The sequence below is a fragment of the Trachemys scripta genome, chromosome 3 (assembly GCF_013100865.1).
Source record: "Trachemys scripta elegans isolate TJP31775 chromosome 3, CAS_Tse_1.0, whole genome shotgun sequence".
NCBI classification, from domain to species: Eukaryota; Metazoa; Chordata; order Testudines; family Emydidae; genus Trachemys; species Trachemys scripta.
In genome coordinates, this window is record NC_048300.1 from 88,423,576 (window position 1) to 88,567,754 (window position 144,179).

Here is a 144,179-nt window from a genome sequence, read left to right on the forward strand (position 1 = left end):
ATGCAGGAGATCAAACTAGATGATCACAATGGTCCCTTCTGGCCCTGGAAGCTATAAATGATTAAAGGATTGGAAAACACGCCTTGTAGTGAAAGACTGAAAGAGTTCACTCTAGCTTATCAAAGAGAAAGTTAAGAGATGACTACAGTCTAAGTACCCACACAGGAGGCAGAAATTTGATGAAAGAGCTCTTTGATTAAGCAGACTAAGGTATAACAATAATTGGAAGTTGAAGTTAGACAAATTCAGACCTGAAGTTTTTAACAGTGAGGGTGATTATCCATTCAACTAATTTCCCAAGGGGTGTGGTTGATTTTCCATCACTGGAAATCTTTAGATCAATACTAGATGTTTATTTTTTTCAAAAGATGTGCTCTAATTCAAACAGGCATTAATTCAGGGAAGTCCTGTGTTATGCAAGAGATCAGACTTAGATGGTCACGGTGGTCCCTTCTGGCCTTCGAATCCCGAACTCTGTCCAAGGGGAGATCTAGATGGAACAGCCTTAAGAGTAGCTTCTGTTACAGATGCTGAAGGGCATCGTGCCACCTCTACTGGAGCAGCCTTTGCCAGAGGATCTGCCTTTCCTTGAAGAGATGCCATTGGCTCCAGCAGTTCTGTCCTTGCCCTCTCTGAATGATTCAGTAGTAGGAAATTCCTCAGTTTTGTCATAGCGGGCTGCCATTATTAGTATACGGTTCTTCTCTGGCTACTCAGCAGCTCCTCATGTGCTCACTAAATGAGTGGCAGTGATGGCAGCCAGGTTTTCCCTTACCTCAAAGATTGGCTTGTTCGGGGATCATCTGAGAACCAGGTTAGTTGCCATGTCAAGTTCATCATCCACCTTTTCAATCAACCTGTTCCTTCGCCTTGATTTGTTTTGATATGCAGTCGCTGATTGTATGAAGCTGCTTGCTGGAGGGATTCTAATTTTAACGCGTGGGTCACCACTTGCTTATACAGACAAAAGATATAGTTAGTGCTGAAGGCTACTTAGAAAAGTGGAGTAATTAAACAAGTTGTAGTTGACATGTATAAATCCACTTTAATTAGTTTTCCTGCTAACTCTTTCATCAACATAAATTAGCAGTCCCAGGGCTGTTAAATTATCTGTGTTGCACAGAATGTTGGATACGGTACTAAACATATTTTATTTTTTTACAGCCCTTAATGATTTATGCTGAAATGTATCCATAAAAAGCCACTGTTCCCTCCCCGCCCCTTTTTTTTTTTTTTTTTTTTTAAAGGAGACCAGGAGGTTGTGATGAACCAGGAAACTAAGTAGCCAGCCCCTTCAGAGTGGCTCACCTTTGTGGAACTGAACACTTTAAAACTGTCTCTGGCCTCTTTATTACTGAAGAAATGTGCATGGAGTGGGAGAGCGAAGAGCTTACCTATAAAGGCAGCATTGCTTGTATATAGAATGTCTTTTTTTTGGTTAGAGTTCAGCAGTAGAGATAAGGTGGCTTGAGCAAGGCTGGATAGTAAAAGAACTGAACTGTCTGACATCCCAAATTACCTAGGCAAGTGAGAAGAGAATTAAACCAATTTAAGATTTGTAGAAAAGGCGTTTAATTGACATTATTTACAACCTCAGCACAAAAAAAGTCTAGTTTAAATACAAGACCCTGGATTTTCACCTTTACCAATTGCTTAAAAATGTTCGCATCATTTTAGTAATTCTCTATCCAAAACGGGGCTTCATTCCATTGATAAGTTATTGTGCCTGAACTGAAACACGCGTGTAAAAACTTTTAATTGCCTGCTTTCCACAGACAATGTAAATGCTTCACAAATTTACCACAGGTAATGTTTAACTAGCGCACACTAACACGCCTCATTAGAAATCCAGGCTATCTTCCCTTTAGCTAAATCTTAGGCATTTGAAAAGCATAAACGCCAAAGTGGTTGGCAAATGCAGAGGTGACTTTGCTATGATGGCCTGTTCTAACTTGACATCAGCTGTAGCATTTTGTGAGAATTGCATGTTAACTGCACTATAGTTCCATTAGAAACACTGGCCCTGTAGCTTATGATGTCCTACCACAGTGCTAGGTAAATATAAGGAGGAAAGTAAAGCAGCAGTTGCAGGACTATTTGTTTGAAGAGTATCTAGGGAAGGTCCCTGGCTGTTCAAAATACTTTCCCCAGACTATTATATCTGAAACATGGACCATGATATTGTATCTTTAGGCATTAAACCTTCCAAGCGTTTGCAAAGACTTGGACTCAGCTTTAGCTTATTTCTATACATTTTACTTACCCTAATCTCAGATGCACTGTTGGTATAGCTGCAACCCACTGATACTGGTCTGTGCTGTAACACAGCACCCATCACTGTCATATCAGTATTTTCCTTCAGAGTTGATCCTAACAAGCAGAGGACCATGGCGAATTCTGTATTTAATTTGACAAAACTCTTTCATGCTCTTGGAATTAGTTAGTTTTACAGCCTATCTTTTACAAAACAGTTGCATATAAGTAATAGTGTTTTCTTAAAGGTATTTTTACTACCCCTGTCTTCCCCCTCCCACTGAAATCTCAATGTCCTTTAATTTGACTCATTGCCTCAGTAATCTTACATTATCTGGGGAGACAAGTCTGCATCGAGCATTCCACTTCCAAGTTTGCTCCTAGCCTTATTTTCTGGTTTCCTCTCACTTCCCCTTTAGTAGCTCCCTTAAATAAAAAGTTAACGGTCTCTCTTTACCATTTTCTTAATGGAATATAATTCTTGACAAATGGTGCTGTCACACAGTTTCTCAGATTTGCCTGTCCCTGATGTAGGTGCTAAGGGTTCATTTCCAAATGGCAGATAGTACTTTAATTGCCTTACACCTGCTAAATTGAGTACAAGTATTCAGCAGAGGTGAATAAGGAAGGTGCACCTGTATGCTCTCGAGGGGACAGCACACACCTTTACCATCAGTGGGTAGAAATTAGTAAACCACCTTTCCACTCTAGGGCTAGATTCTGCTACTCTTGCTCATGCTGAATACTGCCGGACCAGTGTAGCACTCATGTAAACATACAGACAGCCCTTTGCTCATCCTCATTTATTATTTCATTAGTAGCTAAGCATGAACATGTTATTTCCTTGTAAAGAAACAGAGGGGCACAAAGGTCGGAGTAGTGGTCAAACATCTAGTGTACTTTCACAGGAGTCTATCAGTGACTATACATACAGTACACAGACAACTGGAATGTTTACTAGCAGGTTGCCTGCACAGTCCCTTCCAAAGTTATAGACAGTCATTGTCCATGTGCCTTTTCACTGGATAGCAAGTCATTTAGCATTAGGTTGCATTGAACAGAATCAGTTAAATCTGAACGTAGAGGAGAGGATGCATTGAAAGAAAACATGAGCTTCTAGAATAATTTTCATAAGTGTATCATTATTAGTATCACACACGCTGATAAGGAACCCATCATATCTGTGTGCATTTGCATGGTTGAGATTAAAAACGAGCATGTTCATCAAAATAGAGAGCACCTAATCCATAACATCCTCCACCCCACATCTCTCCACCCCTCTTACTTAACAATAATGGCCAAGGATTGAGGAATTTAGCCAGCAGGCTAATACCAGGAGAGTACAGAACCTGCATAGTTGTAAATCACATGAAAGAGATGCAGCATAGGGCTTGTCTACAGCATATTTACCATCAGCATTATAGTGGTGTAATTATACTGCTAAAGTTATTCCAGGATAATTCCCCCTGGGGACACTATTCCCTCCGAATTAGTGTAGTAGTATAATTATACTGCTGTAGTTCTGCTGGTAAATTTTACCATGTAGACAAGTCTTTATTTTAAGTGTTAGAAATTATCTGAAATATAAATTATACCTATACACGTTTTTTTTGTTGTCTTCATACATCATTACATACTTTTAAAAAAATACTTTGTACCTGAACTGTCACTTTACTTTTCAGTTGGATTAGAAAAAGGGAAATAATTTAGACTAAAGATTTTTTTGCAAGTTGTACAGTATTGCCTGACAATAGTATTTTTTTTTAAACACAAAAATAAAATGTGGCCTTGCCAGACTTAGTACAACTCTGTATTCAAAGCAGATTTTTATCTTGTATCATAATTAGATTTCTGTAGGAAAAAAAAATCTCACAACTCTAAGTTAGCATTTGTGTCCATCCGGGTATTTTTGTTTTGCTCTAAAACCAGCAGTTTGCTGACTCCCTCTGATAATGTACCATTGTCTTCATCATCACTAAATGTAACCCAGTGACTGAACTCCTTTGGGCTGGGGAGTTTCAAATCTCTCGGAGTGTGTGTTGGGCTAGTTGTTGCTAGTGTGGAAAAAGGAAAGGAAACGTCTGTATCCAGGTCCAAGAGATTGGCGCTCTCTGTTAGTGAATTGGTGTCTAACAGCTGTGGTTGCTGGATGTCTGGAGTAGGAGGGCCTTGAAGGTCAGCAATAAAGTCCAAAGCAGTTGGTGTCAAGTGCTTAGTGCCACTGTTGTCTGGGCTGGCAGTGGATGTGGGAGCTGAAAGATCAGAGTCTCTGCGAGAAAGGGGGAGGATGTCAGAGTCCTGTATTGGAGGGCTGTACTCAGAAGGACTATTGTTGTTGTTGAAATTGAATGTTAAGCCACTAAGAAGCAGACTGTTACTGCTCTGAAGCACCTGTTGGTGAAGGGCAGCAGGAGCAGACTTCTTTCTTCGTGGTGGAACCTTTGGGGCAAAGGAGTTCTGCAGAGGCAGCGCACTGTCCTCTGAAGTGCCTGGGTTGGGAGGCTGCCTGTCGCTGCTGCTTCTTCTCTCCGGAGCTTTCCCAGGTGGCGTTGTTCTCGGCTTAGGAACTGGGGTGATCCTAGTGGGACTGGTAATGGCTTTGGTTTCAAGGCAGGACTCGGGCACTCCAATGTGAAAGCGGACGGGCTGCTGGTCAAGCTGCTCTTCCGGACACAGAGACTGAGAGAGGGGAACAAAAGAAATACGAGTCAGAGCAGCATTTTCGATTCACACTCGGTCGCAGCACTAGCTCTGCCCATCCAGATGAGAAAATGCTCAAACAATAGGTGGGATAAAGAGGATGTGAGTAGAGTTGAGTGCATTATTGAAAGAAGCTGGTGGAATTGTTTGAGAGAGACGAGGAAGTGGAAAGTGAAGGCATGAGAGTAACAGCTTTAAAGCAACCCTGCTCTTCACTCCGTGTGTTAAAAACAAATCCCTTTGTGACCATTTTCTTTTCCACATTAGAATTATGCGTGGGGCCAAACATCCAGCCACAACAATTCTGAGGAGTTCTTTTACTGTTACATTTTCCTGCTGCTGTAATAATACTGAAATAAGGGATGACAGGGATTGTATTAATGGGGCATTAGCCGTGGGCACCTTGTGATACATGAGGCTAAAGGACAATTAGTTTCAGCTACCCCAGGAAGTGCATTCGTGTCTTACTGAGGCCAGGGTTTGAATCATAATGTGGAATTTTGCATTCTTCCTTAATGCCTTATATTCCACTTAAAAAAACCTTCTCTAAGCAGAAAGGGTTAATCAGGAAAAAATGTGAAATTGCATTTGTTTTTAAAGGTGTTGTCACGTTACTAGGGCCACGGCGGTCACCATCCCTGCCATTAAAAAGTCCTGGCCATATGGATTCCTCCCTCCCTGTTAAGGGAAGGAAAAGGTCATTCCTGCCCAGTATGCTTAAACTGCACGGCCAGGATCACTAACCAGGCGCACTTGCTTGAGCAGCCCATAGATTAATGTATTTTGGGCCCAGGTTAAATTAGTGCTAACTAATTAGCTCGATGTAAAACTTATTCTCGATCTCCTATTCTCAATACTTCTGAGCGAAACCACGTGAACTCCTGAGTTCTCCCTTAGTATAATAGGGTACCAAACCAGTCTTTTTATGTGCTCAGAAAATGCATCTTATACTGAATACAGGGCAATCCCCCTTTCATTTATGTCTAGAGATCTATGTTGTTAAATCTCCTGTACTTTACTAAATGCTTTCGGGGGGGGGGGGGGGGGGGGGAAGTGGGGGGGAAGAGGTGGAAGGGGTTTTTTGAGGTACTGAGCTCACTTCTAAACTCACTTCCAGATAGGGGGAAAACATCACTTTAGGACTTGTCTACATCCTACATTAGTCTGCACCAGAAGGGCGTAAATTTTAATGCACAGTAGGTTGTTGTGAAGTAACTGGCCCATATGGACTCTGCTGGTGTGCACTAGAAGTTCCCCAGTGTGTGTTAATGTTGTCCCATTTCAAACAGTATTATATCAGTACTCACTAGGGAACTTGTACTGTGCGCTAGCTAGGTCACCTAGGCCAATTAGTGTACAATATGCTAATGTGCGCTAGAATCTACACCCCTCTAGTGCAGGCTGATACTCTGAGTCTGCTGTGGACAAACTCGTATAGGAACTTTCATATCATACTGTTAAATAACAGCAGCCTTTCTATTTTGAGATCTTTCAGGAGTACATGGATGATGGGAGTGAGTTAAATAGACTGCTCTTTATAATATACTGGTGATATGTATGTCTGTGAAGGAGTGGGGATGTTTTTGGTTTACTTCTCTACCTTTCTTTTTCCTTTGTGGTTCTGCTCAATGGAAGGCTGCGCAAACGGCCTTAGGGGATACAGTAAGTGCCCTTTCAGAATGAGGTAGGATGGAGACCTAAAGACTAACCTCAAGAGAGGAGCTGTCTAGCAAAGGCTGTCACAGAGGAAGAATATGAAGGGGCATAGCTATGGTACTTATATAGCCTCCATTACTGTACTGTACTATATGAGCATCACAATCTTTAATGTATTTATCCTCACAAAACTGCTGTGAGGTAGGCAAGCACTACTATCCCCATTTGACAGATGGGGAACTGAGGCTATGCGACTTGCCCAAGGTCACACAGAGGCTGTGGCAGAGCCAAGGGTCTGGCTAGAACTCTAACCACTGGGTTCCTGCCTCCCTGGAGACCCTGTTTTACTCTTTATTGGTTGGGGCAGGTCACTGCTCCTGTGAGTTTTTGGCTACGTTTTGTTAGTATTAATAAGTGCTGTTTAAATGGCACATCCTGGAGTAGTGTAGTTGGCACCAAGAGCCCTGGTGACTCTATTGAACCGACTTTGTGATTTATAACTTCATACATTCATTATTTTTGGTTCAAAGCCTGACCTGCAGATACTTGGTTCAGAAGGGACAATTGTTAGCAGCTATGAACAAAATTGGTTGGATGGACTTTGGGGATTTTGTTTTTTTTCCTCTAAAAAAGCAACAAATGTTGTCCCAAGTAAATATTTTTTAAAAAAAATCTAAAAAACAATTTCCAATCAACTTTGACTTCAGTTTGAACTAAGGGCTTTGGAGGGAGGTAAGAACAATTAAAATGGGATTTCTGCATTAGCCCCAAAGACTAATTCTCAGCATTTTAGCAGACTATTTCCTTCTGATCTTACTGAAGGAAACCTACACTGGGGTGATGTAGTGTGATCAGTAGAGCAACAATACAGAAAGAAACGTCGGGTTGAGAGTAGTCATCAAACCAGATCCAATGAATTATCTCAAGTTTAGGACACGTAAGAGGTAAGTCAGGGAGGAGATGCAGATTTGGTGAGACAATATCTGGAATTCTGTGTTCAGTTCTAGACAATTCAGAAAGGTGTAGCCAAGCTAGGAGTTCAGAGAAGGGCAAAAAACACTAGGAGGATGGACCATCACAGAGGGAAGTTTAAAGAGCTGAATGCTGACAGCTAAGTTTAGTGATAACTTTGTCAAAATGGGGGATAATGATTTCCTCTACTTGATGTTCATTTACTGTGCATACAGGCCCCAGTGACTGCCATATGCAATGACACTTCCGGGATAGAAGAGCTCAAACAGATGCTTGAGCCAGATGACAGAATTTCATGTGAATTGTTTAACCACTTGCCCCCTCTGCTAAAACACACTATGCAAAATGAATAGCTGGATGTGTTCTGCTGTGGCTATCTTACATTTTCTGATTTGACTTCAGTTCTTTGCAGGGGCACTGGCTTCTTTACGGTCGGAACTTTGGGTGGAGGGCGATGAGGCAGGAGCATTGGTCCTGGTTGTGACCCCTGAAATGATGCTGACTTTGTGATGCTAGGAAAGGAGTCAGGCTGAGTGAATGTTTGGGTTCTTACTGGAGCAGGCTTCCGAGCATCCTCTTGTGTTCCTGAAATGCAAAAACAACCATTGTTTGAATCTGTCTGAAGCGTCCTCAAAGATCTGTTTCCTTCGTGGTCTTGTTTTCCAAAATGCTTTTGCCCATTACCTTACGGTGACAGTGTTCAGGCTGAAGGATGAAGGTTTTTGGAAATAAATACAGAATTTCACCAAAAATATATCATTAGAATTTATTTAATTTTATGAAAACTAGTCATTGCATATTTGTTATACTCCTTGCCGGCAGTACTTCTAACCCAACCCAGCGGCATTGTGCTAGTGTGTGTGACCTACTTGATAGGTCAATGGTGGGGACTCAGGAGAGATGGGTTAAATTCCAGACTCTGCCACTGGCCAGCTAGATGACCTTGGCATGCCACTTTAACCTCTCCGTGCCTCGGTTTCCCCACATGTAAAATAGGGATAATGATACTGATCTCCTTTGTAAAGCACTTTGGGTTCTATGGATGAAAAGTGCTGTAGAAGAGCTAGGTGGTACTAGAACATGAGAATCCTAAAATGAAACTGACCAGCCTAGTTTTCTTAGCTAAGCCAAGTGAAATATAAAAAGTAAACAGTAATAAACTAGTGCAAAGTAAACTTGATTTCACCCATTCTTTCTCCTTTAATGTGCAAACGTGCTCTGAAGAGCAAATATCAAAATGGCATTGTGGTATTCCAGGGTTATTCTCTCTTAATGATTCCAGATTACATTTGCTCAGTTTTACAAATGAAAAGACTTCTTTTTTCTAATTGCCAGCCCTATAAACTCAGGCTGGGATGTGAGAGTAAAGCTGAATTGTTTCTAGTTTATGCTTCATCAACACTAAAGACTCTGCATTTGCAATTTAGTTAACAATTCTGTGGCTGATGTGTGAGCCTGACTAGAATCCAGCTCTCTCTACTGTTGCTGTGTAGGCTCTGCCCTGCTAGCTGGGGAAGTGAACACTGTTACTAAAGCAAGCAGCTACCCCCTGGAGTCACAAAGGGAACAGATCTGTTGAGAAGGAAGGTGACAGCCGTCTTTTGCAGAGTACAGCTGGGTACCATAATCTATAATGTTTTTAGTAACAGGAACTGCAAGGACATATTTTAAAATATGACTTAATTTCATGGAGTCCTTTTAAAAGACAGAAATTAAGTAATCTTGAAATAAAAAGGCTAATGGCATCCAAGCTGACAGAAAACTTTCAAAGAAAAATCTTGCAGGACCCCACAAGGCAGTATTGAGTTTAATATGAGTGTTTTAAAGGAAATACATGTCTTATTTAGGTTATGGTCAGGGAGGATGAAATGAACCTACATTTCCTTTATTTGGAGATTTTAAAACGCCATTGGAAAGCTCTGCTTACCTCCTTTTGCTTCCATCAGACATCTAATAGCTTCCTCCGCTTCCTGAGCTGTGGTGGTTTTGATCTGCTTGACGTTATAAGGCTTACTTATTCCAGTCCGGGCTTTAGGCTTACAACAATAAACGGGGGAAACGAGTAGGTGAGTGAGTAATTCTGAAGGGAAATGCTTTTCTTGTGCAACCCTTTAACCTGCAGGCTGTACACTGTGCAGGTGGAATCACTTCCAGTGATTCATGCACCTGTCTCCACAGAACTGCACTGGCTGCCATTTCACAATCTACTAATATTTCAAAATGGCTTTATTTTAATTTTTCTTGGGCAGCTGTTAGATCTTTGCTACTGGCTGTTGCTGTCACGATTGATCTCATTACCAGTCTCTTGTCTGACGGAGGGAGAGGGATATATTTTCATAGCATTTGTGTGTAAATTTACTTTCCATAAAAGGTGCCCCCAGTCACAGCCCTGAGCCAAGTCTGAAGGTACAGCACAGGGAACAGCACTGCAAAGATCCCCACAGGGTCCCACTAACGTGCCTCCTCTTGACTAGGAAGGGGATCCTCTGTATGAGGAAGGAAAGTCTAATCCTCAGGTCAATTCAACTCTGGGCCTCTCCATTGAGGGTGCGAACTATGGTCGTGGTGGTTTCTCATGTGCACTTCACTTTAAGTATACATTGGGCACTGGACAAGCAGTGGCTGACATAGGATCACAGAACAGCATCATTGTGCTGGAATGTGGGATAGCATTAGTACTAAAGCAAAGTAACCTAACATACCTCTGTTGTCTTAGTTTTGCCACGATTGCGCAGCCTCCTCCACCCTTCAACCACCTCAATCGTAGGTCAGGCCTACACCAAAAAACTGGGTTGACCCACCTTTTTCCCCCTGGGGTGTAAAATACCCACAGCTCTGAGTAGCACAGTTAAGCCGACCTAACTCCTAGTGTAGACAGTGCTACGTCAATGGAGTCCCTCCTGTCGCTGCAGAGAGTGGCTACACTGAAGCACTACAGCGGTGCCACTGTAGCAGTTCAAATGTAGACATAGCCTTAGGGCAGGTCTACACTACTGCTTAAATTGATCAAACTTATGCCACTCAGGGGTGTGAAAAAGACACTTCCCCCCCCCCCCCCCCCGAGCGACGCAAATTACAGCGACCTGAGTGCTGTCCACACCAAGCTATGTCGGCAGGAGACGCTCTCTGGCCGACACAGCTTCCGCCTCTTGCGGAGGTGGAGTAATTATGCTGATGGAAGAGCGCTCTCCCATTGGCATAGCATGTCTTCACCAGACGTAGTACAGTGGCGCTGAGGTAGCGCTTCCAGTGTAGACCTGCCCTTAGTATCAAATGATTGCGGGCCTGCTGGCCCTATAGCCAAATACTAGAGCATGGTTGTTTCAACTCTGTAGTTCCAGCTCACTCCCGTGCAGAATCCCTGCCTGTAAAGCTTGGGAGCTTTAGGCAGATGATTCTCCCTCTGGAAATGGGGGAAGGACACCAGGAGCTATGGCGTGGCCACTCTAAAGACTGATTTAGATGGAACCTGGGGCCTGTCTAGAGCAGTCTTTTTCAACCTTTCTAATACCAGTGACCAGCTGGCTGCCTTCTTAAACTATGTCAGGGAGATCTCAGGGACCGGCACCAGTCCATTGACCGGTCGTTGAGAAACACTGGTCTAGAGGATGCTGAATATTGGTATTTGGCATTGAAAAAGAGCCACTGGCAGATAGCTAAAGTAACTAAATCTAGAATGTAGCAGGCAGGCAAAGCTGACAAGTTTAAAGGGGAAATTGGTTAAATAGCTGTAGTTTAATCATGTTCAAGTTGTGAGGTGGCCATTATTTATTAAAGTAAGTCTGTCTGTGTCTATATGTACCTAGGCAAGTGTATATAACACATACTCTGCTCTGATTACGCCCAACAGTTACTGATGCTGGGTAATTACAGGGTGAATGTATCCTTACTGCTTTGCTCAGCACTCCTGACTTAAATCACATCAGCTGGCTGGTGGGTTCAGACTCTAGTAGCACCTGGTCCCCTTTTTAGTGAATTGTGTGGCACAATGGTGCTGAGGGACTCACTGGTTGCTGAGGCGCCCCTGGGAGAAGCTTTGCCGTCTGCAGGATGGAACACAGGGAGTGGCCTCCTGAGGAGATGGAACCATCGGATGGAGATTTTTTGACAGATACTCCAGCTGCAAGGGGAGTAAGAATGAGTTTTCAAATGCAAGAGCCTGTGCAGTGTTTGTTAATAATAATAATCTCAATTGGGCATTAATACTGCAGCCCAGCTCTGACTATTTCAATGGCAATATTGTTAACTATTCATTTCTGATCAAAGCACATAAGAAAGGAAGGACAATGCTGAAGAACTGAATGTATTTCTAAAAGAGATGCTCTAGAGAGCAACTAGAAATTATGTGCTGCATGAAAGTCTAATGCCTGTGATTTATGCAGGAATTCGGACCAGAAGATCATAATGGCCCCTTCTCATCTTAGAGTCTATGGGTGAATCTGAACAATCTGACATGACTGGTCTCTCATTTTGGATCTAAGTGAGTAGAGCTTTGAACACCATCACTTCCCCTTCAGAAATCTATGCCATGGGGGAGGTCAAACTACCCATCAAATGAAGAAAAACAACTGTTATCCTCAGCTCTATGTGAGGTAACTGTCTAATGGGAAGGGACAAAAATCAGACCAACAAATATTTTGTTTAAGCTTTTAACGGAAATATTGCATCAAAAATTAAATTGAATAAACAAAAAACTGTACGAAAATGCTTTGAGTATTAAAAAGAAAAGACTCAATGAGAATGAACACTGGTCTCTGTTACTGTACCAAAGCACCAGTTCTTTGCAAATTCTCCCCCTTTGCTGTTGGGTGTATGTGAAACACATGAACCATTATAACTCCACTAAAGTGAAGAAAGGACTTTCATTTCTAGAGTATCTTTCATCCCAAACTATTTCAAAGAACCACTTCACCCATCACTGAAATGCAGCCACCGCTAGAGTGAAACACAGCAGTTGTTTAACACCACAAGAGTTTAGGGAAAAAAGTGCCTGACAAACAGCAGGTGATGGGGATTTAAACAGGTAGAGGTATTTACCTGTTCATTATTACTAGAAACAATAGGGTGGCAATGGAGTCCAGCTGACATGGGAAAACTTTTTAAAAGAAACTGCAATCTTACCTGGAGGGGGAGGTCTCTGGGGTGGCTGAGGTGGGCGAGGCCTGTCAGGAACAGACAGAGATCTGCTTGGAGACCGATGGCGCAGCCCCCCACCGACTTCCAGCTCCCGCTTTAATTCAGCTAGGTCAGCATCATCTAGGGGGAGATTTCAGGGAAAAAACAAACAGAAGAGTTTTGCATTTGAGAATTATGGCAGAGATGGATCAAGACTGGAGTGTCACGAGACAGGCACCTGTGATTTGAAAACAAGAGCTGGTTAACTGAGGCTTTGTCTACACTGCACTTTTGTCGGTAACATTTTTGTCATTTGTGGGGCTGGTTTTTTCACACCTCTGACACGACAAAAGTTTTACCAATGAAAAGCGCTGGTGTGGACAGTGCTTTGTTAGCGGGAGAGCTCTCCTGCCAGTAAAGCTATCACCTCTCGTTGGGGGTGGATTTATTTTGTTGGCGGGCGAGCTCTCTGCTGCCAACAAAGAGCAGCTAAACTGCGCACCTTTTAGTGGCACGGCTGTAGTGGCACAGATGTGTCACTAAAAGGTGCATAGGGTAGAGACAGCCTGAGAAATTTCTAGGTGTGAGCAACAGTATATGACTGATAGCTTTTTAAGAAATGGCTCAAGTTTAGTGCCCCATTCACATCCCTCTCCCACTTTAACCTGTACTATCACACTTTAGGTATTTCTAAGCACTCTTCTGTTATTTTCCAGTAAGCTGTCCTCTGGAACTACACACAACATTACTACACATCAGGTTAGGACAAGAAGTGAAGAATACTGCATCTAGTTTGAAATGGTAGCAAGAGATGGGTAATTACAAGCTGCCTAACTAAAAGTAAGTTGGAACGGGGCAGGATACTGCAGTTAACGACGCTAGTGTAAAAAAAAAAAAATAAAAAAAATCATGTTATCATTAGATAACCAGGACCTCAACTTTACAGCTCACTGGGAAGTTGCTCCCAGCATAATGCCATGCTGGGCATTGTTTCAGTAATGATTATAAGAGAAGAGGGCCAGCTAATGAACCATTGACTGCTGCTCTGAGCTGTTCCGTGGAGATCTCCCTTCCAACTTCTGGCCCACTCTGACTGTGCTTAGCTGCTAAAGCCAGACCAGCTTGCAACCCACAACGATATGACTGCAAACAAGTCCTGATGTAATTGAGACTGATGTAACTCTTTTCACAGCTTCACATTCTCTTTGCATAATAATATTACAACAAAATATATGAGTGAAAAAACTACACATCATTTATGACACAGACAGTTGATCACTTAAACAAACCAAACAGACATGGAGCATGGCTAAGGCTAAGATTTTTTCACAGATATCTTTAGTAAAAGTCAGGGACAGGTCACGGGCTTCCATGAATTTTTCTTTGTTGCAAGTGACCTGTCCCTGAGTTGCAGAGGCCTGGCTGGGAGCTCCGGGATCCCTCTCCCCTGCATCTCTGAGCTGTAGGGCCCCCACTGCCAGAGGCAGGGAGCTGGCCAGAAGCTGTGGGGTCCCCCGTTGCCCGTGTCTGCTCAGAGCCCCCTGGTGCCTGCAGTGCTGAGGAGCTGTGGGGCACCCTGCGCCCATGGCAGGGTGGAACTGTGGGGAGCTGCGGGGTCCCCCACTGCCCGGGGCAGCTGGTAGCTCCAGGGGTCCCCCACTGCCTGCAGCGGCCGGTAGCTCTGGGGGTCCCCCATCGCTTGGAACTCAGGGGGCCCCACTGCCTTAGGTGGAGGGGGTACCCTGCAGCTTCAGTCTGCTCCTGCCAGCGGCGGGACCCTGCAGCTCCCAGCCGCCTGCGGGCTAAAGTCATGGAGGTCTTCAGAAGTCACTAATTCCGTGACCTCCATGAGAAAATCGTAGCATTAAGCATGGTTGCCTGCTAAGGTAACTTGCCATTTGCAGAGATGACTATACAATGTTACCTCAGTATCTGCAGTATTCCTTAGGCAATCCCAATGCTAAGGAGAGGGAACACTGTGGATAATGAGATTAACGTTGTACAGTAATTTTAAGCAACTGACAAGTTTTTCAAAGTGACCTTATTTAAGTCAGAGGGTGCCTGAACCTCAAAATTGCCAAAAATAAGTAAAATCAGAGCACAGGGGGGTAAAGCAAACTGTTAGTCTTGGTGGAAACAGGAACTCGTTTGAAGTAATTCACTGGCAAGTTTCCAGAGAGTTCAGATTCCACTGCTTACAATCAGGGCCGGCTCCAGGCACCAGGCAACCAAGCACATGCTTGGGGCGGCACCTGGTAAGGGGTGGCCAATCTTGGGGTGGCGGGGGGCAGCGCAGCGCGGCATTCCGTGGGGGGGGGGCCTCCAGCGGCGCAGCGCTCGGCGGAGTGGCGCTTTTTTTTGCTGCTTGGGGCAGCAAAAAAGTTAGAGCTGGCACTGCTTACAATGCCTATGGTTTTAAAGCCTGAACCAAAGTTCACTGAAGTCAATGGGAGTCTTTCAATTGACTTCATGGACGAGGCCTTACTGACAAGAACATAAAGTAAGAACAACTCTGTATTGTGCGCACTGGTGCTATGTGATGCGAGACAGCTAAGGAGAGTTACTTCTGTTTCTTATGATTTATAATATGTATACACATGCACCTCTCTTAGGCACAACTACCCTGCCCTGAACAGAACAGAGTAAAGGCAGGGTTAAGCTTAATTACTTGTTTATTTTTTGTATGGCAGTAGCATTCAGAGGCTCCAGTCATGGATCCTGGGCCCCTCTGTGCTAGGCACTCTATGAACCAGAATAAAAATCTGGTCCCTGTCCTGCAAATCTTAGATTATAAGTATAAACCAAGAGAGAACATGTGAACACAACAAACAGCCAAGAAAAGCATAAGGAAACAAGCTTTAAGGTCTTGCTTTAAAGAAGCCACGTAACTTACCTTTATATGGATGTGGCTTTCCTCCAGTAAGCAGTGGAGATTTGCTTGAAGTTACTGTGGGTGCAACTGTAAAATATTCAGGACCCACATGTAAGCCTTCTGTCATCTCTGCTACGGGGTGCTGAGGCAGCATGTCATCCAAATAATCGTCCTCATCATCTAGTATATCACCTGAAACAAAATATTTGAAAACGCAGACATTGTCAGAAAACACATATTCTCTTCTCACTCCCATTTTCTATACAGATTATTTTGTTAGGCAAAATTTTTGTTGATTCCATGTGTTTTTATTATTGCTTTTCTGTGTATTTAGATCAGGGGTTCTCAACCTTTTTTAGCTGGACCCCCTTTGAAAATATTTCAGGCTGTGATGACTCCCCTCCCCCCAAAAGTGATAGCAAATTACTGTACATACTCATGGTATCGCCACCCTTACGTCTGCGCTGCTGCTGGCGGTGGTGCTGCCTTCAGAGCTGGGTGGCCGGAGAGTGGCAGCTACTGTATCCCCTGCAACTTCCCTTTCCCCTAGCGACACTGTTGTGATCTCACGATCCCCCTACAATAGCCTTGCGACTCCCTTTTGGGTTGGGACCCCAGTTTGAGAAACACTGATATAGATAATTTTAATGTACTATGACTGTGATAGCGTATTTTTTAGTACTGAGCAGGTGCGGATAGTTGATATTCAATGGGGCTCTGCATGAGAACTGGGGTCTACCTGAGTAGTTCACAGTGCCAGATCAGGGCTCTGTTTACGAACCTGTTTCTAAGAATTGTTTTATTACAAACTAAGATAGTGATCACATACAGATATCTACCCTCTCCCCACAACCAAAGTGAACAAAGTAAATTCTCATGGTTCAGCCTAGAGTTGTGCTACTAACCTTCTGATTCATAGTCCAAACTTGAAAAATCAAAGTTTTCCTCCAACAGACAGGAGTTTGCTGTGGGTGACATGGGTGCAATGCTCTCCCGTTTTCGAGCAATTTCCTCCTGAAAGCCCTTCAGCCAATCCTTAGTCTTAGGCCGGATATTCACTGCTCTGCCCTTGACCTAGAGTCATGAAAGAATTGTTTTCCCTTTGTTAAGAAAATGAGAACAGTGCTCCAACAGGCTGAGTAAATGCAGATGTTCCATCCCACAAGTGCTTCAGAAATCTGGACGGCACCAGATTCATTTCAGCAGTTCAATGACAAGGAAATACTCTTCCTAGTACCATCAGGGGCAAAAAACAACCCAGAATTAATCCTTTGGATGTAACAATACTCCAGGTATTGACTAAACAACTCTGCTGCTCTTATTGGGCTTGTTTATGTTGTGACTTTCTTCAAAGTTTTCATACTGAAATTACCCTTGTAGTTCTTGGTTACTCAATGCTGCACTCAACAGTCATTTGCTACTGGAGAGAAATGGTAAAATATCACAGCAATTATGCTGTATAATTTTTAAAATGATGATAATCATAATAATTAGGGGTGGTATTTTCAAAAATGCCTTAGTGACTTAAGAGCATATGGGATATGTACTCGTAAATCACTTAGGCCAGTGGCTCTCAACCTTTCCAGACTACTGTATCCCTTTCAGGAGTCTGATTTGTCTTGCATACCCCAAGTTTCACCTCACTTAAAACTACTTGCTTATAAAATCAGACATAAAAATACAAGTGTCACAGCACACTATTACTGAAAAATTGCGTACTTTCTCATTTTTACCATATAATTCAATTGGAATATAAATATTGTACTTACATTTTAGTGTATAAGATATAGAGCAGTACACGTACCCTCGGTTGAGAGCCACTGACTTAGGCATTTTGAAAAATCCTACCAGTGCTCTAGCAGCCTGATACCTAACCATAAAGCAGGCCCCAAATTGCCTCCCCAAACAAACAAACATGACTGTTGATCCATGTGAGAAATTAAAGCAGAGTGGAACCTTAGCTGCTGATACATTTTGCATTACTGTACATGTTGGCACCATTACAAATGTTCCAGTTCCAGAGCTCTATTTATAAGCACCTGAAGAAGCAATACCTGCCTCCTTTATATGGGCAGGCCTTAGAAGTGATCATTGGGGGTATTCAGCTTCTTTGAAAAAATCAGGCCATAGATTCAGGTGCCTAGATATGGACGTGGGTATCTAACCTAAGCCACCCATTTTTGAAAAAAGTTTGGTGTGAGTTCACTAAAATAAACCAGAGATGGTTTTACCTTGATACCATCCATATCCAGAACACTGAGAGCTGACCTGCTGTCTGCAAATGTTACCATCATCTGACCTCGATTGATCCTAGTAAGAACAGAGAGAGGAGACAACTGTACAGTTTGCTGTCCACAAGGAAATAGTAGGGCTAAATGGTGACTATAGTAATTCTGCATTTTTTCATTTAGCTCTTTCAATAACGTAATTACTTACAAGTGTTTTTGTGACAGGTGGGACCAAGTATCCCAGCACTGGCTCTCCCTCACCACCCGTCCTCCCTCATGTGGCCCCACCAGAGTGGACGCTACTGGGGCTGTCCTCAAAGCAACAATTCATCCCTCTGACCAGAGGTTAAGAAAATGCCACACACCTTCCTTCATCCACAGTATTTTCCCCATCCCCGTGTAACACCGCTCTCCCCTTCCATGTACCAGCTTCATCTGCTCTGTGTGAACTCTGCACTAAAGCTGCCTCTCAGAGGGCACACAACCTCCTCAAAGGCTACTACTCTGTCCGATGGCAAGCTGCAAAGGGGCGTGAAAAAAGCAAAGCACATTTCTTTCACACTCCTCTCAGCAGCCGTGCAATGCTCCAAACCTTCACAAACCATGCAGTGGTGGGGTCCTAGGGCTGCTCTTGAACCCATACCCCCTACTCAGTAGTGTGCAGGGCTAGACAGAGAGCCAAGCTGACAGTATTTAGCAAAACAATCTCCTGTAATAAGCAGGTCAAATGCCTTGTAATTGATTTGTTGGTCTTGCTGTCAAATCACAACTACTGCCACGAAGAAGTTAGATTCCAGCAGGAAGCAGCAGGGATAGCAGCATTTTGTGACCAGGCACAACTTAAGACGTATGCCCCAGCTGAACAGTGTAACATCACTCCCATTTCAGTGGCACAGTCGGATCTGCTAGCCCTTTTCCCACTTTGGACAAGTACTTTTGATCCTGTTGTTTTCTTCCACTCATGGTAATGTAAATCAGATAATGCCAAGCTGTGCTTGTTTTCTTCAGCACAGAAGTCCCATAGCTACCAGGAGATCCAAAATAACACAACTGAAGGAAACAAAACTGCTCCAACAGGGTATAGAATCAAACACCCTCCCTCACACTCAGTAGGTCCAGGAATGACAAAAAAGCCTGAGCCCCCAAGGATAGGTTAGAGGCTCTAAAATCCCAAAGGGACAGAGTCACCCAAGAGATCCAAGTGGGTGTGAAAAACTGCCAAGGAAGGCAGATTTTCTCAGTCACAGGAATGGGAGGCACAGCTTAGAAGTACTGCAAATTGAGGCAACACCCAATGCATGAGAATTAAAGGGCTGAGTCTGAGCAAGGTGAAGAGCTGACCCCAGGGAGGCAGACTCAGGGCGAAGCCTGTGACTTGGAGCACTGCATACCCTTCTCCCTCACATAGCCAAGGAACCTGTTAGGATATTTCTTTAGTAGGATGGAGAGAAATAAAACATAAGTGCTGATAATTTCTAACCATTAATGCAATCCGAATGCAATACATTACAGTCTAAAATGGTTATTCCTATTCCACACAGTTAATGTATTTTAATTAGGATTAAAAAAAAAAAATAGAGTGCACATGTCAAGGAATCAACATTTACCTGACAAGAACAATGGTGCCATAATTCTCAAATATTTGCATAAGCTCAGTCCGCAAGTCCTCAGGAAATTCGTTTGTCTCTTCAGGGGTTGGTGACTGGAGATTTACCATTACGGTGGCATCCAATGGTCCCTGGAAGGATGACACTTCCTGGAAAACGCTCTCGCGGGCAGCCACATTAACTTCCTGGACTTCCACTTCTACAATAGCTAACACGGGCCTAGATTTTATACACACACACACAGACATTGCTTTCATGTTATCTAAAATTACCCTCAAATAATAGGACATGCAAAAGATTGGTTGTCTGAAAGTGAGAATCTATTTTTAGACGTTGTATTTCTGCAGCACCTTTCATCCCGGGATCTCAAAGCACTTTGCAGATATTTTAATTAAGTCTAACAATACCCCTTTGAAGTAAATAACTGTAATACCCATTTTACACATAGGATCTGTCTACACGGCAGCTGGGAACATGCTTCCCTGCTCAGGTAGACAGACGTGTTAGCTCTGCTCGAGCTAGTATGCTAAAAAATAGTAGTGTAGCTGGGGTAGCAGCTTGGGCTAACCACCCAAATACATACCCCTGGGGCCTGGCTGGGTTTGTACCAGGGCTGGCTCCAGGGTTTTTGCCACCCCAAGTGGCGCAAAAAAAAAAAAAAAAAAAAGCCGCAATCGCGATCTGCAGTGGCAATTCGGCGGGAGGTCCTTCGCTCCGAGCGGGAGTGAGGGACCATCTGCCGAATTGCCGCCGAATAGCTGGACGTGCCGCCCCTCTCCGGAGTGCCGCCCCAAGCACCTGCTTGGCAAGCTGGCGCCTGGAGCCGGCCCTGGTTTGTACTCAGGTGGCTAGCCCGAGCTGCCACCTGTGTGAACCCCAGCTATGTTGCTATTTTTCATGCATTAGCTTGGACAGAGCTAGCGCATGTCTACCTACCCAAGCTGGGAAGCACGCTCCCAGCGGCAGTGTAGACATACCGCGCGAGAGAGAGAGAAGTTGAGTAGTGGGCCCAAGACCACATAATAAGCAGCACAGCGGGCAATAGAACCCTGGAGTCCTGACTCCTAATTTATTACTCCCGCATATAGGGTCTCTCAGATTTACCACAACTACATTTAGCTGAAAGATAGTGGTGATAATATACTGTATTAGCAAACATAATAATAACACTAATATAGTACTTGGCACTTCCATAGGACCTTCCATCCCAAGATCTCAGAGTGCTTTACTTATATTAATAAATTGTTTCCCAACACCTCTATGAAATAGGGAAGTGTTGTTATTTCTCAAGAGGCATAGTGAGGTTAAGTGGTTTGCCCAAAGTCACACAGGATGTCCAAGACAAAGCAGTCTTGGCTTCCAGTTCTTTTGCCCTAGCCCCAGGACTAACAGTGAGAGGACAATGTACCCTCAAGTATGCAACATGTTTGTGTAGTACAGACGCATCAATGATATTCTAAATAGTTATGAATCGTCTCTTCTGTGTTAGCTCCGAGTGTCAAAGCTACATAAATAGGGACAAGCTGTCAAAAGGGCTGAGGCTCGGCCTCTGTAGATGCAATCTGCACCCTCAAGATTGTACTTGCAAATGCACTGAGGGCACTCATTGGACACTTGACTATCTAACTACCTGTCATTGCTACCTGCTACATCCACTGCAGCTGGTTCTGTAATACACACTACCAGAATGAACAAAAAGACTGAAGGTTGAGATGAAGGAAAGACAGAAATTAAAACAACCTTCTATAGGAAGTGTGAATTATTTCTGAAAACATTTTTGATTAGTACATTGCTCTATGTTAAAAGAGATACTCTGGAGTCTCTTTTTATAGCACATCCTGGAAAATCCAACCTACTGAGTGTAACTAAAAAGTGTTGTTAAAACATGGTTCCTGTAGTGGTGGTTGCTGTAATTGGGAGCCAAGGTAAAAGAAGCCAGGCTTCAAATGTTGCATTTTATAATGACTGTGGCAATGACACTGTTAGCTGCAGGAGCCAGTAGTGTCAGTGCGAATGGGCTAGTGCCTTGACATAGAGAAGTGGTTTGTTTGTGAGAAGCATGTTCTTTCATTACTGGAGAAAGGTGAAACAGTCCTCTAGAGTAACAATGCTGTGAAAAGCACAGGGTTAACTTTTGTGATTCATTGACCACTGCTGTGAGAAACAAAACAACAACATTTCCATAGAGCAGCCCAGGATAATTACAGAAGTGATGTTGAAAACAGACAAGCTTTTGAGATACATTTATCAAAGCACTCATAGCATTCATTTCAGAACAAGTGAAACAATAACAGTGAGCAACGGAAGTTAATCTATATCATTTTTCTTTAGGGAGAAGATCTATAATCAATGTGGCTGTCTCAATTTTTGGTTTTGTTCTCTTCCCATTTCTCAGGAAAGTGGGGAAGTTTAATGTGTTTGCATCTCAGGGAAGCTCATTAACATTCACACACACCCCAGCTGTACACACACAATTTATACCGCTATGGCAACACATCTCAGCTGCCTTCGTTCTAGCAGAAGACTAGGTGGTAGCCTGTCATTGCTCCACCTTTGATTGGCTTGAGCTGTCAGAAATTAATGAGGAGAGGCATCAAATCATCCAGGCCTTGCCTCTGCGGCTTGTCCAGCCCTTGCTGAGATCATAGTGTAGAGGAAAATTAATACAAGGCCCCTGGGCATTGCCACCCTTTGGTTTAGAACTATGATGGGTTTAAATGTCAAAGTGCTGAACAGAGAATAAGCATGTAGTGTCCATTAACAATCATTCTTAGCCCTTCCATTGAATATGTACTTCAGTGAGCCTCAGAAAGATCATCTAAACTAGGACATTACCTGTGATCAGATGCCTGCAGCTCCGCTCTTCCATAATACATCAGGGCACCAGGAGTCCAAGTGTGTTTGACTTTAGTGTCAGCACTCAGATCACTATCTAGGAGATTGATCTCTCCAGCTATACAGCACAAAAGAGCATTAAAGTTCACAGACTCGTAACAATAATTAAAACAATTTTAGCAATCTGCATTTCACAGAACAGTGGTTTTCACCCAAACACATTGTTCCTGAAGCACTCCATCTAAAAGATGGCTTATATCCCTCTAGACTTTGAATCTCCTGATAGAAAACAAAATGTAAAAAGAAGTGCAATTGATAGCACAGATCATTAGAACAGGACAAAACGTAAACCAATAACTTTTCAGAGACGTATATAATTTAGCATCACACACTGTCACATTAAAGAATAGCATTTTCCTCCAGCCTGAAAAAGCCTATATTTTGAAATAACCACATGCAGTTAAGAGAACAGAAAGAGGAAATCCTGTATGGCTATAGCTTCTCTGCTTTCCACATGATTTTTCTGGGTGACAGGAAGTGTTCAAAACTGGGATAAGAGTGTAGTATAGATTGTTGCTTCCTTACCAGCTAGTGCCTACTCTGGGCTCCCCCTTTATGCCAGGGGAGGCACTGTGCTGCTCTTGGAAGCATGGAGAAATGGAGGGAAGCATTGCTAGGCCTGGGCAGAAGGATTATTTCTCATCTCCAGAGCTCAAGATGAGTTACTGTCGGACACAGTCACTTCTCCTGGCTGCCTCATACCAGCTATACCATCTCTTCCCTTCGATCTAGGAATTGAATTGTAAACAACATGGAAGGAATGTCTCCCCACCTCTGCAAACAGCTCTCTGGCCCACACACCCATTATCCTCCACTCTCTAGAACAGAAATGGAAGTTGGACTATTGGGCAGATAAGCGGTAGAGAGAGAGAGGGGAAGCTTTGTCACAAAATCAGAAGGGGTAGTGGAGTTTATAGGTGGTGAATGGAACCAGAAGGATTGGGTGGGGCTCAAAGGCAGAAAACAGGGAGGGGGAGAAGATGGATCTCCTAGCTGTGTTACCACTTGGGCTAGCTCTGGAAGGTCTGTAAGTACAGGAGAAAGATGTTTCAATTATTTGCTACTTTCTTCCGACATATGGTGGGCTCTTGCAGCCTTGCTAGATCATCCTATCTACAGTGTCTGCTCAGCCTGCTGAAGTCCTCTCTGGGGCCACTTGAAAGAAGAATTGAGGGAGAAAGGGAAATTATTGAAATAGTTGGGGATATTTTTTTAGCTGAAAAGATGCAATGGAATTACTGGATAGTCTGCAACAATCATAAAGCAGTTGGAAAATATGAGGAGAGTTATTCAACTTCTGCATGCATTTAGAACAATGGCAGACCTGCTACAAACATGAAAAAATGACAAAGTTATAGAAACATGAATAAAACGGAAAGAGTGAGAGGTAAATTCTTAAAGGAGGATTTTCGGGCTATCTGTGGTCTACAAGGTGGAAGGGAAACAAAATTTGGGTCAATTATTGAGCAGCCAGAAATGGAGAGAGGGTGCCTCTGCTAACTGTGAGAAGTGAGGGGAGGGGATACCAGCACTTTTATCCTCTCATCCAAGTGTTGTTTTCTTCTTGGCTATTCAGCTGGGATATTTCGATTATCTACCGCAACACAAACCCCTCTATACCTATGTGTAGGACCCGACTGGCTTAGAAGAACTGCAGCCCTACCAATATTATAGCTTATTTCTCACACAAACTGAAGTTCACATATTGTTATCCCCTGTATCTCATCCCTTCTACGGTTTTATTGCTTCTTAAGCTCATGCCTCTATTTACTGGTCATGATCCTCTTTTTACTACACCATCAGATTTTAAAATAAATATGAGATGATTTATGTTACATTGACATCCTCTCTGGTTCCCTCGCTTTCCTTCACAATATTTATACTAAGGCAGTCCACGGGATGACCCTTATATCTTCAGAGGTAAATTCACCTTTGTATGCATGAATCAGATAATTTCTCACATAACTCTTCACTTTGCATGTGTAAGTGCAGTTTTTACACACACTGATGGATGACATGCAGATTTAGAGGCTGGTACGGAAATATGGCTCTGGCTGCAAAAAGTTTAGTTGGTTTTTTTTAAACTGTCTTGGTATTTTATAGCTTTTAACTTACAGATAAAGTAATGCATTACACTTCCGTAGCACTTTCCATTCAAGGATGTCAGAGCACTTTACAAGTATGAATTAATAAAACCTCATAACATTCAGTATTATCATTCCCTAATAACTGAGGAAACCAATAACATCTCAGAAAACCAAGGCATAAGGCTCAGACCCTTATTGAAATTAGTAACAACAGGAGCAGGAGTAGGCTATAGCTAAGTGACTTGATAAGGTTTCAAATGTGACTTCTGTATTCATGAAAACAGTCCCACTGAAACCAAAGGGAGTACCACCATGAGTAAGGTAATCACAGTTTCACCCAGACTAAAGGCCAGATCCAGGTATAGAACCTAGAATCTCAGACTGCCCATCTTCTTCTCTAACCACTAGACCAAATTCTGTCCCTTGGATCCAGTGAGATCTGACTGCCCAGCATCATTATTTAAAATGAGAAATGCAAAAATGAGAAAGACCCTACACACCTGTTTTATCAAACGGAAGCTTCTTTCTCCACCAAAGCACTCGGTCAGTCCAAGCAGGGGTTCTGCACTTATCACTTGTATCATAAGCCTCTGAGCCAACGTCATATTTATATGTTGGTCCAAAATTAATAGTGCCTTCATGAAAGTCTTTAAAAATCTATTGAAAAATATTATTTTTTCAATCAGCTAAATTCCTGCTTGTGAAGGTTTCATTGTCACATATTCACTTTTATTAGTATAATCACACTTTGATTTTTTTTTAAATGAATGTACCCATAGAAACGTATGTCTGAAAATGCCCTCATTTTCATTCTTTCTTAAAGGCAATTAATTCAGATCAAAATATGGGTGTTTTGGAAAATAGCTATTTTCAAATTGGAGCAAATGGGATAAATCCCCTTACTTTTCCACTGGATTTCTGCTGCTGTAGTTGATCAAATTCCAGGAGTCTTTTCCAGTCTTGTCGTTTAAGAAAATAAAAGACTTCTTCATATGTCAGATCGATGCGATAGTTAAAATCACCACACCAGAAAACATAGTCATGTGAGAACACATTCCTTCCCTGGTTAGGAGATACAGAATTTAAGACACACTTTAAAATTATACATTTTAATCAACTGAGTTTAAAACTCAGTCTCCCTGGAATATTGTATTTTGGACTTGTTTATGAGGTTTTAATTGCTAAATCCAGTGCAGACTAAAAAAGTGGTCTCTACATTTCTTTCTGCATCCCACAGTTATTTAGTCACAATTTTACATCCATAATTTAGATATCTGAATTGCTGGCACAGTCAAGGACTTATATGCCTGCATGATTTAAACTGCAGCCACAAAATGCTCTTGCTATCGTATACACCCGCAAAAATAGAGGCTTCAGTCAAGACCAGGCTGAAAATTTGCCTCTACAACTGCATAGCACATTTCTGTAAATGTAAAGTAATAATAATATTAACAGAGATTCACTCCAATGTTTAAGCTTCATGTGTTATGCCACAAATAACTGCACGTTTTTTCAAATAAGTTATAAACCTCTAAACACAGGGATTCATAAAGGAAACACTTCAGACCTGTATCTATAGCATCACTAGAGGGCACTGTTAATACGCACTTCATCTTAGCTCATAGAGAGCCGAGATTTACATATATTTACACCAATATAGTAAACGTACAGGATATAAAATAGTTAATGAGCTACTGGAAGCAAGGACTCCTATATGCATGATTTTAATGGCCATTTAGAATGGATATTCTATGCAGGGCTTCAATACTGGCACTATTATTTCTAACATAAACGGAAACTGATTAATATGCTATATGTGTCAAGCCTCTAAACCCTGGAAACAACAGGGAGTTAAATTTTATGCTCTTCAACCTAAATGCTATTCTTTGCTGACTTAACAGAATAAATGAACACATCACAAACTGGTCCTCTTGTTCCCTGGCTTACAGGCTCTCTGGAGAAGTCTGAAAGAAATGGCAGCTGTGGAAATCTAAAGTGGCCAACACCATTAAGGCAAGCACAGAAACACAGCCACAAAAACCCTACAGGGCCACTTGCTGGCCTTAAAAAGAAAGATCAACAGAATACCATCCAAAAGAAATCATATCGGATATAAATACAGAGGAAAGGGATCTCAGAATGTCTGTTTGCACCACATTGTGAAAAAGATAACAATTAAGGTGCCCTCCTTGGTCTTGGGACATGGGACTCTAGGGGAAGTGCAGGGAGGAAGGCTGAAGAAGAGCAGGAGACATGTAAGCTGTGTGCATGAGACTGAGGTGTTGTGGCATGTCCAGTTGTGGCTGGAGTATGGGTATGCTCTGATAGAAAATGGTCTTTTAGGGATTCTTGCTAACTAATTCAAGTTAGAGCAGCCCCAGGGGGAACTAATCTGTTCTGGGTCTGAGCAGAGAACCAGGGAGCCATTACTCTCTCTCTGATGCCACCACACCTGGTTCTTCACGTGTAATCTTGGCAAACTGGAGAATCTGGTCCACAGTGCATAAAGTTTTCAATCTGTGAATCAGGTGGGTGTGATAGTGAGTGATGAAACATTATGATGGTGGGAAACTGGTTAGATCCCTTCATTGTTCACGTTAAGGAATTCTAACATCTGGGTTTTTTAAAGGTGTAGAATTTTTGTAAAGAAAGTATCATTTGGTTTGGGGTTAGCTGGTCTCCATGGAAATATGCTTTCAACCTTACTTTCTTTTTTATTAAGTTCTTTTGTGTGAATACTCCATGACTTTGAATTGCCTCCTGTGCTGACTTGCCAGGTGGTGTAGATTGCTACCAACTCTCACAATTAAAAATTTAAGGATACAATTTTCACTCCCATTCACAACATTTCTTGTCTGAGACATCTTACATTCTTACCATTGGGAAGCTGAGTTTCTGTGTAATCTCTTTATAATCTTCATTCCTCTCTTTCACTTGAGACTGACCAGCTGTCAAGTGACTGCATATGAAGCAAAAACTGGTGCTGTGGAACTGGAAACGGATGCCTACTGCGCCTTTATTTCCAGCTTTCCCTCCCATCCCTGTTTTCACTGTGTCTATTGCTACATCCCTGGACCAAAAAAGTTGGGGGTGGGGGGAGAGAGGAGGAAAAGATTCATCAATCATTACTGGAAAGTGGAAAGGAAAAACATATCTTATTTAGAATGATGGTTTTGTTTTCCCTCCATTATTCCAATTGTTCAATAGATCTCTTAGGGTCTTTTGCTGCAACATTACTACTGGCTGTATTGATGTTTCAGATTACCAGTTAAAAAAACAATAATACAGTAATAAAACAATTGAATGAAATAACTTTCTCCTTGGACCACCCCCCTTAGCATCCTTTCCAAACTATTCAGCATTCTTTGCATGAAAATATTTCTGTAGCTTTTGAAACTTATATGAGGTTTACTTTTAATGTTTGTCTTTATAAAAAAAAATCCTTTGAAGTAGTGACAATAATTAATGGTCACCTTTTACTCCCTTTTATTTTCCATTCTGCTGATATGAATCAATACCGGACAGCTGATTATCAACTGAAATGGCATTTCCATACCATGAAATGCAACTTTTGTAGTGAAGAGTTGGCCACATCTCTGGTGTATCAATGCAAATCTCAAAGCATACAGATTATAAAATCTGTATTTGTCAAACTAGTTGATTATTAGAAACAAATACGCAGACCCTGAGCACTGAAATGGCGTTAGTTTTGATAACAAATTGCCTGTTGCATCCATATTGTTAATTACATGGTATTACAATTACATCTTAGCAATTCATGTACCATTGTTTTTACATTATATTACAAAGGGACCGACTTGGCAAAACAGACCACCTGTTAGCAGGATAATTACTCCTAGAGAGCCAGTCTATTTTGAGAATAATGCACGTCTGTCTGTTCAGATAAGCAAATGGTGAGATCATAATTGTAACTGCCCCAGCCCTGCGTGAATCCTTCCTATTGAGAAAATTTAGTTACTTTGTACATAAAATCATGTGCATTGGACTAGAATACTTGTGTCCATTGATACAGGGCAATATCTGGAGAGAACAAATGTTAGGTCTTTGGTTGACTTTTAGTTACACACATTATTGGAGGTTCTAGAGGTGTTGGGGAAATTTCATACCACAACCCATGCTTTGGTTCCTTCTCTTTCCTGGCTGGTGAAAGACAGTGGGGAAATACTAGCTCTTGGGTTGGTTGGTGGGGAACATCAACACCTTCTCTGAGAGGGTTTTGACCATTTTAAGGAATTGTGTTCGGTCTCTGCTCTAAGAAGCCATCCATTGATGCTGCCAACCTATCCAACTATCAACTGGAATCTAATCGTCCATTCTTGGCTAAGGTTATAGGAAACGTGGTGAGACAACCTCATAGTATCCTGAGCCTCTGAGTTCCCTGACCCTGAGCCTCTGAGTTCCCTGACCCATTCACTGTGATATATACTTCAATCACGTCCCATTTCATTCATCTCCTGTTTACACTAATCCTAATCTTTTAATCCCCCTTAGCATAGAAGCCTTTCTCTGCCTCTGATCATTTTTGTTGTCTTTTTCTGGATTTTTCTTTTTTTTTAAACTACAAAAATCATGTGGCTAGGATTGGCTGTGTCCATATATCCTGTAGCAGCCCATTAGTATTAAATAATGAAACTCAGCCACTTACTAAAATCAAAACCTTTCAGGAGTTTCAACGGGCCACTGCTCTATATCTGAGTGCTAACAGGTTGACAGGTGCAACAGAACCAGTCTGTTGACTAATTCTGCTATTGATCCCTTTTATTCAAGCTGGAGTACTCAAATTTCACCTAGTAAAAGGTATTCTCCTTCTTTGGACTACTTTTATCAGACAGGTTAGTTAAAAAAAAAAATCAGGAATTTAGTCTTTTCCCTTTAGAACGGAGAAGGCTGCAGTAAGGGAACACTAGTGTTATCTGGATTCCATTAGTCTGACTGCAGAGCTAGGTACGATGAGCACGAACCTTCTTGGTGGATATCAGAATAGTGAAAGAGAAAGTAAGATAGCCCAGCAGGCATTGATACTCTGGAAGGTTTTAGTGACCCAGCAGTGCATTTGGCATGCGGTGGATGATATTGTCCTAGTCTTCTCTGAGAGATGCCAGTGGGTAGTTCTGGCCAATTACTCCTCTCCCACCCGCATATCCGTAGGCATACTTCATTCCACTGCACAGGCATTTTCATGCAGGCTCTGTTCTGTTATCCACCTACCCAATGTGTATGTGAGTCTGCTGAGGTAGACTGGGAGATGGTATGGGTTCCACTGTCATCACTACTGTACACAGAGATCACACAGCTCTGTCTCTGGCAATTTAGGCCCAGATGTTGTAGTCTATATGGTTCCCCAGTGTTTGGTTGAAATGGGAGACTTAATGACACGAAGCTCGCTGAAGCTAAATCTAGAGAAGAAAGGAGTGCTGGTGGCAGAAGCAGCATAAATATATGGTAGGAGAGTTTTCTCATCTTATTATCAACAAGATTATCCACTCTCTAGCCCAAGAGTTTTTTGATCTAAGTGTACTTCGCAGCCCTGATTGCTCCTGGATCTCAGATGTCGCCAGTGGCCAAAAGCATCTTTTTTCCTCAGGTGAATCTGCAGCCTTTTATCTCAGATCTGGACCTTGTAACTCCAGGTTGTATTACTACAGTGCTCTCTCCATGAGACTACCCTTGAAGAACACTCCAAAGCTGCAGCTGGTGCAGAGTACATCTAGCTACCTGTTTGGCACTGTTGGCCACAGGGAGAATATTATGACAGTTCTGCAATAGCTAGATTGGCTTTCTATTTACTTTAGGGCACAAGTCAAGGTGTTGGTAGAGATCTACATATGGCTTAGTTCCTGGGTGCCTCAGAGACTGCACTGCTCCCTTTGTGCTACTAGAACAACTGGGGAAGGTACTCTGAATGGTTACTATAGTTAAAAATCTGAGGTGAAATCTTGGCCCCACTAAAGTCAATGGGAGTTTTGCCATTGTCTTCAATGGGGCCAGGATTTCATCCTGGGGACTGATGGCAGGACAGTCTATCTAAGGATCTTATACAATCCCCATTACCACAGCACCTGAACATCATACAATCTTTAATGTATTTGTCCTCACAGTGCCTCTGTTCTATTATCCCTATTCTACAGAGGAGAAACTGAGTCACAGAGAGAAAGTGACTTGCCCAAGGTGAAACAGGAAGCCTGTGGCAAAGTAGAGACTTGAACCCAGGCTTCCTTCCTCTATCAAAGGAACGATCTTCTCAGAGGAGAGATCTTGCCTCTAGGATTTGCTTCCCCTGTTGGTTCTAGGAACTGCATTAAGCCTATTTCTTTTCTCCAGCTTTTGTCTGTGTTGGTGATGTGTGCAGGGAAGCTAAGTAGGGAGAAATTTATAAAGGTGCCCTGGACAGTTAGATGGCCCACTCCTAGTGAAAGTCAAAGGGAGCAAGTGGCCTGACTCCAATATGTGCTTTTGAAAATATCTCCTCCTTGGTCTATTTCTGATGGGAGTCTTCTCCTTTTGCCCAGTTTGGCATCAGTACAGCTTATGTTGTAAAATACTGTACAGAGGTCCTAACTTGCTCGTTTCTATTGATTTTATTTAAAATAAAGAAATAAAGAATATTTGTTAGCCAATTAAATTCTGTTTTTAACTGGAATTTTTATTTCCATCCCTAGCCCAACCTCGTGTTTACAATTGTGCACGTTAATGAGCTTACACAAAATTAAGAACACATTTCGGCAGCAGGAATTCTCAACAAAAAACAGGCCTTCACCTCAGGGCCAGATTGAAGAACTTTGGGGCCCTGTGAACTATGGCATTTAGGCATCCCCCACCTTCCCTTCTCCTACAGGGTAGAAAGCCCTGGGATGAGAGTCAGGTACTGCCCCAGAGGGTGGGACAATCTGTGTGTGTGTGTGTGGGGGGAGAGGGGTCAGGTTCTGCCCTGAGGGAATGAGGGGCCCTGGAGAGGCTGTTATAGAGCGAACCCAGCCTGCACTCAGCTAGCAGCAGTTCTTGTCCCACAGGGCTGGCCCGGCTCCCCACTCCATCCCACTGGTTCTTGCCACATCATGCTGGAAAAGTCCTTCCCCCGCCACTCCTTCCTGGGCTATGATTTCTGTGTGTGTGTGTAGTTTGTACCCCCTGGAGTCAGCACCTCCCCTGAAATGGAAGCCCTGTTCAACTGCACTCAGTGCACATTGATTAATCCAGGCCTGCTTTTCCTGCTCCCAACCCCAGGCCGCAGGAAACCATTTGTGAAAACACGACACCCTCGTACCTGATGAAGGGGACGTGATAAGGTCGTACAAAGATGAAGAGACAAACACCAACAAGCTGTGCTGACGTCAGCAGAATGTACCGGTGAGTCCTGGAAACCGCTTTTTGAAGCTGCTCCCCCCACATCTTCCTATTAGTTGTACTGGAACAAAAATAAAACATTGAATGAATTGAACAGAAATGAAATAATAAAAATCATGTTGAAGCCTCTTTCTTTGCAATGTCTCTTTCCCCTGCTCTTGCAGCACGAGGCAGAGGGCAGTAAGGTGAGAGCTAAATGGATCCTAACTGCTTAGGAGGTGACCAGCTACACATGCTTAATAGTGAATGCACTGCTACTCTCAAGTGATGGTTGGGCAGCTATGTCTGCATAGATTCTACCTTGTAGACCTCCTTATTTTTCTTGTCCTAAAGATCTACTGATACATGCAGATGAATAGCTGGCCCACCAACCATGCTACACACTACTGTAGCTTTGCCATTCCTAAAGATGATATCCAAATGTTAAGCCAGAAGAATCAGTAGTGAAATGCTACCTTCCTCGGTTGTTTTTGCCCCTTTCCCCCTGAGTCCTCCTCCAGCCCGTCAAGGAACACATTATTTCACAGGCACGGAACAGAAGAGTTCATTCCTTACCTCTACTTCCTACCCTAGCAGTACCTTTATGAATACACATAGATAAGTACTTAAGCACAGAGAGATATTGCTCACATTGTAAAATTCCACACATAAATTTCAGTTGTGTGTAGAGACTTTAGCAGTTTAACATTTCAGCATCAGAAAGGATACTGGGTGCACAGTGTTAAATAGTTCCCTGCATTGCCTTAGAAAGTAGTGATATGCATTGTATAAAAATGAGAGAGTGCAAGAGAGTGCACATTTGGGCTGGTAACCTGGGCTTTTGTTAACGACAAACATTCCCACACACAGGGACCACAGGCAGGTGAATGTGCAAAGCACAGCTCTGTTTTCACCTACCTGGTATTTACAATATTCCCTGCATTTAATTCCACCATCTCTTCAAATCCCACAGCAAATATGTCAGGAGGGCAGCTCTCATCATCTGTGTGGAGAGGAACAAAAGTCATGCAAGACTTTTTACCACTTTATTTGTTGCTTTGTTTAATCATTTGCTTTCTTGACAGAAATTAGAAAAAGAGAAGTCCTGTAGTTAATCTTGCGCATCCTCTGCCAAGTTATATAATTATAGCTCTTTTAATCTATCTTCAGAAAGCAACCCTTGCAGTTCCCTTTATCATTTTTCTGCTTTTCTCCTTCTGGTTTGTCTGCATCTTTCTGGTAGGAAGGAGCCCAGAACAAAGTACTTTATTCTAGCTGTGACCTCCGCAATGTTGTTTAGAGGGAGATCCTCACTTCCCAGATCTAAGATATGATGCCACTGTGTACACAACCTAAAAGTCACAATGGTTTGCCCCACTCCATCCAGTCACATTGAAATCTCATACCCAGTATGTGGTCCAATATCTCGATGTCTGTTTTTGACACAGATAATTTATCTAGCTGCAACTACTGTCCAACACCAGCATGTTTCTTCCTCCCCTCTGCCCCCATGCCCCTGAGTAAGATTTTCCATTACCTTGAGGAAGTCTTGGAGGTTTCTTCCCTGTCTTCTTCAATAACCTACACCACGGGTTGTAACCGCTTACTGATGAAGGAATGTATCATGTCAATAATGCTCTTTAGACTAACTGGTACAGGAGCTGGGGGGAGGTGTCACTGATGGCCAATGTAAGATACTCTCTCCTCCCACCCAGGTGTGAGCATGCCCCTAGGAGAGGACTCAGAAAATCAGACACTGATCTCTCAAGTGGCGGCACAGAGCTACATCTACATCTGCTTGTTCACCAGGTTTGCCATACATCTAAAAGGTTTTCATTATTATTCACCAGATAACAAGAACTTCACTCAGCCGTAGGACTACACAGAAGAATACTGTAGGAGCCTAAATCAGATTTGCTCACAAATTAAGAATAAGAAAAGCAGAAAAGTTCACATGCAAAAATAGTAACTGCATATTTCACATGCGTAATTTTGACACCCATTTTTTAAAATTTAGCCGTTAATGTAGATTATTAAAACAGCTGACTGCATGAGGTGGCTGACTTCATTGTCAGTAAGTATGTCTAGCGTGCATGAACAGAACACATGCAGCATAATGTTGTTAATCTCCTACTTCCTGGGCCTTCTGAGACTACAGTAGTATGGGCTCAAGAGAAGTAATGCTCACATGAGACAGCCAGGGATACATGGAATTTGTTCATATATTTGTGTGCTATGCACAGGAATATCTCAGCAATGCCTGCAGAGGATTATGTGTTACTCTGTAACAGGGAAAATAAAGGACAAGCAGTAATTTTAGAACCACTCCATTTCTGAAGGACAGAACACTACCTTTGTTGTTTTCTTTAGTAAAATCTGTAAATCAGTTACAATCACAAGCCCTGTTTTGTGAACAGGAAAGTCAGCAGCCAGTCCAAACAAGCCACAAACACAACAGTTTGACACACTACTAAAAAAAGGACCCTGCTTTGTAACAATGTAATGTAATAAAAGGTTACCCTTACTGTATACAGTTCCTTTTGTCTGAGGGTCTCCCAGTGCTTTATAAACATTAAAGGATTCAGTGTAACATTTTCAGAGGTGCCTAAAGGCCAGATCTTTAAAGATATGTAGGTGTCAAAAGAGGCAGATAGATGCCCAGTGGAATTTCTAAAGGCACCTAACTCCCAATGAGATTGAAACACAAGGGGAGGAATGGGGGAGCATGAATAAAAACTGATATTTAGGGACAGATTTTGTGCTGTCTGGGCGAGAGATTCAGTGCAGAAGGCCACCTCAGGGTAAGGTGATTTTATGCCACCTTCGTACACTCTGGATTCTGGGATGCTGTAAGGGCCAAAACACTCTTCAACATTAGTTAGTGCAGCCCTGAGGGTTTCTCTAACTTATGAGCAGCCTTCCCAGCCCCACCTATGGACTGCTACACCAAGGCTTGTGAAGGGGTGCAGCATAAGGCCAAGTGGGAGCAGAATCAGCTACTTAGAATTCCCTACCAGATGATGTATGAATGGCCAAATACAGGGCCTAAACTACTTTGCAGTTCCATTAGAGGTTAACAAATAATGTTTATTTTAAAACAGATACACTACCACTCAAAGTCTTACCCTGAAATTCAGAAACCCCAGAGAGCTTGGGAGAATCCAGCAGCCAGTCTGTTAACTCACTGGTGCCAAGGATGTTGCTTCTAAATTGTTTGCCTCCATTTACATTCCAGGTCCCCATGGCAACACGAATCCGCTTGAAGTGCGTGAATTCAAACTGACGCTCTGACATGGCCTTCAAAATACTGGGAGTCACTGATGGAGAGAGAAAGTAAAGACAATTTGCTGCAGTGGAATGAATGGTACTACAGACGTCAGTGACATGTAGACTTACTGTGAAATAATGAAAGTTACCTTACTGGCATCAGTGCAATAACTAAAAAAGTAATTCCAGTGGAAATAACAATAATTGCATAACTGAAAATGATGCCATCAATTTCTTTCCTGGTAACTGAGTGCAGTCACTGAAATGAGTTGTACTATTCACACATGGAGGTAAGTGGAGGGGACGGGAAAAACAGGACTTTCACAGTGACAAACTTGAAGAAAATATATTCAAAATATGTTATTAAAATTTTCTAATGCTTTCCTAATAATGACTGAATAATACGGTTTTAGATTGGTCTTTCTTGGGATTTTCAGCGTGGCCTACAAAATGATGTCACAAATTAAGAACCAAACCCAAGCCCCATTAAATTTTTTTGGTGCATGCTGTTATACATTAATTCTGAAAAACCATCATGAACTTGGTTCTGTATTGTGATATGGCCAGGATTCCACATAAGACCCCACCATCTTGATCATTCCTGACTGGTCCCCATTTTAGCCTTGCTTTAATCAGACTTCCTCTTTTTTTTTTTTTTTTTGGTGGGTGTAAATAATTAAGAGTGTAATTTTTTGACCACCGCTATTTGCAGGAGCAAATTAGGTGATTTCAGTGTTTAGGTAACCAATTTGCATGTGCAGTCAGGTATTTAGACACCTAAATGGCCTAAAGCATCCACAAATTGCAAGCACAAAAAGAGGGGCCAGTTTGTAAAAAAAATCTGGTCCCAAGATAATTGCCCATGGTCAAAGGGTGAGTCAGGGACAAAGCTGGAAAACCCCCTACAGAAATTCTGATTCCTAATCCACTCTTCTAAACAGTAGACAACAACTTCCATCAGCACAGATTATCATCAGTGAACGAGACAACCTATGCAGAAGTCTAATCGAATATTTTGGGAAATAAAAATAGTGGAATTCAAGCACATGCTGTTGTGACTTGAAAGCATTGCCCCTGTACATCAATGCCTTTGTGCAACAGCTGTTTATTTCTAGACTCATCAAAAGAATGCAACTAGTCATCTAGCACAACTGGAAGCAAACACAAGACAAAGGAGACAGATTTACATCTCATAGAATCAAAGAATCTGACTTACCCAGCAGAGCAGTGTTGTCCATAAGCATCCTTCCTTTGTCTGCATGTTCCTCGCTGAAGAAATCACCCATGAGTAGCAACTTGATGGCTTCCTGCTTCACACTGTCAAAGAAATTTGACTGAATGGTGCGTGACACAGCGCGGGCTCCATCCTTGAGCTTCCCTACCTGCATTAGACAAAAATGTTCAACACAGGTGATCTTTGCAGTGATAATATAGACTTCCTTTAAAGTCACTCATGAATAAGCAGCTCTGATATTCTCCTTTACCTTGGCTTTCCCCTCCAGGGCCCGACTGCCTGTAAACACTCTACTCAGATTGTGACCATTGAGAGTCCACATTGCCTTGTAGGACTCCACAAAGCGGTCAACTGTAGACTTCGAGTTCAACCCTAGGCTTTCTAACTGAGTGTGCAGAACCTGGAGTGGACACAGAAAGAGAGGTGAGGAAAAGTTACTTTTCATATTTCATTTCCCCCCCACACCTCATGTAGGAATTTCACCCAGCCATCATTCTATAGTTAAACTAATGCAGGTATCTTAATGATGGAAAGACAGAGCTATGAGACCTCCCTCTTTCCCTTTTTGGTAATGCACAAAATGCAGGCAGAGTGTGTGTGTGTATGTTCATGAAAGACCATTAATGAACTCACCTCAAGTGCAATGAAGGACTGTACGCTATTCGTACGATCCAGACAGTCCAGGCAATTCATTCGCAAGGTACCTGTCTGCAGACTTCAATAGCCAAAAAAAGAATAAAGAGAGATACAGCAGGTTATTAGGAACCTCCACATCCAGTTGTTACTGATAAACTATTGTTTTCTTTTATCATCAGAAACATGCTCCGTTAGGTCAAATTCAGCTACGCTATTCGTGTAGCTGAATTTGCGTATCTTAAATCGACCCCTCCCCATAGTGAAGACCTGCCCTCAGAACTAGAAGTAGTAAAATAAAATGGATGGGGTCTAAATTTTCAATGGCCTCTGTTTTCTGGACACAGAAAAATGTTTGCACAAAGCCTATGTGTACAAATGGAGGCTACTTGAAACTTTGAACCAACATGTTTTTAAAACATAAATACTGTAACACAGAAAGCTACAGCAGTCTCCAAACAAAGTGATGAACTCGGTTCAGTAGATGACATAATTTGTGTATGGAAAGTGATAAAGGGGCAGGGACACTCACCGTGCAGGTACATTCTTGCCCTTTGTGAAGATGCCAAATTCATCCCAGTGCAACTTTAACTGAGGCCTCAACAAATTCTCCAGCTTCTCTATTTTCCCACCTTTTGCAAGCTGATGGTAGTCAAAATTAATCATGGGTGTGTCTGCAGCATGGGAAGAGGCCCACAGCAATTTCTGTTTGAAAAGGGAAGAAGGAAAGTGAATTCTACTTACTTCTACAGCCCAGGTATCAATACCCGCATGCTTTATACTGTTGATAAACTTTAATTATGGCTTTAATGTAGAGAAGTCTAGAGGGAAGTACGTTATTTTGTTGTACGCTTTTCTAATGCAAGTTCCTTGTTTTTTTCTTTCCAAGAGTAAATTAGACTGTTAGAGCCAAATTTTCCTATGTAGGAACCTAAGTTGTAGCTGTAAACTATAAATGTAAACTGGTTATGAGTGTGTAACACAAGCAACTGTGCACATAAGTACCTATATGGCCTCAACAGTCTAGCTTTTAGAGCGAAAAAATTAAGAAGTTATAAACCAAAAGCATACAATGAAATAATGTAGTGATGAAGATAAAGCATGAAACTTTCCTCATTCCTCATATGGCTGCACATGATGTATGTACGATCATCTTATATTTTATTAACATATATCATGCACTATTCAGCATTCTATCGCAAACCCATAAACTAGTGAGAACAGCTTTAACTCTGAATTTTTATGGCCTTGTCTATCCCCAGCATGGACACTCTTATTCCAGTTTACGAGTGCCTTTTTTCCATTTTGCTTATGTTGCTTGAGAAGGGATTTAAGCTAAACTGAAAAAAAAAAACAAAAAAAACCACTCATACCAAACTAAGAGTGTCTCCACAGGGCTATAACTATAGCAGTATAACCAGTAAAACTTCCCTGCATAGATGAAGACAAAGATATTGTATGTAGTTTAGTGAAGGGATGTATTTCATTGTATCAGAGTCAAACACACATCTGTTTCTCTGGTAACTGTCCACATTTCAGTTTACATTTGACTGCACTGGTAGTATTCTTGGGAATGATATCTCACTACTACCTCAGTGCAAATCATTGTCAAAAGTATTACACCCCCTGCACTGTAGCTTTGTTCTTAGTACAAACATAATTGCAGTCTGTTATAGTGGTTAAGAAATGCTTGCAAAATGAACAGCATCACCAGGAACAATACTGAATTTCATCTTCCACTACCAGGTAACGGTGGAAATTTCAGAGGCATGGTACTGAATTAAAAAACAAACAAACAGAAAAGAAAAAAAAAACGATTTTTCTGCATATACTAATGATATTGGTGACCATCCTACTCCGATTATAGGAAACTACCAGCAAATGCAATGAACATATTTTAAACTGATATAAATAAAACTTTAAGACTGAGGGAAGAAATGAAAGGGAAGGGAAGGAATGAACATGGGAAATTAAAGTGGATAGGGGAAGTTTGAGAAGCAAGGAGATAAGCTTATGACAAAAGGGGAATGAGGGTCCCATTACTTATACTGCCCATAATTTTTAATTTGAATTTTGAAATGCACCAAGTTAAACACTGACAGCACATCCCTCCTAACCATTTATTTATGAAGAAACAAATGTAATGAAGATCTCCAAGGGATCTCTGTTTTGGATAAATACAGGATTTCAGTGTCCAGTGCTGTCAATGCAGATCCTTTCACCTTCACAATAATTCACTTACAATTCTGTTAGTCTGGCATACAGTTAAAAAAATGGAAATCAAGCCAGGCCTTTATTTAAAACAAATGAACAAATGCACACAGTCTTTATATGACAGATGCCCTAAATTCTGATTTAGTAACAAATTTCTTGTTATAGGATCATAACAAACAATGTAGACAACGAAAAGAACTTGTCTAGAGAAAGACAGATCTCATATAAAATACAGAAGACATTATTTTTGCACCCATAAACTGTTAATAAGATAATACTTAGTCCTGCCATGAGTGCAGGGGACTGAACTAGATGACCTCTTGAGGTCCCTTCCAGTTCTATGATTCTATACATGATGAGGATAATATCTTCAAGAATGTGGATACTGCATATGCACTACCTAAAATAATCAGTGTAAGAATTCACCAGGGATGTCAGTTTTAGATTTCTGTAGTTCTATCTTGACATTTGTGAGAAGACTGTAATTTTAGAGTAGCTATATTCAGCTCTTAATTATAGATCTCAAAGTACTTTATAAAGGGGAATAAAGAATCATTATTTCCATTTTACAGATAGGGAAACTGACAGCACATATGAGCTGACTCTGGGACTTAGGTGGCTAAGTACTAACCCTACTAGTTTTAATTTTAAGTGCCTAAATACCATTAAAAATCAGGCCCTAAGTGACTACATCACTTTTGAAATGGGATTTAGGTGCTTTTGAATATTTACCCTAATTCTTTTGAGAGGCTAGTTAAAGAAAAAGTGAATACAATTTGAGGAAGTAAGGAAGAAGACACCCTGATATTCCATTCAGGAAATATTACACACAAAGAGAAAGATGCAAGATAGTCCAAGAAATTGAACTGCCTAATTTCTTTAGATCAGGTGCCCCGAGGCTGATCTCAAGTGATTTTCCCTCTTGAAGAAGCAGGACTCTAATGCTCTGCAATTTAACAAAAGTTGCTGTTGTTTTTACCTTGAACGCTCTGTTGAGCACCTCCTCTCCTCCTCTGCTTCCCAACAGGTTAACGATCACTTGTTTTCCATATTGCTCTTTCAGAAGCATCATATGCCTGCAACAGTAGCAGCAGCAGTACAATCTGGTTTAATAAATATCACATACCAGCCATCCTTTCCAAAACACTTGCAGAAGAGGTCGCTGGCTGCTTGAAGGTTTCAACAGCAGTAGCTCCACAAATATATATTAGTTTCCTTTTAGTCAGCTTTTACAGTAAAGAACTGCTTTATAGGGCCTTCATTTTCTGTCATCATAGTAACTGTGGAATTAATAACTGGAATGATACTTTACTTGTATTGAGTGTAAAGACTGGAGAGGTAGGACAGGGATACAGCACTTAGATGATCAATAACATTGTTAGTTTTCATACAGTCCTATGTATGTGGCCTTTTTATGGCCCTGTAACTGCAAGCGACTGAGCAAAGCCAATGGGAGTTGAGAGGACTAAGCACCTCCAGGAATCGCATCTTGCAGGACTGAACCCTTAGGCCTTGTCTACACTACAGGGGAAATTCGATCTAGGCTACGCAATTTGAGTTACGCGAATAGCGTAACTCAAATCGACATAGCTTAGATCTACTTACCGCGGGGTCCACACTACGCGATGTCTACGTGAGACGCTCTCCCATCAACTCCCGCTACTCTTCTCGATCAGGAGTCGATGGGAGAGTGATCTGCGGTGATTTAGCAGGTCTAAACCCACTAAATCGACCGTTGATGCATCGATCGCCGCTCGTCGATCTCCCGATAAGTGTAGACGAGCCCTTACAGAGTCAGCTATGGTCTGGGATTCCAGCTATGGTCTGGGACCCAAAGTCAGCAAATGAGTCATTGCCAGATAAATGTCATCAGCCACACTGATCAAATATTTCTGAGTTGCTACATAATTCAGGTTTGTAAAACTATTCACAGTCCACTTGTATGTTTTTAGCAGGCAGGTTGGTGATTAAGAGTCAGATTTTAGGTAGATAAATGGGCATAAAATTTCCCCTCAACACACATAAGTATATGGTTGGGTGTATGTGTGTGTTTATGCAAGCAAAGGCCAGGTATTAAAAGTAAGCTAACACAGCACTAATGAAAAGTTTGCTTGTGCTGCCAGTGTTTGCATGGCCTGGTGATACTGTTGTTAAAAGGTTACTGTCTCTATAACTGGCAAGTACAAGTCATAGGCTGCATTTGTGAGTCCGATTAACAAGAAATAATGTGCTCTGTAAAAGACAAAAAAAAAATTGGCAGGCTTTCCTGCAAGAAAAACAGCCAAAGATATATCACCTTGGTGCTATCTTACAATCCCGATCCTGCACTTGGGTCTGTGCAAGCAGAACCTTGCTCCACACAGACAGCCTGTAGCGGGGCGGCCTGGCTCCCAGGTGCCCCTGGAAGCGATGAGCCAGAACAGCCGCCAGAGTGGGCGGAGCCACCGCAGCCTGTCCCCGCCCTCCGGAAGTCAAGGGGCGGGACAGGAAGTATAAAGGCCAGGCCACAGCGCTCAGTAGCTGGCCGGCAGCGGGAGAGGACAGATGCTGGTGCCCGAGCTCCCGCGGGCCTGAGCCTGCCGAGAGCCCGGTATCCTGAGGAGGACTGGCCGAGCCTGCCGAGAGCCCGGTATCCAGAGGAGCGGTCTGAGCTTCCCCCCGCCGAGGGCCCAGAGGGAGCGACAAACCTACCTGCTGCTCGGGGCCCGGAGGAGCCCATGATCTGCGACCCAGCAGACGAAACTCAGGAGGAACAGGTACCCATGGAGGAGGAGATGGGAAGTGGCCTGGGGATAGCAGACCCCGAACCCATGTCAGTGTGTTGCGGTCAGGATCCCCACTGACTGCGCGGCAGACGGACTGCTGCGGATAGGGCCCCAGGCTGGAACACAGTGGAGTGGGTAGGCCTGTGTTTCCCCCCTGCCACCCCGCCGGGTGGCAGTCTCTCCTCCTCCTTGTCCAAGGGGCCTGGGCCTCTGACAGACTATTTGTTTGCTGCCCCGCCCTGCCCTAGGGCCTGGGCTAACCCAAACTGACCCAGCCCCTGCTACAAGGCCTGGGCCACTGACTGACTATTGGTGTGCTGCCCCGCCCTGACCCAGGGCTGGGGCTGCTAATTGTGTGCTCAGCCCCTGCCTAAGGGCCTGAACCCTGAACTGTCAATTGTGTGCTCAATCCCTGCCCAGGGGTCTGGGCCCTAACTGTTGTTGGCTTTGTAGCGGGGCGGCCTGGCTCCCAGGTGCCCCAGGAGGGGACGAGCCCCACCCTGGAACTACTACACAGCCCCTTTGAATTCAGTGGGTCTCAGCACAGCTCCAACTGCAGCATCGGAGCCTATTTATGGACTAAGAATGTGACTTCATTTTTTCCCCTTCAAATTTGTGATAAAGGGCATCAAAGTGCTCCTATTGTGAACTTGATAATTACACCAAAGTGCCCTAACGTCCACTTAAAAAAAAAGGAAGTAGGATGTTTTAAAAACAAACAAATAAAAAGGAGCATCCAAAGCCTTTCATGTGAGCCCTGTATTGGGATTTATCAGGAACAGATGCTAAAACAGGAAATTTGCATTCACTGCTCCCAATGTCTTTTCAAGATGTCAAGGTGTGAGCTGTGAAAAATTAACAGACTGTGGCCATGCCAAAACACATGAAAAGGTTGCAGTGACTTTATAAGCTTCAGTGAATTTTTCTGTATGAATGTTCAATTGCCCTTTACCAGAAACGCTCTTAACACAATCCTTTAAAAATTTAGTTTGGGCTGGACTGTCTCGTGCAATTCTGATCTGGCAACTGGGCTGTGATGTACACAAGAGAGGGACTAGATCCAAGCCATTCTCCCACTTCATTCTGCCTTGAGGAAGCCACTCAGGGGTATGTCTACACTGTAGCCAGGAGTGAGCCTCCCAGCCCAAGTAGACAGACTTGCGCTAGCTCAGCTTGAGCTAGTGCGCTAAAAAACACAGTGGGGACAGTACGGCTTGGGTGGCAGCTCAGGCTCTCAAGCCCACCTGATCCCTTAGGCCTGGGCTCAGGTTGTTAGCCTGAGTTTCTGCTGAAATCACAACATCCACACTGCTATTTTTAGCATACTGCTTGAGCCCCAGTAGCACGAGTCTTCTACCTGGGTTGGGAGGCTCGTGCCATGCTGCAGTGTTCACATATCCTCCGTGGTTGCTCTGGGGTTGGGAGAACAGGGTGTGGGGTTAGATGGGGCAGTGGGGTCATGATCTGCAGCACAGTTTCCCCTCAACCTCGTGGGAATTATGCATCCTCATCATTACCTTATGTGGGTTTCCTTTCTGCTGAGTGAAACCTTCCAATGTGAAGGCAGTTCAGGGAAAGAGGCAGGCAGAGACTTCCCAGAATAGACTACCACAGGAACCAGAAAACAGTAAAATCCTGGGACAGGGACCCAACCATCACTTCTTAGTAGCGAGTCTAGAATAATAGGAACCTAATCCCTGACTGAGGTGCTACAAAGTGTTCGATAACAATCATCTCCACTAAAAGCTGCAATAAATGAAATCAAGAAAATACTGCGGCCTATTAAAATAGACACGTAACTTGAATATAAATTTTGATTTGTCAATTAAAAGCACATGACGAAGGCAGGCTAGGGTGTGGCAATTCATCAGAGGCCAAATCCTTTCTCAGACAAAGCTCCCACTCAAGTCAATATGAATTTGCTCCCAAAGGACTGCAGGCTAAAGTATTTGGCCCCACTTGATGATCATGCACTCAGAGGACCCACATTAATGTATGGATTTTGGATAGCTTCCAGCAGAGTTGCAGAGTCTTATGGGGTTAAATCCATTCCTCTCGGTTGGAGCAGAAGAATGTTACCAGGAGCGCATCTCACCGGGGGGGAGAGCAGAATGGGCTGCTGCTGTTACTCTGCAGCCACAAGCTCCAGTCATAGAAAAACAAAAACTCAGCGTGCAAAGGGGTTTGCCTTTAGCTTCTATTCGGTTGGGACAATAGAGGAAGAAAGGGCACGGAGAGGTTATTTCCAAATGTAAATTTATCATTTTTGACTCCCAAATGGTTACATGGCACTTTTCGCACAGTATTCAGAATTTCTTAACTCCTTCAGAAATAGGCTGAGATCACCTTGATTCAATTTCCACCAAAACTAGAAAGGACAAAGCACTAAAACCATACTGTAGGGAACAATCGTGCAAGGGCGATGGACTAGATGATCTAATAAGTGCTTTCCTCCTCTAACAGCTCTGGTTCGCTGGGACGGAGTACAGCTGTGGAATCACGGTTACATGCTTAGCTGATGTGTTACTAACAGAGTCTAATGAAGCCTACCTGTCAAAAGCAGGGGCATTCGCTTCCAGGCCTCTGTTAAGTCTCAGATGATGGGAACCAACCTAAAAAAAAAAAAAAAAAAAAAAAAAAAGTAGAAGAAATATTATGAAGTAATTTTCTTCATAAAGCTGCTGAAATCCTCAATCACTAGATGTCTATTTCCCTCAAAGAAAACGTCTGTTTATTAGCACCCAGACACCCCAAACAGATTACACACACCCCTACACATAATGAACTTAGTACAAAAAGCTTAGCTACGGCTTTTATTAGAAAACAACATTTACAATTACAATGATAATTCACATTTGTTAATGGAATACCTACGCCCTTATTTATGGCCAAACAAATTCTCTATCCTGGCCAATACTCTAGCAAAAACCTCTCACTGCACCACAGCTCTGTGCCCAAGCCTCCTTACTCCTGTAAGTAATCAGGAGGCACTGCATATCTGCCAATTCTATGGAGAGACTGTGGCCTGACTAGTTTGAGCTTTTGTTTTTTAGATTAATTGGATACTACATGCACAGTGCTTTCTAAATATAAAGGATTATGGACTAAATCCTGTATCAGTTAAGTCAGTGGGAATTTTAACATTGACGTTAATAGCAGTAGGTTCAAATTTTTTATAAGTATTGGTATTTCTATTCAGTGTAGCTGAATATATTGTATTTCTTCCCAATGAATATCTGAATCCTCTAAAAGACCCACTCAGAATTTTCAAAAATCTTGTTTGGTTTCCTGTTTGTCAGCATTTAATCTGTATTTCTTTCTACGTAAGGGCTAGACTGTGCAACCCTTCCTCACTTTGGTGCCAGCACACGTACACAAGGAGTGAATGAGTGCTCCGATGAGTAAGTGCTCACAAATGCGAGTAAAGGTTGCACAATCTAGCCCTGAATAAGCACAAATGTGTGCCATTTCCTTCTTAGAGAGGAAAAAATTATGTCCAATTAAAAAAGGCCATAAGCACTAAATTCAGGGATAATCTCCAGGCTTTAGAATATACAAAGCAATATATGACTGTCATAATTCATATCCAAGGCAAACCTGAGGCATTTAAATCAGACATTTATTATTATAGAATATTAAAAAGAAAGCTTATTCTTATTACAAAGCCATTACATTGTACAGAATACAGTATATGTACACACACATTTATATATCTGCGTGTGTGTACCTACGTACAAACTTAAATTATTTTTTTCCTTCTATTCTGACAATGTGAAAATACCAGGCTGCCTCTTGCTTGAGCTATTCAATGACATCTCATTGAAAGTGTGGCCTGTATAAATGGCTGGGTAGAAATGGGTTTAAAAACAAAATAATTGCTTGAGGAAGCAGCCCATGTGGAAAATGTGTTATATGATTAGAGTTGTACAGCTACATTCTATGGCCAAGCTCAGTGTGGCCGGTGTGCATGACGACTGCAGGTAGGTTCTGGCCCAAAACGTCAATAAGGGTTTCAATGTCATTTGTAGGGAGGTGTTTTGTGTGTTTGTTTTTATTCTGCACTGTATTTAGATGACATTCATCTCTTGTACAATACTGAGGCTCAATGCTGGATGACATAGCTACCCTAAACAAAAGAATTTTGGAAATGAGATTTTGAAGATTATGGGGAAGTGTGTATAGCATCTAACTGTGCACAACTGTTGGGCTGTTGAGACCACTGCCTGTCACGCTGATTAGTATGGTCTCATTGTTTCCTTGCACTCCCCCATTGGTCTTTCTGTATCTATCTCTTGTCTGAGATGGCAAGCTCTTTGGGGCAGGGACTGTCATTTTGTTCTGTGTGCAGCACCTAGCACAGTGGGGGTGCAGATTTAGGACTGGGGTTCCCAGGTGCTACGATAATACAAATAATCATAAACAAACACATTTTAACGTTCAAATTGTTATATAAGTTATTGGAGTTGATGCAGGAAACACTTGGTAAAATTCTCTGGCCTGTGGCATGCAGGAAGTTAGACTAGATGATCATCATGGTCCCTTTCGGCCTTAGCATCTATGAAATCTATCAAATACACCCATATACCAATTATATTTATTTTAAAATCATAGAGCTCCTGCACTGGAGCCCCCACCTATACTATGGAGGGCTAAGACACCATGCCAAACTGGCATTTCAGATGGAAAGGTTATTCTGGGTGAAGTAAAAAAAACATTATAAAGAAACATCCGTGTAAATAAATTAACAACTCTTCTTTGGAGTGATCTGAGCACTTAAAATATTAATCTTCAAAAACTAATAACTGAATAGCTATTTGCCTATTCCTTTTAAAAACAGCCTAACTTTCCCACAAATAGTAACAGAGTCAAAATTGTTCAGTACTTCACAGGGCAAGTCTCCTAGTGAATGAATATCATTAATAAACAAATCCTATGCAACTTTTAGTAGCATTAGTGATAGGCCACTTGGTTTTTCATTATATTTACCTGAAGCCCTGGTTGCTCCCAAAACAGTGGAACGGAGCCTCTGATCTGAACAAAGGAAGAGATGTCATCATCCAAATAAATTGTCTGCAGCAATAACATAAAGGGAAAGAAACTCTTCAGTGAAAAGTACTGTTCTGTCACCCCTCAATCAGACCACACAAGTTAATATACAAATACTGAAGAAAAGACGAATGGTGGATCTCAGTTTATCTTGATATGGCTCTGTCAGTATTCCTGACCTCACAGAAATGGAAACAAAATCATGCCTCGTTTGCTTTCATGCCAACTCACTAGATTTAAATTTGCTACTCACTGGTAATAAAAGAGAATTGAAGGCACAGATGCTTGTACGACAGAGATTTCCTTCACACTGAAGATGCACTAGCTACGCTGGTGGACAGACTGAAACAGGCCACTTTCTCTTTTGTAGAATTTTAACTATGGAGATGTCATCATTCCATGTGACCAGTGATGGTTAATGCCAGGTGTGGGATAAGCTTATCTGCTGCTCTATTAACTATTTTCTTTGACCACACATTTCGTCTTGTCAGTGTGGCCAATAAAATGTATGTGAAACCTTCAGCGTTGCTGCTCCTATTTTGAGATGTGGGGAATAAGAGTATGTGCACTATTTCTTATCCAGGATGTTTATAGTAAAATCTTTCCAGTCGTCTTTTCTCCCTAGCCAGCACTCTTTCCTGCCCTTTGTATTTATCTCTGTTAACAATGCTAGTAGCTTTGCTGCAAGATTAACACATTAGAAGCACAAAGGTACACCCCATCCTCCCCTCTAACCCTACCTCCAAAAGTATTATATTTTAAAAGAGCCTAGTCTAAAAGGATATATGTTCAGACATAGTATTACCAGAGAGCAACAGTGTAAAGCCAATTTCACTGCCCTGGCCTATACTTAGCAATGGAATCCTGGCCCTTTTCCATTTGCGATATATAATACAAGTCTCAGTTTTCTTGTATATCACAATAAGCCTTCCAAAGCCCAGCAGATGAATGGTATCAGTCAGCTCATCCAGGTGCCTTCTTTTTTAGTCACACTGTATCATTTAGCTTATCAGCTAGCAGCTGGGCACTAGTTCCAAAATGGGATGAACAGCAGGTGCGGAGAAAGAGGCTGCATAAGAAAGATGTTTAGGCAATGGAAAACCAGTTACCACACGACTTTAATGGGGTTCTATTCCCGGCTCTGCCCCGGCCTGCTGGATGACCACGGGAAAATCACTTAAGCCTCCGTGCCTCAGCTTCCCCATCTGTAAAATTACCTCTTTTGTAAAGTGCTTTGAGATTTACAGGTGAAAATATTATTTTTACATATATCACTGACAAACATTAACTAATTAACCCTCGCAACACTTTTGGGAGGTAGGTGGTACGTGTCTATTATTATCCCCATTTTACTGAGAGAGAGGTTAAGTGACTTCATCAAGGACACAGAAGGTGTTAGTGTCAGAACCAAGCTTAGCCTGATGGAGTTCAGATCATGATGTAAAACACACTTTCCAAAACAGTTTTTCAATCAATGCTCTTAATTGTGTGCAATGCTTAGTTACCATGGTGACAGGTGCTCTATAAAAACCTAAGATTGATGCTGTTCTCCTTCTGTTTCTGCCCTAGGAACTACTTGGTGTAATGTAGCGGGACTGCAACATGAGAAGTAAGTAACCCCATCCTTGCCTCTTTCTTTTCCTCAGTGAGCAGGCCAGTCATAAAAATCAAATGAGTCAATGACCTCTAACCCTCGCATCATCTGTAAAAAATCAGACACAGCAGGCCTGATTCTCAGCTGGTGTAAACTGGTGTCGCTCCATTGACACTGGCAGAGCTATGCTGACTCACACCAGCTCAGAATCTGGCCTACGATCTGTAAGAAATTCTGGAGTTGGATCTTGACTCATTTATGATTTTAAGAACGGTCACCTGCTGACAAATGGGATGAGTCAATTATCGGCATAACTTGAAATGAAATGTTAAAGCTACATTATGTCATAGATAGACAAAGCTCTTATAGAAGTAGATCATATACATTCAGTATCATATAGACAGTACAATTCTGTGGATTGTGGTGGATAATCAGCTGTGCATGAGTTCCTAGTGCAACACTGGGCAAAAGGGCTAGTGTGATCCTTGGATGAGTCAACAGGAGAATCTTGAGTAGGAGTAGAGAGGTCATTTTGCCTCCGTATTTGGCACTGGTACACCCCCTGCTGAAATACTGTGTCCAGTTCTGGTGCCCACAATTCAGGAAGGATGTTGATAAATTGGAGAGCGTACAGAGAAGAGCCACAAGAATGATTAAAGGGTTAGACTGCATGCCTTATAATGACAGACTAAATAAGCTCAATCTATTTAGTTTAGCAAAGGGAAGGTTAAGGGGTGACTTGATTACAATGTATACGTATCTACATGGGAACAAATTTTTGATAAGGGGCTCTTCAGAGAAAGGTATATCACAATCATAGAATATCAGGGTTGGAAGGGATCTCAGGAGGTCATCTAGTCCAACCTCCTGCTCAAAGCAGGACCAATCCCCAACTAAATCATCCCAGCCAGGGCTTCGTCAAGCCTGACCTTAAAAACCTCTAAGGACGGAGATTCCACCACCTCCCTAGGTAACCCATTCCAGTGCTTCACCACCCTCCTAGTGAAAAAGTTTTTTCTAATATCCAACCTAAACCTCCCCCACTGTAACTTGAGACCGTTACTCCTTGTTCTGTCATCTGGTATCACTGAGAACAGTCTAGAGCCACTCTCTTTGGAACCCCCTTTCAGGTAGTTGAAAGCAGCTATCAAATCCCCCCTCATTCTTCTCTTCTACAGACTAAACACTCCCAGTTCCCTCAGCCTCTCCTCATCAGTCATGTGCTCCAGCCCCCTAATCATTTTTGTTGCCCTCCGCTGGACTCTTTCCAATTTTTCCACATCCTTCTTGCAGTGTGGGGCCCAAAACTGGACACAGTACTCCAGATGAGGCCTCACCAACGCCAAATAGAGGGGAATGATCACGTCCCTCGATCTGCTGGCAATGCCCCTACTTATACAGCCAAAAATGCCGTTTGCCCTTGTTGCCAAGAAGGCTCACTACCGACTCATATCCAGCTTCTCATCCACTGTAACCCCTAGGTCCTTTTCTGCAGAACTGCTGCCTAGCCACTCGGTCCCTAGTCTGTAGCAGTGCCTGGGATTCTTCCGTCCTAAGTGCAGGACTCTGCACTTGTCCTTGTTAAACCTCATCAGATTTCTTTTGGCCCAATCCTCTAATTTGTCTAGGTCCTTCTGTATCCTATCCCTACCCTCCAGTGTATCTACCACTCCTCCCAGTTTAGTGTCATCTGCAAACTTGCTGAGGGTGCAGTCCACGCCATCCTCCAGATCATTAATGAAGATATTGAACAAAACTGGTCCCAGGACCGACCCTTGGGGCACTCCACTTGATACCGGCTGCCAACTAGACATGGAGCCACTGATCATTACCTGTTGAGCCCGACGATCTAGCCAGCTTTCTATCCACCTTATAGTCCATTCATCCAGCCCATACTACTTTAACTTGCTGGCAAGAATACTGTGGGAGACCATATCAAAAGCTTTGCTAAAGTCAAGGAATAACACGTCCACTGCTTTCCCCTCATCCATAGAACCAGTTATCTCATCATGGAAGGCAATTAGGTTAGTCAGGCATGACTTGTCCTTGGTGAATCCATATGCCGACTGTTCCTGACCACTTTCCTCTCCTCTAAGTGCATCAGAATTGATTCCTTGAGGACCTGCTCCATGATTTTTCCAGGGACTGAGGTGACTGGAAGCTGAAGCTGGACAAATTCAGACTGGAAATAAGGCATAATTTTTAAATAGTGAGATTAATTAACCACTGGAACAACTGACCAAGGGTTGTGGAGATTTCTCCAGCACTAGCAATTTTTAAATCAAGATTGGAAGTTTTTCTAGAAGATATGCTCTAGGAATTATTTGGGGGAAGATTTATGGCCTTTGCTATACAGGAGGTCAGACTAGATCAGGGGTCTTAAACTCAGATGACCCCGAGGGCTGCATGAGAACTAGTGCATTGGCCTGAGGGCCGCATCACTGACACCCCCACACACTGCCCCTGGCCCCGCCCCCACTCCACCCCTTCCAATTAGGCCCTGCCCCTGCCCCACCTCTTCCCTGCCCCATTCCCAGGGTGCTCAGGGCAGGGAGTTGGTGTGTGGGGTACAAGAAGGGTGCGGCAGGGGGTTGGGGTGTGGGATGTGGCAGGGGACTCAGGGCAGGGAGTTGGGGGTGCGGGATGTGGCCGGGGGCTCAGGGCAGGGAGTTGGGGGTGCGGGATGTGGCAGGGGGCTCAGGGCAGGGAGTTGGGGGTACAGGAGGGGTTCAGGGTGTGAGCTCCAGCCTGGTGCCGCTTACCTAGAGCAGCTCCGGGGTGGCAGCGGCGCTCACTGGGGCCAGGGCAGGCTCCCTGCACGCCTGCCTTGGTCCCCGGCTCCGCGCTGCTCCATTCCAGGAAGCAGCTGGAACCGTGTCCTTGCAGCCCCTGGGGGAGGGGAAGGGGCTCAGGGTTCCCTGCTTGTGCTGCTCTTGCCGCTCCTCCAGGTACCTCCCACGAAGCTCCCACTGGCCGCGGTTCCCTGTTCCCGGCCACTGGGAGCTGTGGGGGGGTGATGCCTGGAAGGAGGCAATGCCAGAGCCCTCTGCCTCCTTTCCCCTACCCCCCCCGGCCCAAAGGGGCGTGCTGCCGGCTGCTTCAGAGAGCAGCGTGAGGCTCGCAGCGTCAGGAGGCAGTCCCACGGGCAGGCAGAGGGGCGGGGTGGGGATGTGGAGAGTTTGGCGGGCCACACACAAGAGCCCCATGGGCTGCGTGTTTGAGACCCCTGGACTAGATCATCACAATGGGCTTTCTGGCCTTGGAATCTATGAACAGTTTTAGACTATCTATTCCTAGGTGGATTAGGATCAAGATCATGCCATCCCATTCAAATGGGCACTTCCTCCTAGATAATTGCTCCTACATTAACTCCTCCTAGACAACTTGGAGTTCAAAGTCATGCCATGCCATTCAAAAAAGCAGTTTTCTCTAAATTTTGCAATAAAGTCTCAGAACTGCCATCTTACCGCTTTGTAACAGGCAAAGATCAGAAGAAGAAAAATGATTCCCTAACATGATTAGACACCACTTCGGTCCCTGCCACAAAGACTAGAATAAATCAGCCTTGATCCGGTAAACACAAGCACACAGGCAGAATCCTATGCCCAAGCAGAGTGCTGTTGAAGTCAGTAGGGCTCTGTGAAGGAATGAGGATCCACCTATGTGGATCCCATTACAGAATCAGGCTGCTGTCTTTAAGCCACATACTTAGATGAGGCCTAAATCTGGCCTATCATTTTTGGGGGAAGGCCTTAACAGATTTCAAAAAGCAGATTTTCCCCTCATAGTTATGATCTATTGCGTAAATGCTTCTTACACCACAATCACCACAATGGCTACTGGCGAGGATAACCTGGATGCCAAAAAGGAAAATCCTGAAGAAAATTTCTCTGGAAAAAATAATAGGACCCAATTCATGAAGGAACGTAAGCATGTGCTTAAATCCATTCCTATTCAGGGCAGCAATAAAGTGGTACTGTAATTGCTGTCATTAAACAGCAATGCTTTTCTGAATTGGGGTCCAACACTATTTTTCTTAAAATAGGGAAGGGAAGGTTAATTGAAAAAGATGCTACTTCCTTTTATGGTCTGTAAAATTTCAATTTTAAATACACCATATAACAGATATATACATATGGAGATATACCTATCTCACAGAACTGGAAGGGACCTTGAAAAGTCATCAAGTCCAGCCCCCTGCCTTCACTATCAGGACCAAGTACTGATTTTTGCCCCAGATCTCTAAGTGTCCCCCTCAGGATTGAACTCACAATCCTGGGTTTAGCAGGCCAATGCTCAAACCACTGAGCTATCCCACCTCCCGAGTTATGAACACCACAGTTACAAACTGACCAGTCAACCACAGACACCTCCATTTGGAACTGGAAATGCACAATCAGGCAGCAGAGACCAAAAAAAAAAAAAAAAAAAGGCAAATACAGTACAGTACTTTGTTAAACGTAAATTACTAAAAAAATAAAGGCAAAGCAGCATTTTCCTTCTGCATAGTAAAGTTTCAAAGCTGTATTAAGTCAATGTTCAGTTGTAAACTTCTGAAAGCACAACCATAACGTTTTGTTCAGGGTTACGAACATTTCAGAGTTACGAACAACCTCCATTCCCTAGGTGTTTGTAACTCTGAGGTTCTACCGTATTTGGGGGAGGGGAAGGGGACAAAACCCCCCACTAATTCATCTTTTTGAGAATTCTTTTTGCTTAAAAACAGCCAAAATCGTACACCAAGAATTTAATACTGGGGAAAAAAAGAGGTTTGCTCAAGAGCTGACGGTTCCCTGGAGGACAAATGCAGGGAAGGAGGAGAAAGCTGAAATGTTAACAATGACAAGCACATAAACTAAATAAGGAAAGCATACTTGTTTCTTCGGTACTATCTGGAGAAAGGAAAGGAATGTGGTGGAGTCTCCGAACTACAGGGGGGTAGGGGGGAAGGTTGGACCAAGTTAACTTTTGTTCTCAGTAGAAATCCATCAGACATGTCTTACTTTTTTCCTTGATATATGAAACACTGGGAACAAAGCAAAAACATGTTATTTAGGCCCCTTCTGAGGAACAAAGCATCATTTCAAACCCTTCTCAAAAGATTATTTACAGCACTGTGAGTAGGAAGAGGTACCCCTTCTTTTACAAAATACTGGCTACAGTTGTTCAAGTGCACACTTTCAGAAGGCTTTTTCACAATGCCCCTCACCCTCTACTTCTGCTGTGTCAGCCTTTCTGACTGCTTTTATCTTTCTTGTAAAGTGATTAAACTAAAGGACCAAGTAACTAAAAGATTGACTGGTGGACTGATTTTGAAAAGAAAAAACTAAAGTGAGATATTTAGCTCCCCCACTCCTTTTCTGCACAGTGAGTCACAGCAGTTAAGTGAGCCCACAAAAAAATGACTCATTGCAGAGCTGAAATGCCACAAGGCTAACTCAGTGGGAGACAAAAGAATCCCATCCATGCATAAAAGAGCTGCCTAGAGAGAAGGCTAATTGTTTCTTCTTCTTCTTAAAACAGAAAAATATTAGAATTAAAGCTTTGTAAAGGGGGAGAGAGTCCTGCCTTTTCAGAATCCTAGGGTGATATTTATTCATGAAGCACAGAGCCAGCATGCCAGCACTGTACAGGCTGCTGCAAATGGAAACAAAATGTTATTCTAATTACAGACGGCCAAGATATTACCTCATAGCCGATTAGTCAGTAGTCTACTATGAAAGCAGAAGAGAGTTTAATTTAGGGCTTTTACTTCCTAACAGTAAGTGGATGCCAGCTTGAACTGGACCTCATGTATCTTAATGGTTAGCTCCCACTTTATTTTCTTAGGACAGTTAGCCTGGCAAAAATTATACCGATTACCAATGGCAAGGTGAACTTTTATCTTTTTAAAAAACAGCAGAGCACTCCTATAGTTATTGATCTTCCAAGTCCTGGAGCCATATTGATTCAGTCACCCTGTACTCATTTCCTCCCTGCTTTGGCTTTGCCTTTTCCAGTTCCGAATCACTCAAAAACCTTTAGTCTTCCCACTCTTAGATGGCTACTTGCTGAATTGGAAGAGAAGTACATCAGGCTGCACTGCTCCTGACGAACCCGTCCCATTCAACTGTCAGCAATCTATCAACATTTTGCCATTCCATCACGGGCTGAACCCCATTTTTTCTGAGATACAATGGGCATTATATTTTTGTGTTAATAATTTCCAGCATGTAAGAGCAAATAAGCTAAGGAACCTTGGACCCAAATGGCTGGCATACTGAGAAATAGTAATTGTATACAGAACTAGCAACTGAACCTAGGAGGTAGCACTGCGAATTTGGGGCTGACCTAAGAAAGGTTGGCTACCCATCTCAACATCTAACTTTCCTTCCTTTATAAGAAGATCAAAGCATCCCACAAGTATTTTGGTGAGAAAGTACTATACTATACTTGGTATGGTCTACGGGGATTATATATTGCTTCAGAAGGTGAACATAGTGACATTTCTCTTTTCCCTCTGCCCGGGGTAAATTTCACCTACAGGTGCACAAATCTGTGCGCCACAACAGAAATGTTTTCCAATGGACTAGGCACCAAAATTCCACTCTTCAGAAAATAGATTCTCAGGCTTTGAGGGCAGAGTTTTGTACATTTGCTCCTGAAAACGTTAAAAACTGCTGACCAAGTTTAGGGGTGATGTTTTGTACGCTGGAAATTATGGCCTTCTCATTTATCTCTGATCTCCCATATACATGCACCTCTTCATGAACATTAAAATCTGCATTTGGTTAAAACGGTCGTTCTTTTGGCTGGGAGTAGCTTCTATACCTTTTCCAAAAAGGAAAGAGAGGCTACAGCTGAATACAAAAGTGCTCATTTCAGCAGCAGGGCCGGCTCTAGGTTTCTTACCGCCCCAGGCAACAACAACAAAAACCTCCGAGAACGCAACTGCTGAAGCAAAAAAAAAAAGAAAAAAGGAAAAAAATCTTGTGGAATGCCAGCCCTGGAATTGTGTTGCCCCAAGCATGTGCTTGGTTTGTTGGTGCCTAGAGCCGGTCCTGTTTAGCAGACATAGGAGGTCTCAGGTTCTTCAGGGCCCAGTGCTTTTTGTTTATTTTAAACGTAGCAAACACAGCCATACACAGTAAACAAATGACTTATTTTCCTTGTTCGCATTGCGATTGTAGCTGTGTTGGTCTCAGGATATTAGAGATAAGCTTTCAAACTACATGCAGCTCTTCCTCATGTCCTGAGGAAAAGTTTGAAAGCTTGTCTCTTTCACCAACATAGGTTGGTCCAGCAAAAGAGATTACCTCACCCACCTTGTCTCTCTATTATTTAGCTTGGTCATATTAATTTAGGGATCCAGATCAAATTAACACATTTCACCCTTGTGTTTGTTATCAACTTCAGTTGGAAATAGGGTTTCCACCTTTCTGCTGGGCAAACCTGAAGTATAAAGTCCTGCCTTATCCCCTCTATCAAACCACACCCAATATGCAAAGCCAACTCTATCCCATTGGAGATGTATTAGAATTTGCCTCCTGGCCACTGACCAGATGACAGCTTCTCTCTTTGTCCTCTTTGCTCTACTTAGTTGGCTAGAGGAACTTTTTAATTTCTCACCCATTTTCTGGTTTCTTTGTCATGCACCTTCCTCCTGACTAGTGCATTGCATTTCAAAGCTCCAGAATCTTTCCCTCATTATACTGTGGAGATTATTGTGGTATCTGAATGCTGACATTGTATTAATTTAGCCTTGCAGAAGTCCTGAGGGGTAGGAAGTTATTATCCCTTTTTTACAGATGGAAAAATTGTGACAAAAAATTATGATGCTAACCTTGAAAACACTTATCCATAGATTAACCATGTGCACACATGTTGTCAAGGGACTACTTATGCACGTAAGTGCTTGCAGGATCCACAGCTAAGTGACCTGCTTAGGGTCACAAAGGAAGTCTTGTGTCTTCACCACAAGACCCCCTTCCTCCCAGAAAGAAGGCTAAGGAGATTAAGGCCAGGTCCACACTAGAAATGTTTGCAGGTATAATAATGTTGGCTTGGGGTGTTATTTTTATGTCAGCAAAAGCCCTAGTATAGGCACAGTTACACTGGGGGGCAGGTGGGGGATTCTTTTGCTGGCACAGCTGATTTCGTTTCGTGAACTAGTGTAAGCTGTAGTGGTTACAACACATTTTTGCCAGTAGAAGCTGTGTCTGTACCAGAAAACCTTTTCTAGTGTAGTCTAGACCTAACAAAACAGACTTAAAAAAAAAAAAAAAAAAAGTGTGGAATAAAGTTACTAGAACTTTCAAAAGAACTTTTGCTTTTCTTAGGATGACCAGATGTCCCAATTTTATAGGGACAGTCCCAATATTTGGGGCTTTTTCTTATATAGGTTCCTATTACCCCTCAACCCCTGTCCTGATTTTTCACATTTGCTATCTGGTCACTCTAGTTTTTCTCCCACCTTCTCTTGCATGGGGAATCAGTTGTACTTTAAAAGAAAAGTACTTTAAAAAAAAGATTTTATTTTCAGAGCAAAATTCCCAGTCATTTTCTAATAACTGTATTTTTAAAACTTTCCTCTTGTGATGATGCACTGGCCTCTTGATTGATTAAATGCTTGGTGCCATTGAGAACCGCGTGGTTTATGTCAGCGGTTCTCAAACTTTAGCAACCCAAGGACCCTTATTTTGATTTTAAAAACTTTGTGGACCCCCAAGTCCTCCGCTCAGCCCCAGATCCTGCCCCCACTCCACCCCTTCCTTGAAAGCCCCATCCCCAGCCCACCTCTTCCTGCCCCCGATCCACTCCTGCCCCTCCTCTTTCCCGCCTCTTTCTGCCCCCTCCCCTGAGCATGCCCCCTCTCCACTCCTCCCCTCCATCCCAGTGCCTCCTGCATACCGCTGAACAGATGTTCCCCAGCGTGCAGGAGGCACTGGAAGGGAGGGGGAGGAGTTGAGGGACAGAGGGGGAGGAGTGGATCAGCGGGGCCAGTGGCCCCGGACATGATTCCGCCCCCTCCCCTGAGCACGACCCATCCCTGCTCCTCCCTCCCACCCCCCAATGTCTTCTGCATGCTGCTGAACAGCTGTTCCCCGTGTGCAGGAGGCACTGGAAGGGAGGGGGAGGAGTTGATCAGCGGTGCCGGCAGACCCCCTGGAGTACCCTTGTGGACCCCAGGGGTCCACGGACCCTAGTTTGAGAAACGCTGGTTTATGAGTTGATTTTGCGCATGAGTCATTGTTGCTCAAGACAGGAATTTCTGAATCCACTGAAAAATGCACATTTATAATTTGACAGAAGCCTGGGGAGCTAGAACTTCCACAGTGGGAAATAAATCAAAAACATAAATTATGATTGCCCAAGAAGCTAGAGGTACAGAAGGAGAACTGATTGCGTAGGAGCTTAATGAGCAAGAGTGAAGAGACACTTCATGCATAACAGCATCTTAAAACATTGCATGCAAAAAGCATTTGCCGAGCGCCTCTGAATCTTGCTGTAAACGATTCCCCAATTATACACTGATGTACTGAATTATTTAGGGTCATAGGATCCATTCAGTCATTTACCTGCTCTGTCTCAACAAAATTAGACACGTGTCCATCATCACTGACCCCTCGTATGTGAAATCTGGCCCCAGCTCGTTCGCAACTGATCCGGGAAATGAGGCAGACTTTCGCCTTCTTGTGAGAGGCATAGAGAGTGTGGATGTCCACTATGCCACAGATCACTTTTAACAGCCAGTCGGAGCAGTTCACCTGATTGTGTTTAAAGGGCACATGCAGCAATTGGTTCCTGCAAGATTCAACAGAGCATAGATTCATTTACTCAAAAAATGAGAGAGAGAGAGAGAGAGAGAGAAACAAGTTGCATCTCACATTGTTCACTAATTAAAGCTTATAATAGGAGGTTATTCCTTTTTTATTCTACCTCACTTTATCTGAAACCAATAATTAATAGATCACAATCCTGGTGAAGGCCATAATTCACAGAAACTTAGAGATTTTAACAGTATGACAGCCAACATACTTCTGCTCATATGTCCAGAAGACTTTGCCCACCTATACAAGTTCATATGCAAATCTCCCCTTTCCCAATTTTCTGATCTCTGGAAACATGCTGGTCATTAAAAGGTTCTTACCTAAATTACAGTGTTGTCCAACTAACACTTTAAGGCAGTGCTGCCTGGAACCTGGTCTACACTATAGTTCCAACAGGCTTTAAAATTGGTTTAGCAGAACTTTTTAAAACCTGTTGGAATTTTGGGGGAAGTTTTCCCACCATAGACCAGGCCTAAAAGTGAAAGGAAATGTTACAAACTGAGTTTTGCATGGTTTACAATGGAAGTATTATCTTTGTGTTATTTTTATTAAGCAAGCCAGTCTGTGACCAGGTCTAAGAGGCATGCATAGTCTCTCCAATGTACTTCCACCAGTTATCAGCAATTCCCTATTACAGTTACTATACCAGTGGAATCCTACTAAAGATTTGTGCTTCACAGAGCAAAGCATTTGAAAAAGGTGAAGAATTGTTCTACTATTTTTATATAACATAGCTAAAAACCAGCTACAAAAGAATTACATTTTCCTCCTTCCTTCCACATAAAAAGAAAATCTACCCATCTTGGAGATATACCTATCTCACAGAACTAGAAGGGACCATGAAAGGTCATTGAGTCCAGCCCCCTGCCTTTACTAGCAGGACCAAGTACTGATTTTGCCCCAGATCCCTAAATGCCCCCCCCCGGATTGAACTCACAACCCTGGGTTTAGCAAGCCAATGCTCAAACCACCAAGCTATCCTTATCCAAGGCAAACTCCAGGAGGATTTATTTATTGCAGTTTATGTTATACAGTCCACAGCTAGCACTGCCTACAGTGAAGGTTGTCTGACACTTTCTGTTATAAGAACCTTTTTTCACCTGTTTTTCTTTTTTTCCAAACTTTGGAAATTGGGGATGAAATTTTCCATACTAGTGGCCTAACTTGGGTTTTTTAAATTTTCATATTTATATATAATGTTTCACATACTCATTTTAGAAATACAAGGGATCTTATGTCAGACAACATATAAAAGCATAGGGCTTCCACATAAACGAAGACTGATCTAGCAAGACACATCAGATTGATACAGAAAGCAGATGTGCCACTGAATTCAAATATGTATCTTCTGAGAGCAAACTATCAAGAGAAAGCCTTTAACAACTGTATATATTGTACTATTTCTATATTAAAAATAGACCTCTAATTTGGCAGTTTAATTCTGTTGGAACACAGCTGGTTTGCTGTGTCAGCTGTTCCATGAAGAAGGCACACACAACACAGTTGAAACTGGGTTTTATATTTCACTATTCTGAACTAAACACCATTTATCAGGTGAAATCACATCCCAGCTGGAGAGATTATTTACCAGATTGAATTGCTCTGCCTTATCTATTAATCATCTATTACAACCCTGTTCAGCTATTGATATTTACCTACTGTGGGCCACAAGAAGTATTTCACACTAGCAGCACCTTTAGGTGTAATTCTGACAAATTATTACTTTTCACATGCATTATATAACTTCTTACTTATTTCCACTACAGTTTAGCTTCCTATGTGACTTCCTATCATAAACAAACAAACAAACAAACAAAAAATACGGGATGGGGGGAATTGGAGCACCCTATCAAAACTGGTAGGATAAACAAATTGAATTTCCTCTGCAGCGGGCCCACATAGGAAGGATCCTTGTTTCTATGTATTTTTTTCCATTCAACCAATCTTTGCTGCAGTGAGACATATTTTTTACTTTGTTTTAAAAATTGTGTTACTCAGTAAATAAAATAAGTGCATGTCAACATATCAGAGGAGTTAGCATATGTGCAACGGTTTGATTACAGTAAGTTGCAAATTAATTGATTAACATAGATATTTGCAATGTATAAACTAGGGTACATTACTGCAATGTTAATTTAGAGACTTTAAACCCACGAGAATTAGGAAATACAACATAATACAGCAGAAGTGATGTATGAGCACAAGTACAGGTTTTTACCACATTAAGAATGCTTGTTAAACAAATAATTAAAAAAAAAAACACCTTGGGAAGTAAACTACTTATCTGCACTTATACTGTATATAGTAAATATAGCAAATATATTTTTTCTTTCTAGAAAAACCAGAAACTCCAATTATTAAATTTGCTTTTGCAGCTGGGTTGCATAAATAATCTAGATGTTATTGGCTAAACCCTGATTGACCATGAATCTGCCAGAGCGCATGCCCTGTAAAGTAAAATGTTAGTTAAGCAAAACGTATCTAGGTTTAAATCTATAGCTTTATTTTTCTTCGGGGTTATGTGAAATTGAGAGGGAAGCTGGGCTTGACGAAAGACTTGGAGATAACATGAAGTACTAACCAGAAGAAGGAGTTACCAGATTCATAGTTGTTATCACCCTGCTTCTGGGCCCGCACTGTCAGGTCAAAGTTTGAGCCTGCATTTGGCCAGGAGAAATAGAACATCCCAGAGTTCAGGATTTTCTTAAGGGCATTAACACGATCCTCTTCCTTGGTTTCTTCCTGGAGGGGACAGAAATCTGTTGCGGTGATTTTGTAAACTTCAGCATCCAGGATTTTTCCCACCGATGTACAGCCTGTCACCAGGACCAGAAAATGCAGCCGAGTGTTACCTAGAAGGTGACAGTTATATAAGAATTATATAGAAACACAAGCTATGCCATTCCAAATCAGCCCAGCATCTGCCATGTCTGCTCTCCTGCCTCCAGCCATCAGTATCTCTTGCTTCAGAGGAAGTCAAATAAAACCTATGATGCACGTGGCTAACATGAGATCACAATATCTACAAGGATAAGTTACAGGGGAAAGTTAAAAAGACAATGTAGTTATGACACACATTTAATAAGCAGCAACATTTCACAGATTGTAAACTTTTCTACTCTTCCCTCTGTTATCATGAAAGTTGGCCCTGTGCAGAGGCCCAGGATAAAGCCTATTTTGAGGGTTTAAGTGGGACTGGGCCCTGGTGCTGGTTCACCGCACGGGGCAAATTTCACCCTTGCACAGCAGGCAGTTTTCTTACTGTGCAAAGGGTTTGTTTCAGGTGAAACCCTGCGATAAAACATTAGTCAATTACATTGAAACTTTTAGCTCAGAGTAATAAAATGTAAATATCACCCATGCTGGCAGAACACAGTCCTGTTTACTCATATAAGGCGGCTCCTGAAGGCTTTTGTTCCAATTAGCATGTATACAATGGATTAATGTACAGAAAGATTGAGGCCTTGTCTACACTACACAGTTTTGTCCACAAAAGACAGCTTTTGCCAACAAAACAGTGGAGGCGTACGCACAACAATGCTACTTTTGGCGGTAAAACTCTCCTGTTTTGCTGACAAAATAAAACCACTTCGACAAGAGGCACAAAGCTTTTGGTGGCAAAGTTAAAGCGACAAAGCGTCAGCGTAGACGCTGCCATTCATTATGTCAATTTAACTGGCCTTCCCCAGTATCCCACAATGCCCGCCGTGACCACTCTGCTCACTGTTGTGAACTTGGCAGCCCTGCAGGCATGCACCCCTCCCCTTTCAAAGCTTCAGTAAGTTCGGACAGCTGAGCATGCAGCTCTGGCAGCAAACAGCAACTTGGAATCCTGCTCTCCCCTGCACTAGGAACACAGCGGGAGGCAGGCTGCTGCTACCCGGGCAGAAGAGGGGAGGGACTGCTGTGCTGAGCCAGGATGGGAGGCGGGGACTGATGTGTGGGGGGGGGTGTCCCGCTCCCCCCTGCCTCAGGATTGATTGCTTCCGGCTGCAGTCTGAACTTAAAAAGACAGCATGCTAACACACCCACTCTCCCCCAGCACGAACTCTGTCTCTCTCACGTACACCCTCCCCCAACATACAATCTGTCTCCCCTCCTCCCACCCAACACACACACACACACTCCCTGTCACACACTCTCCTCCTTCCTCCTCCCCATATACACTTCAGTTGAAAAGCAGCTAGGAATCTACTAGGATGCCCATGGAACAATGGGATTGAGAAACTTGCATCATGTGACACTGTACCTGCCCCATGAGGCTTTGCAAACCCTTCCCAAAGAACCTTGCGGCCAGTTGCACAGTGGGATAGCTACCCACAGTGCACTGCTCTCTGTGTCGCTGCAACAGCTGCTAATGTGGATGCACTCTGCCGACACAAGGAGCACAGAGTGGACATGCAACAGCAGTTTAATTAAAGTGGTGTACGTCGGCATAACTTTTGTCGACAAAACTCTGTAGTGTAGACATAAGTCTGTAGTAGGGAATCAGGCTTTTGATAAAAAGGCGTCGAGCACTTAAACTCCCCTTGCATGGTGTCTAGTATCAAAGGGGTAGCCGTGTTAGTCTGGATCTGTAAAAGCAGCAGAGAGTCCTATGGCACCTTATAGACTATCAGACGTATTGGAGCATGAGCTTTCCTGGGTGAATACCCACTTCGTTGGATGCATGTAGTGGAAATATCCGGAGGCTTGTATAAATATGCAAGCAAGAGTGAGTCAGGCTAAAAATAACTTTGATAACGATAACGAGGTTATCTCTAGCCTGACTCACTCTTGCTTGCATATTTATACCTGCCTCCAGATATTTCCACTACATGCATCCGATGAAGTGGGTACTCACCCACGAAAGCTCATGCTCCAATACGTCTGATAGTCTATAAGGTGCCACAGGACTCTCTGCTGCTTTTAAACTCCCCTTGACTCTTACTTTCAGACATCAGATCAGGGGAGAAAACCTGTCTTAAGGGGAATATCTGGGGAGCCCAGAACATTTGTGTGGGACTTCAGCATGAAGCATGAGACTATTTTCATCTATTCATGCTATTCTGCAGAGTTTAGTTCACAATAAAGGCCAATGTAGGTGGTTATTTATAAAAAGTGATTTTCATAGTGTTTCTTTCTGTCAACAAGGGTACACCATGTTCCCATTCTTGGGGGGGGAGGGGGCGTTGTTAAGCACATATGTTATATTTTCTTAGCTAGTACTATAGCTTTGAGCGTTAGAAATGGTAATAACCCTATATTTTATTCCCACTTACTTTGCAACTGACTAGGCATAATTATAAAGGATTAAAACGAGGAGATTACATCATTTAGCTTAATGCTTAACCACACTTGATCACACATTATTCTGTGGCATCTAATAGAGAGGATCCAGAAAAATATTCCTTGTTCTGGGTTGCTTACAGACTATGAGCCAGGTCCTCACCTGGTGTAAATCAGTGTAGTGCCTCTGAAGTCAACAGAGCTATGCTGATTTACATCAGCTGAGAATCTGGCCCACAGTGAGGAGTTTGAGCGCAGCGTTAAGTGATCCTGTAAAGAAACACAAATATACACAAATAATTATAGTCAGTTTCAGCATGAGAGAGGTGGCAGTGACAAACTGATGGCTGTGTGGTGGGTGTGACAGATATGGCAATTTCTGTCAGTATCTTTGGGAGATCTTACTGTATTAAGTTTATGTATCATTGTGGGCCAGGGATTGTATATAATTCCATGGGGGAGGATGACCACCGCTCCTTCAGGAACTAAGAACAGTGGGGCAAATTCACTCAGGTAGTCAATTCTCCAAAGAAGAACCATCACTTGAAGAGGCGTGCATATACTAGTTCAAACTGGATTCTCCAGAGACCAAAAGACAAAGAAAGGACTTTTGGATAAAAAGTCTGAGTTTAAGCCGACTCAGAGACTTCTTTCTGATCCAGCAAATGAACAGGACTTTCTGTCCAGGGGAGGCCCCAATCCTTTTTGGGAAAAAGTTGGAAGGGCTTTGAGGCCCCAAAAGACTGATGGGTGACTTCTGGCAAGCTTTTAGCATGTGTCGACGGACTGCTATGTTTTTATATGTTTTCTCTATAATGCTTTCACCTTAAGAATAAATATGCCTGCTTATAAAGAACGGTGTGGTAATTTGTGACTGCTGGCAATTGCAGTTGTTCATAGCCTTTAAAGAGAAATCAAAGCACAGATGCTGGCCTGTTTAGGCAGTCTTGCTTGCTGGGGATATCAAGCATCAGCAGGAACCCTGCAAACCCAGTCTGCAAAACCCCCGCTCAGGAAGGAGAAAGATGCAGGTTTCTGGTTATTGCCCAAGAGAGGTGATGGCCGAGGAGCCGGGAGCCTAGAGAAAATGCTCGAGGGACCACAGAGGGGAAATACAGGCGCAGTTGCCCTGAATTGTGACAATAGGAATGCTGAGACAAAAGGGATTTTAGATCTAAAACAGGATCTCATGCAAAAGTTTTCACTGGTTGCTGGGATCCTAATCTTTTCTATAGGGATCATAGCCAGAAGGGATCTGAGGGGAAAGGCTGTGTCAGATCAGGAAAAATGAAGTTCAAATCTAATAGTACTTTAAAAAACAAAACAAACAAACAAACAAAAAACAACGGTAGCAGGGTGTATTATGAACAGCCCATTGCTACTGAAACATCTGTGAACGTGAGGGGAGACGCTCTGACAGTCAACACCAGGTGCTGCATACTTATCTTTAAAGTTGTATGCAGTGGTGGTGTAACCGCGTCGGTCCCAGGATATTAGAGAGGCAAGATGGGCGGCTTGCTGGCACCACGGGCTGTGTGGACATGCCCAAAGTTATGCCAGGCAATGCACCACCCTGTGGAGCCACCAGGATTGGAAAGGTGAAAGGATGGCTTAAAGCCACGATAGCGCGCCTCAGCTGTGAGCTTTAGATGCTCAGAATCTAGGGCAAAGGTGGGCAAACTACGGCCCGCGGGACCCTCCTGCCCGGCCCCTGAGCTCCTGGCCCAGGAGTCTAGCCCCCGGCCCTTCCCCCGCTGTTCCCCCTCCTCCGCAGCCTCAGCTTGCCCCGCCGCCGGCACAATGCTCTGGGCGGCAGGGCGGTGAGCTCCTGGGTCAGCGCAGCTGCAGAGCCTGGCCTGACCCGGTGCTCTGTGCTGCACAGTGGGTGGCTGGCTCCAGCCAGGCGGCGCGGCTGTAGTGCCGCCAGTCACCGGTGCTCCAAGTAGCGTGGTAAGGGGGCAGGGAGCGGGGGTTGGGGGTTTGGATAGAGGGCATGGGAGTTTGGGGTGGTGGTCAGGGGGCGGGGCGGTCAGAGGGCGGGGAACAGGGGGGTTGAATGGGGATGGAGGTTCCAGGGGGGCAGTCAGGAAGGAGCGGGGGTTGGATGAGGTAGTGGGGGGCAGTCAGGGGACAGGGAGCAGCGGGACTGGATGGGGCAGAGATCCCAGGAGGGCCGTCAGGGAACAGGGGGGTTTGGATGGGCCAGCAGTCCAGGGGGGGCCGTCAGGGGGCCAGAAGCGGGAGGGGGTAGATAGGATGTAGGGGCCAGGCCATGCTCCCCTCCCCTAACCATCCCTCCATACAATTTCCAAAACCCGATGAGGCCCTCAGGCCAAAAAGTTTGCCCGCCCCTGATCTAGGGTGACCAGATATCCCAAAATTTGATTCTTTGTCTTATATAGGCAACCTATTACCCCCCCTCCTGATTTTTCACACTTGCTATCTGGTCACCCTAACAGAATCTAACCCAAGATATTTCACTATTTCTTTGCCAGAGATATTAGCCTATTTTCATTAAAATATGAAAGCATCTGAGATGTGCAACCCACCCTGGGGCCCCAGATGTTTGGGGAGGGCCTCATCCTGTTCCCACTAAAGCACTGCGTCTAGAAGACAGGTCATTAGCTGGCCCACACTAGATGGGAACCTAGGGTTAACCAAAACCAGCTAACATGTTTTTAAACATTACTTGCCCTGTCTACAATAGGTGTGATGTCCTGTTTAAAATCATGTTTGTTAACATCCTATTTTCCTAGTCTAGACATGGCCCAGTGATTTTGCCACCAACTGCAATAGGAGCTAGAGCAGGCCCATGATATGCAATTTAAGCACTCTCTACTGTAAGGCTTCTCTGTTAACCTTAAAGGTATTAGAGAAACAAGGTGGGTGAGGCAACATCTTTTATTGGACCAACTTCTGTTGGTGAGAGAGACAAGCTTTCGAGTTTACACAGAGCTTTTCTTCAGGCCTGGGAAACTTACATGTAAGCTCCCAGTCTAGGTCGATGGACTTGGGCTCACGGGGCTTGTGCTACTGAACTAATAATAGCTGTGTAGAGATTGCAGCTTGGGCTCTGAAGCTCACACTGCACCTCACCGCGCCCTAGGCATCAGAGCCCAAGCTGCAACTTAGAAGTGGGGTCTGCACAGCTATTTTTAGAGTACTAGCCCTGCAGGCCCAAGTCTGTCGTCCCAGGCTGGGAGGGTCGCTCTGCCACAGGCTCTGTAGACATACCGTCTTTGGCAGCCCTGAAGGCTTCTCTAATTTACAGCAGCCTCCCAAGGCTACATTATGGGGCACAGCACACCCCAGACTCCCCAGTGCTGTGGCCCCTCCCATCCAACATGCCACCTACACCAGAGCTTGCAAAGGGGTCCCCAGGAGGCAGCCTTAAGGCTGTCTCACAATGCCTGTGCTGGGGGAATCCTCAGTGGACAGATACGGAGCTTTGAAAGTCCTAGGCCACTCTGGCCCTTTTATGTGACGTACAGGGGCAGAGCAGAGGTGAAGATCTTGCCTCTCAAGCTTTCAGAAACATGCACAGCAATAAGAATGCTATCAATACAATACCATTCTCAAACTATAAATCATGTCTCTTTCAAGCTTGGAGTTAGGCATGGCCTCAAAACCACCAGTCTCCATCCACGAAAAACCAAGCCCTGAGAGACAGACTTACTGTACTCTCCACCCTTAAAAAACAACAACATTCAACTCTTCTTTTTCAGGGTTCAGAGGCTTAGTGGGTCACCAGCTAGTTTCCCACGCACATTTTGATGCAGCTTCCTCCATACTTGCTCCACCCCTTTCCTTCTTTGTCAGCACTTTCAGCTTAGCCTTGGAAATGCTCTTCTCTCAGTTCTAAGAAAACTTGCTCCCCATGTTATCTCACTCCTGGGCCTTTCCCCAAGCACTGGCTGCCAATTCCCCCCTCCCCGCTCCAAAGCAGTCTCTAATTACATCTGGTGCATTTGTGATGCGAGCCTAGACTGAGCTATGTCCATTCATCATTTCACTTAGACATTTTGCTGGACTGAAAACACAGTCCCAGAGAATAAAACAAAAGCTTTATTTACCCAAGCATGCTGTCTGAAATACCATCTTGTGTGGCAATAGTAGCATTACCAGTTGCAGGGCCAACTCCTCTAGTTACCATACTTACCCGAAGCAGTTAGGCCAACAAGTCTGATTATAACAACTGTGAGTACATCTCATTCTGAAGCCAGCAATAAATCAAAATCCAACTTCATTTATTTCCAGTTAAAACTTTTTTTTTTTTAAATGTGATTCCTCTTCTGGTATATATCACTTCAACTAAGTAGTGTAGACATAGCCTTAGTTTACACTGCTAAATCTATTTGTTGTTGTTAATATGCAAGATACTTCTATGTTAACAAATTAAAAGCTGATTTTCTCTGTTCCTGAAATTTACAACTGCTAATGTGCTGGGTAATTATTGATTGACCGGGTGAAAATAAAGCATTTATCTAACAAGATTTTAGAGGAGGGTTTTCTAGGCTCTAAACAATTTCACTTTTACTAGCAGACTATTTCCTACTACATGAACTGATGACAATCCGGAATTCTCACGGGATCATGGTTTACAAATTTTCCTGAGCCATAGATTGGCATTAATGCTGTTATATCTTGCCAGCAGAGAGGGAATGGCTTCAAGCCATGGAACTTACTGTAATTATGAGGGCAGAGAAATGAAAATAAGACACACGCTGACATCCCCGCAGGTCCATATGGTATTTTCCCCAATTTTTTATTTTCAAAATAGAGGAATACTGTTAGCCTCACTAGCCTTAACTTTTCACATGTGTAGCTCTCTATCCGTTTTATTTCTGTCAGAATATTTTAATGTTGTATCCCTTGGGATTCCAAATAAAACTCTGATTGAAAAAGTGCAAATAACTGAACTACCATATTAGTATAAAACTACATGATTTGTTTCATTTTTGATCCATCTTGCTGCATCAGCATTGTGCACATGGGCGAGGAACCAACTTAGGAGGAGCTGCACAGCAGTCAGAAGGTTTATGCTTGTTTTACTGAATACACAAGCAGGAGAATTAAAAAGCTACTGCAGATGTGACATAGACATTTGTTGCTTTACAAAATGTAACTGGCTTCAAGATTAGAAGAAAAAAAATTCTACAAGGCAGACAGTATTCCTTTAAGATCAGAAGAAAAATTAACTCTGAATCAATTCTCTGCAGTTTTCATTTGCTAGCAGTGCTAGTCAGAAGCAAACCTTGTACTCAGGGGACTGAATATACTCTAATTGTGGCCAGCCTTCATTTGTGGCCAGGAGGTTCCTTGCACACCTATGGAGGGACAGGCCAAAATCCAGCCCTATTTCTCAAAACAAAAAATCTTAGATGAGAAAAGAATGCAAATAAGCTGGAAGAAAGAGAGGAAAAATATGGTAAAAGTCTCCTTTATATCAACATCCCAGGTCAGTAGCAGAAAGCATATTACATGCAGCTTAAACAGCCACAGAATGCTTGATACACAGAGCCAGCAGAAAAGAAAAGCAACCCAGAAAAGGAAACCTTAAAGAGCAATCAAAGAGCTCCAGGTCTTAATATGTACTTCACATTTGCACAAGCAACAATGCCAGCAATGGACCTTTTAAAGTAGCTCTCGCCTTAGAAATCCTGAATCTTCACTTAAATTGCTTTTTAAACAAAAACTAGAATTTACTTTACAAGTGGGTAAAATCTACATTCCTGCTTCATTCCAGCCTTCACAGCGCACATGTGGAATGACATTGTCATCACTACAGCGCTGACAGGTGTTTAGGAACACAGAAGCAGCCATATTGGATCAGACCCTGGCCCATCTAGTCCGGTATCTTGTCTCCCACAATGGCCAGAACCAGATGCCTCAAAGTCAGATATAGAAAATAAGAATATTTGAGAAAGATGGAGGAGTCCACTTTCCATGTTCACTTTCAGGGATAATGAGATAAATTTTGAACACAGTTATCCTGGTGTAAATTTGATGTATAGTAACTGAGATCATTATGTAGCCCAGTGGTGAACCATAATAATCATAGTTGGCTTTAAAGAGGACCTTTAAAGCAAATGGGAAAACTCAGCTATTCGCAGAAATATGTGCTGAATGCGGTGTGTGGGAGGATGAGTCTGGGAGAACATTCAGCAAGACAATAAGACAAAAATTTTATACTTTTTGTTCAGCTCCTATGAAATCAGCTGCCTTGACCAACGTTCAGTGAGGATACCCCAGGAAGCATAATTCTGGAACATCGCTGATAACAATAAAGTGGCTGCTGTATTAAACCTGCATATATGACTCTTGTTATTCATTTTCTCCCACAGTGTATGTCATAGGTTTCAAAGCTTTCTATTATGAAATACAGTAAAAAGGAGAAACTAGTCAATTCTCATTCTCAATTCACATTGCTGTGAATACCTCAATCTACTCCTCTCTCTCCTTTTGCAAGTGAAATCACCACAGTTTTTCACTCTCGTTATAAGAAAATCCCACAACCCAACCATCGCCTCCTATTCAGTCTCCGCTATATTTCAAGATAAGGTGACCAAAGCTGGGCACCGGACTCCTAATGAAAACATGCATCTCTGCTCGATAAAATACAGTGTTTTTCAGAATTTTTTTTCTAGTCTTATGTTATTGCACCCAAGTATCCCATTTTCTTTTGTGAACTGCAGTTGTCCACTGGGCTTCATTAAGCTATCTTCGCTGACAATTTATACAGCAACTATCTGTATCGAGGGTTCTATTGATCTCCATTTTAATGGATATGGAATTTAAATTTAATTTTTAAATAAAAAACCCTCCTCACACAGACTTACAGACTTTGAGACCAGAAGGGACCATCATGATCATCTAGGGTCTGACCTCCTGCACATTGCAGGCCACAAAATCTCACCCATCCACTCCTGTAATAGACCCATAATCTATTTATATGGCTCCCAGCTCTATGGTAGCCAAGTGCCTCACTGTCATCAACACACATATCCTCACCCCTTCTCTGTGAAGTACTATTATCCCCATTTTACAGCCTTGGAGTTGAGGCTCAGAGAATAAGCGAAGTCTGTGGCAGTCACAAATAGAACTCCAAATCCCAACCCAGTGTTTTAACCACAAAACATTTATTTGTCCCTCTAAGCACTGATGCTAGACTTTAAGGAGGCAATTTTTAAAGGCACAAATGGAAGCTGGGCACCTACCTGCCCTTTGTGCCTGTGAAAATCTCTTACATTTTAGCATATGTATATATATACACCCATACACAGATAGAACAGGAGTACTTGTGGCACCTTAGAGACTAACAAATTTATTAGAGCATAAGCTATATGCATCCGAAGAAGTGGGCTGTAGTCCACGAAAGCTTATGCTCTAATAAATTTGTTAGTCTCTAAGGTGCCACAAGTACTCCTGTTCTTTTTGCGGATACAGACTAACACGGCTGCTACTCTGAAACCATACACAGATAATGTTTCTCAGAAGAGAAATCTGTTATTTCATCAAATAAAGCAACCCCCATAGTTGATAGTGTCCAGAATTTACCTTATACAGTACACATATCTTCTACTGGCACTACTGCATCTGAACAGTGTGCTGTACAATACCATAAACCCAGCATTCACATACTGCTTAACATAAACATCACTGCTAAACCTGCCTTGAGAAGCAAAATCTTGGCTGAAGCACAGCACAGAAACCTTCAGCTGTTAATGCTATTACAGCTCCTCCCAAACAAAAAGAAAACGGGGAATCTAGTGAGTCATCCAAATTGACGTAAGTGCACATGAGTGAATGCTGTCATTTCTGGGAAACATTAACTTTGTGAGCAGCTTCACAGAGTCCATCAGCATTCTTGTGTAAAGGCAAGGCAATGTAAAAAGCAGCCTCTATTCGCCTCTCCTTGGCAGGTAGAAATGGAGTACACTAAACTTCTGTAGACAAGGAGACTTAAGACTTGTACTGATCCCTAAGTACTGGTATTTACAGGTTAATTCATTGCCCGGAGAGCTCCCAGACACATTTTGTATTTCCTACAAAAGACTGTTTCTCAGCTTGGCAAATACGCTCTTTTGTGTATGCCTTTGAAGAGTATTTTCAAAATATTTTTCCCTAATTTAGCACTCACAATAGGTGCTGATTTGCTTGCAGGTTTCCCATAGTGACCAACTGGTCAAATAGACCACTCTGTCACTGCCTATTCCATAGGTTCCTGAACTTTGGTCTGCAAACCACTGGTGCACTGTAGAGAGCTGGCTGGTTGCATTGCGCTGCTCTCCTTGTTTCCAGCTGCTAAAATGCATTAAAAGAATGAAAAATACATTAAATATCTTCCTGTTGTCACTTTTCCATGGAAGCAATTGCTGTAGGGATTGTGAAGTCACATATTTGGGACCAGAGAAAAATGCTACCCCAACTACCAATGAGAGAGCAGGCGCGCAAACGACATTCTCTCTCTCTAATCTCTGTAATCTGCCCTGGGAAATGTTTGGGAACCTTTGGTCTGCTCTATTTAAGTACAGCCCTCTGTGGCTTTTTTAAAGAGATCTATGCAAATATAACTTGCAGCCAATCCTTATCAAGCCATTAACAGATTTTTTGGCAGTCTCTCTTCAGAAGTGGCTTTGAACAGGAACAGTACAGAGGTAAAATTCTGACAAGACAGAGATACACTGGCAGAGATCTGCAGGGGGAATTTCTCAGGTCATGGTCACCAGAAATAACTAGATTTTCTCAAAAAATAAACAAACAATGTGGGGAAACATAGCAGTAAAAGTCCGAAGAAAGGAAAAATAGGTATTAACACACAGCTGCCATATGTTTATCCCCTATGAAACATTTAATATGACGGTTATAGGGACTTCATAGATTTCATAGAGTTCACAGATTTCTAAGGCTGGAAGAGATCATTACATCATCTAGTGTGACCTACTGTGTATTGCAATCTATCACAGAACTTCATCCAGATACACCTTTCTTGAGCCCAGTGATGTCAGATAACTGAACTGTTGTGTGTCCCAGGCAGAGAACAGGAGGGACTGAGGTGCCACCTGTGATTGATTTAGTTCCCCTCCGCAAAGAGGGAACTAGCTATAGCAGTGGTTTGAACTGCTTGTATTTATTCGCCACATCCCTTACCTATCACAACAGCAGGTTTAATTGAACTCCTCTCAGGATTGCCAAGAAAAATGGACCATACACTCTCTATTTTATTTTCAAGAGCATGAATAAAGCTGATATTCAGTTTAACAGAATTGCTCAACTACCCCACAAGAAGCTGAACAAACCAAACAAAAAATCCCCTTCTTGTTTCAAGTAGTGAGATAGATCTGCAGGTTTACACTGTGATATAGAGTGTTCATCTGTAAGTAACTGCTTCAAATCCATCCCAAATTGTAGTAGATGGAGTCATTACCACCTAACAGCTGGTCAGTGTCCTACATGAGCTAGGCTATGTCTACACAACACCACTGCAAGGTCTCCTTTGTAGCCACTTTATGCCTGCGGGAAAGAGCTCTCCACACTCAACGAGCAGTGGCAGCTGTGTCGGCGGGAGACGCTCTCCTGCCAACATAGCTCTGTCCACACCAGTGATTTTGTTGATGAAACTTAGGTCAGGGGTGTGTTTTTTCACACCCCTTACCAACAAAAGGTTTGCCGACAAAAGTGCTAGTATGGACAAAGTCTAAGTCTAAGTCTAATCTTATATTAGTTCCTAGTATACAGGCATTCACCCCATTACTATGTTTGTTATCCCTGTTGGCAGGTTCATTAAAGAGGCCAAGGATTGAGTAGATGTGGAATGCAAATGAAGTAGTCTCACACCTCCAAGTCATTGCCAGGGCAGCGCGGGGAAGTCTGTACAGCTCTTACCTGCATTATACATAGAGAATTTCAGTCTCTCAAGTGTAAATGAGGCACATTTTACAAGCACTAAAATTTACTTAAATGTTGGTTTAAAACCACCTTAAACACTGAACTGAAATGTATTTTTAGTGGGCCCAATTCTGCAAGGTACTGAGTGCCCTCAAATCAGTGAGTTATGGCTCTGTTCCTATAGCACTACAAAAATTCATTTTATGTTCCTGTTGTAGAGAGTAGCAGCAGCTTCTTTGCTAATTCAAGAATCCTGAAAGCATATGAAAATTAACAGCAATGCTGATGCATAATGATATTCTGCAGTGTGTTAGTTGAAGTTATGGGGCTCATTCAGAAAACACTCATGCATGCAAGAAGGCCCATTGAAGTCAATTTGGCTTTTCATGTGAGTAAAGTCATTCATGTACATTGGCATTTGCATAACTGGGCCCTTAGTAATCATAAGAGCCATTATTTAAACTAGCTCAATTCAAAACAAAAGGAAGGGAGGGGAAAAATCAACATTTGTATTATACAAAAGTGGTAGGAAAAACAACAAGCTGCTAAGAGGGTCTATGAAACTAGGGTTACCATACGTCCGGATTTTCCCCGGACATGTCCGGCTTTTTGGTCCTCAAATCCCCGTCGGGGAGGAATTTCCAAAAAGCCGGACGTGTCCAGGAAAATAGGGAGGCATGGTAAGGAGACCGCCTCCTCCCCGGGCTCCAACTTTCCCGGCTCCCGCCGCTCTCCTCAGCGCAGCAGCAGCCGGAGCCCGGGAGGAGGCGGCTGCGCGCTCGGATGCCGCCCGCCGCCTCTGTGCCCCCGCAGATCGGGGGAGTTGTTAGTTTTGCTGCAGCCACTCGCACTTGGGCAAAAGACGCTCGGGGGACCCCCGAGTGCGAGTGGAGTGGCTGCAGCAAAACTAACAACTCCCCCGATCAGGGCCGGCTTTAGCAAGAATCGGGCTGCGCTCCGGCCGGAGCTCTGGATGGGGTCGTGGGGCTTGGGTCCGGGCTGGAGCTGCTGGGGCCGGAGCCGGAGCAGCCGGGGCCGGGGGTGCTCGGCCGGGCCGGAGCCGCTCGGCCGGAACCGGGGCCCGACCCGAGCCGGGCCGGAGCCGTTGGGACTGGGGCTGGGGGTGCTCAGCCAGGGACGGGGCTGGGCTGGAGCCGCTCAGCCAGGGCCCCGGGGCCCGAGCCGAGCTGGAGTCGCTAGGGCTGGGCCAGAGCCACTCGGCTGGGGCCGGCACCCCAGGGCCTGAGCCAAGCTGGGGCCAGAGCCTCTTGGCTGGGGCCGGCCGCCGGAGGGAGCCACTCGGCCAGGGGGGGGGCAGAGCTGGACTGCGCCTCCTCGCGTACCCCCAGCTTACCTGCTGCCTGCCTGCCTGTTTCAGGCTTCCCACGAACATTTGATTTGCGGGAAGCAGGGGAGGGGGAGGAGCAGGGGGCGGAGTGTTCAGGGGAGGGGACAGCGTTGGGGCGGGGACTTTGGGGAAGGGGCGGGGTGGAGTTGGGGCGGGGCCGGGGCCCCATGGAGTGTCCTCTTTTTGCAGTATTGCAATATGGTAACCCTACATGAAACAAAGGAACGCAAGATACTTAACCTAAAAACTCTTAAGATAATAGTTGACATTGTGCTTTTAACCTAATGCACAGTTTATAAAAAATACTTTTGCATCAATAAAATGGTTATATTTAGCAATAGCCCAAATGTCTTCCAAACCTGACAGAAATTGGGCAACTCTGGTCACTGGGATTAAACCATGTTTGTTTGGGCATCTAACAACTGTCCTCATCCCAAAAGCTACTTACCACATTTTAGCCGGAGCTCTCCCAAGCAGCCATAGGCATCCATGAGCTTTTCATATTGCCCTTTAATTGCCTCCTTTTCTTCAGGAGCTGAGAAGAAACACAATACAAAGGCACCAAGCCTTAGTTATACAATTCAGTTTTCAGACTGGTACAGTCCTGTACCAAACCCCTCCCCTCACTCAATAAATAAGACAATTAGATAAACACATGAATGAGCATGTGGAGTTTACAGTGTTAAACTAGGAAGCTATTTAAAAGTGATGGAACATCCCCATAAAAGACTGAGTGTTAGAAGATGCAAAGAAGCATGTTCAAACACCACACAAAGGAAAAAGAGAGGAGTCAGTTGTAAATCCACAAACAGATCATTAATTATCTGTTGCATCTACTAACACATGGTGCAGACACCAGCAAATGGACTATCACTATCAGAATAAAAACACACACACACACACACACACACAAACAATTAATTCATACAGCCCTAAGACCAGAGCGGTTTTAAAAAAAAAATTATTTGTTTGAGTGTTAGGCATGTGCTAGGCATTTTCCAGACATATGAGAAGGAACCATCCCTGCCCCAACAATCTCACAGTCAGAGTGAAGACAGACAGCGGACATGGAAGGGGAACAACAAACTGGGATTTTTTTTATACAAGGCAACAAGATTCAATATAGGCAGCATGGCAAAAATGAGTTTTTGAGAGTCAAAAATGTATTTTATTGAAATCAAAACTATTTGGCAAAAGAGCAAATCAATGTAAATTTACATCAGAGTACACAAGAGAACCTATTCTGATCTCAGTTATACCAGTGTAAATCTGGAGTAAATCCTCTCAGGCCATCTTTATAGATCATAAAGAAACAAAGAAGGGGCAGAAAATCGTTTTCCTCCTTTTCTAATGGCAGCAGAAGCACACTTTACGATAGAAGCAAAATCCTTGCCCCAAACACTGCAACCTTCAGGACCCTTCACTAAAAGAGAAGATGACAGAAATAGCTAAAACAACAAGGAGCCCTTGTGGCACCTTATAGATTAACAAATTTATTTGGGCATAAGCTTTCGTGGACTAAAACCCACTTCATCAGATGCATGGAGTGGAAAATACAGTATGATGAAGTGATGCATCAGCCCATGAAAGCTTATGCCCAAATAAATTTGTTAGTCTGTAAGGTGCCACAAAGACTCCTCGTTTTTTGTTTTGTTTTGTTTTGTTCTTTTGCTGACAGACTAACATGGCTACCACTCTGAAAGAAATAGCTAAAGAGATTGAGATAACAGACTGATGGGGGTGGCGATGAGATTAACAAACTCGCAGGCTAGACACAAGAGGTAGCAGGGAGAATGGAGATATTTCTTCAAGAACCAGGGACCGGAATGTGCGTCATCAACAACATGTATGTTAAGGGCATGATCTAAACTAAAGACCAAAGTGTACAGTATGTGTATCAATGTGAGATTAAGCAATACAAAAATATGACACCACGTGCAGCTCATGGCAAGCAGCAGCTGATGTTGCTGTGTGTAGAAAAGCCACAGAAGTTGGCAAGGCAAGCCAACACACTGCACGCATATTAGCAGAGCTTGGAACAGAGATGGAAGTTTCAGCAAACATCAGATGTTAAGCCTGGGCTAGCTTGGTTTTGCAAACAGTGCTGCAGATATATCCTGTCATTTAGGCCAGATCTACACTAGAAACTTTTGTTGGTATTGTAATGTTGGTCAAAGGGGTGATTTTTCATGACATTTCTATAGCGGCAACAGCCTTAGTGTAGACAGTTATACCAGTGAAAAGTGCTCTTGGCAGCATGACTTGTTTCGTTCACAGAACCAATGAAAGCTATACCTGCAAAAACTCCTTTTCTGCTGATGTAAGCTGCATCTACACTATGTGGGTTTCCTGATGTAGCCAGTATAGCTATACGAACAAACCTCTTCTACTGAAGACTAGGCCTTAGCTTATCAGGTCAATGAACAGGAAATGGAATGCTGGAGATAGACTGTGTATTGTCATCTCCTAATTAGCTAAATGTGAGCCGCTTTGGCTGGCTTCTCATGGCGAGAAGATCCAAGATGCAGGCATGAGCAGTTCTCATGGGCTGTATGGTACAGATCTACTGGTGGCCTAGCTTTGTTAATAAAATGTTATCATTTAACTTATCAGGAGTGTTTCTAGTGATTCTCCTCAAAGTACTGAGCTGCAGAGACCGCAAGGACAGATTTTCTCCGCAGATCCGGCCCCTATATGCTGCGCTACCAGTGTACAGGGGTCATTAACGTGCCATCAGGGTCTGGGGGAGAATCCATCCGGTGGAGGTACAGCATAGGGGCTCCAGAAATGGCCCTACGCTGCTCCCTTCACAAGAGTTAGCACAGAGAGTGTGTCTGGGGCAGGGCTGTGCACGGGACATGGCACTATGAGGATTCTAGGCTGTGCTGCATCCAATAGGCAACCCAGGATGAGTTGGCATAAATTATTATCAGATAGGGGAAATTGTATCAGCCGGTTTCATTTTTGCTGAGCACCATTTTGTCCCCTGGAGGAACTCCAAATCCAAAGGGCACAAATGTCGCATCAAGCCACATTTGCCCATCCCTCCACCCCAAGGCTGCATCTTCTGTGCTGCGCCCCTTGGAGATGCAGCCCAGAATTTAACCTTGCAGGTTTACAGTAGCCTCTGAACATAGTAACTAACAACATGCCAAACACAGCTGTAGTTGGTGACACAGGGGCTATACAAATCTGGAGGGTGGGAAAGTCCACAGGTCTGTACAGACTGGGTCTTTGTGCCCATTTACGATATGTATTGTGTGGTAGAGTCTAGAGGCCCCATCCCCACGGTGCTGGGCATTGTACAAACTCATGATAAAGAGGCACCCTCTGCCCTAAAGACATTACAGTCTAAGGCTTGGTCTATACTATCAACTTATGTTGGTATAACTACATCGATCAGGGGTGTGGAAAATCCACACCCCTATGCGACGTAGTTATACTGACCTAACCTCCCGGTGTACACAGCGCTATGTCAACGGAAGGGCTTCTCCTGCCAACATAGGTACTCCACCTCCCCGAGAGGCGGTAGCTAAGTCGATTGGAGAAGCTCTCCAATTGCCAGAGGTAGCATCTTCATTACATGCTACAGCGGCACGGCTGCACTGGTTCAGTTGCACTGCTGTTACTGTAAACAAGCCCTGAGTAACTGTATGGTCCAAAATCAAAACAGTATTTGGTTTGCTATTTTTTGAGTGGAGAAAGAGGTTTAGACCGAATTTGAATTAAGCCAGATGGTATCAAAGTGAACAGCAAATTAGTCAGTAGGCCTAATTCACTGGGCACTAAAGGTATACAGTAACTCCGCACTTAACGTTGGAGTTATGTTCCTGAAAAATGCGACTTTAAGTGAAACGATGTTAAGCAAATCCAATTTCCCCATAAGAATTAATGTAAATGGGGGGGGTTAGGTTCCAGGGCAGCTTCCCCTACTCTGCAAGCACCAGAGGCGAGGGGTTCAACCTCCAGCACGCCCACTCCTTCCCCCAAGCCCCCACCCTTGACCTGCCTCTTCCCCCCCACCTCCTCCCCCTTTACTTCGCTCGCTGCGTCCTGGTTCCTCCCCCCTCCCTCCCCTCCCTTCTAAACGCCGCAAGCCAGCTGATTGCCATGTAGGGGAAGGAGGGTGGAGGTGCGCGGAGTCCTCACTCCTCCCCCTTCCCTTCTGCCTGGGGCAATCAGCTGGCTTGCCACGTTCGGGAGGCAGGGGGAGCCTGCGCACCGAGTCCTCGCTCCTCGCCCCTCCTTCTTGCCTCCAAAACGCCGCAAGCCAGCTGATTGCAGGAGGTGTCTTTCCCCTTTGCAAGGTATAAAGGCCAGTCACAATAAAACATAAATTAATAGGAATTTTTTAATGAAATGTAAAATAAATGTAAACAAGGCCAGGCGTTTTTGTTTGGATTGAAACATTCCCCTGTAGTGTTTGCAACTCATGCTAGGGCGCAAGAATTAGAACCAGAATGTGAATGTCTAAAAACAAAAGTAAGATTAATGTGTCTATGGTTGTCCAAACTGGATGAAGCACAAAGAGTAAACTGTCCAAGTAGTGAAACTACCATAGAACTTTACAATTTTTTTAGTTATAAAACCCTAAGGTATCATTGAGCAACACAGGGAAAGATGTGTGTGCTTTACATCGGATATAATATTCAACCTGAAAGTAACCTTTCAAGCACCATTTTTTCCCTTTCACTAGATCACAAAATACCTTAAACATTCTAGCTTCAATTCCTTACTTTATTAAGAGTGAGAAGTATCAATGCATAAGATGGCAACTACCAGTTCTGCTTATAATATAAAGTTATGTTTAAATTAACCCTTTTTGAAACTCCAAACCAGACCCCCGGCAACTTAAAGGAATAAAACAGCAATGTACTGTATTTAATTATAAAATCATTCTTCAAGCACCTTTCTTAGCATCAAATATTAGACACCCTTGATCTAAATTCTATACCAAGTTGGCTCCCTTCTCAAAAATTTAACCCCAGCAAAGGCGCAAGCAAATGTACTGACACAATGCAATTAGCCTTTAATAAATCCAATAAAAAGTGATGACTTTTCCATATAACATATAAAAATATTATTTCAGAACCTAATGAAAAGCACCACTCAAACTCCTACATCTCAAAATGCACTAATCAAGCATGATCTTTCTCTGTGAATTATGCGCTTTAAGTAACAGTGGCCAATTCAAGTGGCAGAGTGCAAAATCCTTTATAGAGTTTCCTTTGTATTCCTTAAGGGTCAGATCCTACTCCCACTGACTTCAGTGGGAGCAGAATTGGGACGTAAATGTTTGGAACCCAAGTAACTGGTACTTTTATAAGTGCCTCAGCAGAAGAAAGGCAGAGAGAGACCACAGTTCCTACAGCTAAATTAGGGTTGGAGCCGGGCACACCTAAAAACATTGGCTGATAGAGGCAAGTGGCTTTTCAAGAAAAGAGCAGGAGGAAGAGAGCCTGGCACCCAGTGGCAGGATCTAGCTCCTCCCTCTGCCTACTTTGGTCCTGATCCTGCAAACACTTGCATATCTGCTTAACTCTATGTACTCATGTGTGTAAATTTTATAACATGTGTAAGCATTTGCAGGATCAAAGCTGTGATGTGGTGGAGGCAGCAGCAGCAACTTGTTCACCTCACCTGTGTTTCTCCTACTAACCAGAGAAACATGAGAACTTTTCCACAAGATGCAAACACAAAACAAATAGAAACCTGATCACATGTGTTTCTCACATCTAGCATATTACCTAGGATTGTGCTTAGTGGTATCCTATAAATATGATAGACTAAGCTGATGGACTAAGATGATTCTGACTTCCTTCTCCCATCCTCACCAAAAAGGCCAAAGACATTACATATACTCACATTCTACCAGTTCCAACAAACAAAATAATTATTTTTTTCACTAAAAATCTTCCTATCCCACATTCAGTCTTGCTAAATCAGCTTTAACCTCCTTCCACAGAGGCTTTCAGCAATCAGGATCTACTCTGTAATACCATGTAGGTCAAAGAAGATGTTATCACTTTACAAAATGAGGTTTTGGGCCAGGATTACTGTCAGTGCATTAGGATGTTAAATTAACAACAATCAGATGATTTAGCAATTTTCTAGAAACTAAACATTATCATTCCAAAAAGAAGCCCTAGGAATAGCACTTCAGATAAGTTAGTTCCCAGGGCTTCGGTATTAGACTGGAAATATTCACATTCTAGCAAGCGGATTTATACACACACTATATTTATAGTATATACTTTTTAATTTAACATCCCAACAAAAGTCTGGTAATAGAATAATGAAAAACACATTGTGTAAAGTGTAGCATGAGTTGGTTTAATCGGTAAACATAGCAGCACACACAGCAAAAGCCTGCTCTGAAACTCCTCTGATGAACTTAAGGCCAACTGTTGTGTAACATACAAGTCATAAAACATCTGTGACTGTGGCGGCTTAGTTATCTTAACATGGTAATATATTATTTTAATATCTAATTTGCTATTATTATCTATGACATGTAGACCTAGCCCATCAGGAACCATTTACGCATAATTTGCATAGTTTTCTAATGTATAACAAATATGAATCCTATAGACTACATTCATCACTAATAAGCTTCACCCTCAAGTGCACAAAACATGTATTCAGCAATTTGCCCACACAATGTAATGGATCAGTGCTTATATAGAACATGTTCCAACAGACTACAAAAGATTCCAAAAAGAAAAGGATAATTTGACATTTAAGAACGCAAACAAAGTTTTAAGAATGCAAACACAGTTTTGAACTTTGCCATATAATTATCTCAGCATGAGAGAAAAATGGATCACACTGTGGGTTCTTTTCTGTATTTTAGTAAATATAAACATGTTCAAATTACATTTAATCAACGTACAGCAGTCAAATAGTTTGTGCATTATTTGTGTTGGACTACTAAGATCAGCTGAAAGAATATGCTAAGAAGCAGCTGGGGAAAGGTCTAGATGTATGTGTACACCTCTACCCCGATATAACGCTGTCCTCGGGAGCCAAAAAATCTTACCAGGTTATAGATGAAACCGCATTATATCGAACTTGCTTTGATCCGCCGGAGTGTGCAGCCCCCCTCCCCCCAGAGCACTGTTTTACCGCGTTATATCCGAATTTGTGTTATATCGAGGTAGAGGTGTAATTACAAAGCTAAAATTAATTTTAACATAGCAGACGTATATAAAATGTGTAATTATTATGATTATTAAGCATTTGTATTGCAATAGCAGCTAAAGGCCCAACCAGGTGGGCCCCATTGTTCTAGGCACTGTACAAACATATAATAAATGGCAGTCTCTGCTCCAAGAGCTTACAAACTGAATGCTATCCTTGTCCCACACCCTTTGGCTCCAATCCTGCAAATACTTATGCGTTTGCTTAACTTTACTACTGCAGGTAGTCCCGTTGACATCATTTCACTGGATTCACTCATAAGTAATAAAGTTAAGCACATGTCTATATGTTTGAAGCTCTGGGGCCTTGGCATGTTGCTCATTTTCACAGATTGTATGGTCCTCAAGGCAGGGACAGTGTCTACCTCTAATTTTTCCAACTTGCAATATTTGAGAGACTTGTTTTTAATAATAATAATTTTCCCCACTATTCTTCATAAGTGAAAGTTGCTTCTTCAGCAGAGGCTAATGCTTAATGTTCTTCTACTGTGAATTCCATGAAGAACTGTTCTCTTTCAAAATGGCTACCCTCTTCCATTGTTATAAAATGAGATTGAAATTGTAGGGCTGCCACTAGCAAAATGCCCTCTTTCAAAATGCACTGTTAATGCACCCAAACAATCTTAACTTCACACCATGGTGACACTATAAGGAAAAAAATTAAAAATCAAATGTATCTTTAAATAGCAATTTAATTTAATCTAGGACTACAAACACTATTTATTATGCACTAATCATAATTGTCTGGCTATTACATGGCATCATTATAGGGAGGAGTTAAGGTTGTTTGAATGCCATAGATGCATTTCCAAATCTAAATATATCTTTTAAATTAAATTTAACTCTGAATTTCATGGACTTGTAATGCTGGCTTTGGAGATAATTACAACAGCCTCATAGTGCCTTTCCCATTACTGATATGTATGCCCAACCTTAACTCCAGTTCAATGTATTTTTTATCTGGGAATATGATAAAGACATTGTATGCCGTACAACACACTAGAAATACAGGGAGACACAAGGACAACTGAAATTGTAATTCTGACTCATTCAGAGGCTTGAAAAGGGGGGAAAAGGTGTCCAGTCATTGCTTTCAATGTGATTTTAAATTTTTCATTGTACAAAACAAAGAGGTTCTAAGTTATAAGGTGACCAAAGATTTACAAACTGAAACATTGGGCTTAGATCAGTTTCCAGTTTTGTTTTAAATTTCTTGCTTGTAAAATCTCCATTTCCATACTTGCTATCATTCCATTCTGTCATTTTAACTAATAGTGGTGGGGAAGGGAAAATATTGATTCTTTTCCCATTAAAAAAAAAAAATTATGAGTCTCTTTTTGTGCATAATAAACAAAGGAACTGAACCCCTCCCCTTCCCCCCAAAAAACTTCAAATGTCCCCTGGCCCTAGTCCTTGATGACTAATGGTTGGTTGATAACTATGAAAAAATGTTTTTAAATAAAATGATTAGGGATTGACATTTGTTTTTGCCATGTTCAGCAAAGAATTTCTCACAATTTTATGTATATAAGAGGCTAGCGCTCTATAGTTTTGCACATCAGTGTTGCAGCTGTAGGTTTTTGTTTCTAAAGAGCATGGAAGTTTAAACCCATATGAAGTTGCACAAAAGTACAATTGCACAACTCTATAGTGCCACAGGTATTTTTTGTTTTTGTTTTAATCTTCATTTCAGGATGGGGAAATTAGGTAACCATCCTAGATATTTGCCTATTTTTACAACAGACTACATAAAATGCACTAGCAAAGTCAGTACAAACTAAAATGTCATGCAATGACTTGTTTATACTGCTTTATAAACTATACACTAAAATGTAAGTACAAAATTTATATTCCAATTGATTTATTTTATAATTATATGGTAAAAATGAGAAGTAAGCAATTTTTCAGTAATAGCATTCTGTGAGACTTCTATATTTTTATATCTGATTTTGTAAGCAAGTAGTTTTTAAGTGAGGTGAAACTTAGGGGTACGCAAGACAAATCAGACTCCTGAAAGGGATACAGTATAGTCTGGAAAGGTCAGGAGTCACTGGTAGGGGGAACCTGTCCCGAACACCTAATTTGGGGCTGAAAATTTCAGCATGTGGCAAGGCAGCGGGCGTTACAATGCTGAACTCTGAGTAATGCTTTAAGGCTCCGGGCCCTCCTCTACACTAGTTCCTCCACTGTTGGTACTGCTCATCAGGCTGTGCCAACAGTAACTACAGTAGAGGGAAAAAGTCTAGTGTCACCCTGGCCTTGCTGTCCCACTGTGGGGAGGAGGCTACCAGCCCCCTGACAGGTGTAATTGGTAGAGCCTTAGCCTTCTGCAGAGCAGCCCAAACTTCCACACGTGTAGGGATCCCGAGAACAGCAGCCCAGCCAAGGGCAGATTCAGCTCGGGACACCCTGAGCACTTTAGAAAATCTGCCCTTACTTTGGTGCCTAACTGGGAGCTGAGCTCTTTGAAAATCTGTCTCTGGACGCTTAGACCTTAGATACTGGTCTGTGCCCACATGAACACCCCCCACAGCCCAGTCTGACCCACTCCGCACCGCACTCCCAGGTGCGCTCAGCGCAGCCACGCCCTGCCCGCCGCCCGCCAGAGGCACTTACTGAGGGTGGCCACGGTGCCGGCCTCCAGCAGCAGACAGTCGTGGCGGCTACGTGCCTCGAGCAGGGCGCTCGGAGCCGGCTCCTGCTTCCAGAGCAGCCGCAGCCCTTTGCTCAGAGCCATGGGGGCAGCTGTCCATAGGGAGGAAGGCGCAGGAGGTGCCGGGGAACGCACCCGCTCCCCGCCGAAAACCCAGGCACCAACAACGGGGAGCGGGCAGCAGAGAAAGCGTCGCCGCTTCTTCCCTTCCGGGGATCCACCCACCCAGCCACCGACCGCGTGTGGTCCCGGAGAGAGCCGGCTCCCTGCAGTAGCGCCCCCCGCCCCAAAGTCACCAACTGGGCTGGGGGCAGAGAAAACGCCGCCGCTTCCCCCCTGGCCGGGCTCAGAGCCGCCCCCACACGAAGGGGAGCCGGGGGCGCACCAGGATCGCCGCGAGCTGCCAGCCCAGAAAAAGGCTCTAGCAACTCGGCGGGGAAACAGAAGTTGCCGTTGTTTCCTTCTCCCCTCCCGGCCAACGCGGCACCGGCCCCGGGCAGAGAGCTCGGGCCGCCCCGGCTCCTTGCAGTCCTCCCCCAGGCAAAGGGGGACCTGGCTGGATTGCCGGAGAGTCCTTGGCTCCAGCGGCAGCCCGCTGCGCCTCGCTTTCTCGCGCTACCCGCGGCGCCGGTCCCGTGTAAACTCGGAGTTGACTTTGGTCCTCCCTTCTCCTGTGGCGGCTCCTCCTCCCGCTCCGGGACAGGTAAAAGCCATTGTCCGTCTGTCTCCTCCCCTGCCCGCCCTGCGGGAAGGGCGGGGTTGGAATCACTGCTCCCAGACTAACAAAACAGGGCGAGGAGAGACGTCCCACAGCCGGCACCCGCCTGACTTGGAGGAGAAGTGAAAGTGGCAGTTCCAGGCGTATCCTTGGGGAGCTAATGAGAAGGGCAAGATCCAGACATTCCTAACCTTTGACCCAGATCAGATGTGGATCTCAACAAGCAAAACTTCTCCCCACACTACACCGCATGCTGCATCCCTGGAGGACAGCAATACCGCACTCTTATCTAGTGTCTTTCAAATCAGGCGCTCAAAGTGTTGTATACACATGAACTAATAACGAGAGGGCATAAAGTAACTTACAAGGTAAGCTAAGTAGTGATTAAAAATGCTAACAACATATCACATGAAAATATGCCAAATGCCAATTCATCCAATAGGGAACTTTTCATATTGGTACAGACAGAACATCTATCCTAGCCAACCCTGTATAAATTAAACACACCTTTACCATTGAGAACCTGGGATAGTCCTATCTGCACTGGTGGAAGTCAAGCTCCTGCCTGCCTAAATTTCTCGAGAGACAAGGTGGGTGAGGTAAAATATTTTTATTTTTAGTTCGTCCAATAAAATCTTGTCTTTCTAATATCCTGGGACCAACACAGCTACTGTGCTGCAAACAACTATGGTAAATTTCCCCATGATGTTTTGTTGTATTGCTTCTCACTTCCTGTTCTAAACAGCTGTGTAGCCTTATTAAACAGCTCCCGCATTCCTCTCCAGAGATGGCTGCAGTTCAGTGGTAAGGTGACTTATATTTATGTAAGTAGATACTGGAATTCTTTGCACACTCAAAGTTCCCACTGAGTAATATGAAGTGAGTGCCAGATTTGACCCCTAGTTTGTAAAATGCTTTGGGCTGAAAGATGCTATATAAGTGTATGTTATTTTTATAATTAATAAGTCTCTTGTTTCTTCTAACAATGTCCAGGAATAGAACTTGGCAGATTAAACTTTTTTTTGGAGAAAAGTGTGGATTCAGTGGCAATGAACTGTTTTGCAAATTTGTTTATTTTGCAAAATTGTTCAATTAGAAAACAAATTCTGGAAAAAAATCGTGATTTATTTGTGGTCTGAAAACAATTTTTTGTTTCAAAAGTTTCTTTGATTTATTAAAGTTTTTAAAAATGTTTGAAATCTACAGTTTTATTCAACTCAAAATGTTTTTTTTTTACTTTTCAGTTTCCCCAAAATTTTGATTGATCCAAAATGACTTTTTAAAAAACTTTTTTAAAATTGTCAATTATTTAAAAAAAATAAAGAAATTATTCACCCAGCTTTATCCAGGAACCTCCTTCTCTTTCTAGTAGTGCAGTGTTCCTCCCACACTTCCTTGTTGAGTAAAGAGAGCTGCCAGATTTTCCCAGAATGCAATAATACAAACACCGATAGCAAGGCAGGTGTGGGTGGATATGCAAATATGCAAACACAGCTTTGGAGGTTGTGTGGAAACAAACAGAACTAGGTTCCTTAACCTCTGTTAAGGTGACCGTGCTTCTAACCAGTTACAAAACAATTGTGGCTGTAGTTGTAGTGTGGATGAACCCCAACTTAAGTATTCAGGGAAACAATGACACACAAAATGCTGCCTATTATTTGCATTTTATTCATGCCTGGGGACATTAGTCAAGGCTCCATTGTGCTAGTCCCTGTATGGACACATAGTATAAACACAGTCTCATGGAGTTCAAAGCAAACAAACTTCAAAAACCAAAATCTGTTATAGTACTCTAAGGCCATGTCTACACTACCACTTATGTCGGTAAAATGTATGTTGCTCAGGAGTGTGAAAAAAACACTCCCTCCCCGAGTAACATAAATTTCACTGGCATAAGTGGTAGTGTGCACAGTGCTATGTTGGCAGAGCTTCTCCCACAGTCATAGCAACTGCCAGTTGTAAAGGTGGTTTTATTATGTAGACGGGAGAGCTCTCTCCTGTTGGCATAGAACAGCTACACGAGCACTCTTACAGCTGCATCGATTCAGTTGTGCCGCTGTAAGGTCTGTAGTGTACATGTGCAGGGCCGGCTCCAGGCACCAGCCCCGGCGGCGGTGTTAGAGTTCCCGATTGCGGCTTTCTTTTTTCTTTTTTTTTTGCTTGGGGCCGCAAAAACTATAGAGCTGGCCCTCTACATGTGGCCTAATCTGAGCGATGTAGTTATACCAATATAGGTCTTTAGTGTAGACCAGACCTTAGTAGCAGTAGCTAAAAGAAAAAGACAAATGTGGTGGTGGTTTTTTTTTTTGTTTGTTTTTGTTTTTTAAACTTTATGAGGCCCCTTCAAGAAAGAAAATGATGATGGGATCTGGTGGGAACAGTAGGCTTCAGTGTTTAAATTTGGCTTTGTGTCCGGATTAGATTTTTGGGACAGTATATAGGATTAGGTGAATGAGTGAGAGCTAACCTCGAGGAAGTCACCCCACAAAGCATTTAATTTGAGTATGTCAGTGACCAGGGTAATAGGATGAACAAGTGCAGCTCAAAGTTTGTTTTCACTGAATGTAAGAAACACACTGAATAGTATGAACATTTCACATTTCTTACCATGGGTTTCTTGTAGGGAGACAGGCAGGCCAAGAATCTATTTCCATCTTTGTCATCTTTCCCCCTGACCTTTTTCCCCTAGAGGAAAAGGTCCTAGTTATGATTAAGTGCCAGCAGTCTCGTCTGGGATCAGAGTTGCCCAATACATTCAGTATCCTAGATGATGAGGGAAGGTTGATTTATAGGTAACATTCTCTTTTGTAAATCTGGTGCTGTCTCATTCACTTATGTATAAATGTGTCTGTTGCCTTCAAGGAATGATTGCTAGAGCACCCTGTTCTCATGATAAACTCTTCCCATACATCATTAGGAGTGTACTGTCACTTTGAGGACAATGACATGTCAGAGATTCAATAGTACCTGTGCTTGTAATTCATTTGTACTTGTAATTTTCAGTAGAAAACATTAGTGACTTGAACACCCCAGTCAGGATTATTAATAGAGAGCTCAATGTCTGAATTGTTAAAGAAAATACTTGCCTAGGCATAGGACTGGGGTGTTAACAGTATGCTTTCTTTTAAGCACAACAAATCAGGTTCAGAGAACAAAATATAAAAACAGAGGCAGGTGAAGATGGAGTATTGGAAACATTTAGCAGTGCAATACAGTTGAGCACTTTCTATAAATCTATTTTTATGAGAGTCTTTTACTTCATGTTTTGGCAACTAGCATTAGCTGCTTAACAGAAAAGTGCTGAAGAAAGCTGGATAGCTTATTAAAATGTATATTGGAACCGTTTGCAAAGGTTTTCATTTTTTTTATTTCATAGGATACAAAATCAGAATATCTGAATAACACAAACCTTGTTTTATGCACTGCATGTAAATCCATTTTTCATGTAATGTAAATGAAACACTGTGGTATGAAGTTTGCCTTCTAATTGACGTTCTGACACCAGCTGTCTTTGACTGTGGCCCAGTTTGGATATGGGTGTTGTCATACATGACTGGGTCCCATATTCAAGGGAAATGTCCCCCATCTTAGAATGCTCCCTTTCCCTCATCCCAAAGTGTCCATTCTCATCCATGCCACACCATCCCTGCTCCTGAATGCCTCATTCTCCTTAGTTCATCTTCCATTCTTGGTGGCCTTCTTTTCTTCAACCTTCCCTTATCGATAGCTCCCCTCCTTCCTCCTCAGTCCACTCATGTTGGCTCTTCCTCAACCCCTTTGTGTGGTTCTCCATCATTCCTTCTTCCCCTGGCAGTTACCCCCACCCACCCTCTTTTCACCATCATTTATCAGCACCCTTGTTGCTACAAGGGAGCAGATGCAGAGAGCATCACCAGCTAGGTGGCTGCCTCTCTGTGCCAGCTATACCTGAGGCTATCTCAGGTTGAGAGAGAACAGGTGAGCAATTTTACAGGAGTGATCCGTGTGTGTGTGTGTGAGAGAGAGAGCTTTCTTTGGCTCCTTTTAACAAACTCTGTTTAAACACATTTAAAAAAAAAAATCTTTGCACACTTTTTAAAATATAGTTCATTCTCCCCACCCCCGTTTACTCACCTGTGCTACCAAATCAGTTTTGCTGCAGACAGGTTTGTGCTGTGTTTCAACAGGTTTTTAAACACAGTTCTTCAGGTACTGTGGGTAATGCCACTGTTAACTGAAAAAGCAATGGGTGTTTAAAGCAAAGCTGCCCCAGGGAAGCTGTAAATTTACACTTTGTGTTCCTCTGGGTCATTCTTCACTTTGGTTCAGATTTCCATACCCCTTCACTATGCACCTCTGAGGCATCCTGAGCATTATAATGACTCTCACCCTGTAGCAGCAGAGGTTCAGCAGGATCAGTTGCAGAGCCACTGGAGAGAAAACAGTCTTACTCAAAATAGTCAAGCTTGCAGATTCATGCATACGTTGCTTTGTAAGTATATCAGGAAGCTTATGAGAGGCCCAGAAATGGAACAGCAGCAGTGCAGGAGTTAGCAGAGTTAAAGAGAGCAGGGGGGTCATGCTGGAATAGTAGGGTGCCTTGGTTAGCATTCTGGTGAGCTGGCGTGACAGAGCTGTGTGGGTGCCACATCCTGGACTAACAGTAGTAGTATTGTAATGCTGCCGGGTCATGAGCCTTGACAATCTGTATATATACTATTAAATAGCCTTTGCTAACACAGACTACCACAAAAAGATGCTTTAATGTTTGCCATTTTTATTTTAAATGAGATTATAGTTTGTATCAAACTTTACTCAGTTAGGAGTAGTGACAATTTCAAAGTTTAAAAGAATTAAACATCAGTGATCAAGTGCCAGAGCATTTCCTGGAAGGGGTTTATGACCATATGATCATAGCCCCCATGATCAAGAATTCCACCAGAAACCCTACATGCTCACAACATCACTGAAATGTTTTCCTTTCCCCAGAACTTTTGCCTTTAGTCAGCTGGGGAGGAAATGAGGCAGAACAGCTGTTCGTGAATAGGACATTGCAAGAGAATGAATACCAGGCTGCCAATACACAAAACTTTTAATCTTCATTTTCAAACATTCTTACCAAGGTTACAATAATATGTATTAAAAGTTGAAGCAGCCACCTTGTTGAATATTTTGCAACTTTTCTGGGCCAAAGAAACTGTCTAAAATTTTACTCTGAAAGTAGCTGTATTAAAAAAATAAAACCTCTTCTGAAATATATTAATGTGCACTGAAAGTGAGGAAAAAACATTTCTTTTCCATCTGGTTACAGTTGTTTTAGTTGTGCACAGGACTTTCTGTGCAGAAAATCTGTTACTTTGTAATAGTTGCAGTCTAATACAGTTTGATCTAGGTCACTGTTTCTCAAATCTTTTATGTTGATAATCCCTCATTTGAAGTCAGTGTTTACAATTGGCTTACATTTACTATAAAAGTAAGAATAAAACATGTACAGTGCTAAAGCTGTATACTGTGCGTGCCCATTTCAAGAGACTGACAGAGCATACTTGATCTTGTAAGGTAAAGGTGGGCTGTCTGGGTGGGGGGCAAGATTTTCCTTGCTTTTGATTATGACGATCTTTTCAGCTCTTCATGACCTCCCCTGCTTTTTGTGAACCCTGAGGGATCACAACTCACTGGTTAAGAAACACTGATCTAGGTGTGACGGGTTGGATCACAGAAACCTTCTTGGGAGCTGCCACCTGATGTGCTAAGACTACTTCTACCCCTGCTTTCTCTGCCAGCTCAGGACTCCAGCACCCTGTCTTGCTGAACTAGACACTCCCGTCTGCTCCAACACAGACCCAGGGTCTGAGTTACTTGCCCCAAAGCTGCAGGTTTAGCTGAAAGCAGCTAACAGAAGTGGTCCTGTCTTTCACACTCAGATGCCCAACTCCCAATGGGGTCTAAACCTAAATAAATCAGTTTTACCCTGTATAAAGCTTATGGAGGGTAAACTCATAACTTGTTCGCCCTCTAGAACACTGATAGAGAGATATGCACAGTTGTTTGCTCCCCAGGTATTAGTACATACTCTGAGTTAATTAATAATTAAAAAGTGATTTTATTAAATAAAGAAAGTAGGATTTAAGTGGTTCCAAGTAGTAACAGCCAGAACAAAGTAAGTTACCAAGCAAAATAAAAAAAATAAAATGTGCAAATCTATGTCTAATCAAACTGAATACAGATAATCTCACCCTCAGAGATGCTTCAGTAAGTTTTTTTTCCTCAGACTGGACACTTTCCAGGCCTGGACACAATTCTTTCCCCTGATACAGTTCTTGTTCCAGCTCAGGTGGTAGGTAGGGGACAGGGGCGGCTCTAGGCACCAGTAAAGCAAGCATGTACTTGGGGCAGCCCATTTGCAAGGGTGGCAGGGATCCAGCATGGGAGCTGAGAACCACCAGGGGGCTCTGGGAGCTGTAGGTCCTTGGTTAGCTCCCTGCCTATAGAGCCAGCCCTGGAGCAGGGAAAGAACTACATTTCCCAGCATTCCCTTGGCCACTACCAACAGGAAAGAGGGGGAGGGAGTGAGGAAGCTGAGACCTCATGCTGCAGTGAATGGAGAGCTGCACTGTGAGTAGGGATACCATATTTTAACATTCAAAAAATAGGACACTTCATGGGGAGGGTAGCCCCACCCTGCCCCCATCCACTCCCTGCGACTGCCCCCCACAGAAACCCCAACCCATCCAACCCCCCTGCTCCCTGTCCCCTGATCACCCCCTCCTGGGACCACTGCCCCCCAGGACCCCACCCCTTATCTAAGCCCCACTAGCCCTTGACCCCTGATTGCCCCCTCCTGGGACCCCACACCCTATCTAAGCCTCCCTTCTCCTTGTCCCCAACTGCCCCCTCCTGAGACCCCCCCAACTTCCCTCCTAGGACCCCACCCCCTACCTGTCCCCTGACAAACCCCTGGGACTCCCATGCCTATCCAACTGCTGCCTGTCCCCTGACTGCCCCCCCGAACCCTTGACCCATCTAACCCCCCATCTCCCTGTCCCTGACTGCCCCCCCGAACCTCTGCCCCATCCAACCCCCCCCTGCTCCCTGTCCCTTGACTGCACCCCCGGAACCCATCACCCCTTCTCCAACGCCCAGCCCCCTTATCGTGTCACTCAGACCAGCGTGTCTGGCTTCGCACAGTGCCAGACACGCTGCTGCATACATGCTGCCGTGCTCCCATGCAGAGCCACAGCCCCAGCACCTGCCTTCCAGATTTAAACACCTCAAAATTCAGGAGTGCTCAAGCTCAGTTTGGGTGGCTGTTACTTCATTTCTCCCAAATCAAATATACTGATCCACTGTAACTTGCTATAGAAAAAGTAGGATAAAATTGAGCAAGAAATGCTCCCCAGTGGTTATTAGGACTGGAATTGCTATTTTCAACAGCCATTGCCTTTTGTTTGTTTGTTTAAAAGGAAGACAGTGATATTGCATTGGCAAATTCCCTACAGAAAGAAAGAGTGGAACAAAAGAATAATAAAGGCACCTCAACTTTTCCTTATTTATGTAGGACAGTCTTATAATATGCATCCAGATATCCTCCAATCACACAAGCTGAAAATTGTTCCACTTTACTGCAGTTCTGTAACCATATGGGAACCAATCCTGTCTGTGTTCTGTGCGCACCTACAATTCCTGCTGAATGACCTGGCCTGGGAGTGAGCTACCAGTGATCCAGGGCTGCGGCGGAAGGAGGGTGCAGGTGGGGGGAGGGGAGAGCCCAGGGCTGGGGCGGCAGGAGGTGGGTGTGTGGGGCAATGGTGGGGGGGGGGTAGGGGAGAGTCCAGAGCTGGGGCAGCAGGGTGTGTGTGGGGGGGCGGGGGAGGGAGAGCTCAGGGCTGGGGTGACAGGGGAGTGCAGTGAGGAGCCCAGGGCTGGGATGGGGGGCAGCCAAAATTTTTTTTGCTTGGGGTGGCAAAAAACCTAGAGCCGGCCCTGCTAGGGGATTCTTCATGATGGCTCCTCTCCCCTCTTCTGTTCCACCCATTTATATATCTTTGCATAAGGTGGAAATCCTTTGTCCCTCTGGGTTTCCACACACACACCCCCCCACCTTACTAGAAAAGCACCAGGTTAAAGATGGATTCCAGATCAGGTGACATGATCACATGTCACTGTAAGACCCCAAGCCTTCATTCCTCCCAGCCTGACTCATAGGAAGGCTTGCCTGCAAACAGAGCCATCCAGTCAATTGTCCTGGTTGATGGGAGCCATTAAGATTCCAAACCACAATTAATGGCCCACACTTTGCATAATTACAAAAGGCCCTCAGAGTTATATTTCATATTTCAGATACAAGAGTGATACCTTTATACAAATAGGATGACCACACTCAGTAGACAATAAGCTTTGTAATGATACCTTACAAGAGACCTTTTGCATGAAGCATATTCCAGTTACATTATATTCTCATTATCAAATTTTTATAAAATCATATAGACTGCAACAAGCAACAGAGGGTCCTGTGGCACCTTTAAGACTAACAGAAGTATTGGGAGCATAAGCTTTCGTGGGTAAGAACCTCACTTCTTCAGATGCAACATTACACGAGGTAATTCATATTAATATTCCACTTTGCTCAAATAATTTTTGTGGATAGTAAAACAGGGTGAGGCCCCAATTCAATAAGGTACTTAAGCAGGTGCCTAACTTCAAGCACATGAGTAGTCCCACTGACAACCTTTCTGAATCAGGGCCTAAAGGCCCAATTCTGCAGGCTGTTGATGGCCTACTCATGTGAATAAGCACTGCAGGTTCAGTTGCTAAAGATGGTTGGATTAGAAACCATTTGGCTCCAGATTCAGACTGGCTTAGAGGCCTGTCTGGTTCCAGATTCAAGTTCTGGATCTGTGGTTTATCTGTTTTTGGATTCAAGCTTGGAGCTTTTACCAGGAATGGCTATGATGTGCTCTGGTAAAATGCTAGCTATTTGATACCATTACTAATGAGAAATACTGCCATTACATGTTGTAGTTTTTCTCTTTCACCTCTTTTTCCATATATTTTTAACTCTGTGTATACAGTACTTGAGAAGGAGAAGCAGGCTCACTCCCCTCACAGATGCAGCCCTTTTCCTATTAAAAGACTATTTTCAGTAACAGCAGCTGTTTTAAAACTTGCCTTTTTTCATCCCAAAACTATGTGCAGATGAGCTGGCATTAGCCAGACTGTATTTATTTAGGCAGTAATAGTGACTGGACAACCAGATTTATTTATTTATTTATTTTGAATATCCAGACTGGTGTGTTTATAATGTTCAAAGGACTTGGAAGCCACAAGGGGTAGCAAGTGAGGACATTTTTTTCCACCGCTTCTTGCCTAGTTTTCCAAAGCACTCTAAAGAAAAAACAAAATACTTAGCTCTAAGTGAAATAGAATCACCAGTTTTAAAATGAATTGCTTGATCTTCACACACACAGACAGTATTTAAATTGGCACTTTTATTGAATGGGACCCTTTTTCTGATAGACTGTGAATACCCCCTAATACAAAAAGGCAGGTGCAGTAGTGTCTAATGGATTGCTCCAGTGGTGGTGGTTGGAGGTGGTCTTTTTTTCTGCATGAACCAACCCATCAGAAGAAAATTCTAAGAGAAGATTGTGCCAGAATTCTCCATTATGGGTTTTGCACTTTCCTCGGTAGCATCTGTTACCTACCATTATCAGAGATGGGATACTGAATTAGATGGACCATTGGCCTGATGCACTATAATTCCTCCACTCCTGGGTTAAACTACTGAATTTCCGTATTTTGGGAAGTAGAGACACGTTTACTGACCAGTATCAGAGGGGTAGCCATGTTAGTCTGGATCTGTAAAAGCAGCAAAGAGTCCTGTGGCACCTTATAGACTATTGGAGCATGAGCTTTCGTGGGTGAATACCCACTTCGTCAGATGCATGACCAGAATCTGCACATTGCCCTGTCAATTAAGGTACCTTTGCTAAGCAGCTAGAGAACGATGCAGTCTGGAAAAGGTCAAGAGTAGTGCAGGAAGCAGATTACGATGCAAAGAACTAATCAAAAGTAGCTTTTTTTTTTTAAACTAACTATCTTTCAGACTTGACAACTCATGGATATATTTAAAAAAAAAAAGAGAGGAAAAATTGTAGTGACGGTGCAGTGGGAGTAAAGTCACAGCAAGACATCCTACAGAGGCAGAATTTTTGTGATGCAATAAGGTTTAGTTCTCGAGAAAATGTTTGCCTCAGCTTCTTCCAGATATGCTTCGGAAATAAATCTTAATTATACAGGTATCCAGTTCTCTTGCCCTATAATAGACAATGCAGAACTCGCATCACAAAGGAGGAACAGATAAGTCCTTAAAGAGATATTTAAAATTGAGGGGGATGGGAATGAAGCTCGCATTCTTCACATAAATAGCTCCCATTTATGTTAATTTATTTAAAGCCCATTGAGTTATAGCACGGGTCGGCAACCTTTCAGAAGTGGTGTGCCGAGTCTTCATTTATTCATTCTAATTTAAGGTTTTGCGTGCCAGTAATACATTTTACAGTTTTTAGAAGGTGTCTTTCTAAAAGTCTATAATATATAACTAAACTATTGTTGTATGTAAAGTAAATAAGGTTTTTAAAATGTTTAAGAAGCTTTGTTTAAAATTTAAATTAAAATGCAGAACTCCCTGGACTGGTGGCCAGGACCCGGGCAGTGTGAGTGCCACTGAAAATCAGCTTGCATGCCGCCTTTGGCATGCGTGCCATAGGTTGCCTACCCCTGAGTTATAGTCTCCTCTCCAAGTGAGTGTGCATTCAGAGAATAGCTCCCACTGAGCTTCTGTGAATCAACATTAGTGGACGTGATTCAAGCAAATCAAGAGGAGAATGAACCCTTTTAACCAAAAGAGACATTTTCAATGCTGGCTTTCTGTTTACTGTTGTAGTATTTTTTTGGTTGTATTTTCTTCAGTTAGCTGATCATACACTGTGTGCTGAAATACACATGCGTGATTTATGGGGGCTGATTTTTAAAAAGTAGAGTCTCACTTCGCACACATACTTTTTCTTGCACACTTACAGCACGCCTGCAGTAAATTTGGGGATTTTTGTGGACGGGAGGCTAGCTGGCCAACTATCTAGCCACATGCATTCTTTGCAAAAATCCCTTGTAGATGCATATGCAGAAGATGTGTGCACAAAATAGTAGATGCTGACATGCACTATTAAAATCAACCCTTAAGTCAATAGATTTATAGCAAGAAGGACTAAACTTCAAAAGGACTAGGCTTAATGCCAAGGAATGCATGAACTCAGTGCTTACATTTATTTTTTGGATGATACAGAAAAAGAATTCCTCTTTGCTGGAGCACTTTGACCATGAGTCTTATTGGGAAAAAGGGGGAGGGGGGAGGGGAACCACAATATTTTCAATTACTTTAACTTAAATTCAGACGGATCCCACTGTGCTTTAAAACCACTTTATTCACAGCATTATAGGCAGCACTGATAAGCACTACTGTGTGGTGGAATACAACAGCTAACTACCAATAGCAACATAGCACACTGTACAGGGAAGGAATCTGCATACACCTGTGATCTGGGTGCCATTATTTCCCATTACCTATGTACTATGTATATGACCCACTGCCTCATTCTTATAAAAAGTGCCATGGAATCTTTATGGATTTCCGTGTTCAGGACTTAAAAGCTATATCTTACCTGACAGATGGAATTTCCAACTAGTACCATTAATATCATGATGGACCATTGACTGTATGCCAGTGGCGACAGATATTGCAATCCCATGATATCTTTGGGGATCAAATTGTAGTAAGTTTGTGTATCACTGTGAACCAGACATTGTATGCAACTCCTTGGTGGGTGGGTTACCGCAACTCCTCCAGGAACTAATAACAGTTGTGGTTGTGTGATTTAAGTTGTAACCGTCCAGAGAGATACCACCCCCTGGGGAAGCTTGCACATACTGGTTCAAACTGTTTTTTCCAGGGATAAAAAACAAAGAAAGGGCTTTTGGAAAAAAAAAAAAAAAAAAAGGCTGCATTTAAACTGATTCAGGGCCTCCCTTCTGATCCTGCAAATAGGCAAGACTTTTTGATTTGGCAGGGGCCCTCGGGCATGGTGGAAGGGTTGGAAAGACTTTGGTCCCACAACACTGATGGGTAACTCCGGCATGTTAGGGTGTGATTAAATCTATGTATTGTTTTTTTGTTGTTTTCGCTGGAATGCTTTTTCCTTAAGAATTAATGTGATTGGTTAAAAGGAGCTGTATGGTAACTTGTAACTGCTGGCAGTATGCTGGTCATAGCTAGGGCTCTACCAAATTCAAGGTCCATTTTGGTCAATTTCATGGCCATAGAATTTTTTAAATCATAAATGTCATGATTTCAGCTATTTAAATATGAAATTTCATGATATTGTAATGGTAGGGGTCCTGACCCAAAAAGGAGTTGTGTGTGTGGGGAGGGGGGTCACAAGGTTAGTGCGTGTGTGTGTGTGGGGGGGGGAGTTGTGGTACTGCTACTCTGACTTCTGCACTGCTGCTGGCAGCGGCATTGCCTTCAGAGCTGGGCAGCTGGAGGGCGGCGAACTCTGAAGGCAGAGCCACCGCCAGCAGCAGCGCAGAAGTAAGGATGGCGTGGTATGGTATTGCCATCCTTACTTCTGCGCTGCTCCTTCAGAGCTTGGCTCTCAGTTAGCAGCCGCCACTCTCCAGCCACCCAGCTTTGAAGGCAGTGCAGAAGTAAGGGTGGCAATATCGCAACCCCCCTAAAATTACCTTGTGACCCTGCTGCAACTCTTTTGGGTCAGGACCCCCAAATTGAGAAATGCTGGTCTCCCCCATGAAATCTGTATAGTATAGGGTAAAAGAACACAAAAGACCAGATTTCATGGTCCATGACGTGTTTTTTCATGGCCATGAATTTGGTAGGGCCCTACTCATAGCCCTCAGGGAGGAAGCAAGACACAGGTGCTGGCCTTTAGGCAGACTGGCTTGCTAGGGGCATCACAGTGTAAGGCAGGGAGCTGTGCCGCCTTGAAACCCCTGGTCAGAAGTGATGGGACAAGGGTCCCTGCCCAGAGATGCGTGACAGGTCTCAGGTCTCCAGCTATCTGGCCACTCCTGCAGTGGACCACAGGGGCAGGGAGAGATACAGGTTCAGTTACTTTGAAACTGTGCTACCAACACAAAGGGAAGATTGCTTTGGACTGGGGATTCAGTATGTAGCAATCAGTGCTGTCATACACAGTTACTTGCTTTTGTTGTTAAATGTCAATATTTATTTTTCCAGTTTACCTGTGGCTAATACAACGTACACATTGGTTTTAAATACAAGTTGGGCCTGTTTTTCTGGTTTCCTTTTCCGTAGTACGGTACTTCTGCCTCCTTCCAACTTACAGAGCCTTAACCATGTACTTGACGTGTAGGGGTTTCTGTAAACCCAGTGGCAGGGAGAGCATAGGTCAGAGTTATAGGTCTTCATTTACATTAGTGGGGACAGGGTGGGGAGAAGCGAGTATATAAGCTTAAGAGATGCTGTTTAAATACTGACTATTGATTAGCTACTGTTTCTGTACATTTGAAAGAAGCTTATAAAGTGGATGTTGGACTATAACAATTTAGATCTGAGGTGATCCCACCTCTGAAAAGTGGTATAACAAGCTGACTACTTCTACTCAGTGGTTTGAAGTGACACATGGGGCCAGAGCCTCAGTGGGTGTAAATCAATGTAGTAAGTCAAGCTACTCCAGGTTATACCAGCTGAGGACTGTTGTATTAATTTAGATGGAATAAATGGGCAAAGGTGTTAACATAACTCAGTCACTATCCAGCATTAAAAAAGGTTCAGGGCTTGGTATACAGAGACCTCAGCCTTCTTAATACATGGCGCAAACACCGTAAAAATCCTTTAAACTTTTTATTAAAGATAAAGAAAAGGAAAATCAGGTACAGCATTTAAAATGTATTGAATAAGGCTTTTGTTTAAAAACCATCCCTTGTTCTCTTTCCCTCGAGCTGGAGAGTTTTTAGAGGGGAGGAAACCCCTTGTTTGACAGTCTTAGTAACTTCCATCTTTGATACCATCTAAGTTTCCTTTTGCGGGGCGGGTGGGTTACTTGAAATGGCCTGGACTCCACAATGTTCCCTCTAATTTTTTACGTCCATGTGCAGAATGAATTTTGCTATGTGCACCAATATGGAGGTGATGTGTGGTAGGGTCTGGGGGGTGATCAGGGCTGGGGCAGAAGGTTGGGGTGGAGTGGGGGTGAGAGCTCTCGCTGTGGGTGCAGGTTCTGGGGTGGGGCTGGAGATGAGGGTTTGGGGTACGTGAGGAGGCTCTAGGCTAGGGCAGAGGGTTGGGGGGAGGGTTCCGGCTGGGAGGGAGGGCTCTGGGGTGGGGCCAGGGATGAACGGTTTGGGGTACAGGCTGCCCTGGCGCTGCAGCAGGCGGAGAGGACTCCCCCCAGCCCTCTCTCACCACAGTGGGCTGGGGGAAAGGTGCCACTCCCTGACTGTGCAGCCCTTGACAGCCTGCTGCACGGCCAGGCAGCTTAGGGGGAACTTAGACCTGGAGCTGTTCTTGTTGCTTATTTTGTTTTGTTTGAAGTCTGATCATATTTCATCTCAGGTTGTGGTTGGGATTCAGCTGGAGCCAGCAGAGGTGGTGATATTCTATCTGGGTTCCTGTCTCTGGTTAGGACATCTCTCAGGATTAGGATGCAGAAGGTCTGGGGTCCCATTGGGGTGGCAACCACAATGGTGAAACTTGCTCCAGTAACCAATTTTTCTCCCCAAAGTCTCTTTCTTTAAGGAGCCACCAAGGGAATGGTGGATAGAATATCCCATCCCATCATTCATGTGTTTACCAGTTAGATCTAGTTTCCCACATACAAATTTTGGCTCACTGATTTGATTCCACGCTTTTCTTGTTTCCCAGGCATGATCTTAACAGTAGGGTTACCATTCGTCCGGATTTACCCGGACATGTCCTCCTTTTTGTGTTAAAAATAGCGTCCGGGGGGGAATTTGTAAATCACTAAAAATGTCCAGGATTTCCCCCCCATGCAGAGCAGAGCGAGCGGCTGGGAGGGCTGCAGGAAAGTCAGCCGCTCGCATGGGGCTCTGGCAGCCAGAGCCCTTCCCCCTGCAGCTTGCCAGGCTGGACTCTGGAGCAGCTGTAGAGCTCCTCCTCCCTCCCCCCCGCTCCCTGCATTCTGAGCCGGCTGGCCTGCCGGGCCATTTGCATCGGGCCTCGGCAGCTCCTCCTCCCCTGCAGCCCAGCGCCCCGCTCCGGCAGCACTGTGCAGGGGCAGGGACCGGGTTGTGTGTTGCGCTGGGGAGCACAGCCACGTGTCCGGCTCCGCACAGAGCCCAACACCATGTTCTGAGTGGCAGGGTAAGGGGGCCAGGGGGCAGGAGAAGGGGCAGGGAGATTTTGGAGGGGGCAGTCAAGAGACGGGAGGGGGAGTTCGGGGGGGGCTTTTTGGGGGGGTGGAGAAGGTTTTGGGCAGTCAGGATACAGGTAGGGGGTAGGGTCCTGGGGGGCAGTTTGGGGAGGGGTCTTAGGAGGGGGCAGTTAGGGGACAAGGAACAGGGAGGCTTAGGTAGGGGGTGGGGTTCTGGAGGGCAGTTAGGAGCAGGGGTCCCAGGAGGGGACAGTCAGGGGACAAGGAGCGGGGGGGTGTTTGGGAGTTCTGGGGGGAGTGGGATCAGAGTAGTCAGGGGACAGGGAGCAGAGGGGTTTAGATGGGTCGGGAGTTCTGGGGGGGGGGGCTGTCAGGGGGTGGGGAGTGGTTGGATGGGGCGTGGGAGGCCCAGGGGTGTGTTTGGGGGTGGGGGTGTGGATAAGGGTTGGGGCAATCAGGGTACAGGTAGGGGTAGGCTCCTAGGGGGCCAGTTAGGATGGGGGGAGGGTCTCAGGAGGGGGCAGTCAGGGGACAAGAGGCAGGGAGGCTTAGGTAGGGGGTGGAGTCCTGGGGGGCAGTTAGGGGCAGGGGTCCCAGGAGGGGACAGTCAGGGGACAAGGAATGGGGGAGGGTTGGGGGTTCTGAGGGGGGTGGGAAGTGGGAGGGACAGGGGCGGGGCTAGGGCAGGACAGGGGCGGGGCTCCTCCTGTCCTCTTTTTTGCTTGCTGAAATATGGTAACCCTATTAACAGTCCTTGAGTTATATCAGTAGGCCTTTTTGTTTGGACTAGTTCAGTCTGCCTCCATTTTGTACCTTTTCCCATCAACATTTGTTGTTATGGGTTACTCTGACATCTTATGAGCTTTCACATACTCTTTTACAGTTGAGCTCACAATTAGGGTAAATTTGTAGGCCCATTTATCACTGCAGGACTTGGCCCGTAAATCAGAATGATGTAGACTGAACTAGCCATATAAATGAAAAGGGTCAAATTACATTATAGCCATTTAAATTAATTGAATCTATAGGGAGATATATATGGTGAAATCAGAGGCAGGTGGTCTTGCGTGAATTTGACATAAATGAACAAGAGCAAGTTAAAACTGCAAAGTTATAAAAACCAATGTTAACTATGTCAATACTGCTTATTTTAAAGAGCTATCCAGTTATCCTGAGTGCAGAAGAAGGGTGGGGAGGAGTGGATGAGAACAGAAGAGAGGATGGCGACAGAGGAAATACTATATTTTTATATTATATTTGAACAACCAGTTTGGCTTGTTAGACTATTTCTGATAACACCAATTACTCACACTGCACCTGGTGTGATTTAAGTGTAGATATGCTTTTCATTCTGCTCACTAGCCAAGTTTAGTATTTGGCTGTTTTATTGTATTACAGATGGGTTTTTCTGTTTCACTAAAGTGTCCCAAAATCTTCCCGTTAAAATAGTTACCAATATTTTCAAAACCCTTCATGTAGCTACAAGTAACACAAATTTTCAGGGTTCCCGTTTTGGAAGATAAGGATGTTTCTAGATCCAGAAGTTCATTCTAGTCCCACACCTGAATTCAGAAGGTTTCACTATATTGTTTCTATAGTACACGTGTCATCGTACCAGTATGGTTCTGCCAGGACTATCCTAGGTAGGAGATAGAAAGGCCTGCATGATTCTGCCCTATGGCTGTTGATGCTGCTGCTTGTAACAAAATAAAAAAGTTGAGTCCCCGTGGGTAGGTGCCTGGAGGGATGTGTCTGTTTTTCCATTGAAGGGTGTAAAGAATTTAGAATTTGATTGAAGAAAACATGAGATCAGTCCTGTAAAAAGAGCTGTGTAGACCTTGCTGTGATGTTAGAGCATGTGCTTGAAGCCCCCGCTCTGAGCTCCAGGCCATGCCAGAATATTCACATTGTGATTTTTCACATGCTAGTGTCTGTCAGCCCAGGCAGCGATCCTTGTTCCTAGCAGCTATGTAGACATACCTTAAGAGGCAGCCATGGGCAATGGGTGCAGGGTCCTAAGGTGGCTTTAAGCTACCTTTGTGTCCTCCTGATCCTGGACTGTGCTGGGGTCCCCAGCATAAATCACATAGCTCTGGAAGCATGTCTGTTATGGCAGCCTCCGAGGAATGCTCTTGTGGCCCCAGCGTTGCCCAGAATCTCTTCACTGTTGTATGTTGTAACTCTAACCTGACACAACTCTGCTTCATGACCGGGATATGGACATTCGTGCTTACTGGTAGGAGCAGGAGTCATGGCTAGTGGTCTGAACAGAAGTCGGTAGCTGTAGATGCCAGAACCAAGGGACACAGCTGGTGCTAAGAGTTGGAGCCCAGGTTCAGATTCGGGTTACCTGAAGTGAGGAAAGGCAGGAGATGGGCTGAGACTTTGGTGGGCACAGGAGCTATCACAGCCATGAGCAAATGCTTTAAGCAGCTGGTGAACTGTTCCTGGTAGGCTTAAGATCCTGTCTGCTTAAAACCCATGGAAAGTGTAAACAAATTTTCTCTTCTTTGAAAAAGATTATAAAATAAATTCAGAATGATGAGAGGCATGACTGACCCATGTACAATCCATATTAGTATGAACATATTGTACACATTTAGGTACTTTGTCTTTTAAGGAGTCTCACAAGTATTGATCCTGGTCCTGGGTGGGGAAGGGGAACAATTTACTAATCTGTAATTCCTATGGTCACCTTCCATGTCTTTTAAAAAGATGGATGCAATGATGGTGACCCTCCTCTCTTCCTGTAGCATAGCTGTGTTAAATAATAAATTGCACACATCTTTGGTAGGAGCTCAGTGCCTTCTTCCTTTAGCCCTTTCAGAACTTTGGAACAAATACCATCTGGTCTGGTGATTTATTATAATTCACTTGGAAGGGCCCAAAAACTAGGGTAAATCAGTTCCATGTGGAAAGGTGAGGCTGATAGATCCTGTCTTCAGAAGCAGTTTCAGGATAGTTAATTTACAGCATATTCCCTGTCCTTATTTAGAGTTACTATAATCCATTTAATATGGGCAAGATTTTACAATAAAATGACATGTTCACTAATTACAGAGAAACCAGTACAAAAGACAGCCCTTATTGAGCAACCTTTAGCAGCAGCCCCAAGCATGATGAGAACAGTTAATGGATTTATAGATTTTTAAAGCCAACAGGGGCCATTATGATCATCTAGTCTAATCTCCTGCAAAACACAGGTCAGAGCATTTTACCTGTTGATTCCCTGTAACTTGTGGTTCAGCCAGAGCTTAGAAAGTCCTACTCCACTTTGATAAAGGGCCACCCCAATGAAGCAACAGATGTGTGTCAATCTCTTAAGTGAGCTCTCAAGACTGGTTTCACTGTGTTCAGGGAAAAAGTCCAAGACAAAAAATGGGAGCCTAAAGTTGTTTCTAATTCTATATTTAGGGGCCTAAATAAGTGACTTCTGTCATGAAGTCTGAGCACCCTGTAGTGCCTGTTGACATCAAGACTCCCATTTAAAAATATGGGGTGGCCAACCTGAGCCTGAGAAGGAGCCAGAATTTAACAATGTACATTGCCAAAGAGGCACAGTACTATGTCAGCAGCCCCCCCTCAACTCCCCCATCCTGCTCCCAGTGCCTCCTACCCACTAGCAGCCCTGCTGATCAGTGCCTCCCCCTCCCTCCCGATCAGCTGTTTCGTGGCATGCAGGAGACTCTGGGGGGAGAAGCAAGGACCCTGCAGGCTCAGGGGAGGGGGTGGGAAGGGGGCAGGGCCTGTGGCTGAACAGTGAGCACCCTCGGCACATTGGAAAGTTGGAGCCTGTAGCTCCAGGCCCAGAGTCGGTGCCTATACAAAGGTGCCGCATGTGGCTTCGGAGCAACAGGTTGGCCACCCCTACACTAGAAGAACCCAGTGTTTTAGCTTTCAACGTTTCCTCTACATTCTTCAGAAGGTTTCCATGCAATCTCAGGGGACTCTCAATTCCTAGAGCTTCACTACATTGAGCTGCTGTAGCGCTCATTTGAGAAATGGTGTCTCGTAGTCCAATACTATTTGGTACCTTTCACTCCCCCAATTGGTGCTCTGCAGGAGGTAGAGGTAAAACTGGGATCATAGACTATTTCAAAGCAGTATTGGCATCACTCCCAGAACATGAGAAGGAAACAAAGGGGGGTAGGAAGACCATGGGGGATGGGATGATGAGCCAAGGGAGACTAGAACAGAGGGAGGTGAAGAGATAAGAGTGTAAATCTAGGAAGAGGCCAGAGAAGAGAACAGGAAAAATACAGCTGGTTTTAAAATATAGTGCTCATATTTCCTAGAGAGCAGTGTGAGAGATGCATTAAAATGGCTTAGGTGGACAAAGATAATAGACAATGGTAGGAGTTTAGCATCTCCCCCCACCCCATACCGCCAGATAAATAAAAGCTGGGGGCGGGGGAAGAGAGTTAGCTAAAAGAAATAGCCTTGCACCAAGAGACTGGCAAACAGGCAGAGGACAAGCATTGGATGTCATTTTACAGACAATACAGAAGAAGTCACCCATCAACTGTGCCACCCTTCCTTGTACTGAGTAGCGCCTAATGCTACAAGTAGCACCACTGACACTTCCTTGCATAGTAGTATGCTACTGTGTGTGAGTAAGTGCAGCAGAGGCAGCACTGAGTGCTTTAGGGTCAAATCACTTGCAGATTGAAAAGTCTGATCTAACTCCAGTTCTGGATTGCTCTCTGTAAGGCCTGCCATGTTTTCACAGACTGGCAGCATGTTTCTTTCACAATCCCAGTCCTTTCTTTATTCACAAATTGTAAAAAAAACAAAACAAAACAAACAAAAAAAAACAACACTTCATCTGTCACAGCTATGGCACTCTAACACTCCATATTACAACATAAACCCCAGCAGCATAAATAAGTCAGGCAGGAACTTGGATGGCCAGCCAGTCACCTGGGACTAAAAAGTGCTTTTCTCCTGATTTACACCAGTATAGAATTAGAGCTAAAGCTTTTAGATTTGTATTGGACATTTATTTTCAAGTACAGCAGCTCCTTGATCGTGCAGATGGCAAGATAGTCTTAAAGGTGCCACAGTATTCTCTGTTGCTAATCACAGGAGAGACCAACAGATGTATTAGAGCATAAGCTTTTGTGGGTGAACGCCCACTTCGTGGGATGCATGCACAAAAGCTTATGCTCCAATACATGTTAGTCTTAAAGGTGCCACAGGCCTCTGTTGCTTTTTACAGATCCAGACTAGCACAGCTACCCCTCTGATACTCTCCTGTGATTGTGACTGTGTAGCTTACCCATTTGGGGATTTGTTTACATTTTGGAAGGCCTGCATAAATAGTCATGCTCATTTCTCTGCCAGAGCTAAGAGTATGTTTATAATCAGCCTCTAGAAAGGAAATAGCAATAACTGTCTTCCTGGCTAAAGTTTATCTCCTGCTAAATAAGAACACCTTATTTATTGTGGAAGTAGTTCATTTCCATCTCTTTTGGTTTGTACATCTAGACATGGAAACAGGGCAAAGTAAGTGATTCCATCAGGTCTTGCCCAGTGATGGTCAGTGAGGTCAGTGCTCACAGGAGAGAATTCTTTGGTGCTTGTGATGATTCAGCAGTGCACACCTTTGCCTGAGTCAGTGCTGAACCAGGCCCTTGGGTTCTCTGTATTACACCTCACCAAAGAATAGCACTTGCAGCCAAGGTCCTTTGGATGTCCTAGCCATATTCCTCTTCTGGTAACTATGGTAGACTCTGCCAATCTAGAGTCCTAGCCCCTTTCATTTGCCATTGTGCAGCATGAAAGTTTTTCCTTCTCTCTCTCGGTCAGCATGGCTCGGTGGAGTCTACCCTGAAAAACCCTGGGGGACAAGAATAATTTTAAAAGGTGTCTAGGACTGTAAGCCCCTGCAGTTTCACTTGCTTATGGTGAAATTCTTCACTCCCTGTATGCAGCTGTTGTGCACTGTTAAACAGCTGGCATGTTCTACTTCCTAGATTACTGTATTTCAATGGTGGAAGAGGTGATCCTTGCTCAGTCCTTATTTACCTTAAAACTGTTAATAGGTTACTTATGACTTCAAAGTAATGAGTTGCTCTATGACAGGTAGGGAAGAATCAATAGTATTTTTTCCTTTAGAATTGTCGTGTCATTGCAGACAAAGAAATTATACAGCTATTGTTCTCCAAGGAACCATTTGTGCATTTATGTTCATGTTTCTGCTATAATCGTAATTGGAGAATGAGTAGTCCCTCTATCACTGCACGGGATAGATTTAATGCCAGGTTGGTTAACAAATGCTAACTCCTAAAAGAGGCTAAATGTTTTAGGAAGTGGCTTCAAAATTTGACACACATGGAGCTGTCAGTGTTTGATAGGACATTTATTAAATATAGGAAAACAAACATAATATGCCAAGAAATGCATTTTTGAACTTTTGTGGGTATCATTCAGCCTCATCCTACTACATAACATGTGCAATGATTGCACAGCAATGTACTCTTCTCACATTTTATTGCTAGGTGGGAGTGGTGAGTGTTAGTATTACAGCTAGGAAAATCTTGCACTGCTGTGCTCTCCAAATCCCTGCCACTAACTGAATGATCTCCTCACTTCCCCTTTAATTAAGCCAAGAACCTGCCAACATTTTCACTCCATAGACCACTTTCTTCTCATGGACCCATCTTCCTCTAGCAATATCAAGATACTTCTTGATTGTTTTTTTAACTCACAGGCAGCAGAATTGAGCAGTATGGTATTTGCCTTCTCTCCTACATTCTTTATGTAAATAGTAAGGATGCTTTTTCTTTCCTCTGCTGGCCAGGTTCCATAATCTGATGAAGCAAAGCAATGTAGGACACATTTGCACCTCACACTACATCTTCAAGTTAAGAAGCTGTATGATCTTAAGAAAACAGTCTTACGGGTATACATAAATATATATTAGTCTAAAGAATTTATTATTTTCTAAAACTGAAACAGCTTTGCTTGTTTTAAATAGTTTTATATGTCTGACATAGGTGCTACAAACACAGCTTCCCCACACTGGAAATGCACACCTTATGCCAAGATTCCCAAACCATGTCCAGTAAAAGATTCAAAACCTGCAACTTAGTCCATCAGGGTCAGCTCAAAGCTTGGTAAAAAGAAATCCTCCCAGCTAAGACCCAGTTACAAAGAACTTTCCTCACAGCAAAGTGAATATTCAAAGGCTGAAAAAATGTTGCTTTGAAAAGGTGCTTTCAGAATTTACTGTACATCATAACAATTTATTTTATAAGTTGCTTCTACATGCAGGAAAGATCTTACATTTGGTGTAAAACATTTATACACATTCTTTACAATTTGTACATATATTTAAATGGCTGTATCAAACACTGCTCTATGGAATTTGGAAGAAAACTAAATTGAGGGAAAACAAAAAGTATTTATAAAATATGAACAAAACCCGTGCCACTAAGGAGCATCTGGACTCAGGCTTAGTGATTTTTTGTTTGTTTCATGTTATTCAGGCAGATCCAGATTTTTTTTATTGTAAAAATATTTCACAAAAATAACAGCAATACACAACAGAGTAAGGCAACAATAGAACCAACAGAATGTACCCGTCACTTAACATGGCTTTGTGGGTAAAATAAATTATTCCTTAAGTTGTTTATATTTGAGGGAAGATTTTAGCAAAAGCTGCAGTTTGGCATCCTGGCTTGCTTGTGGCATTAAGTGAAATACTGGATGGTAACTATATACAAGTTTGCCTAAAGTCTAGTTGTTTAGTGGCACTTTGCTAGTAAAGACAATAACTGTGCCTTTCATGTGCTGTGAACACCATACTTCATTTACAACTACAATATTATTTTTTAATAACTTACTTGCCATACATCCTGGATTTTATTCAACATCTCAGAGGTCACGCTTCAGTTTGCACTCGAATTTTTTTTTTCCCCTTTCTTTTTTAGTGTCTTTTTTTTTTTTTTTTTTTTAAATCTGAATGGGAGCTAGTAGCATGTTATGCTACTATGTGAAAACCTGAGTTGGGTAGTAATCTGGGGACTCCTGTCACTTGGGGTCAAAAGTGACTGGAAGTGTCATCTCTGCGGATACTCTGACTTCTGTAGGGCAAAGGGGAGAATGACGGCCAGGACACAGCACTGAGTACCCTATTAGAGGTAGCCCATTGCTGCATAATATTTAATGTGGTCAGACTGCTGGTGTGATAGAATATTTTTCTAGTTTCCTGGAATGGCTCTTTCCTTGGTTAATGTCTCTTCTTTGCACAGTGCATGGCCAGGAAGGGAGGGAGAGCCCAACACACATACAAGCTCTAAGGCTTTGTTCCACAAGAACGGAATATTAAGTAATTATGGAAAAAAGTGAACAATTTACCAGCCAGCATGTTATGGAGACTGTGTGCTGGAAGTACATGTTGGAAAGCACAACCATATAGAGCAACACCAAACAAAACAATTAAGAGTTTATCCTGTGTGCAACTGAAACATACACAAACTTTATATAACTGCTGAAAAGAATCCCAACAAAAGGCTGAATGGTATATAAGGAAAATAAAAAATATAAAAACCATCTTTTTCTGGCGTATTCACTTTTTTAAAATGAAAAAATACCTCGTCATCTGACACTAGTTAAGAGCAAACTGGAAGAATTTATGACAAACCATGAATCTGTTTGTAATCCATGGCAACACAGAATAGTTTGACAATTTCAATCCCTACAATTGAAAGCACTTTCCAGCAAGAGACAGCTTTTGTTTAAAAGATAGCTATGGAGGGAGAGTGTTCAAGATAAATATAGACCTAAACAACTGGTGCATTTAGGCTGAAGAAGTAAACATCAAATTATTGTCACCTCTTTTTGCAATTCAGATTTTGTTTGTTTGTTTTTTTTGGATGGCAAAGACTAAGATGGATAAAAGTAAACATCTTAAATTATTTTAACTTTTTTGCAATTCAGATTTTTTTCCTTTTGGTGTGGTGTTTTTTGGTTTCTTGGATGACAAAGACTAACAAACTTTTTAGTCGCATTGCCCCCAAATCAGAAAAGCACTTTGGAGTTGTTCTTCATTAGCCATCCCAGTTTATTTCTACATCACCGGAAAGCGGCCAAGTGCCTGCCTCAGCTTTTGTGCAATCTGGAACAAAAACAGAACACATGAATAGCATGACTACTTTACACATTTAAATTTCATAGCTTTCATGCTCATCTTAGTGCTCTCTGCCAAGAAAATTTCAGTTGATTCATTCCTCAAATATTAAATGTTCAACTCAGGAAAACAGTATTAGTAGATGCAGTGCTTTCCTACCCCAATTAATGATTCTGTATATTTAGTGTTCATGAAAGATATTGGATTGACAGCTTTGGACTCCCCATACCTCTAGTTATTGAGGGAACACATATAATATGGGCAGTGCCAGTGCAAGGTTCCTACACTATTGTACCGATGTGCCTCAGCCCTGACCTCGAGGAACACTTCAGTGGCAAGAGGTTCAGTAATTCTTAAGGCCCATTCGGTGCTTTTCTGCAGAGACCCCATAGTTGCCAATTAGCGCAAATTGATGTGATGCTTTTTGTGACTTGTCCAGTAGCAATTGCAGTGAGACAAACAATTCATTAGACTGAAGATCCACTTAATAGCAACAACCATTTCTGCTCACCCAGGGGCAAAAGGTTTCATATTGCATTACCAATCCTTTAAGCTGTTCAATTCCTCTCTCATGATTTTTTTATAAGTAAAATTAATTTTTTAGACTCTAAGTGGCTTTAACCACAAATATTCTGGTACAAATTCAGAGGGGCATCTGAGCATAGGAGTCTCAATTCAAAACTTACAACTTCTCAAGACGCTCCCCCAACATGTATGTTACGCCAAATAAAACCCCCTCAAGGTTTCATCCACCAATACTACCAGTAACACACTGAGGGACTGAAAGAAGTGGACCGAGAGCAACAAGAAAAGGGAGTTAAGAACGTGTAAATTAGAGTAAGGTTACTTATACTTTAAGCCACATCATCTTCTGGCTCCTCAAAATGTAAATTGCATCGTTTTGAAACCACTTACCAATATGCAACTCTGAAGTAGGTCTAGGAGTCTGAGACTAAGGGAAAAAGGCTAGTGGAGAATAAGCATAATATAACTCTCTTTCAGCTACTTAAAGTTATACAGCTACTGGGAACCAAAGTAAAGTAGTAATATTTCCTTTCTTCTACTTTCCCATGTTGTTGGCATGTTATTTGCCTTCTACACTGGAAAGGAAAAACACACACAGACAACCAGGAAAGAACTTTTCTGGAAATCCCCTAAAATCCAACCCTATACTGTGGTGCTAGTGTTTTCTTCTTAAGTCCTTTGTATGGGCTAAAATCAAACTTATTCCACACACACTATCCCAACATACTATCCCTCATTGTTGATTTGTGGGGAGATTAGACTCCTACCACTTCCTGTTTACAGGAATTTGGATCTGTGCTTTGGCCTCAGATGTACTTTGAGACACTGACTATCACTTGCAATGATTTGCACACAGTTATTTTTTAAATTTAAATTGGAGAGAACTTTCATTTTGATGGGTGACACGCTGGCAGAGCAGGTGCCAGCTCATGCCAACGCCCCTAGACCTCACTGAAAAATGACAAATGCATAGCCAGAAACCAGTCTTGCTCATCGGTGTGTTAGTGCTAAAATATGTATTAGATTTAAGAATATGTTTAGTGTTTATACTTTAATACATGCAGCATCCTACAATCATTTCATAATCTTATAAATGCGGTACAGATGTTATAAGGTTATATTAGGCGTTTGCATTGTAATGCTCTGTAATTGTGTAAGTCATCAAACGGCAATAGAGACACAGAAGGTGTTGGTCCTGCCCACCAAGAAGGCCCACTGAAACCAAATCAGCCATTGTGAAACCTCAAAGAATAAAGACTTTGTTGATTGCCTCCCCCTACACACACCCATGAAGAGAGGTGTAGGTGGACTCATCCCATCAGTTTGAATTTTGAGGGAAGAGAGTAAATATTACTCCTGGGGGTGTGCAATGCAGAATTTTGCAGAAATTAATGTTTTTTAAACATAATTTCCTTTCTCTCACAGAAATTGGCTGCAGTGCTGCTGGCCGCCATTAGGGGCTTCTGGACCCAGCAGAGCCCAGCTTACACATAGAAGACACTGCGGGGAGGAGCAGGAGGGTTCCTGGCAGCTGCAATTCCCAACATGCCCTGAGGGAAGGAGACAGTGGTGCGCAGGAAACTCCACACAAGCACAGGACTCAGAAGCAGGCTGTTTCCTCTTCTGCATCCCTGGGCGGTAGGAGGACAGGGTGTCTGGGCTGTGGGGGGCACAGCTGGGCTCTTGGCTGGGGAGGGCAAGTGTGTCTGCACTGAGGGGGCCTTACAGCTGGGTTCTGGGAGGGAGGGAGAGGGCACAGCTGGGCTCTGGGGGGTCGGCTGGGTTCTGGGAGGGAGGGGGCTGGTGTCTGGGCTGGAGGGGCCACGGCTGGGTTCTGGGAGGAGAAGGCTGGGTGTCAGGGGATTCAGGTATATTGGCTGGGAGAGGGGCCCCATGGCTGGACTCAGGGGGAGGGGTTGTGGGTTGTCATAGGGGTTTCTTTAACTCTCTCTCTCTCTCGCTCTCTCTACCAGGAGAAGGGGGAGAGAGTGTGTTTTTATTGTTACAGGTATTTTGAAATAAATTACCAAATTGAAACTGGCATGATTATGTAGTGTTAGTTTGACAAATAAACTTTGCAGAATTTTAAAATAGTGTGCAGAATTTTTAATTTTTTGGTGCAGAATTCCCCCAGGAGTAAAATATCCCTGAAGGAAGGAACTATCTCTATGCTGCTTGAATTCTGAGGGGTGAAGATTACTAAGCATAAACAAGAGCTCCCCAGGACTTGGCCTGGTTTAGCCCCAAAGGACATACAAGCCTGCATATTACAGCATCTTCTGTTACCCTTTTGGATCATTAGGGTAACTCTTGTGTGTGTATATTTACTTACTTTAATCTTGTAAATAGCTAATTTCTTTTCTTAGTTAATAAACCTTAAGGCTGTGGTTCTCAAACTATTGTACTGGTGACCCCTTTCACATAGCAAGCCTCTGAGTGCGACCCGCCCTTATAAATTAAAAACTTTTTTTTATATTTAACACCATTATAAATGCTGGAGGCAAAGCAGGGTTTGGGGTGGAGGCTGACAGCTCATGACCCCCTATATAATAACCTCGTGACCCCCTGAAGGGTCCCAACCCCCAGTTTGAGAACCCCTGCCTTAGAGTATGTCTTTACTACCTGCCGGATTGGCAGGCAACGATCGATTAAGCGGGGGTCGATTTATCGTGTCTAGTCTAGACACGATAAATCGACCCCGAGCACTCTCCCGTCAACTCCTGTACTCCAGCGCAGTGAGAGGCGCAGGTGGAGTTGACAGGGGAGCAGCAGCAGTTGACTCACCGGGGTGAAGACACCACCATAAGTGGATCTAAGTACGTCCACTTCAGCTACATTATTCACATAGCTGAAGTTGTGTAACTTAGATCGATTCTCCTCCCTCCCCCCCAGTGTAGACCAGGTCTTAGTTAGTTTATTATAGGACTGGCTACAAATGTCATCTTTTGTGAGAGATGTAGGGTACAACTGACCTGGGGTAAGTGACTTTTTTTTGGGACTGGGAATAACCTGAATATTGCTGTGATTTTTTTGTGTAAGGGAACATCTATCACAAAGGCAGGCTTGCCAGGGTGGCAAGATAGACTGGAGTACCCAAGAGGACTACCTAGCTCCATGTTACAGCTGTTATGGTGCTTGAGTAGTGCACACTTAATACTTGGTTGGTGAAATCTGAGTATAGAATGTACTGCCAGTTTGGGGTTTGTGCCCTGGTTAGTAACAGTCTGCTCTGAGGCTGGTTAGTACTCATGCTCCTGAGTCACTCCAGACAGCTTGACAATGGGGATATCAGCGCCAACTAGATACACACTTAATTTAAGACCATTTGCTTTCCTTTCAGTCATCTATTAAGTTCTGGTTTTAGAAGTTCATGTTGAACACTTGAAGGGCAGTTATATGAAATGACAGCCAATTAATGCCCTGCTAAAGTTCAGCAATAAAACATTTAAATGTAATCCTAATAGATAAAGCTCCAAACCATAACAGTGCATTCTTTCTTCAGTATTTGGACAATTGTCATTTGCTAAGGCAGTGCTGCAACTTTGTTTAAATTAAAAAAAAAAAAAACTCACCCATTAAAGCTTAACTCTTTAGGCTAAGAAGGTCTTGAGCTCCTGCCAGCAAATGTGGATGCAATTTACATTAGTACTTGGTGGATGAGAATTCTTGAACTAATATCAAAAAGGGGGACATGCACATAAACCCATGCATGCTTGGATTTAACAAACTGACTAGGTGTGATCTGTCATTCACACTGGGTATTTTTTCCAGACACATGCAACCATGATGTCTGGACAATAATTTTAATCCGTTAGGTGTTTCTGATGGGGTCACTTAGCTGCCAGTTACTATTTTACTCAAGAACATACTATTATTGCATGTTCTCTTGTGTTATTCATAGTATTAATAGTTGGGCTGGCCACTTGCCATAGGACCCAATTCTCATTTACGCTAAAGCTATTTTACACCACCCTGGAGGGGGCTTAATTTGCAGTTTTGGCCACGTTCACCCTGGAGAGAGCAGGGGTAATGCTAATTGCACATACCCCAGAGCCTGCTTGGCAGCTGCACCAGAGAGTGAAATCTGGCCGATAGGGGGTCATTATCACCATCCTTCTCTGTGTGATTCTGTCAACAGAGCTGTAAAATCTGGTCTGGCAGAGGCTGATTCAATACATCTCTTGGCCAGGCCAGGCCAGTTCCATCCACTTTGTAAGGAAACACCGACCAGCTCTGGGTACTCTTGTAGAGCAGAGGTTACAGTAAATATGCATTTATGCCCTTATTTGTCAGAAAACTTTCCAATTCTTAGCGCCCACAGCCAAAGTTCTGCCAACAGAACTCAGTGAGTGACTCCGGTAATTTATCTTGCAGTTTTGGTTAAGTTCATTAGGATCCTTATTTATATTGTCCTTTTTGTGCATACACCATAAATTTCTGTTTTGTTCACTTTATGCTTTCAACTTCGATTTCTTTTTTGGAATGTGAAATTGTTTTCTTGTCTTTTCTATTATATTCTGGTAGCATCACCTATTAAAGTTGCCCAATACTGTAAGACCGTGTTTTTCAGTTGTATGCCAAACTTTAATCACTTGGGCTGAAATTTTCCAGGCTAGGTTTCTGTCTCAGGCTGAATCTTTTTGAAAATTTCAGTGAAAATGGTTTAGCGATTTCTGAGAATGAGCCTACATAAAAATACATTGTTATGCACATGTTAAAAAATTCTAGCAAACTTTTCTTTTAAGAGATCATGCTTTGGAGCAGAGACTTAAAATTAGGCATTTTGGTCTTTTGTATCAGGAATGGGCCATTTGCTGTCCCCAGGAAAATCCAACCAAATTTGGTCAAACTAGAAGCCTTTGAAAAGTTGCAGTTCACACCTGCCCATTAGATATGTAAAAGTTTAACAGCTAAATTCTCTGAAGATTCAGTCCTCAAGGAGTATGTTCAACCCCCTCCTATCTCCTAGTGCTCCCTTGACTCTGCATGCACCATCCTCACAGGACAACTGAGCATGCTCCAGCCATCAGGGCACAACCTGTAATAGCTTAGGGTTACCATATTTGTACACTGAAAAAGGAGGACACTCCACAGGGCCCCTGGCCCTGCCCCAACTCCACCCCTTCCCCGCACCCATTCCAACCCCTTCCTCATCCAAAGTCCCTGTCCCAACTCTGCCCCCCCTCTGCCCTATTGGCCCCTTTCCCCAAATCCCAGCCGCGCCTCCTCCCCTGAGCTCACTACATTCCCCATCCCTCCCAGCCATCTGAAACAGCCACTTCCTCCCCGGGCTCCCACCGCTCTCCAGTCCCTGCTCCCCCGGCCGGGCGCTTCCCCCACGCAGCAGCAGCAGCCAGGGGGCGGGAAGTTGCTTTGGGCCCCAGGCCTGCTCCCAAGCTGGGCATCCCAGCCCCAGCGCGCTCCCACCTGCGAGGCTGCACCCCAGCTGCAGGCTCCCTCTCTGGCCGGGCTGGAGCAGAGAAGTGCTGCGTGCGTGGCCCGGGCCTTGCCCCTGGGCTCAGGGGAGCCTCCACCCCGCACCCAGCCGGACCTGGTGAGGCTGCGGCAGCTCAGGCCAGGCAGCTGCGGGAGGTGCTGCAATGCGGGCCCTTCCCGGGTGGGGGAGCTTGGGCTCCCGGGAGCCGCCACCATGTGCCGAGAAACTTTCCCCTGCGCTGGGACCCGGCAGCAGCTCCGCGGGGGAGGCAGTCCTGGCTGCATGGACTGCTGGTGGGGGGGCTCCTTGCACGGCCGGGTCTGGGGGGGGGGGAACGGGGGGAAGACTGAGGCTCTGCCAGAGAATGCTCGGAGGAGGGAGAAGCAGCCGCAGGTCCCCTGCAGCTGTCTGCAGAGATGCCACTGCAGGCGCGGGGTTGCAGCAGCATGGGGGGGGTTGGAATCCGCAGCGAGCTGACACCCCAAGAGGAGAGGGGCAGTAGGTAGGGTTATCATACCTCTGTATTTTCCAGACATTTATATATAATTAAAAAATCCTCCCGGACAGTGATTAACAACTAAAAAGCAGGACATGTCAGGGAAAATACGGACGTATAGTAACCCTATAATAGCTGCTCTGGCCCAGACACCAGAACAGAGCAGGGAGCCTGTCTCCTGTGCTTCCAATGATGCCCCTGCTGGCACCATGGAGGAGGAAGTGGTCTGATATGAATACAGGGGACAAAAGCTGGACTGGGGGGAGGGAAAGAAGGACAGTAATAGTTTAGGACAAGGAGTCTGGGAAAACTGGGCTGGCGGAGAGGAGAGAAACTCTGACTGGGGGATAGGAAGAGACTGGGAGATGGTGTGGAAATCATGGGAGGCAAAACCAGGAACCAGTTGGCAGTGGGTGGGGGAGTGGTCTCTAAAATCAGATTAGGAGATAAGGGAGATTGAGACTGTAAACCAATAGGCAGAGGAGGGGCAGAGGAAAAGGAAGACAGATTTGACAAGCAGATGGGGTGCAGCTGGGAGTGGCTGGGGAAAGACTCAGATGAGGGAAATGGGCAGTGGGGAGAAAACAGATTTGATGAGGAGCCTGGGTAGGAGGCTGAGTGGGATTGGGAGCCAGGACGGGGTGGGGGCAAAGATTGGATGAGGGAGTTGGGGCAGGAGAAAGCAACTGGGACTGTCTGGGCATGGAGACTGGGACTAGGACAAGCAGACTGGGAAGACGGGAAATAGGCCTTGAACAAGAAGCCTGAAGAATGGAGACTGGGACTGGATAAGCAAGAAGAATGGGACTGGGACAAGGAGCCAGGGGTGTGGAACACGCAGAAGAGTGTTCCTACTAAAACACACTCCCCTCCAGAGCCTGAAGAGAAACCCAGGTTTCTTGAGTCTAACTATTCTTCTGTTGTCAGCAAATATCCATGAAATCTACTTGCAAAGTGTCTCTCTCATCACCTTTTAGTGCTGGTCCCCACAGAAAATGACAATTTATTATTGCTATTAGTTACTCCATTAGTTCAAGTGGCAATGGTCTATGCTGTGAATATAAAAGGCTCCTATTCTACTGATGCCACATGATGACATTTCTGTTTTATTAGTTTGCATTTTGAAAAACCCTAATAAATTATTCACAAATACTACTACATTAAAGAAAACATCAAGTTTGCTAAGTGGAGCACTCAAAAGTTAGGAAAAACCAGAATTAAGGTTGCCTATGCAAACTTAACAAGACATTTTGTGCATATGCATCATTGTACAGTCTTTGATTACATGATCACATACTAGTTTTTCCACAGGACCTTGCCTCATTCAGTGCACTGGATGGATGGTGCTCACTGAATGAGCAACTACTCAATATTTTGGTTTTTTCCTTGTTGGTCAACGTATGTTTCTAGGCCTTATTTACTGCACACTAGTCAAACACTAATTAATCTATTTTCACAATGTCTCTGTGTGATGAGTGAGAGGGATATTATTTCCATTTACAGACAGAAAGATGAGAGAAATGAAGGTCAAAAGTAGCCACTAATTTTAGGTACCCTATTTGAGATGCCTTGGACTTGATTTTTCAGAGTAGTTAGCATTCTATAGCCCTTTATATGCTGAAAGCATAGCTCCCAGTGACTTCAGTTGAGCACCATAGAAAGGTCCATGAGGCAAGTAATGTCTGTCTTCACAGCAGGGTTTGAAGAGCGTGCAGTAAATAAGGCACATGGCCCTATACTGAACAATGAAGAGAAAACAAAATTTACTCCTGAGAGAATTCTGCACCAAAAAATTAAATATTCTGCACACAATATTTTACAACTCTGCAAAATTCTTTATAATTTGTCAAAATAACATAATATAATCACACCATTTTCAATTATTTTAGTAATTTATTTCAAAATATTTGTCAGCAAATAATTGAAAATGGTGTGATTATATTGTGTTATTTTGACAAATAAAATATGCAGAATTTTGCAGAAATTTTATTTGCAGCTCAGTGGGAACAGGGGGGTCTGGATGCAGGGGGGTAATCCAGGTGCACAGGCTCGGTGCGAGGTTCTGGGTGCAGGGAGAATGAGACTCTGCAAGGGGGGAGGTGAGACAAAGGTGGTTAGGGCTCAGTTGGGGGGGGGACTGGGGCTTGGTGGGGTGGGGGTTCAGGGTGCAGCTAATTGGGGTTCAGTGGGGCAGGGGTCGGGGGGGCTGAGGCTCAGTGGGGTGGGGGCTTCAGGGGCTTGGTGGGGGAAGTTCTGGGTGCAGGGGGCTCCTGATACTGAGGAAGGTAGGGTGTGTGTGTGTGTGTGTGTGTGTGTGTTTGTGTTTCCAGGTGCACAGGTGGGGGGAGGGGCCACTGTACAAGGAGCTGCTCCCCCGCTCCAACACTTTCCCCCTCCCCTGTACCCCCCCCCCCGAGCCTCACCCCCATACAGGCACCACCCCCCCTCCACAGTGCAGAGCTTCTGGCAGCCGGGGGAAGTTTCTGGGGCTTGATCTGACCCAGCTCCAGCTGCTCCGTGCAGGGAAGGGAGAGGTGCAACTCCCCCTTCCCCCACCCCACCACCTGGGACTAACATCCCTGGGTGGCCAGGGTATCACCAAACTCCCCCACCCCCCAGTGATTTACCTCTCCCCCCAGCTGCTTGAACAGACGCACCTGAGCTGCCAAGAGGGGTGAGTGAGCACTGGTGCAGTTTCTCTTTGCTTCCTCACAGAAACCATTTCCTGCAAGGAAGCAAAGGGATTCTGCAGGGGGGCATTTTTCTGCTGCGTTGCAGTTACGCAGAATTTCCCCAGGAGTAAAAATATCAAAGAGCTGCTCATTAAATGAGCATAAGTATTTCCTAACTTCTGATGCTTGATTTAGCAGCTTTAATAATGTTATTTTAAAGAAGTTAATCTGAGTGTAATATATTAAACGTAACGTTCCATGTGCTGCAAAGTTTTGTTTTTGGAAGTCTCTACAGAAAATGTTCTTTCAGTTCATCCTTTGTTCCTGTACTTTTTTGTTAAACTAAATGTAAAATTGCCTTTCAAGCAACTGCTTTCAAAGAGATGTGCACATACAGAATGTGTAATACACAGCTAGCGTTTCTGACAGATAAAATAAGTGGCCTCACAGCATGCACTAGAAATGCTGCAGCTTACCGTTTCATAAAACTGCGCCTGCTGTTCCAGGTACAAGCGGATCACGTTATTGTAGTCATAAATCCGGTTACTGTGGAAATGATTCATCTCCGCTGTAATCAAACACAGGATACAAATTAATTTAGAAAAATGCTCAGCAACAAGAGCAGTTTCATTAGTTTGGATTAGTTACTGTGTTAACTAGGAGTGCAGTCTTTTTTTTTTTTTTTAAACCAAATTCAGCACCAAACCCAGTCAGTGCAATTACTTTGGGAATAATACTACTTTGCACTTTTAGAATGTCTTTTCTCCATGGAGCTTACATTACTTTACAAACAAATTACGTCACATAATAGGGATTCATCAGTCACTGAAATGCAGCCACCTTTGGTGTCAATCAACAGTTATACAATAGGACACAGCAACAGAGTTTACTAAATGAAATAAAAAGGATAGTGTATCCAATCTAAAAACTGTAGGCAAAACGGGATTACCTAAACTGGAATTTGGCAAGGACATAGGGGTTAACATCCACATTCTTATGAAAAGTGAAAAGCAGTCATTTTTATTAATTAGCGCGATCTACCCTCAAGAAAGAAACAATGGCCTTCATTAGTTTTATATCCTGATTCAGGCAAGCACTTACGCACATGTTTAATGTTAGGCCCATACTTAAATGCTTGCCTGAATCATGGGCATAATGTATCTCCTTCAAAACGATAAATGCCCCCCCCCATCCCCCAGTTAAATACATTTTCAAAATCCCTTAGTCTGCTGCAATGAAACAATATTTTTCAAGGCTAATAAAAACCAGAAATAATTATGGGCAAAAATAGCCAAGTTTCTGAAGAAAGGAACCATATGGTCACAAGCAAACCTAAAAAACATCTTTATTGTCTTAGAAAATAGTAATCCCTTTTGCTGAACAAATATAAAAAATAGCTTGTGTGTAATACCAGCAAAAGAGGTTTATAGCAGTTCCTGTAATAGTGCCAATTAGGACCAGAATACTAACATTTAGGGATTAAAAAGGAATTGCTTGAATCTGAGGGGAAAAAAGAAGTCAGTAATTACTTGAGACAGAATTTGGTTCTAACCTCAAGAGTCAATACGTCCAGGTTCACAAATTAATTTTTCTAAATTAAAATGGTCACATCAAGTCACCTTCCGATTCCATATTCAGTTACAGAACTAGAATATCATTAATTAACACAAACTATTTTTTTTTTGGTTTTGTTTGGGGTGAAAAGTTTTCTGAGTACAGCTCTCTCCCATAAATGACTCCAGTTACTCCTCTTCTTTGAAACTAAAATGTACTTGCACCAACTCTAAAACTTTGTCTGTAAAAAAAGTATTTTGGTACCAAGTAAAATACCATTTGCTTTTTATCAGACTCGAATTCTCAACAGCAAATGCAGTTGGTGACATTACCTAGAAGAAAATTCTACTCGCAAACCTAGGAAGGCAGCATTGCCTAGTGCTAGAGCCCTAGACTGAGACTCAGGAGGCCTGGATCCTACTCCTGACTCTGCCACTGACCTGCTGATGACCTTGGGCAAGTCACTGTCCCTTTGTGCCTCAGTTTACCATATGTAAAATGGGAGGATATGGACCTAATTTGTAAAGCTCTTTGAGATCTATGGATGAAAAGCGCTTAATAAGAGCTAGATATTCTTATTCTTAGTGCAGCACAGAATTTCCCTTTAAAATTTTCCCCTTAACTAGTCTTTCAAAGTCTGTAACGTTGTCACTGAACTTCAAGTTTGTTTTACCTTGTAATGCATAAGCCATGGTGCTTACACGCTTCACCATGTTCTGCTTATCCTGTGGTGTTATTTTACTGGTTGCGACTAATTTATCGCTTTCCTTCACTTTTTCTATTGCTCCCTGTTAGGACCAAAATGCAGGATTATTAAAACAGCAATCAATTAAAGGTTATCATATTAGCTTAAAACAGGGGTTCTCAAAACTGGGGGTCGGGATCCCACAGACAGTAACAACGTTATTACATGGGGGGGTCGCGAGCTGTCAGCCTCCACTCCAAACTGCGCTTTCCCTCCAGCATTTATAATGGTGTTAAATATATTTTTAAAAGTGTTTTTAATTTATATGGGGGGTGGGTCGCACTCAGAGGCTTGCTATGTGAAAGGGGTCACCTGTATGAAAGTTTGAGAATCATCGGCTTAAAACAATAACTAGACACAGACCCATAGCATGTGTACAAAAAATGATTTTGCCTTTCAATATTTTCCCCCAAAACGTGTTGTTTAATTTTAGATATCTTTTGATTATGCCAGTAAGGAGGAAATGGCAGAAGACATGAGCACTGATTACAAGCATACTGAAACAGGGTTTGATACACAAAAGTTAACATACATATTTATAGGAGGGGACAACAGGCCAAGCTTCCAAAACATAATGGAGATCTAGATGGAACATATCTAAACACTTCCAGCTTCCAAATGCTTCTAGGACCTATTCATCCAAGATTTGTGCAACGTAAACTGCTTTAAGAGAACTTATTTCCCAAAAGGAGCCATTTGCTATCAGTGACCTAATGACGTTTATGTGGCCTTTGACTTAGGAAGAATAGAGGCTGAGTTTCACAGAACTAAACTTAATGCAAAAAATAATAAATGTACAGAAAATTGGTTTCAAATGCACTCTCTTCACACTAAATATTCAGCTAGCGTGAAAGAATATCCTTTGAGAAAAGGCTCTCTATTAGTGAGGGTTCTTGCTTTAGGCTTTAACCAACAAAATTTACCCAGCGCCATTTTTCAAAGTTCAGATTTGAAAAATATTTTATGTACTTTAAAAAATTGTGGGGTGTTTGGATTTGGGGTGGGTTCACACAACTGTTCTGGTAGATTCCTCAAATTGTTTTGAAAAGTTAAATATATAGTATATCAAGACACATTAAGTTGTCAAATTCAGTTTTGCTTGTAGCTTGTCCTGTATAAAATGAGAAAGCGTTCTCTGAATTGAAAATTTAAATGGCAAGAAAATTTTTAAAAATGTTGTGATACAAACAAATATTCAGTTAGAAAACAAGTCATAATTAGTATTGTTTTTCTGAAATGTATGCAAACATTCAAAACTAGAAAACCTATGTGTTACATATATTAATATACTGTACCACTGATATCCAAATATAAACAGGGTTTAGCAAAATATCTTAGTAGGAATATTTAGTCATTTGTGCTTTATTAGTGGGAGAACTAAAGGTGTGCCTGGCAAGTCAGCTACTTAGAATGAGCCCTTTTGGTGTGTGCTCATACAATTTTACATAGTATAATTTTTTCTGTATTAATATCGGTCTGTTCTTATATCTGATGGTCACATTAGCTTCATTAGTTGTATAAAGTTAAAGGATATTATTAGCCTCCACCACTATAAACTACTTTTAAGGTTGAATAAATGCTGATGAAAAACTAGAAATTTCATGAACATTATTGCTAAAAAACAATAGTTTTTAAAAAGGCCTTTAAAAAAAAATCCCCTCCTCCCCTGAGAATTTCTCATTTGCAAAGATTCCATTGCTATCTTCATACAGGTTTCCAGCAATACTGACATTAGGGGTATGGGCAAATTGAATGTCTGAGTGCAGGACAGGCAAAGTATTGATTTTGCACATGCACACCCCTCCCTTTTACTCCTCACTATGCCCCCAAGTTCATATATCCTGTGAACTCCTCTCCCATCCTTCCCCCACCCTCAGCCCCCCAAAAAGTTACCTTGTGAGCTCCTATAATGTCAGGGAAGCAACCGAGAAATCCCTTGTATTCGTGATTAGTTTCCATCAGAAAATGGAGATCTTTCCTTGGCTAATAAAGAGAATTCAGCAATTATTAATAAAGAAATATTATGCCACATTAATGTCAGAATTTAATAGAAAGTTACACATATTGAACAAGAGCTGTAAGACCAATAAAATATCCAGAGGCAAAAGAAAAAAAAGTATAACGTGAGAAAAAGATGACTATTTAAAATTCGCTGCCACCCAATGTAAAGATAACTAGTTCTAGATAAAGGCAAGAATTTATGGATTTTGAAAACACTTTAATGTCTAATGTTTAGCTGGAATACATGTAAAGGTAGTGAAGATTGACCCATTATTTTTAATATATAAGGATATATCAGGGAACAGAAGTTCCAGGGCCTCAGTGAACATAAAATCAGTAGGATAAACACTCAGTGCCACTTTTAAAAAGCTTGTGTTCTGTATTTTACTTAAATTATTGTAGCTAATTTCAAGGTTCCACTGAAGAGTTTTTCCAAACACAGCAGTGACAAAACAAGTCATTATGCACAGATACACACTGTGCAGATAAATATACCCAACCAGCTATTGCGTTCAAAAAGTTATTTGTGTTTTTAAACACCTTCACTTCCTAATGTAACTATGGATTTGAAAATAACTTTGGACTCTGGAGATTAAGCATTACATGAACAGTCAACAGGTCCTAAACAAAGCTAGATTTAAGGCTTGAACACTGAGGCAGGTACAGGATTCTTTTTTTAAAATTAGGGACTTACAAGTTAAACCCAATGAAGTAATGAGACAAAACAATACATATGAGGGGCAGCATGATCTAGATTGAAGGCCACTGTCCATACTAAGAATGTTGTTGAAAAATTTCCCATCATTACTTAATGGCATTAGTAACAGTGGGAGACCTAGAGTTGACAGACTGTGCTGACACCAAAAAGGTCACATTTAATCAGTTGTGGGGATAATCAATTTGATCTCTTGAAGGCCAAGATGTCTGATCCAAAGGAGATCCTTTTCTAGCACCGTTCTTTCAGCTGACAAAGAAAAATAAATTTATAATGCAAGTTATTACTCCCGGGGGAATTCTGTGCCAGTGTGCAATGCAGAATTTTGCAGAAATTAAGGTTGAGTGCACAGAATTTCTTTTCCCCACAGAAATGGGCTGCAGTGCTAGAGGATTCCTAGCAGCTTCAGTTCCCAGCATGTCCTGAGGGAAGGAGAGGGTGGCACGCAGGAAACTCCGTGCAAGCCTGGGACCAAGCATCAGGCTGTTTCTCCCTCTGAATCCCCAGGGGGTAAGGAGGGCAGGGAGGGAATTTGGGGGGGTTGGGTATCTGGGCAAGGATGGGCCCTGCAGCTGGGCTGGGGAGGAAGGGGGCAGAGAAACAAAAACTGGGTTGTCATAGGGGTTTCTTTAACTCTCTACTCCTGGGGGAATTTGTGTCTCTGTAACATTACAGACATACTTGCTGGCAGGTGTTTTGAAATAAATTACCAAAATAATTGAAACCGGTGTGATTATGTAGTGTTATTTTGACAAATAAAATTTGCAGAATTTTAAAATATGTGCAGAATTTTTCATTTTTTGACACAGAATGTCCCCAGGAGTAAAGTTATTGAAAAACTTAAATGATAAGGCAATCTTGAAGAGTGGTGTGTAAAAATATTGATTTTCTTATGGATGTAAAATGTATTAAGTAAGTCTCCAAGAAACAGGGCCAGCTCCAGCTTTTTTGCTGCCCCAAGCGGCGAAAAAAAGAAAAAAAAGAAGAAGCGGAGCGATTGAGTTGCTGCCGAATTGCCGCCGAAGACTGAAGCGGAGCAATTGAGCTGCCACTGAAGCGTGCTGCCGAAGAGGAAGAGAGGGACTGAAGGACCCGCTGCCAAATTGCCGCCGCAGACCTGGACGTGCCACCCCAATAACGGACGGAGCGCCACCCTTTTCTATTGGCCGCCCCAAGCACCTGCTTCCTTCGCTGGTGCCTGGAGCCAGCCCTGGCAAGAAAGTCAGAGCAGAAGGAAAACATGATGAAATCCCATTGTATGTGGTCATGTAATGTGTATTGGATTGACTTGCATTCTATTAGAGTTTTTATACCTGTTCTGCCACGAGACTGGCAATTTCTTCATATGTTTTTCCTGCTTCTGTTATTGCTTCATTGAGATCAGATTCTCCTAAAAATATATTTCAAATTAAGGTGGAGTAACAAAGTCACAAATACAGTTGCTGAATAAACAAATGATGTTAAAATCAGGCTGGTCTTGAGTAATGAAAGCCTGTGTGCTGCTGTAGTTATTATACATTTACAAAAAATACACAGAAGAGAAAGGGAGCAAACATTGTTCAACTCTGGTATACTGGTATCATAAGCGAGGGGATGGCCTTTAAATGACTAACGTGATAAAAAGGCATGTTTACATATTCGGGCATTCAACTGGCACAAGTTAAACACAAAGTGCTGGTCACTGTAGTTAACATTTTTATTAATAGAACATCTATTTTTAAAAACATTTAATTATTGTATTTATAAGGAAGGATAGGGATTGTCAGAAGGTAAGATAAGCCTACTAAAGCAGGGGAAGAACCAGTGAAGACACATTTTATTAAAATCAGGAAATTAATTGTAGAGGGTTTTTTTTGTTTTTGTTTTTTAAAAGACGTTGGTCTCTCGTAGTTAATGAATAATGAATTCTCTTTGATGGTCCAACTAGCAGTATTGCTAATCCCAAGCATTCAAAAAAATCATGAGATTTCAAAAAATACATTTTGGGTTATTTCTTCTTTGCCATCTGGTTTCTGAGCCTTCAGGATACACTTCGGTAACATTTTCAACCTTTGCTCTTCAACCATGAGGACTAGAGATTTGTTTTTAAAATCAAGATTGAGATTCTCATGATTGCATGCCTCCAGAAACTGGGGCTTTAAGAAAAATACCAAATACTGTACGAGTTGGTAACACTCATAGCACTACACAGAACAAAGTGTAATAACCATGACATTCTTGCTTCTTAAGGCATTTTTGAGTCTTCCCGAAGAAGGATTGTAATGATTTTCCATCCTGGCATTAGCTTGTTCAAGTCTTCTTGGCCAACAGAGAGTTATGAAAATGAGCTACCTATCTGGTAGGCTACAAGTAAGCATTAGAACAACAACAACTGCACACTATCCCCTTCTCATTAAAAGGAATCCCAACGGTCTACTTTTTTTTGGCCTGACAATTGTTTTGACATTATTATTATGGATATAAATACATTGAATATGGGTATTTCTCCATTTTCTGAAGATCTTATTTACTAAGGACAGAATCTATTATTAATAGCAAGAGCTTAATATTTGCCAACTGAAGAAATGCACCAGAATAAAAAAAATTTACTAAAAGAACCACTTTGAAATTTAGCAGCTGCTTTTTCTCAGTGTGAACTGATCAGTGTTAAGGAGAGGGAGAGATACTAAAGTCAGGGTATGTCCTAAAGGAGGAGAGGAAATAAAGGAAGACAGAGTGGCAATTAGACCCAATTTGCAGATTGTTTCATTAGCCTGATTTCAGAAACCGGAGAGCTCCCAGATGTGCACTGCTATGAGCTGCAGAACTTGAGTAATATCTGAATTTCTGGACTTTGATAAGAATGGTGTCTGAGAAATGTTTCTCTCTTTCTCCATCTTTTAAAAAATGTTTAGTCATGCCATTGTCTGCCTGCCTGGAGTTTTGAAATAACAATTTTGAAGGTAAATATCTTCACAATAAAAGACTTTCAAGATATGTAATTCAGAGGCGATCCCTTCAGAGGCTTGAACTACAGGGAAAGGTTTCAAGGAGCACAATTTCCTAGTTTCACAATTCCACAACTGCACAGGGGAGAAGCCTTCTGAACATTAAGACAAGTTGCTGTTTAGGCACCTTTCTCCTCGGCTATATTTGAGACAAAATGGAGCATTGGTTGAATTAGAAAAGGAAGTTAGGATGTTCTGGGTGGTGCTTCTAATGGGGGAGAAGATGGGGGAGGATCACAAGTAGACTGGCTTTTCAGAACACTTAACATTGCCCCCCTTCCCATCTTAGCAAGAGAGGGTGTTTGGGTGGGCAAGGTTATCAGGGACTGCCCCTCACTTTCCTCTATCTTGTCCATAATGCACCAAAAAAACCATCATGGATTGGAGCTGGGGTGAGTAGAGCGGAGCATAGCTATAGGGTGGTGATAGGGCATCCCAACCCACCTCTTTAGAGGGAATCAGGGTGTGGAAGATGGCAAGGTACAGGTGGTGTCAAAAGGGGTTCCACAGGCTACCACGCGTAGAGGTACTGAGGTCTTGCCTCAACCCCAACCAAGCTAGTTCACATGATCCTTTCAATGACAGGAAAGCACAAATGCAAGGGAGAAGGAAGTGCTTTTATTCCTTGTGCAAAATTAAGCAAATGTGTGGCAAGTCTGGAGACCAGCATGGCACTCAGTGATAGAGGAAAAGCTCAGTTCAGGGGAAAACAGGGTGATCCTCAAGTCCAAGGCAGGACCAGGAGGTAGATATGGCAATGTTACAAAAATCCCCATCTTCATTAAATTAGATACACTGGTTTATTCCAATAGGGCAGACAGGTCAGATGTCAATGGGCAGGTTTTTAATCCCTCATTCTGGGTGAGAGTTCACATTTGGGCCAAGAAATTGAAGCCAAATTGGGGGCTGGACCATGTGGTTAGGGCCAAACACTAACAGGAATTTGTAGCTGAAGTTGATGGGAAAGTATGAGGAGTTCCAATGCCAAATCTTTGGTTGTTCCCTTTACAAGTGGGGCCTCACGGGAATACTGTTTTATTCACTCAAGGCTTCTTGGTGAACCTTCTATTGTTTTTGGTCTGCTGCTCCTCATTAAATGCTTTTGTGTACAAGGTTAAAATAAATGTGACTGGGGTGCTCAACTGGCGAAGGGTGAATTAGGGGTGATTCTGCCTGAGGCTAGAGCTAAGACTTTAGTCTGTGAGATTTTCAGTTTAAGGGTTGTTATTACTCAGATTAGGCCCTGCCCATGAGCTGTCCATATCACACCCAGCTTTTGAACTGTTTTGTATAATACTGGAATGGGCTGTTATTTGTGCAATGTGTTTACCCCTGACTGATTACAATTTGGACAGCTTCCTGTTCACTAGAAGGGATATGAGCCAGGTGAGTGTGTCCAGCTGCAGGAACCTTTCAGCAGATGGCAGGATGTTTGGGGTTCCCTTTAACCATAAAGGAAAGAGACAAAAGGATCCACATGCAGCAACTGACATACTTAGCATAGAATTAGACACAGCAGCAGGTGTTTCACACTTCCCTGGAGATAATTAGAGGGCTTATGGTTATTGAGTCAAGGAACTAAAAGCTCTAAAAAGCAGCAGACTGGCTAAAAACAGCTGCAAATGATCATAAGGCATCCAAACTTGACTGCAAGGTGATAATGCCCAACAGGGCATTCTGTGAAAACCTAGTAGCTGCCCCCTCAGGTGTTAAGCATCCCTTGTTTGTCACTGTAACAAACAAGATACAAGAGGATGGGTGGGGCAGGAGAAATGGGGAGGGAATTCCTGAAGGAGTTCAATATAGTATCATATTAGCAAGCCAACTGGAGATACATAGACACAATTGGTGTTAACTCAGAGGTTTTACATTATCAAGAGGATTGATGTATTCAAAAGTGGCCTACGGAGTGGCTTGAAATGGGCGTACACATCATTATCTGCCAGTTAGTAGAGTCTGTGCAGCTAAAGCAGAGGTTATGGGTCAGTGTGTTGCACTGTTATTAAATATCTTTTCACCACAAGACAAATTCTTGGTATCGATACTGGTTTTGCCAATGCTCTCAATTTCAGAAGGACAGATTCTGGTAACTAATGCTGTTTGCCAGTCAAAACTGGTTACCAACACCCTGTTCTTGTGGAACCATAGCTCCTGATGGCCTTAAACACTGGCAGAGAACTCCATTGGCTCAAAGACATTCTAGGTTTTCAAAGGCAGGTTTCACTGAGTTCAGAGTTAGGAAAGGCATCCGCCCACGATTGGCCCATTGCCAAAAGCTCCTGGTGGGGAGATATGTGGTGTGACTAGCGCACCACAGGTTGGCAGCATCCACCATGGGGCCAGTCTGTTGCTAGCTGACAGGATTTGCAGAATAATGTGGGGAGTTTTATTAGGGAAACTCGTGAAAGTGATCATGAAATCACAGAGTTTGCAATTCTAAGGAAGGGTAGAAGGGAGAACAGCAAAATAGAGACAATGGATTTCAGGAAGGCAGATTTTGGGAAGCTCAGAGAGCTGATAGGTAAGGTCCCATGGGAATCAAGACTGAGGGGAAAAACAACTGAGGAGAGTTGGCAGTTTTTCAAAGGGACACTATTAAGGGCCCAAAAGCAAGCTATTCCGCTGGTTAGGAAAGATAGAAAATGTGGCAAAAGACCACCTTGGCTTAACCACGAGATCTTGCATGATCTAAAAAATAAAAAGGAGTCATATAAAAAAATGGAAACTAGGACAGATTACAAAGGATGAATATAGGCAAACAACACAAGAATGCAGGGGCAAGATTAGAAAGGCAAAGGCACAAAATGAGCTCAAACTAGCTACGGGAATAAAGGGAAACAAGAAGACTTTTTATCAATACATTAGAAGCAAGAGGAAGACCAAAGACAGGGTAGGCCCACTGCTTAGTGAAGAGGGAGAAACAGTAACAGGAAACTTGGAAATGGCAGAGATGCTTAATGACTTCTTTGTTTCGGTCTTCACCGAGAAGTCTGAAGGAATGCCTAACATAGTGAATGCTAATGGGAAGGGGGTAGGTTTAGCAGATAAAATAAAAAAAGAACAAGTTAAAAATCACTTAGAAAAGTTAGATGCCTGCAAGTCACCAGGGCCTGATGGAATGCATCCTAGAATACTCAAGGAGCTAATAGAGGAGGTATCTGAGCCTCTAGCTATTATCTTTGGAAAGTCATGGGAGACGGGAGAGATTCCAGAAGACTGGAAAAGGGCAAATATAGTGCCCATCTATAAAAAGGGAAATAAAAACAACCCAGGAAACTACAGACCAGTTAGTTTAACTTCTGTGCCAGGGAAGAAAATGGAGCAAGTAATTAAGGAAATCATCTGCAAACACCTGGAAGGTGGTAAGGTGATAGGGAATAGCCAGCATGGATTTGTGAAGAACAAATCATGTCAAACCAATCTGATAGCTTTCTTTGATAGGATAACGAGCCTTGTGGATAAGGGTGAAGCGGTGGATGTGGTATACCTAGACTTTAGTAAGGCATTTGATATGGTCTCGCATGATATTCTTATCGATAAACTAGGCAAATACAATTTAGATGGGGCTACTATAAGGTGGGTGCATAACTGGCTGGATAACCATACTCAGAGACTTGTTATTAATGGTTCCCAATCCTGCTGGAAAGGCGTAACGAGTGGGGTACCGCAGGGGTCTGGTTTGGGACCGGCGCTGTTCAATATCTTCATTAACGACTTAGATATTGGCATAGAAAGTACGCTTATTAAGTTTGTGGATGATACCAAACTGGGAGGGATTGCAACTGCTTTGGAGGACAGGGTCATAATGATCTGGCCAAATTGGAGAAATGGTCTGAGTTAAACAGGATGAAGTTTAACAAAGACAAATGCAAAGTGCTCCACTTAGGAAGAAAAAATCAGTTTCACACATACAGAATGGGAAGAGACTGTCTAGGAAGGAGTACGGCAGAAAGGGATCTAGGGGTTATAGTGGACCACAAGCTAAATATGAGTCAACAGTGTGATGCTGTTGCAAAAAAAGCAAACATGATTCTGGGATGTATTAACAGGTGTGTTGTGAGCAAGACACGAGAAGTCATTCTTCCGCTCTACTCTGCTCTGGTTAGGCCTCAGCTGGAGTATTGTGTCCAGTTCTGGGCACCGCATTTCAAGAAAGATGTGGAGAAATTGGAAAGGGTCCAGAGAAGAGCAACAAGAATGATTAAAGGTCTTGAGAACATGACCTATGAAGGAAGGCTGAAAGAATTGGGTTTGTTTAGTTTGGAAAAGAGAAGACTGAGTGGGGACAGGATAGCAGTTTTCAGGTATTTAAAAGGGTGTCATAAGGAGGAGGGAGAAAACTTGTTCACCTTAGCCTCTAAGGATAGAACCAGAAGCAATGGGTTTAAACTGCAGCAAGGGAGGTCTAGGTTGGACATTAGGAAAAAGTTCCTAACTGTCAGGGTGGTTAAACACTGGAATAAATTGCCTAGGGAGGTTGTGGAATCTCCATCTCTGGAGATATTTAAGAGTAGGTTAGATAAATATCTATCAGGGATGGTCTAGACAGTATTTGGTCCTGCCATGCGGGCAGGGGACTAGACTCTATGACCTCTCGAGGTCCCTTCCAGTCCTAGAATCTATGACCCAGCGTGCAGGTCAGGCACCCCCATAGCCACTTAGATTTGGTTTAGTCAGGGCCTTGCCTAGACTTTGCCATTGTAGAAAGAAAGCAGTTTTATTTAAAGCTCCTTTCCCTCACACTAAAGAATGCCACAAGTACTGTAGTGTGGTCCCTGTGCTAGAGGAGTACTCTGGAACTGGCTGATGTACGGCTCAGACAGCAATCTGTGCTCCTATAGCAGATTCCCAAAATAGATCAGGCAGCACACAGGACCATGACAGTGTTAAAGGAATGCTGCCTGGATGAATGGGTGTATCCAGTAAAAACTTGGAGGGTCTGCTTGCCTCCGCATATGCATGAGTCAAGCTTTGTGTGTGTATTTGGGGGTCCTAGTTAACTGACAAGCTATCAGTTTGCTGTATGATCAGAAAGGGATTCTTATCTGGGGCTCAATACAGTAAATTTAGCACATACTCCTTTTAGGATTGGCACAGCCTCCGTGGGCATCGATTTTTGGATGTTTCAGGCTATTGAAGATAAGATGTTAGAGAGCCTATGTCCACGCTATGGAGGAGTCAGCAGAGCAAGTAGGGAGCATATGTTAAAACCTGTTTCTCATTTTTAGGGGAAATCAGAATTAATGTAACTGTCTGGATTTGTGGGTACTCAATGGTACACTGGCTTCATAAGCAGGTGGTTACATCAGCCGACTGATCTCAGCTGGGCTTCAGAGCCAAAGTTCTCTATACCAGCTTGGCAAGAGCAGCATGTTATGGGACATTCTTGTGTCTCTCTTGTACTAATCTGTGGACATTTTACATTGCCTAGCATGCCGATAGTCCATTAGGGAAGAATCATCTTAGAATTTGCACCAGGCTCAATTTGAAAATTAACAGTCACTGGGATTTAGGGTGGATTACATAGCTATGGCTAAAGACCAGGTTGGTCTGGTCAGAAACACTCAAGGCAGATGTGTCAGAGAGCTGGCAGACACGCACAAATATATTTGATCAGGAGAACCATGAAACAAGAAGCTGTCAGTCTTTCTGCCTCTTTTGGATCTGTGCTGATGATCAAAGAGAGCAGGAATGATGCCCCTGCACCATGGAGGGAAAAGAGTCCACTTATCTGATAAAGGATCCAGTATGTGGTTGAGTTAAAAAAAAAAAAAAGGGACCAAGTTTGACAAGAGTTAACTGCCAGACAGTTGGGGGGGGGGGGGGAATGCAACCAAGCAATTTGCTGGCATCTCTGTAAATGGTAAGAGGCTGCAAGGGGAGAGCTCTGAGGATAAACCTGACAGAGGACCCTGGATGAACTGGTGGACTCCACAAGCCTGTGAGGTGAAACGAGTCAATCACAGAACAGCAGCATCCAAACCAGACATCACATGAGATTGCACACCAACAGCAGACAGAGCTGAATGACTTGTAGTGATGAAGAGATTTAAAGTAATTTGTGCACCCCACTTGTTCTGTCTTTTTTTTTTTTTTTTTTGAGAAGTGAATTTTGAAGCAAAGGAAAACAGACTGTTCTTCGAGGTGTATTAAAAAAGTAAAATATATGGGATCAGGACAGAGGATAATCAACTGGAAGGAAGCAATTTCTTTTAGCAAGACACTAGGGTGCAACCAGGTATGTCTAAGGGAGTAGCAAGGGGAAATATCTCTGCCTACTTCCCAATTACCATGGTCTCTATTTTCCATACCATTCAAAGATGCTGGAAATCAAAACTACCAAGTTCCTTCGTAAGGCTGATCTGCACGTTTGCATCCCAGCTTTTAAAGCCACATGCTTTGTTTTCCCTTTACCCTGGTAAAAGAATGTGTGTTGTAATTACCAAAGTAAAGTTTCAGTCTCTTCCCAAAGATTCATGCTACAGGTTTTGTTTGGCTCCAGTCAGGATTTGTACGCAGGACACTTTACATATTTAAGATCTACTTCAAGTATAGTACACAAGACAAATACACAAGAACATAAAAATACAGAACATACACCCACAGCAAAGAACCTAATTTCAAATCACAGATTAAAATGGAACCAGAGTTAACAGGCAGAGTTTATAGAAGGATACAAAGCAAGGAACCAATTAGTAGTAACCAAGTAGAAAATCCCAGTTGGAATAGGTTACTAAATCAAATGTCTAAAAAAAAATTCAGAACATCTGTAAAATGCCACAAGGAGTCCGGTGGCACCTTAAAGTCTAACAGATTTATTTGGGCCACCAGACTCCTTGTTTTTGTGAATACAGACCAACACGGCTACCCCCGGATACTTGTAAAATGCCAGTTAATAACGTGATCTGAAAGAAAAGTAATTGTTTTAAAACTCAGTGAGAACATTCTAGGTTAAAAACAACAAAATCTTTAGGTTCATTTTGGGATGAAATCTGAGAGATTCCAATTTTGGTTTTAGAATTTGGGGAGGGGGGGAGAGGAGAGGGCACGTGGGAGAGTGACCCAATGAGGTCCTTCACCATGTTGAAGAATCTTTTCTGCACATTGCTTCAGAAAACACTAGCAGAATTCGAGTGACTGTATTTGATGTAGCCACCAATTCTGTTCCAGTCCTGTGGAAAGAAATGGGGAGGAGAAGCAATGTGCTAATAAATGTGTATTATGAAATACAGATTTGATTTCTGATGCTTCTAAACAGCAAGTTATGTATGCATAATGAACAAGCAAACCGGAAATTTCAAAATGTGATCACCAGCCTAGTAGAAATGTGCCAAAGTGGAATTCAAGTTTGGCCCAAAATAAGATAATGCATAAAATAGTCCCACGAAAAGAAGTGCCCACTGATTATTTTTCATCTTATGCCTCTTTCCCTCCTCCTCACTACAACTCAACATGAGGGTCTCCATTTATTAATTGTGTAGATAAGGCTCTTTAGAAAATAGAGAAAAAAAAAAAAAGTAGTGTCTCCAAACCAGGTAAACATAATCCAGTTAATTACAAAAAAATGGTTTTAAAATGTCACCCTATAATTGTGATAGCAGATGTTTTTACATGCACCCATTTCTTCTGTAATGTAACACAAGTGTTGGTCATAAAAGACATGCTACAGTAGATTGTCAGTTAGGTCAATGACAATGTTACAAATTAGTATTAGATCTGCTACTGTAAATACCTCAAGTTAAACAAAAATTATTGTAAGATATGTTCTGATTTGAATTCTCATTTGCATTCCTTATATAAACATGCCATGCCTTTTGAAACTCTCGATGTGGGTACTCAGTCAATACAAATAGATAAGGAAAATGTTACTTATATTGAGATTTAAAAATTAAAAAGTCCCCAAATAATATACAACATTTTACTGTCAAAATGTTGTATAATAGAACCCTTTAGACATAATATTTCTTAAAATGAAAGAACAGTACAAATGAATATATAAAATACCTTTGTAACCACTGGTGCTGAAAACCAGTGCCAGACTCTGTAAGGCTTTTCCTATCTTCTGATATTCCTTGGGTAATGCTGAAGAAAAAAAAAAGTAAAAACGTAAATACTGTTTTACACTTTCACTGCATTATACAGCATTTCTGGTACCAAACAGCTATTCAATATTAACCAACATTTATTTTTGGGAAAAATGTTCTAGAAGTCCACCATAAGCCATATGTATGTATTACGTTTTATGACTATTTTTGTAACGGCAACCACTTTCAATAAAAAGATAAAATACTGTCTTTATTTAGTCCTTCTATAGTTAGCTTAAAGAGATGCAATAGTATCTGCACAAAAGGTAGTATTGCATATCCATACTTGAATAAAATGACCATTCCAAACTAATGCAGATAAAAACCTTCAAACTGGACTATCACTTATTTTAAAATATAACTGTGTATAAGTACATATTTTAAAAATCACACGCCAAATAAGGATCTGTCTCTGTATATACAATCTAGGTATGTGTCTCTATGTATATAATGAACATGACATATTGCGCGTGTGTATATCTAGATCTCTCTCAATATCATATACAGATAGATAGATATATACACACACACACACACACACACACACACACACACACCCCCAACAAAAAAACTCCTATTTCCCCCCCCACACACCCCACTACAGTAGAGGGATGTATGTTTTTCTAAGAAACTTTGCCCATTGCGCCTTGAGCAGGGGTGAAAGTAACTTAAAGGACTTACCGGTACGCCGGAGTCCTGAGCAGGGGGCATGGCCTCAATTGGAAGAGGCAGGGCCTTTAAATACCCGGGCTCTTTAAATCAAGATTTAAAGGCCCAGGGGCTCTGGCTGCGGCTGGGAGCCCCGGGCCTTTAAATCACCCCTGGAGCTACCAGCTGCAGAGTGGCTGGGAGCCCCGGGGCGATTTATAGGCCCAGGGCTACGGCCGCCGCTACCGCAGCGGACCTCTGAGACTTTTAAATTGCCACCGGAGCCCTGCTGCCGCTACCCCAGGGCTCGGGAGGCAATTTAAAGGGCCCAGGGCTCCAGCCGCTGCAGGGAGCCCCAGGCCCTTTAAATTGCCAGCCCGGGGAAGCCAGTCCAGCAAGGCATAGCATACTGGCTTTTGCCGGTATGCCGTACCGTACCGGCTTACTTTCACCTCTGACCTTGAGGAAAGAACTGAAAAGGTCACCATGTGTGTCCATACTTGCTTATCTAAAGCAACAAATGTGTTTAAAAAGCTTGATTCAGGTAAAATGTCCCCCATCATGGAGGCTTACAAGTATTCCTTCATTTCCTCTGTGAAGAAACCGAAATATTGTGTTTAAATGAACCCCAAAACTGGGGAGGGCGTCACCTTATTCCAAATTCATATTCATGTAACCTATACAAATTCATCCCAGAAGTACAGTGAGATTTCCCCCCCCCCCCCTTAAGTGAGCCATAGCTTCCTTTTAAAAATAAATTTGTTTCAGTGATATATCCTTGACCTGGAGTTAGTAACATGAAGACAACCTTTTATACGAAGAAATTGCATTAGCTGCAATGTTATAGGTCATCATAACATTCTTTTAAAAAAAAAACCTTCTTAAAAAGACAGACATCAAAATTTCAAAATTTAATACTTACAGTAGGAACTAACAACATTATATACAATTATAAGGCTAACAAAATGCGCTTGTATCTGTATTATACAATTTGGTGTTCTATTAGGTATACACAGACATGCATGCACAAATTATTTCTCCACAATGAGGTTAGAATAGCTGTGGTTTATGGCTGAACTTTTAAATTATAAACAGTATTCATAATTCATATACTACAGACCCATAGGCCTGAAGTAATCTCTGAAATGGAAATAGTATTTTGCTTGTATGAACTGTCCATTATACAAAAAGAGACAGAAGTTGAGATAGGTTTGCTTTTTCATTTTTGTTTTTAATTATCTGTATTTGGGGAAGTGTATTGTGTGGATAAAAGAGGGACTAAGTAGTTTTCAATTGCTCTGACATTTTAGTATTCAGACCAACATAAATGGCTTTTGACACCATACAGTGGGTCTCTCTATTAGTATCTTTAGGCCTGGTCTACACTGGGGGGAGGGGGGGGGAAGAGAAGGGAATCAATCTAAGTTATGCAACTTCAGCTACGTGAATAACGTAGCTGAAGTCGACGTACTTAGATCAACTTACCGTGGTGTCTTCACCGCAGTGAGTTGCCTGCTGCTACTCCCCCGCCAACTCTGCCTGTGCCTCTCATGGCGGTGGAGTACAGGAGTCGACGGGAGAGCACTCGGGGATCAATTTATCGTGTCTAGACTAGATGCGATACATCGACCCCCGCTGGATCAATCGCTGCCCACCGATCCAGCAGGTAGTGCAGACATACCCTTAGAATACCTGATTTAGTATAATTCTTGCTAAGAATTATTTAATACATCACATTTTAATTTTTATTTCTTGTGACTGGCATTTCCTATGCATTGTACCATTCACAGTACTATCCCTCTGCGTGCCCCTTTAACCCAACACTCCATCCTCAATTTTCTCCAGCCTGCCAGGGTATTGCCATTCAGTTTTGATACCTATGCAATCCCCAGCAATGTCAGTCTGAATTTATGACACAGTGGCCACTCCAACAGAGAAAATTTGTATTTCCAATATTTCCTTCTACCACCATGTGTCATTTTAAATATATTATGAAAGCGAATATATAAAAAAGGACTAAAGGGATACTCAATAACTTTTGGGTAAGATGGGTTCAGGTAACTAGGGATCCCTGAAATTCCAACTCCTGTGGTACTCCAACCCTGCAAGGATAGATCTGCACTGCACTCAAGCAAAAAGAGAAGATGGGGACTGCTAAGACAATAAAAGAACAGAGCATGGAGACAGAACCAGGAACTTCCATCCCATGCCTTGTCTCCTCCATCCTAGATACTGGAGGAGGAGAAAAAAAAGAAGCAGTGGTTTGTGTGTTTTAGTTTATGCAGTTCCTGAATTCTGTAGATATTCAGTTCCTTCTTCAATACAACTGTTGGGGATATAATGGACATCTGGTTACCTGGAATTTCACTGCAATAAAATATTAATTATATTCCACTACTGTTGTAATAATTACTGTTCATAAATATTAACACATTTTCTCAGCTGGCCACTTATTCTTAGTTTATTATTATATTGTTCTATATTGCAGTAACAATAGACCAGGACTCCACTGTATTAGGTCCCTGCCCCATATTTTTTTTGTAAACAAGGAATGCAGAGTAGTTGTCTTTTGGGTATAAGATTAATTATAGTAATAAGCATTTTGGAGCTTTAAAATAATGATTATGTCTAGATAAAAACTATGTTAAGATGTAGTTATGGTTGAGAGTATATATTAATAATTTAAATACAATACAGAGATGTTGCAATTATCCCCAGACCAAGTGTTATAAACTCAAGAAATTTAGTTAAGGTGTAGTAACACTGGCGAGGAGGGAAGGAGGGGAAAAGGAAAAAAAAAGTCTAATCTTTTTTAGCATTGTATGCCTTACTAGTAATTTTCAGTGTATGGTTTCATCATAACATAGGATATCCTCGAATTCAGTAGATTTAAATATGTTTCAAATTTAAATAATAAATACAAAATAAATCTAAATACACCGCTACCTCGATATAACGCTGTCCTCAGGAGCCAAAAAATCTTACCGCGTTATAGGTGAAACCATGGTAAATTGAACTTGCTTTGATCCACCGGAGTGTGCAGCCCCTCTCACCCAGAGCACTGCTTTACCGCGTTATATCGGGTCACGTTATATCGAGGTAGAGGTGTAACAATAAAAGAGCAAGGCAAAGAGGACTTAAACTTATAAATTTTCCAAGTGACACTTACGTCCAGTACAACGCTTCCAGTGTTCTTGTCCCACTGTCAATAACTCTTTGACTCCATCATCCATGGATTTGGTGAATCTGCCTACTGCATCACATTTCTGTTCTCTGTGGAATAAGAACAATCCCATTATAGACAGATACAGAGTTGTTGCAATTTGCTACAGTTGGCATTTAAACTGATGCAATGGACTTTTGAACAAGTACATGACTATTATTAATAATAACTTTTACAACGCCCAAGAGCGTGTTAAGCATTTCACAGAACTAGTAAAAGCCTGGGGTGAAATCCTGGACCCACAAAGTCAATGGCAATTTTCCCACTGACTTCAGTGGGGCCAGAATTTCACTCCAGGTCCTTTGCCTGATTCATACTGTTCATTATACTTCCCATCCTTTAAAAGAAGTCTGCAACTGGATTATCATTCTTGCCCTGGATCCTTATGGATAAGGAAAGGTTTACATAGCTAATCCAAAACATCCTCTATGGCAGTCTCACATATAAAGGATATATATCATTGCTGTCGTGTATTTTAAATTTTGTGAAGAAAATGCACCCCTAGCACACTAGCTATACATTTTTAAAAAATTTAAATGTGAAGAAATAAATATTAAAAAAAGACAACAGAAGTCTGATTTCTTAAAATGATGGTACACACAAAAACAGCAGCTATATCCTATACTCACAGAGACCAGTCTACAAAGGGTGAATCTGATATGAAAATGAATTTAAAAACTAGACTACCTCTTCAGGGAGAATACAAATATAGTCTCAACCTGAAGATGGCTAATCGATTTAGAATAAAGAGCTGCTGATGTCTCATGGAAGAAATGCTAATATTTTGTGCTCAAAAACAATCTGCCTGGAATTCAATTTATGTATTTCTCTTTCACTTTACTAAGAGTATCTGTATTACAATATCAAAACGTATATAGCACTGTACACACAGGAATGCACTGAGCAATTAACAGAGTAGCTCTATAAATGTCCTAACATTTTCATTAACATTTTCCCCAACTATACCATATTTTATCTAGTGCCCATGAGACCACTAAGATGTAGGTATTATCATCTCTATTTTACAGAGAGCAAGAGATTAAGTGACTTGGCCAAAAATCACAGACTGGGTCATTGGAAGAGCTGAGACTAGACCTCAAAGGTTTCTAGATCTCAGCTTTGTGCTTAGGTTACTAGACATTTCTCCCTGAAAGCAGTACCTGATCATTCTTCATGAAATGTCAATTCTTTGTTTGCAATATCATAACTTGTAATTGGGAAAGTTTGTGACTTTAAGCAGGAAAAACAACAAAATAGCGCAACTTTAAAAAGCCAAAGATCCTATTTTTATGCAAAGTCCCAAACACTGAAGAATGCGATAACAAAAAATAAGGCCTGCATTCCAAAAAAAAGTTACCCTATTTATGTGCCACCCAATTAATTATAATAGGACTAGATGATAGAATGAGAATAGGCATAGAAGTAATTGTTTCAAGAATTAGGCCACATGTTTTTAGGATCCTCAGTGAAAGGTGATCTAAATGATTTGACCACTTAATGGGAAGACTGACTTACAATATAATAGTGAAAATAAAATATGTAGAAATGAAATGTCAGCACATTCACCTTGGACAGGACAAACCAATAGAGCAAGAGTTATATTTTACACACCTGTGGACTCTACTGAAAAAAATGCTGAAATTATGATAAATATAAAGTGAGATTTAACCCATATGCCATTTAGTGTGAGATTGGACTACCTTCCAGGAAATAAATGGACAGAAGACTTAGATCTTGTCTAAAACACAAAAGCTGTACTGATTTAACTTACAAATGAGTTAAGTAAGTAAGTTATAAGTGCAACCCCCTTATGTGGGGAATTAAGTTGGTTTAAGAGTACTTTAGATTGAATTAGTTTAAAATAGATGCCTTATTGACTGGCAGATTTTCTACTACAGTGTGTCTGTTGCGAGAGATTAATAGGGTAGAGTGGTTGAGAAAAGAATGGCTAATGAAAAATCAGAGTGGTAAGCCCCAGAATAAATATTTTTTTTGTTAAGTATTTTTGAAATTACCCTATAACCACCTGCTTTCTTCTACTAAAGGAGATAATTCACAGAAATATTATGAATTAAGGCATACAAACCTACTATTTTTTATTCCTGTTATTAAAAGATATATTATGAATGGCATGTACGTAGATTGAGACTTGCCCTTGAAACAAAAACAAATAATAAGCTTCCTAACTTAGAGGCCCTAACACCTTACAGCCTCATCATTTCTCTTTCCTGACTAATGAGAAATGTTATGCCTCTTGATAGTAATTCTCCTGGAGCTCTCTTATCACATCATTCTCTCACTCACATACAAAATCTATTTAGTATCAAAGGTTTTTGTACCACATTGATACCATAGTATTTAAGCACATAATTAAGGTTGAGGATGAACAACTGATTTTGAAATGGAAGAGACCTAGAAGTCCATTTCCCTGCTAGGGCAGGACTGTTTCCTTGAACATAGATAGATATTACTCCATGTACCACAATGATGTTGCTTTACTGATAAAATGCTCAGCATAGGCCTCATATATTTCTAAGTCTAAGTACAATATGATATTGCTATTCTAAACATTTTTCATTCAGTCACATCAGCTCATCCACAAACAGTTAATGTCTTCACAGACATTATAGAAATCCAAGTGAACACCCATGTACTACAGTAGATTGGGGAGCGGGGGGCGTGAGCAAATCTCTCATTTTTCTTTCTAAAACAAGATTATGGGAATTACGACAGGAACTGCAAATGAGATCCAATTTATCACCCTAAGGTTAGCTAAGAGAAGTGTGTGTGTGTGTGTGTGTGTGTGTGTGTGTGTGTGTGTGTACACACATTCCTTTACACTTATATAAAATTTGCCCAATTTTTTATATAACTTTTTAAAAAGATCCTATTTTTAAAAAGTTTGATAATTTAAGTCACTCTTCCCTCATTTGTAATAGATTTCTGCTGGTCCCTCACATCAGAATGCTTTGCTAAATGAATTAAACATTATCTTTTCCATTTTATTCACAGGATTGTTTGTCTTGCTTGACAGGACTGTCTACCTCACATTACATTTTTTTGGATACATTTAGTTGCTTTGGAATGATTCAGAACTGCCACAATAGAGAACAAAATATACCATTTAACTGGAGTGCTGGCAGGCTTCAGCGCCAATATTCTGCCAATGCTCATCGACTCTGATTCAAGTTAGTTGCAAAGAAGTCCTTTTAGGATCTGCCTTCAATCCTGCATGTGCAGGTCTCTGTGCAACATCCTTTTATTGTGTCAGAGTTCTAACAGATTTGGAGAGGTCTCCACCAAATCTTAAGATAACTTTATGAGAAAGCTACCATTTTTCAGTTTCACCTCAATGACCTGCTGCCAGAAGCCCTTTGATGCCACCAGTATGTATACTCATGCAAGCTTAAAATTTTTGTTATATGGATAGTTCAGTAGTTTTCCACCAGGAGATAACATTTTGTAATATGACTGCTGACATGTAGTATCAGTGCAAGAGAAGGGAATGCCATCTTACATTTCTATCATGTCCAAGTCAGGAGCTTCAGGTTCCATAGTAGAAAAGATCATTACTCCCACAATCTCATCTTTTTCTGCCTTCCTCTTCCCAGTTTTCCATTCCTTGGAATAAGAAAAATGGGACAATGCATACTGTGCAATGTGATCATCACTGTTTACCCAGAGTAGAGTAACATATATCCTAAGCAATGAATGCAACTTCATGGGAGTTTTGCCAATTCTTCTATAGGGACAGAAGTTCAACTTTTTTAAAAAATGCATTTCATTTTCTGTATCATAGGACTAAGCTGAAAATGTGAATTATACATTGTGCAATACATAAGTATATACAACACAAACTACTTTTCCTATAACCAAATTACAAAAGAAAAATGATTATGCACGTATCTAAATTGGTACATGTTAAAAGTTATGCTCCACTATATATAGAGTAATATGTGATATCTTTGGATTGCCATCAGCCAATTGGTTAAAGGACCGAGCAACTTAAATTTTTTACTATCATTTTCCCCAGATGGTCATATTTGTTTAAATAAATGCAGCAGCTGGAGGCAGAAATAGGATAACTGCCACTGTAAAATCCTTCGTGGGAATTATTATTTTTTTAATCCTAGATATGTTGCAGCATTAGTTCTCTTTATTTCAGGTCACTAGTCATGAGAATGCCAATATCCAGCCACACAGTTTTTAGCAACAGAAACTGCTGACAAGCTAGAAGGACAACTGCATGACCCTATCTTAGCTAACAACAGTTTCTGGATAAACCTACACTCTACACATGCACTCCATTTTGCCTTTGTTACTCATTAATACTTTAAACAAAAATTTCTTCTTTAAAAAAAAAAGGGTGCCAGTTACGTAGGCCTAGCAGTTAACATATAACCAGATTGGTACTAGTTCTGGAGCTTAGCAAATGCGCTACCCTCAAGAGAAAAAGAAACAAAATTAGGAGGAACAAGAAAACTGAAGAAGCAAGCTTATGTTCTAGATATATCTGGTCCAACCTCAGTGCAGGGGGCTGGACTAGACCTCTCAAGCTCCCTTCTAGCCCTACATTTCTATGATTCTATCATCAGGGAAACCTGTGGAATCATCTTGTTACCATCAGGATCAGCCCCTTTTTCTGCCTTTTTTAATGCAGTACTGGGACCATATACCTCTAAGCTCTTCTGCTGCCAGAAACCATTCATTTTGCAGCACAGTACAGATCACTAGGACTGTACTGACTGATGAATCAACCAACAATAAATGAGTTCAGCGGAGTCAGATCTGATCAAGTCCAACAGCCACAGAAATCTTTGGAAAGGCACATTAGTTTATTTTGTTTTAAAAAAGCAAAAATTCCCTTGGGTTGTCGGTTTTTCACCCATGTTTAGAGAATTGCTACTATTAGAGTTTCGCTCATTCTATTTTTCCTCTTCCAAAAATGTCACTAACTGGAGATACAACATGTGAGAGGAGCGAAGGGTGAGGGAGAATTAGAAATTGTTATTCCGCTAATTCGGGGGAAAAAAAAAATCTACCTTAGAATACCTATCTATTAGAACAGATGGCAATAAAATTTCATTAGGCAAACGTATTCCTCTTTTAAGCAATGAGCCAAGTCTACCAAACCGATGGCAATTTACAGCTCTTGTCTATTGCCCACTGGGGGGCAGACAAATCAAA

The 144,179-nt window shown here is 42.7% G+C and overlaps 2 protein-coding genes across 7 annotated transcripts in view; both read right to left on the bottom strand.

Annotated features, from left to right (window-relative positions):
* Positions 1–4,006: 4,006 nt before the first annotated feature.
* SYNJ2 (synaptojanin 2) lies at positions 4,007–85,488 on the bottom strand. Its single transcript, XM_034765316.1, has 27 exons — positions 84,611–85,488; positions 75,244–75,330; positions 60,873–61,143; positions 58,040–58,265; positions 46,829–46,912; positions 44,393–44,454; positions 40,057–40,153; positions 37,396–37,568; positions 36,864–36,945; positions 36,481–36,630; positions 36,213–36,378; positions 34,855–35,046; positions 32,648–32,732; positions 31,671–31,811; positions 27,263–27,455; positions 25,289–25,447; positions 24,886–25,042; positions 22,239–22,356; positions 19,404–19,622; positions 17,800–17,878; positions 16,474–16,642; positions 15,590–15,760; positions 12,703–12,837; positions 11,589–11,701; positions 9,509–9,617; positions 7,964–8,166; positions 4,007–4,932 (listed from the first exon to the last, which is right to left on the bottom strand). Exons 1-27 carry the CDS (start codon positions 84,729–84,731, stop codon positions 4,123–4,125), a joined length of 4,572 nt encoding a protein of 1,523 aa, XP_034621207.1. The 5' UTR covers positions 84,732–85,488; the 3' UTR covers positions 4,007–4,122.
* Positions 85,489–108,697: 23,209 nt separating this feature from the next.
* LOC117874810 (probable palmitoyltransferase ZDHHC14) overlaps positions 108,698–144,179 on the bottom strand; it is a 343,602-nt gene continuing 308,120 nt past the window's right edge. For all 6 annotated transcript variants that reach the window (XM_034765318.1, XM_034765321.1, XM_034765317.1 and 3 more), the window contains 8 exons: positions 142,510–142,613; positions 138,939–139,042; positions 135,042–135,119; positions 125,364–125,440; positions 123,228–123,317; positions 121,263–121,377; positions 119,512–119,603; positions 108,698–109,893 (listed from right to left, as the gene is read on the bottom strand). In XM_034765318.1, coding sequence (XP_034621209.1) covers positions 109,846–109,893; positions 119,512–119,603; positions 121,263–121,377; positions 123,228–123,317; positions 125,364–125,440; positions 135,042–135,119; positions 138,939–139,042; positions 142,510–142,613 — 708 coding nt within the window. In that variant the 3' untranslated portion in view covers positions 108,698–109,845. The remainder of the gene's footprint in view (positions 109,894–119,511; positions 119,604–121,262; positions 121,378–123,227; positions 123,318–125,363; positions 125,441–135,041; positions 135,120–138,938; positions 139,043–142,509; positions 142,614–144,179) is intronic.

Bases quoted from the DNA above. Each gene is read 5' to 3' on its own strand.
- SYNJ2 (XM_034765316.1), bottom strand. From the start codon at position 84,731: ATGGCTCTGAGCAAAGGGCTGCGGCTGCTCTGGAAGCAGGAGCCGGCT. The intron at 58,266-60,872 runs GTTAGTACTTCA...TGAATCTTGCAG, and splicing joins TCTGGTAACTCCTTCTTCTG to GAACCAATTGCTGCATGTGC. The intron at 40,154-44,392 runs GTAGGCTTCATT...CTACTGTTGCAG, and splicing joins AATGCCCCTGCTTTTGACAG to GCATATGATGCTTCTGAAAG.